The sequence below is a fragment of the Anomalospiza imberbis genome, chromosome Z, assembly GCF_031753505.1.
Source record: "Anomalospiza imberbis isolate Cuckoo-Finch-1a 21T00152 chromosome Z, ASM3175350v1, whole genome shotgun sequence".
Taxonomy (NCBI): Eukaryota; Metazoa; Chordata; class Aves; order Passeriformes; family Viduidae; genus Anomalospiza; species Anomalospiza imberbis.
Genome location: NC_089721.1, coordinates 65550944 through 65695122, shown reverse-complemented (window position 1 = coordinate 65695122; position 144179 = coordinate 65550944). Strand labels below are relative to the sequence as shown.

At 36.5% G+C, this 144179-nt stretch overlaps 1 protein-coding gene and 1 long non-coding RNA gene across 3 annotated transcripts; one reads left to right on the top strand and one right to left on the bottom strand.

Moving 5' to 3' along the window:
• The first annotated feature begins 33984 nt into the window (after window positions 1-33984).
• On the top strand, window positions 33985-143419 carry SV2C (synaptic vesicle glycoprotein 2C). Of its 2 annotated transcripts, XM_068176869.1 has the most exons (13): window positions 33985-34199; window positions 59627-60330; window positions 80396-80576; window positions 93924-94075; window positions 112329-112462; window positions 112618-112707; window positions 117241-117351; window positions 119317-119405; window positions 119760-119924; window positions 122588-122721; window positions 123991-124194; window positions 125105-125264; window positions 133724-143419. In XM_068176869.1, the coding sequence occupies exons 2-13, from the start codon at window positions 59751-59753 to the stop codon at window positions 133905-133907; spliced, it is 2184 nt and encodes a 727-aa protein (XP_068032970.1). In that variant the 5' UTR covers window positions 33985-34199; window positions 59627-59750; the 3' UTR covers window positions 133908-143419. The 2 variants fall into 2 exon arrangements, with proteins under 2 accessions (XP_068032970.1, XP_068032971.1); XM_068176870.1 differs by lacking the exons at window positions 33985-34199; window positions 59627-60330; window positions 80396-80576 and adding an exon at window positions 86370-86572.
• LOC137465044 (uncharacterized) lies at window positions 95978-103147 on the bottom strand. The gene is made up of 3 exons (XR_010994542.1): window positions 103085-103147; window positions 101995-102054; window positions 95978-96324 (listed from the first exon to the last, which is right to left on the bottom strand). It is a non-coding gene; the product is annotated as an uncharacterized lncRNA (long non-coding RNA).
• Window positions 143420-144179: the final 760 nt, after the last annotated feature.

Genomic DNA, 144179 nt, shown 5'->3' with positions numbered 1-144179 from the left:
ACCCTCACAGTTAAGAATTTCTTCCTACTATCCTACTATCCAGCCTATCCTTCCTACTATCCTATCTTACAATTTGTACCCATTACTCCTTGTCCTACCATTACAGTACCTGATGAAGGATCCTTTTCCAGCTTCCCTGTAGGCTCCCTTCAGACACTGGAAGGTTGTTCTGAGGTCTCCGTGCAAATTTTCTTCTCCAGCCTGAACAGCCTGTGTTTGTAGGGGAAGTGCTTAGGTTCAGGTTGCTACAGTTTCCATGAGAATCTGCTCCAGGATCTTGCTGGGCACAGAGGTGAAACTGGCTGGTCTGCAGTTCCCTGGGTTTTCCACTTTCCTTTTTAAAATGGGGGTTTTAATTACTTTTTCCCAGTCATCATGATCTTCACCTGACTGCCACAGTTTTTAAAAACTTATGAATAATGGCTTACCAACTTTGTCTGCCAGCTCCCTCAGTACCTGTGAATGAACCACATCAGATTCCATGGACTTGGTGCATTCAAGTGTAGATTCATGTTCCTTAGATGGTTTTGAACCTGATTTGTAGTAGTAAACATTTTCAAACGGAGAAGAATCTTCAGTGTTTGTTATGCATAGTTCACTTCTACATGTGTTTTGACCTTTTTACAATGCAGAATTAATGAGAAAGATATACTTTCTCAATAAGAAGCTAAATGAAGGCTAAAACCCGAGACATCCTTCATCTTTAAGGACCATCAAATCAAAGCCTATTAGCTGTTGCTCTAGTTTCTGGCAGTCAGACCATGTACAAGGGACACTGCTGTAAGAGAAAAAAAATCAGATAGTGTGCTGTGTTTTACCAAGACGATAAATTTTTCATCTAATACCACTTGCATGAAATATTGTTTCAAAATCAAGCTTACATAAGAAGAAGAAGAAGAAAGCAAATATCAGCACAACAGTGAAACGTTGTCACTCCACCCTTTCTACTAGAAGTTCAAACCAGTACTATTCTGTCTCAAGAGACAAACTTGCTATAATTTTTTAATCAAAACTAAAATATATCTGTAGAATGTAGAATTTATTTACACTTTCATACAATCTGTGAGTAGCACATGTGCCACCAGTTTTGCGGGGGGATGGAAATGAGTTTCTGTTTTAGTTTATCTTCTTAAGTTACTGTCTCTTTACAGAAGCAAAGGAATTTTTTCAGCTTGAGTTCTGTAAATTTCATAAGCTAAGTAGGATTATTTCTGTCAAGTATTGCAAAAGGCCCAAGCTTCTCCTTATGCATATCACAGAATTTGTGTTTTGGGGTAGTTTTATCTTGGTGTGGACTTCCCTTGCACCTGCTGACTAGTGACTTTCATATATTCTATCCCTATCTGGCTTTCACAGAGGCAACAATATGTTAGCAATGACTCATAATCATTTTTGCCTTTTGTGTTTTTACAGTCTCAGTGCAAAGAGAGATATTTTTGGCATTTTTTGCCCACTGATCTAAACACGCTGGGCTTTTATTTCCTAATTTCTGTGCATAGTGCATGGTATCTGCATATACCTGCCACAAAATGCTGGAAAATTCATAAAGTCCATGAGACACCCTTTGATATTCTTATTTGTTGAAGATTCTCTTCCATTAGCTCAAAAAATTGTTTTTATTGGAATCATTAGGATAGTTATATCATAGGAATAGCTTCTCCTTAGGCTAAAAATCAGTGGTTCTTTTTAAACCTGAATATGAGACAGAGGAACAATGTGTCCCATTTTTTGCTGTTTTTTCTCTGTTTCCCCATAATATTGTCTCTATAAATGTGTGCCATTACAGACCCAAACAGTACCACATGTCAGTATCTCCTCCCCAGACTGCTCTTCAGAAGTGTCTGTTATTTGTTGGGGATAAACTCTGGTTTGGAGCACAGGAACATCATCACATGACCACCTGCCTTAAAAGAAAGATGAATGCCTATTTTCCTTGCAGGGGAAGTAAGGGCACTGCTGGGTTAAAGTGGAGACATTTACATGTGTCTGTTTTGTGAAGTTCAGTGCTTATCTTAGGAATCCAGTTTTCTCTTTCAGGAAAAGTTGTGTTGATTGCCCCACTTCTATTTCTTTGAAAAGATATTTGATTTTGGAAGGGATGGATACTTCTAGAAGAATTAACTTTAAATCATTATCCTGTAATACAAGGATAATGAGGGTAAGGCAGAAGTCTACATTAGGTAGGAAAGCTGAGTGATCAGTGATGCTCATTTTTATATGTCATATTAGCTTATATAAAAGACAATCACATATATAGCAAATACCTTTGCTTTAAATTAAAATCAGTGTTCTCTTTATACTCAGTGAGTGATATCTCTGACTACAGGATTTCTGCTTAAACTGATTGTAACTACACACTACCAGGTCTTGAAACCACTATTCCAAAAACTTGTCTGATATTTGACTATAAAAATCACTTCTGAAGGTTAGAAGGCCTTATATCAGTTCAAGGGAAATACATTGACAATGTAAATATTTTTATAAGCCAATTGAAGTTCTCCCAGTCTGAGGCAAAATAACAGAAAAGCTACTACAGTGTTCAGATGACAAAGAATATAATTATTTCCATAATTTTAGTTTCTTGAAAATGTATCTTGGCAAGCATGAATTTTTTGAGGAGTCTATAAGTTAAATTCATAAAAATAAGGACATAGTTGTAACAAATAAGTGTCTATAAGGGTTAATTATTAAATAGAATCCTGATTAAAAATATTATTGTTCTTTAGAATTGACAGGTCAAATATCACACATTACAAACTGACTAGTGGATCTCAAAAAATATAGGGGGGTGTAATCCTGAAAGTATTTCTTTATCACGTTTCTATCTGTCACCTGGAATAATCTCATTCTGGGATTATTTAAAAGCATCAAAAAAGTAAATAGTGGTAATAGTCACCTATATCACTTGGTAAAGTAGGTCTTTTGAACAAAATATGGTTTTGCATAGGTAGTCACAATGTAATGAATCCAGAGATGGGCAATAGCTTAATCTCTAACTGTGAAATTTGAGGAAATTCCAAATATCTTTATATGAACTCCTGGGATAACAATGTGTCATCAAATGCAAATGAAATTTTTCATCATTTAAATACAAGGAGAAGGGCAATGACTATTTGCCTCTAAATGCACTATTAGAGAAACCGATGCTGTAATAGTGTGGTTCTGACCTTCACAGATTAAGAGATGCATCACAGAAATGATTCCTGAGCTGGATCACTTAAATTGAAAGACCTCTAATGTAATATCCTCTGATACACTGAATCAGACATGGTGACACAGTCCTAGCTGACCTTAGCTCTCTGAATAGGAATTGTGAGCTGTGACTTCTTCCATGGACCGAAATACAGTGAAGATATGAAGTATTCTCTCTTGCTACACTCACATTTACTACATTTGATTATACAGCACAGTGAGAAAGGGTACATAAGAATTCCAAAGCAAAGCTCTTGTCTTCCTGAAAGCTGATGGAGATTTTAGTACATATGGAAGTCTTACCTTGAGATGTAGAGGGTTTTTTCCACTTTTGTGTAAGGTGGGGGACAGAGAGAAAATCATACTCAAACAGTGCTGATTTTCAAAATTTCATCTTTACTTGTGTCTGATGAGATTGTGGATATCTTCTCCATTGTCATTGTAAGCTATGAAAAAATGCAGTAATATTTATGACTTTTGTACCCTGCCACTTTAAATTTAGACCTGTCTCTAAGCAAAAGAAATCCTTTTTTCCATATTTTGATTTTCAAATATACTTTAGATTTTGTTCAATTTTACTTCCTCAGTACAAACTGTGGTATTTAAATGGTGTTCTCTGGCTGTTGGCCTATTGAGTCACCCTTATATCACGACAAGATATCATACTGGCCCATAAAGTACAATCTGCAGTCTGTTGTCAGTCACTTACATCAATGAATGCTGTAATTCTAATATAGGTTCTTTAGTCTGAAGTCAGCCATGCTACTTAATCTTTTAGAACAGGTTCACAATGAAACCTTCTCAGCCTAATGGATTCAGGCATATCTTTCCTTGGCTGATACCCAGAAATTGATTGTTAGTTTCTTTCTTCTTTGCTTCTCCCTTTAACTGAGAAAAATGCCTTAGAGCAAAAAACCCTCTTTTCCATCCTCAGGGAAGGCTGCCTTTATCCATACCAAAACCAACACTCCAAGCCCTAGGAACCATACTAAGAGCTGTATGATGGAATCATCTTTTCCTCATCACTGAAAGACATCCTTTCCTTGTTTATCCTGCAATGTCCAAGAAAATCATAACTATTTTTGTCAGTTCCTAGTGTAGTTCTTTAGTCAGTCATTCTACAAAAAAACATTTGTAGTATGAAAGGAATGAAATGTTTTTCAGAAGGAAGCCAAACTCTTCTTCCTAACAATTAATTTGGGCTAAAGTAACTCTGCTCAAAACTAGATCAGAGTACAATATTTAGGTTTCTTAGTACATCAGAAATACTGGGGAAGAGCAACAATGATTTTAAAAGACAGAAGTATACAGTGATTATTGCAGAAATTTTGAATGAATATTAATTAGTGAAGCCAAATATGTAATTCTCTTCTTTGGAAAGCTGTGCCTTTGACCTTTGGTCTCCCTTCCATGGTAGAGAGAGCACTTTCCTCTCTTAGAATCACCCTCTCACTACTATCAAAATGACTGATGGATTTTTACCTCTTGTGCCTTCCTAACTCTTCATGTTAATACTTTCCATATATTTATCCTTATTTTATGTACCAATGCTTAGATGTGTAAATAAAAATTGAATGCTAAGGGAGAAAACATGATTCAGATGTTCATCTCTTTCTGAATTCATGAGTACCTGATTGGTTTACTAATATTTTCCTTAGAAAACTCCCAGAGTCTTTAGGCAATTGTCAACAGGCATACACATAAGGACCTCAAAGTTTGCCTGTGGGAAGAAGTTGGTTGTCTTGGCTTCTCTCTATGCTCACTAAAGTTTGGAAGTAATACCTGTGTCTTAGACTACACCACTCTGGTGCAGCATTGTACCAGGAGGAATGACCATATTTTTCCTCAAGACCCATGATAAGGCTACTTAATCTGGGTGAGTGAGGCTGAATTTCAATTCAATCTGTCTCTAAAGAGACTAAAATTTGTTTCCTACTTCTCCTATATGGAGAGGGAACTAAGATTAGTTCCCTCTACATATGATTAGTGGGATGTTTGAAGATAAATAGCTCTGTGGCCCCCAAGACAAGAAAGACATTGACCTGTTGGAACAAACTCAGAGGAGGGCATTAAGTTGATCAGAGGGCTCGAGGACATCTCCTGTGAGGAGACAGTTGAGGCTGTTTGGCCTGGAGAAGAGAAGGCTCTGGAAAGCCCTTATGGCAGCCTTTTAGTACTTAAAGGGATCCTACAAGGAAGCTGGAGAGGGATGTTTCACAAGGGCATGAAACGGCAGGACTAGGGGCAATGGCCTTAATCTGAAGGTGGTTAGGTTTAGATGAGATATGAGGAAGAAATTCTTTCTGGTGAGGGTGGTGAGACACTAGAACAGGTTGCCAGAGATGTTGTGGACTACCCAGCCCTTGAAGTGTTCAAGGCCGGGTTGGATGGGGCCATGAATGACCTAGCCTAGCACAAGGTGTTCCTGCCCTTGATGGGGAGCTGGAACTTCATGATCTTTATGGACCACCCCCAACACAAACTATTCTATGATTCTATCTCTAAATCCTCCTTGCTGCTTTTCTTGAAATGAAGGAACATTTAATTATATATGAAAGAAGGCCTCTTTAACCCTTTTAACCTTTAACTGCTGCAAGTACTTGAATACAAAAGCCTAAGAGATGTCAAATGTGTGTCCAGATTCATACTTAACACTTTTAAGCTAAAACTGGTCTCCACAATTGCCCCTAAAACTTATATAATATTGTTATCTAATTATCCAAGAAAAATGTAGAACTGAGGAAGGAAATTTCACCAGCTTTCCCTTCTGCCTGGTGCCTCTTGGCACAGACACTTTTCCAATGGTCCATAACTTTTTTATTCCTTCACTATGCAGTTCAGAATGACTGAAGTGTTCACAGGCAAAGAAATTAATGGAGGAATTTTAAAACTTAAATATATATCCTTCCATTACAGCCTTGTAACGGGTAAAATTCTAAGAAAACAAGTGATACATTATTCATGGTAATGTTTTCAATAATTTATTTTGCACAAACTTTTTACCCCTCTGTCCACAATAATCATGCCAGGTATAATTTGAAAAGTAATACACTCCAAGATAGCTCTAAGGCAATCAAATTTCTCTTGTGTTAATGTAATTTGGAGCCTACCTGGTTTGAAATACTAATTTTTATATTGGAAGGCTAATATAGATCAGTGACATCTTAATGAACATTTGTTGATGTTTTGCTTGGATTATTATCTAACAACCATATATTCAAATTAATCTGGTTTGAATATGTTTCCTGTGGTGTGGTATATTCTTTCTAGAAATGTCATATATCCCTCTGGAATTAGAAAAAGAGGAGGCAACTAAGGGGTTCTTTCCTTCTGTCTTTCTTTAGAAACAGGAAATGCAAATCTTGTTAAATAACTTGCAGATGAGATGAAACAAACCATATGGTCATAGAAAAGAGTCTATGACTTTCTAATTTCCAAGGTCTTTTCTGGTCTTTTCGACATCATTTTGCTGAAGCAGAATTTATATTTCAGAGCATAGATTGCTTAGTGTCTGTTAATTTGTAAGTAAAAATAAGCTATCTTTAAGGACCATATGAGAAGTGAGAGATTTCCTTATTCCTTACCTCAAATCTGACAACATCTCTTTTGATAAACCTTACTAATTATTTACATAAGATTATTTCAGAGGTGGGCATATGGTGTGGGTTTGGTTTTTTTTTTGTGGTAAAAAAAAAGTTTATATGGAGACACTCAGAACCATAAATATATGTGCTTGTGTGCACACAAGCAGTCATTTACACATAGAAGTTTACTGAACTCGTTTCACTTCTAGTAATTTGGAAGTGAAATTTGGCATTATCACCACTGAAACCTAGGAGATGATCCAACTTCCAATTAAAAGTTGCTCAGTTCTGTAATTTGAGGCCTGAACTGGAATGTCAGCTTGTACAGTATCCAGCTTCTCATGGTAAGACGCAGCCCAGTTATAGAGTGCACCGTTGTTTTTAGGCATCGTGCTTGGGCTGCTTGGGAAAAGAAATTTCAGAGAATGTTTGTTCATTTTTTTCCAGTTCTTCAAATTATATGTTCAATGGCAAATTGAAACACTCTTACCACCGTCTTTCTTTTACAATTGATAATGACTAGCAATGGGTAGATTGGTTTCATAACTGAATTTTAACTCTAGTTTATTTGGATCTTTGAATTTGAAATATTTAACTTTGTCTGGGAGAATAAAGAACCTTGATGTTTGGGTGTTCAGATATAATTAGATTTGTTTTGCCCCAGGAAATGGTATGTACCATAGTATTCAGAGAGAATTAGGTAACAAAATTCAATAGGACATCTGTACAAAGTGTAACCTTGCATTTGCCAGTGATTTTTATGAGAATTTTTATATCTGCTGTTACTAACACATATTATTACTGTTGTTGAGGTGTATTATACTCTCAACTTCTGTAAGTTTTGTGTTGTATAAACAAACAAGTGTTGCTGTATTAAGGACTCTGTTCAGTAAGCCTTGAAGGCTTAATTGTTTGAATGTCTTGTTAGGTTCTGTCTTTCTCAGAAGTGCAGATATTACCAGTGATCTCTAATTTCAAGCTTTACTGATTTCCAGAAAGTAGATGATGACATGAACTGAGGAGAGCATGGCATTTTTAGAATTGACCTTCTATTGCCATTGTGCCTAGAATTCTCAACAATATGTCCATCATGTTTAAGACTTTTGACCTAATTCAGTACCACAGTGGAATTGAGTTTTTTCCACTTCAACTGCAGTGTCACCATTTCTTTCTTTTACGGTTTTATTTGCTGCATCCTAGCTTGCACCAAATTTTAAGGAAACTCTTAGAAATCTGAAGCATATAAAAGTAAAGAAAGCAACTTCAGTGCTTTGGAAAAGGCTTCTGCTATCTGGTGGTATATCTCATAACTCCGTCCTAGGAAAAAAGTGTCTATAACCATTAATTGGTTAAACTTTTATTTATTTTGACATGGTTAAATAAATAATCAATAATGAGCTATTATTGATGTGAGTGGAGGTGATAACAGTAGGTGACCTTTATGCTGAATGTAGCAATGCTTCTGAAACTTTCTTCACCATACTCTTGCATCCAAATATTGCAGTCTACAGGGGTATAGAACTCAGTGAGTTAAAAATAATTCGGGTGACCAGGCCTGTAGGTGGGTGGGTAATGGTTTGTACTGTACTTCAGCCTTACTTCAAATGCAGTATTTTGGGGCTCTGTCTGAAGCATACCCTATTCTACACCCTCATCAATGTTCTGAAGGTAGTGAGAGTGTGCACTTGTCAGGTTTGCAAGTGGCACCAAAATAGGAGACCTGTTCATATTCTTGAGGGCAGGGCTGTCATTCTGAAACACCCAGACAGGTTGGAGGGGTGGGCTGACAAAGGATTTAATGAATGTCAGCAAGGGCAAATGCAAATTATTTTGCTTAGGAAGACAGGCAGGCTGGGAGGAGACAGAGCCAGGACAGGTGACCCCAGCTGATGAAAGGGATACTCCAGACCCTGTGGCACCAAGCTCAGTGTATAAAGTGGGGGAAAGAAACAGGAAAGGAGGGGACATTTGTGGTGATGTCATTTGTCTTCCCAAGTAACCACATAAGCCAGGCATGATGGGGCTCAGCTCTCCTGGAGATGGCTGAACACCTGCCTGCTCATGGGAAGCACTGAATTAATTCCTTGGTTTGTTTTGCTTGTGTGCACAGCCTTTGCTTTCCCTATTAAACTGTCTTTTTCTTAGCCCATGAGTTCTCCAGCTTTTACCATTCCAATTCTCTTCAAGATTTCTCTGGTGGGGGAGTGAGTGAGCAGCTGTGTGGGGCTTGGCTGCTGCCTGGGGTTAAACCCCTGGAAGTCTTGGAATGCAGCAAGATGAAGGTGAGCCAGCTGTGTGACCTGGCAGCAAAGAATGCAAATGGTATCCTGGGCTGTGTTCATAGGAGCATAGCTCATAAATCAAGGGAAGGGATTATGCCTCTGCTTGGCCCTTACTAAACTACACCAGACTACTGCATCTAGTTTGAGCACTCCCTAAAAGAACATCACTAAACTGACAGAGTTCATCATCATCAAGACACCAAGATAGTTGAATGGTTTTAACAGACCATCTCCTTCTGTACCCAAAATGCTATCCAGGCAGATTTTGACATTTCCTTGTTGAACCCTATTGCCCTTTCTGGCACCTTTTGATTCTTGGTTGTATGCTTTACACCTATTTTATTTTATTTTAATTACCTTTGTTATTCTTGCTGTTGCTACTATGGTGTCTAATACATGCAGCATCTACCTTGTATCTCAGACTTCAGCCAGCTACAGCAAAGTAATTCTGTGTGATGCACAGCCTGACTTGTGTCATCCACCAGGTACCAATTTTTTTGTGTCTCACAGCATTTCAGCATTTAAGCACCCCACATGCATTAAGGTATCTATCCACTGCAGGAATATAGAGAAATATAATCATCTCCAGTTCTGTAATGCATGAGATGCAGAAGTCTGGGACAGTTGCGGTCTGATGAGAACTGGATGAGAAGATCAAAAGAAGCTCATCTTCTTAGTTACCTATTGTATCCAGAGCTGAAGATCCATACATCTTGAAGAACTGGGAAGAAAATTATCAGATGTAAGAAAATGTCCTTCCATTTCAGGAAGAGGGACACTATGTTAAGCAAGAGCAGAGGAGTAATTTAAACCTTTTTCCTTGTTTAGTTTGTTTCATGGAGGCATTCTGACTGTATGAAGCACAGGTATGAATTTTCCTGAGACTTACTGGAGTTAAAATCAGGTATTTGTATAACACTTGAGGCATCTAATCTTGCAATGTCATCTTGTACTGACCTATAGGAGCAAGTACAAGTGAAATAATGGTCAGAAATAAACACAGGAATTAATAATATAGCCATTAGAAGGATGTAGGAGGATATTATTTATATATATAGACTCACTAAATCAGTAAAATGGCCTCTAAACCTTAAATTAGTTTTTTGGGGTTTTTTTTGGAAATGATATTTGCTTCTTAATAAAGATTTAAGCTAAATATTTCTCACATTGCCTTTATTTTGAAATGGAGTATTTAAAATGTGTCTAATTGAAGTTAAATGATTCAATACTTCTCAAAATAATTGAATACATATTCATGAATAACAATACCTTTTTGAGCTGACTGAGCCCATACTTTGAGTGGGTACATGCTGTTCTTCATCAGTTACATACAGTATGAACTGCATTTGGGCAAGATGAATGTGAGCACTGCAGAAAAGTTACTGGAAATTGATGTTGGGAGTGACGCTGCAGTGTGTCAGCTGTGGTGTGACAAATGTGTTTGTGCTTAGCCATATTCTGAAGTAAATGGCAGTGGCTTATCTCTCAATGTCCATGACTGTCTGTAAAGTCTTTATGCTAAATGCAAGTTAATACAAATGGAGACACTTTCAAGTTGCCTAGTCAAAATTAGTTTAGCAGTAAAAACTTAAGAATATTTCATCATTTGCACTACTTTGTCTTTTCACATTTTAAGTTTTCATTTTAATTTTACCCCTCAATATTTACCTTGTTTATACTCTGTTGTGTCAAAAGCAATGTGACAACAAATAGAATTTGAGAAGAAGTACATAAATGGAAACTGTTTCATGGATCTGCAAAACAATTTTACCAGATACCAATTACTGTGAAACAGCTTGTTTTTAAAACACTGTTTTCCACTAGATTCCAAGGTTCTTCCACATAAGTCTTCCCTAAGAGACAAATGCTTGTCTTGATGACAACTGTTATATACTTTAAATCTGCCATGTGCAAACACTACAGTAACAGCCTATTGTAACAACTAGAAGTGTAGATCTGCAGAACAAAAAATGATAAGAACAGGTTTCCCTGGGAATGTTGCCAGCAACAATAGAAACAACAGAAATTATTCAAATACATAATTCCTGTGAGCACTTTGTAAGGCTTCTGGGTTTATTGCAAATCCCTCCCAAAATATCCTCGCAATAACATTTGATCATGGTCAATAATTGGTAATCAGATGCTCATGTATATCTCATTTAAATAACTGATGGAGAGAAGTCTAAGTTGGGAGGGACCTCAGGAATTTAATGTGCTGCTCAAAACAGAACAACAGGTTTGTTCAGGGCTTTGAAATATTTCCAAAGATAGATATTACACAACCTTTCTGTGAAACCTCTTCCAGGGTTGAACTACCCCCCAGTGAATAATATTTTCCAAATGTCTTTTTGCTAAGAGTATTTCTTAATTTACTAATACAAAATTAGGGTTTTATGGTAAAACTGCTTTCCACTGGCATATAAAAAGAACTTACCCAGATGTCTTATTGACTGCTCCTATTTAAATGCTATTGTTTGATACAAAGAAAACTATCCAATCAAGTATGGGTGATTACACCAAGGGAGTAATCATAGAGTCATAGAATGGTTTGGGCTGGAACAGACCTTAAAGTGTTCTCTGTTCCAACCCCCATGTACTGAGCAGGGACATCTTCAACTAAATAAGGTTGCTCAGAGGTGTCAAACAGGCCATCAAACCTGACCTTGAATGTTTCCAGGGATGGGGCATCCACCACCTCTCTGGGCAACCTGTCCCCATGTTTCACCACCATCAGTGCACAATAATCTTCCTTATATCTAGTCTGAATCTATCCTCTTTTGGTTTAAAATCACCACCCCTTGTTCTGTCACAACAGACCCAGCTGAAATATCTGTTTCCATCTTGCTTATAGGCCCCCTTTAAATATTGGAAGGCTACTACAAGGTCTGCCTGAAGCCTTGTCTTCTCCAGGCTGAACAACCCCAACTCTCTCAGCCTGTCCTCACAGGAGAGGTACTGCAGCCCTTCCATTATCCTTGTGACTCTCCTCTGCTCCAACAAGTGCATGTGCTTCTTGGGCTGAGGACTCCAGAGCTGGATGCAGTAGGGGTCACACTAGTGCAGAGTAGTTGGGAAGAATCACTTACTTTGACCTGCTGCTTTTGATGCATCCTGGGAAATAATTGGTTTTCTGGGCTGTGAGTGCACATTGCTGGGTCATGTCCAGCATTTCACTGTCACTAGTGGTGTGCCTCAAGGTTCAATACTGGGCCTGAGGTTGTTTAACTTATTCATTCATGACTTGAATCAAGGAGCTGAGGCCTCCTCAGCAAGTTTGCTGATGACAGAAAGCTGGGAGGAGTGGCCAATACGCAAGAGTGCTGTGCAGCCCGTCAGAAGGACCGCGGCAGGCTGGACCACACCAATGTCTGTAAGTATCTATCTATCTAAAGGAAGGCTGTCAAGAGGATGGAGGCAGGCTCTTGCTACTGGAGCCAAGCAAGAGGATAAGAGGCAATGGGCAGATGCACGGGAAGTTCAATTTAAATATGGGGAAGAACTTTCTGTGTGGGTGACTGTGCATTTAAAACAGGTGAAGTGAGAAAATCTTCAAAATTGGTGAGGAAACACGACAACCATGGTTTTCGCTTGAATCTTTGTAGGATATTAGGATCACTCAGAGTCTTCAAAAACACCCCAGAATTTCTAACCTCAGAACTTTGGAAGTTCATACCTAAAACATCCACAAATCAGAGGCTTCACTAAGCTAATACTTTAATTCTCATAATAACAAGGTTTCACAAGGTTTTTAGTCATAACAATGAGGTTCATAATTTTAAAACACTTCACTATCTTTATTGTAACAACTCAAAGAAAATGTCCAAATATTCCTTTTCTCACTTCTTATAGCTTTCTTGTCACCCATATGTTTGTATATTGTGCCAATTGTTATATGTATTTTAAAATAATCTGTACATACAAGAGGCTTTTATCTCTACACAGACTTTTTCTTGAGGAACGATGTTAAATTTGTAGTGTTTCTCCATCTAAAAAATACTTAAGTACCTGATCTCGGCTTCAGATTTACATAGATTTTAAAAAGACACTGCAGTGTAGATGAAATCTATAAATCAAAGTGTTGAAAATGTAGAGTGTTATTACATGGGTTTCTCTGAAGTACTGTGCCAGAGATAGGCAGAAGGATGGTAGTGTGAAACTAAAGAAAAAAACAGGCGCTGTGATATAGAAATTGCCTAAGCCTATGAAAAGATTCCATTCACTGAGAATTTTTTGCTCTGCTTTTGAAGTAACTCATTACTAATGTATTGCACACTCATCTAAATAAATTAATTAAATTTAAATATGGCAATCCACAGGAAAGATCAAAAGTCAATCTACGAAAGAGATCACCCATGTTCAGGAAGATGCTTGGAGCATAAGGAGTCATTTTCCTAAGCCACTAAGCTTTTATGGATAATATCGAGGAAGATGCTGTCTCTCTCTTGCCTTACTACTGAGATTGAAGCAGTGATGATGTTCTTTCCCACCAAAATAAATAGTTCTATCAAATTCAGACAAACAACACTGATAAATTCAGAAGAAACCTGACTTAGTTAATTACTGGCCACTGACAAACCCTCCTTTTTCCAAGCAAACATATGGGAAGGATTCTGAGAGTCTAAGTACAAGACATATCCTAGACTTGGCAAAATCTAGATTTAGATTAAATTTTTAGGGCAACTTTCTCTCACTGTTGGATGTTGTCCTGCCATTGATAAAGAGTACACAAACCTTTTTGAATCAGTCGTTCCTGAACTAGTAATAATTTGTTTGAGAGAGATGGAGAAATTCCCAGATAAGAGATGTATTAGTTATTCTGAGATACTGTACCCCCCTCACCTCTGGAGCTTCATAAAGATTAGCTTTCTGTATGACCCTTTTAAACAATCATAAACACAGATTTGGCAGTGAATAGAGTGTGAATTTGTGTGCTTTTTTCTGTCTTCTATAACCCAGAATAATTTTAGAACACCACCAATATAGCCCAATACTTTGCCAAGAAATACAGGAGAAAGCAGATCAGGTACAGCAGAAGCTACAAAAGACAGACTATGCTGATTGTCAGAAGGAAGATCTCAGAGTTTGTTTTGGTCACAATGTTTTCCCTTTTGATGGAAGAAACTTAATTTTAACTCCTTGGTTTCTTGCTTATTAGTAGATATTCTTCTGTTGAAGAATGCATGCATCTTGTAGCATGACCTGTCAATGGTGAGCAGACTGCATACTATCTTGAAAAACAATGACTGTTCTTCAATGGTACATTGAAGTTTGTAATTTCCCAGTTATATTTTAGAAATATAGTGTGAGGCTATCAGAATACCTCACTCACAGGGCAATGTTTCATTTTGACAACTACAGCACATCATGCCCGACCTATGTTCTCCGTGGTGGTTCTCCTCAACCTAGTGAGAAATTACTTGAATGTTAAGTGAAATCTTATCCTTTAAACACTCTTTTATCTATCCTTTTGTGATACCCAGATTACGGGGGATGCGAAGTGACAGAAATTGTTCTCCTTAGAAATAATGTAATGGGCATTAGCAGAGATAATGTCCCTGCATGCAGAATTTGGAATTTCCTCAGTGAGAGTGTAAGAATGACCACAAAGTTTTGCTGGCTGTCCCTCAGAGTATATGCTGTCATGAAACCGTGGGACAGCCAGAAGAAACTGTCAGTGTTTAGCATCAGAAGATTTCTTATACCCTGATGTTACCTGATCTTCTTGATACATCAGGACAACAACCGAAGAAATCTTGTCTATCCCATAAAGTAGCAATTACTTTGAAGTTTTCCAGCCAGTAGAAATTTTAAAATCTTCCAGATATCTGCTCCAAATGGATAACATTGAAATGGTAAATGAATAAGTTGTTGGTCTTTGCACCCTAAAAAATTATTTGAGAAAAGTTATTTGTTTATTGGGACATACACAGGTAAAATGTAGTAAGCACCACTTTAAAAAACCTAGACCCTTTAAAAAATAAGCCAGTTTTTACTGAGATTGTTGATGTTCTGTTCCTTCTCAGGGAAAGGAATTCTGTGGGGCTTGATTTCTGTGGTACCCATAGATAGTTGAAATTGTCCTAGTGTCTGAACAATTTTAGTGTGTATTATTTGAGACGGGTGTAGGATGATGACAGAATGTGCTGTAGGATATCTGAAAGCAAGGTACAGATCTCTGATAAGCAATAGCTCTTCAGTGACAAACACAGCAATTTTAATCCCTGACATCTATTTCTTTCATAGTCTTTATGAAACTATGTCAATAATTTCTGCTTTCGTATTTTCAGACCAAGGTTAGGCAATTACAAAGGTGGCTTTTAATAGACAATCATAAAAAGCACAAAACCAATGTGACAGTGGAAAAGAAAAAGGAAAAAGTCCTCACAAATTGTTTCTTCACTTGACTGTTTATTTTGTTAAGTATTTACATGCATTTATTTACAAGCTCCATTATATTTCAGTTAGTCCACTGGGAGAAAGCAAGTAACACAGGCACAGACCACCTCCTCATGTTTCATTGGGCTAGCTTATTAAATTTTCAGAGATCTACTGAATTTAATGTCAAACTTTTGTAATCACAATAGGGATAAAATTAAGTTTCTGAAGTGGTACACTTCAGATTTCACTTAAGATTTGCTGCAGTCACTTATTTCTCAACATGTCGCTGATTACAGTCCTCTAATTCTGAGAGGGCTTTTGGTCTTGGATGGCCCATGAACTCTGTTTCCACAGGGATTTGCTACAGTCAAAGCCAAAAATACCCTTATCAAAACGGTGATAAGCAGGATGATTTTTGAAGTTATTAATTTTTTTCTAGTCTCCAATATATGGAAAGAATAAGGATTTTTTTAGATTTGAATGTTTATTTTACACATACATGACTAAGGTATATACATTAAACCAAATCCATGCAAAATCTAAGCTTTCTGCATGTGGTTAAGAGAGAGTTGTGAAAGGGTTAATGTTTATATGGCAGGTATTTCCAATTTCAAAAGGTAAAGAGAATTAAAAATTTGATATTTAGTTACATCTATAAATGTATTCTCTTTAAAAAATGATAAAATTTTCATGGTAACTGTGATGTTAAAGGGAAAAAAACCTTTTATTTCAAGGAATTATTGAACCATTCTCATTATTCATAGTTAAACAAAGGGATTATGCAGCGTATACCATAAATTGTTGGTGGGAAGAAAATTTGGAAGTAATACCTTTTAGATTTTTACAGCACTTGAATGGCTTGTGAAATAGCTTTGAGAAGATTGTTTTTACAAACTCTATCTGTTTACATATATAATAGCTTTTTTCATATCCAAGCATCTCTGCAAAGAGCAACCAAGAAAGGACATATTTGAGTTAATTTCAACTTTGCTTTTTGCATGGCTTTTTAGAAAAATACACTGAAAAAAAATCAATTTAGAAATTTCATTACATTTTCCTCAAAATTCAGGAGTATGGGAAGTCTTAAAGAAGATAAGACTATTATGTTGCACTGAAGACAGCATTTGAGTGTCTCCTAGCAGACAGCTTTTGAGTTCCTCACAGACTGCAAACTTCACAACCTCTCTGGGTAATCTGTGCCAGTGTTCAGTTACTCTCATCATCTGTACTTTAAAATAATTTAACTTCAAAAAGCCTTTCAAAATTCCTAAGCATCCACTTCTGAGCACTGCCCAAATTGGTGGGCTAGAAGCACCTTTGATCTAAGTTATGTGTTTTCTTATGGTTTACTGCAGAGGCTTTCTTCTCAGCCTAAAGGGAAGGCAAGCTGTTCACCAAGACAAGAGATGTCCTCTACAAAGTCTTTGATTCAAACACTCCAGAATGGTAGAATTCATCCTCCATTTCTCATCCATCAAGCTGTCCCCTAACCTTGAACATCTCTGTGATTTACAACGTTAGTCTTCTCTCGCATCTGATTCGCAGACCAAATGCTTTGCTGTTTATCTTGAGCTTTTGTTCTTTTCAAGCTATAAACTTATCAGGAATAATTTTTTAGAGCAGCTTTTTGGACCAATACCAAACAGTGTTTGAGTATGCAATACTCAGATACTAGGGAAAACAAATGGTCTAGATGAATAAACTGCAACTTCCATGCATAAATTGTACATTCCGCTATACATATATGGAATATTGAGTTATGGTATATGTGATAACTATGAAGTACAATTTCAGCAGGCAGCACTTATAAAAGAGACTAAAATTTTTTAGCCTCCTAGAATATTTTTTTCACTGATTTTTGTGCTGCAACAAAACTCTCAGATGCAGGAATATAACTTTAGTATAATTCTTTAGGAAACTGGAGTCCTAACCACACAAATTATAGTTTTATTCTATGCATGTAACAAGTTTGGTAGATCTCTTGAGTGACCTACATTTTAGTGTTCAGTAACCAACTTTTTGTCCTCAGATGTTTGGCACCAAACATCCCCCTTTTGACACTAAAAGACTGTCAGAGATCAACAACTTTTCAGTTCTTGTCTCTGTAAAAACCCACCAAAATTCTCTTTTCCATTACTCTAATCACTACTTAAGGTTTAATGGCAACCAGATGCAGCATTCTGTGGTGGATAGCTGCCCCATTTAGACAGTGCTTTTGTAGTACATTGGGTTAATGTATTATGGTTTGATGGTGCCTAACACTTGGAAACATGAAACCCAATTGAAGACCAACTATATTGAGTTGGTAGCTTTTTAACTCATTTAATCTGCTTCTTCTGCATATTCCAGGTCACAGCTTAGGGCTTGATATTTATATAGAGATGTGGTGATTTTTAATTTTTGTTCTTGTGGGTTTTTTAAACTCATTAAAAATAATAGTAATTGGATTATGTATAGGCTTAGGTTTATCCAGACTGTGAATAAAGTGCAAAAGAAGAGAAACTGTATGATATTGCTTTGAATACTTCTGCTGGTGATAGTGCTGGTAGGTAGACTACAATATCTTTCAGACTTTCAATTTATCTATGGCTGACTTTACTTATGTATTACCATAGGTCTTGTTTGATTCAAAGACTCTTTCCTAATAGTTACTAGAGAGGCACAAGAATGATCTATTTAATTCTTGAATTTTGCACTATTTTTGAATGTCTGGCATATTTTGAGTAGATTAGGATATTATTGCTGCTTAAACACAGGGGCCATCAATGTTGTTTGCACTCTAATTAGAAGTCCCATGTAAGTGACATCTTGTGACTTTTTGAAATGTTTCACATTAAGTAAGACTTAATTATGTGGAAGTTTAAAAAAATCAGGCTAATGTTTCTAAATGATATTTCATTGGCATAATAATCATGCAGGTGCTTATATATAGCAATACATTATTTTTATTTTACTTTAGAATTAGTTGTTCTTCCGGTATTTGAAGTCTAATATGATGTTAGAGGTAAGTAAATGTTGAAAATCTCGTGAAATATTTTTAAAGTTGAATTAAGTGCTACTAAGTTTAAGGAGCACTTAATTCAACTTTAAAAATATTTCACAAAATTTTATATTTGCTCTTTTTGTATTTGCTTCTGCAAGTGTTAAAGCAAGTAAACTTCCTGATGGAAATGTTAATGAAAGCAGCAAATATTAAGTAAATATTAGAGACTACTGGCAAGAAGTAAATCCTGATTTTAAAACTCAAATAACCTTCACAGAAACACGACTCTCAGATTCTCCTGTCAAAGGAAATGGAAAGCATTTGTGATGGTTCCTCCATGCATTTTGACTTGCGTTTTAAATATCATCCATAGGAAAATATTTATAAAAAATCTTTGTAAAAAAATATATGTAAAAATATATGCAAAAATTTGCAAACAATACAAAAATATCAACAAATTGTAGATAAATAAGCCAGCATTATCATAGTTATGTTAAAAGATGCAATTATGTACCTCTTGCCTTGTTCATTCTCAGTCTTCCTTTAAATTATATTTGCTTCATGTTCTTTTTTTCTCCTTTATGGCATCATTTGTGGTTTAATTGCATGATAGTGAAGCTCTCCAGGAGCTCGTGTGGAGGACATGGAGTCTTGCTCATTGTTGGTATTAGATTTGTCTGCATATTTCTCTAATGAGATAGATCCCACTGATCTTGCCCATGGAATTCTAATAATATTCAACAAGACCAAGTGCAGGTGCTGCACCTGGGTCAGAGCAACCCTGGTACCAGCACAGGCTGGGGATGGGCAGATCACAGCAGCCCTGCCCAGAAGGACTTGGGGGTGCTGGGGTCATGATGAGAGGCTGGACATGACCCAGCCATGGGCACTCCCAGCCCAGAAAGCCACACGTGTCCTGGGCTGCATCGAGAGCAGTGTGGGCAGCAGGGCCAGGGAGGGGATTCTGCCCCTCTGCTCTGCTCTGCTGAGACCCCACCTGCAGTGCTGCATCAGCTCTGGGGTCCCAGCACAGGAAGAACATGGACCTGCTGGAGGGAGTCCAGAGGAGGCCAAAATGATGCTTAGAGGGATTAGAGCCTTTCCTATAAGGAAAGGCTGAGATAATTATGTTTGCTCAGCCTGGAGAAGAGAAGGTTTTGGTGGGACCTAATTGCAGCCATTCAGTATCTGAAGTGAGCCTACAAGAAAGATGGTGAGGAACTTTTTACAAGAGTATGTAGTGACAGCACAAGGGAGGATGGTTTCCAACTGAGAGAAGTTTTAGACTAGATATTGTTAAAAAATTCCTTGCTGTGAGAGTGGCAAGGCACTAGTTACACAGAGAAGCTGCCAATGACCCACTCCTGTGGCATATAAAGCCAGGCTGGATAGGCTCTGAGCACCTTGGTCTAGCAAGGCGTGTCCCTACCCATGGCAGGGGGAATGGAATTGATAAATCTTTAATATGCCTCCAACCCAAGCCATTGCCATTCTACGATTCTGTGATCCTGCACCATGGCAGGTAAGATCAGATATCATCTTGAGGTTGCTTCCAGACCAGATTTTCTGGGTTGACAAACTACTTTTCCAGTACACAGCTCAGCAGTGTTATCTTTGAGTAAGATCTTCATTTGCATATAGTAATTTATTTATTCATTCAACAAATAAATAACATTCATAAATTGCAAATATTAGAGCTTTTAGTTGCAGAATATCTGATTTATTGCAGAAAAGAGGTAAGTTTTTATTATGAGTTCATCAAAAATGGCTTTGATTTTTGTCTTCTGCAGAACAGTATCCAATTTGTACAACTTTTATTGAGAAGAAAATTATGTGTGATGAAAATTTGTCCCTGTAGTATTTCTTGGTGTACCACAACTGTATCAAAGAAAGCACAAGTGACTCTGGAATGGGAAAGAACATGATGTTTACCTCATTCTCAGCCTTCTCTTGTATTTCTAGCTATTAAGCAAATGAAAAAACTGTGACCTTATTGCTTCTGTATTTATCTATTTATTGCTTCTCAAAATACTTTCCATGATGCTTCCCACTGTGAAATTAAAAAAAGGTCATGTTTTATTTTTTTGTTCATATTAAGAAGTAATGTTCTTAGGAAGTTGGTGTCTTTCCACTGTCCAGCTCTTGCCTTGAAATGACCATGTTTAACAAAATTCATATTAAAGCTAGTTCTGTTTCTAACCATGTAAGTCAAGGTCTTTGAAATGTTTAATTGTTTGGTATTGTCAATACTTTAACATTCAGTACTTTCTGAACACTGGTCCTCTTTGTGGCGTTTCATAATTTGTATTCGATACATGGTGATTTTTTTGGAATACTCTTGTGATTGATAAAATTTTATGACTGGACAAAAAGCCTGTCATTATATATAGTCATATCAACAAAAGCAGGTTTCATTTAGTGAGAACTGAAGAAACATACATTATATTATGATCATGGCTTTCAAAGGCTGCTTGTCATAGGCTGAGGAGGAATACATTGATGAACAGGGAAAGTTGAGATGGAAATATGTCCGTGTGCTGCTAAGCCAGTTTGCAAATATGGTCCATATTTCTAATTTTCATAGCATCCAGTCTGCTGATTATCTACTGACATTATTTTAAGGTGTATTATGCTGTTTATAAATTCATGTTAATCAAAACTCTTTAGAAGTTTGAGTTGGGCAAGGGTAGTAAAGTAATTTCTGATTTTCAAGAGTATAAAATCTCATTGCTTAGTCTACAGACATCCTTTGGATGGCATCTGGCAGACCACAGTGCTACACCTAGGTCTAAACTTTTTTCCAAAAGGGCGAATGTTTCATGTACTTTGGGACCCAAATTCTTCACGACAACAGAGCATATTAGACTAGCAGAGTTTAAAAGATATGAAGTGTAAAAGTGCCTTGATATGAAATATACTATGCAAAAGATAGATATTGGTCATAAAAAGGTCATAATGTCAAAACTGAGTATATTAATATGCATTAATTTTTTTCACAGAGTCATCTCATATATCTGTCAGTTGCTTTTATTGACCTGTCTAGTTAGTTGTTAATCTCTTCCACTAAAAAGTTCAAACCTTTAGCATAAGCTTAATGAAGTATAAAAAGCTATAATGCTTGTAATTAGAGTCCTGTTACCCAAGACCTGACTGTCTGCTAATGAACACAGCTGTTTTGACCTAATTATCTGGTGACACAACAACATTTTGATTACAGTTAGACAGAATAAATACACCATATACCTTGAGTACCCATGATGTCTAGGCTGTGTGGGTAATCCTGTGCAGGTAATATCACAACAGGTATTTTAATATAGCTTGTGCCTAGTTATAGATAAACTTCCTGGTTTATGGTCAAATTAGATTTAGATATTTTCCTGTTTTTTTAAATAGAATAACAAGTAGTCTGATGTACAGACTTCAATACATTTAACTTAACAGTATTTTCTATTTTTATCTGTTTTAATCTATTTTTATCTGCCTGCTTATTTTTCCTTAGACCACTTATTCCACATCCATAAACTGCAGCTTTGCTATAAGGAATTTACTAAATTATTTTTATTTCAATAGATTTTTTCTTTAACTGTGCAAACAAAATTGTAATCCCATTCAGCAATAATCTTGTAGTATGGCATTAATTTTTGTTTAAATAGTGCCTATGAAAGATATGCTGTATATATTAAAAATGAATAGAATTAGAAAAAAAAGTATGTTCATTATGCCAGCAAAAATTTATACTGGGAACTGGGTTCATTAATCTTCTGGGAAATGTACATGATCTTAAAAATAGAGAAAAAATAAGAAAGTTCCATGATCTACATTTAGCTCTAATTTTTTCCCAAAGTTTTTTGATCCTCTTTGCTAGTTTTGCCTTTATGCAAGGCAGAGTAGTCTTCAAAGTTCCATAACAAGAAATATCTAATCTGCCAATATTAAAAAAGGTAAGACTGAAATCTCAGTGGATATGTGTATAGTGTGACATTTCTAAATGTCCTGAATTGAGAACAAAGCCCTTTCATAACCCATTACAGTGCTGTAGCACTGGTCATCTGTGATGAAGAAATCCAGTAGTTACATCCAAGGCTAGTGGAGCTTTTTAGGGTGCTGCAAAACAGCCAGAATAAAATTTTCCCTCTTATACACGACCACAAGTTGTGGTATCTGGATATATCAGTCATTATGGTGCCCCCAACTTCCGTTAGCCCACTCAAGTAGGACAGTGCTATTGTCTCCATTTTGGAAAAACAAAGCAGATGAACACTTACTTGTCAGGTGTCACAGAGAAATTTGTGGACAGGGTACACTGTATCACACTTCTGCAACAGCCTTCAATTCTGTTATCAAGTCTCTTGCAGCCTACCCACCCAACACCAGCTGCCCCTTCTCCTTGTGCAGAAAAACTGCTCAAAGCAATGCCACACCACTCTTGGTGTTTCAGATTCTCAGTGGCTGGAGAGTACCCTATCCACTAACCTGCAAAGGTCAGTTTGAGGACTGTTAACATAACAATCTGAGTCAGTGGAGAGAAATGTCCCTTGGATATCATAAAAATGGCCATTTGGCAAGTGATAAGCAGCAGAGAGACAGCTGCCATTGAGACTGGGGGAACACAGTATCAAAAGGCATCTAGAAACATCAGAGCTTAATACAGTTTGCACATAGGAGACCTCAGTGACAGCTCTTTATAAAACAGGATGTGCTAGAAGCCCAGCTGGGGTTTTTTTCTAATTTTTTTTTTCAAGATACAATTGTCAAAAAATTTGTAGTCCAGAAAATATGTTTGAGGCTTTTCCACATTGAAAAAAATATTTAATGGCTGTTTCCAAGTCTTACCCTTTGGCTCTTTTTCTTTGACTTCAACTTTACTCTGTAAAGTGCAGAAAAGTTGAAAAAAAAATAGATTTTTAATAGGAGAAACTCTTTTAAATATGCTTATTCATTTTAATTACATGTGTTTCTGTCTGTTAAGCTTTTGAATTCTGTAGCACTTTGAAAGCCATTAGTGATCATTTTTTCTTGTTTTGTTTCTCCTCTCCAGTTTCTAAATAGGGTATGTTTAGGGGAAAAAAAGATCACTTTCACAAAACAAACAGTTGGGCTATTTTCATCATTATTGAGCTAACATTGTACTTGCAATTGTATCATTCCCACTACTTTACAATGTCCTACTAATTACTCTTAACATACAGCTTTTATCTTTTGTGTTGATATATTGATTATTTTTTCACAACTCTGTAGTTTTCTGCCAGTATTGGCAGCTGCTCCTTTAAACTTTTACCATGCAAGGAACTCATATTTCTGTGAAATTTCAAGAAATGCAATTAACCTTTTTTTGACCTTTTCTCTGCTTTAAGTATACCGCTTTGGATCCTGTGTACAAAGAAATCCTATGTCTTCTACGTTGTACACACAAATTGAACTACTGAGAATAAACTTTAACACAAATTGGCTGTATGTCAGGTTAAGCATTAATATAGGTATGTGTGTGTACAATAAGCAACATAGATAAATATGTATATGTATGTATTTCTAGGCATGTGTATTTAATATAATGAATGTAAGTGTGACATATCTCAAATACTTAAAACCTGCAAATATATTAATAATGTATATTGCCAGAGGTAACCATGCTTTGGAAATTTCTCCAGAAATGCTCTGTGTTGGTTGCAGTGCAAACCCTTTCTTCATCAATCACATGTCCTAAACACAAAAAGTAGATCATAAGTAAGAGTTACAAAGGATAAGGATATTCACAGAGTACAGTAGGTGAACTGAAACCCACTTTTCTGGTAGGGGTGGAAATTCGGTGGCAGGGACCTGAACGTATTCTCCCTTCTGGGTGAGAAGGCTGTTGTGACTTGGCCAGCCTTTACAGTGCGACTGCATAGCCTTGACCAGAGAAACTGCTGTGTGAGACAACACTGAGAGAAGTGACAGCCTGTCCCCTTTGCTTGGGAAGTCCTTTGAAACTCCAGCCCTTGCCTTCAGTCTCTACTGTGCCTTCACTGCCTGTGTCTGGCCATATGCCCCTGTGACTCCAGCCCTGACCTGCCAATCTGCCTTCATCCCAGACCTGTCTAATCTCTGTGGACTTGTCTGTCACTGGGCTGTGTCTGACCTTGTTTACTGTCTTCAGATCTGATCCTGTCACTCACTTGCTGACTCAGCTTCCTGTCTTGACCTTAGACCTGCCTGGTAGCTCTGAGGATTGGGATTCTTAGCTGAACCTTGATACTGTCATTGGACCTGTCCTGCTCGCCTTGTTGGGGTGCTGTGAGCCTTTGTTCCTTGTCTCTGCTCTTGCCTGTCTTAATGTTTAGCTCCCTGTTCCCCTTGCTGAGCAGCCTGCTTCTGCTACTCCCTGACATTAGTCATAATAACCAGACCTAATCACAGACATAATTTACCTTAATTTGGATTTGTGGGTGCTCAACTTGATGATCAGATTCCTAGAAGCACTTCAGATTGAGCATCCAAACACAGGTAATCATGTTTAGGCTAAGTTCTATCCCTTATTATATCTGAAGGACTTGAGAGAATATTAAGTAAGTTTTCATACAATATTAATTTGAGAGAAGCTGTTGACTCCCTTGACAGTAGAGAGGCCCTGCAGAGAGATCGAAACAAATTAGAGAGATGGACAATCACCAACCATGTAAAGTTGAACAAGGGCACGTAACAGGTTCTGCACTGAAATGCTTGTACTGGGATAGGTGTACACACCTGGATGTACAGACAGACTGGGGAATGAGAGGCTGGAGAGCAGCACTGTGAAAAGAGAGCTGGAGGTCCTGGCTGATGGCAAGTTGAACATGGTCAGCAGTGCCCTGGCAGCCAGGAGGGCCAGCCGTGTCCTAGGGGCATCAGGCACAGCATGGCCATCCAGGCAAGGGAGGGGATTGTCCTGCTGTGCTCTGAGCTGGGGCAACCTCACCTCTAGGGCTGGGGGCAGTTCTGGGTGCCACAGTATAGGAAAGAAGCTATTGGAGAGTGTCCAAAGGAGGTCAACAAAGGTGGTGCAGGATCTGGAGGGGAAGCCTTAGTAGGAGCAGCTGAGGTAACTTGTTCTGTTCAGCGTGGAGAAGAGGATATTGAGGGGATACCTCATTGTAGTTACAACTTCCTTGTGAAGGAAAGGGAAGGGGCAGGCACTGATCTCTTTACTCTCAAGACCAGTGACAGGACTTGAGGTAACTCCATGAAGCCGAGTTAGGAGGTTTAGGCTAGATACCAGAAAAACATGTTTCATCCAGAGAGTGGTTTGTCATTTGAACAGGTTCCCCAGGGAAGTTGCCACATCATCAACCCTATCTGAATTCAAGAAGCATTTGGACAATGATCTCAGGCACCTTGTGTTATTTTTGGGGGTCTCCTATGCAGGGCCAGGAGCTGGACTCAATGATCTTGAGTCCAGCTCCCTTCCAACACAGAATATTTTATGACTCTATGTACATGAACTTTTCTAGTAAATTAATGGCGGAGCATAAATCAGGTAATTAAAGGCAGAAATTATTAGATTTATTCTCATATTTCAAGTACAAAAGATGGAGGTGAACATAATTTTACCTATCAGCGACTTCATCCCCAGAATTATCCAGTTTCAGTGATCTGAATTTTCTTAGAGTGGTTGACTCCACTGATTCAGGCTATGAGCTCTTGAATGTATATTCATTCAGCATGACTGCCAACATACTCAATTCCAGTCAGAAGCTTCTCCATCTTAGAGCCAGAGAATTTCAAATAGAAGCATAGAGGTGCTATTTTCAGTGTCCTGGGAAAAAAAAAAAAATTATTAAGTGTATTATTTTCTGCTTGCTTCTCCTCTGACATCATCCTATTTCCGGATGTGTTACTGGAACAAAACAGCCATTTGGATGATTGTCTCTGTGGGCTTTCTGGAAGAAACGTTTGACTTGGAAAGTTATGAAAATGAAATTAGTAGTGAGTACATTACATGTAGGGAAGACATGTGATGATAAGTAGACAGAGCTGTAATAACTAAGGCAGCTGGGAAAATACTTTGTATGATGTTGCTCCTAGCAACAAAATTCGTAATTTGAATGTGTGTTTTCAGAAAAATATCATTAGATGAAGGAAGCTGAATTTTCTCTTCCTGTCATCTCCTTTATGTACTACTATATTTTATGTATGCGATCTCAGCCAAAAATGAAATTAGCTCAATAATTTGTAAGTTGATAAGTAGGAGATATGATCAACTGCAGCTGCACATCTCTGCAAAAACAGTGATTAATCTAAATAGAATGTTTGACTTGTTTATGAAACAACACCACAAGTCAGAAATCTTTCAGGAGAATATATTCTATTTGGTGCTTTTGGTCCAAATATTCATTATTTTACATTACCATTTTGATGTTCTTTTTAAAAGTAGAGACCTATATAAAATTCAAATGCTCTATAATAAGTTCATCAGTTTTGGTTATAAAAACTATGACACCCTAGATGTAAAATAAATTTGATTTCAGATGAGCTTTTTATACAAGTTTTCCCATCTTGTGAACTAAGCATTCCTGATATAAAAAATTATATCAAAGAAAGAAAACAAATTGAAAACCTACAAAACACAGTTAGAAAAATTGTTCATGGCAAATGTTGAATAAATTATGTTGACCAGAAATAGAATAATCATAGTACACATACTGTGAACATTATGATAAAATTAATTATCTAACATTGGAAAAGACTTACTGAGCATTTTTAGATTTATTCTGCAAGTTATTTCACCAGACATGATTTTATATTATAGATATGACAAAACGTCATTAAGAGAGGAAGACTGAAAAGTAAATGTCCTTCAGAAATCCTTGTGTAGAATCTAGCCAACTTGGCGAGTTGTTACTCGTGTGAATATTTACTTAGACATCCCCCACCCTTGCCTTATATGAAAAATTGATCACTGAGAGAAACAAGATGTTTCAAATCTATCTTTCAAAGGTGACATGATAACTGTAGGCTTGTGAATGTTGGAGTGATGCCATGACCTCTTCTCTGGGGAAAGGGATATATATGTATGTATGTATGTGTGTGTGTGTGTGTGTGTGTGTACGTATATATATGCACACATATATGTTCATATAACTCTAGGGTGCAAGGCAAAATGGTTGGATTTCAGGCTTACTTCTCCAGCTGTGGCAGCAACCAGAGGATTCAAAAATGTTTTGAACTTATGTTGGTGATTCAGATAGAATTTTAGATAAAAATTTTGAAGTCTCCTTATTCTTTGAATCAGAAGTAGCTTTATGGATGGACTCTACAGACATTCTTAACTTCATTCTATTTTTAAAATGTTTTATAGAATTATGTTTGAAATGAGACAGTCTCTTGGAACACATTATTTGCACACAACTGCAAGTACTCCTAAGCAGATTTGCAGCTCAGCTCTACTCCTGCCAAAATGCAAAATCTCTGCTAGTTTAAAAGACATAAAAATTTGGCTCCTGGTCCTAAAGCATAAAGCAGTCCAAGGGTTGCTGTCCATTTCACCACTCATAGTCTGCTGTTGAGACCCATCCCAGAAGGGCAAGAGTGACCCAGGTTCTTGTTAGTAGATCCTTTGGGATGCATTGGAGTCAAATGACACTGAATAATGGAGGAGAGGAGAGGAGAGGAGAGGAGAGGAGAGGAGAGGAGAGGAGAGGAGAGGAGAGGAGAGGAGAGGAGAGGAGAGGAGAGGAGAGGAGAGGAGAGGAGAGGAGAGGAGAGGAGAGGAGAGGAGAGGAGAGGAGAGGAGAGGAGAGGAGAGGAGAGGAGAGGAGAGGAGAGGAGAGGAGAGGAGAGGAGAGGAGAGGAGAGGAGAGGAGAGGAGAGGAGAGGAGAGGAGAGGAGAGGAGAGGAGAGGAGAGGAGAGGAGAGGAGAGGAGAGAGTCTCTAAAACACCAAGTAATCATCAAACAATTTGCTTTCAGGTACAGATTTTTGTTTCTAAATGAAAATACTTCCTGAAATGTGGTCCACAAAAGCGTCTATTATATAAAGATATTTTAAATGTTCAAATTTTGTCAAGATAGCTCTAAAGATATAATAGAAAAGAATCTGGTACAGGTTTTGAAGTGCTTAATATTCAGAGTTCTAAAGAATTAAGGAGACTCCTGGGGTTCCTGGACTGATTAACAGTTCCAGAAAAATCATATTCTTTTCATTAACTTAATCCAGAACGAGCAATGCCTGTGCAAAGCATACTTGATGTGTTTAATTGTGTTAATTTTCTTCCACTTTTTATAAAAAAAACTCTGTTGCAATCCACAGTGAATCCTTCATTTGCACTGCTGAGCATTTTATATAGACTTATTTCATAACTCCTGTTATTGTTTTATCTTTGGAACTGAAGTTTTTTATGGCTTCATTCTGGTCTCTAATTTGATTATACATACCTTCAAAGAATGGAGCAATATATGTAATGGAAAAAAACCCAAGCCCCCAAAATCTTCTGAGAAATTTCTGTTAATTACAAGATTTTTTTTTTTCTCCTAGAAATTCATTAGGACAAATACACTTGTTGCACTTCCTTATTTAAATAAAAAAGAAGTCAGAAAGGAGATGATGAATACACAATGCTGTTCAAATATAGGCCATTAACTTGTTACATATCTACATTCTATCTGAAACTAACATATTAACTAATGTTTCAGCTGTGTGGTATGTTCCAGCTTCATACTACAAACAAGGATTCCAAGTCTCTTCAGATGCTCATAGATGCCACAGGGAAGTTTAAGCCAAGTTGTGATTTACATAGCTTTTATTATACATGTGCAAGAATCAACACTTTGAGGCACCATAAGCATCATTGAGATATCTGCAGCATTCATGATTGAACCATCAGATTATATAATGATTTGTTTACAGATTTTAAATTATAATATATGTTATTCAGTATATTTTTCATTAAAACAGTAGTCCTGGCATAATTTCATTGTAACTTCATGCCATTTATTTAGTCTCAGAGAATATATCTCAGAGGATGCAGGCACAAATGCCTAGCTACAAAAACATGGGGTCATTGCAGGGTCTCTGGTACTTCAGCACTTCTGGTACTCAGCCACTCCTAAGTTCTGTCAGGAGTTTAGAAATCAAGGAGGTATTCTCTGAACCCCATGACTCAACAGGAGGGTCTCCATTACCCTCTTGCATCCTTATCCTTTTCCATTTCTAGACTGTGTAAATTATTCTAAATTGATTCTAATCCACTTTTCCTTTGCATGTTCCCTCCATGTAGTAAGAGTGAACCTTACCATCAAGCTTTGTTATGCTTTCTCAAATTTATATTAACTCAGCTTCTCTAATAGCTTTGATGATGATCCTTTAAGTGACTTAAACTACTCAGTCATGGCAGCAGTGAGATTGTATTATTCCTTATGTGTAAACACAAAAAATCTTGAATAAACAAGACACCAAAGAACAAGAAAGGAAACAGAGGCTTGAGAAAATTTTCTCTTCAAGGACAGTGCAGCAGATCAGCAGAAGACCCTAAACTAGGATTTAGGCGACACATATATAATATTCCTTGTCTAGAGAGTCACTCATTCCTGCAAATCAGATTTTGAAATTTAGACAGCAAACAAACAGATTTGGACAAAAGAAAACAAACGCTATGGAAATAAGGACCAAAATGATTCAGATATTAATAGTCCTCCTGTTGGTAAAGTACTCAGCTGATCAGGTTGCTCCTGCCTCCATTATGTGAGGATTTATTTAGTGATTCTTCACCTTTAATTTTAGAAGAGGTAGAGGACCTTTTGATCAGTTGTAGGTAGCCTTAACGAGTCATGCTTTTTTGTTTGTTTTATTAGGACATGAGAAAATGTGGTTTATTAAGGGTATGAATTGCTACTGTATGGACTATTTAAAAAGTGATTTTCATTTGACAAAGAAGTATCAGATTTTTCCCTTTCATTGCAGTCCTCTTTGTGTTTGTGTAATATTTTCAACTGGCTGTGGCTAAACATAATGATACACAAACTTTAGGTTCAAATTCAGAAAATATCTCATGCATAACTAAAGAAAACGAAATTATTTTTCTTTTCTTTGAGAAAATCTGTAGACAATTTTTTCTGTCACCTGAAGTCATAATGAATTTGTTCAGTACGTCTGGGTGGCGTTTTCCTGCTGTTAGTTATTTGGAAGAAAGGGGTGTCCAAATGCTTCCCTCAGGTCATTGTTCATGAATGTAGTCTGAAAGGTTTATACTCTGCATACAATAGAATACTGAAGTGCTTTCATGGCTGAGGTAAGCTGTTTACCATGGCAGCTCAGAGGATTCCTGTGGATTCCTGACCCCTTGCTGAAGATTGACCTCAAATGTTTCTATGTGCTTTACATCTATATTCTATTCATTTCCCATTGCCCAGTTTTAAGTCAAGGAAATTACTTGTAGGATTGAAACAATGATAAAGGAGGAACTTGTACAAAAGAAACATGCAGTTTGGTGTAGGGTCCTGGTTCTGTAAAGAATTTAACTTTAATTTCAAAGGAAATGCTATCAATCTTTTCTGGTTGCTATTTTAAGATGGTTCTGTACACAAATGTTACTGTGTTTATTTCCTTGAAAGGAAATAAAGGAGAAACAAAGCTAATATGACACAGACAAACATTTAAGGGTCAAGTTAAAATATATTTTAAAAATAATGACGGCAAACTATCTGCAGTATTTTAACACAGGCATTTATTTACCATATACTTTTAAAACCAGTATGGGATAAATAATATTTCAGAATCACAAAGTCTGAATTTTTCAATTGCTTTACAATGTAATGCTACTTAGGTTTCGTTGTTCTTCAAACAGCTAGAAAGAGCATCTTTGGTTTTGTCCTTTTGAAGAATGAATACAATGTGTTTGTGGTCATATTCTAGGGTCATCCACTAGCAATAAATATGTATATTTTGACATGTATTGTGTAAATATGACAGCTGTAAATGAAAAAGTATAGATGTGTCAGAGTCTCTATAGAAAACTGACAGAGCAGCAGATATCTTAAGCTTAAATGAATGCATACAAAGATAAAATTTTATGTCTGATATGAAAGAGTACTCTTGAGAACAAATTTCAGAAAGGTGTAAGCCATCAGATCCAGGATGAGGAAAAATGGAAGTAGTCTGTGTAGAATTCTCAAACTTGAGAGGTATTTTTTTCATCTAAATTGCCAGTATGCAGGCAATCAACCTCAGGATGTCTTTCTTGGTGGCAGGAATAAGATCCACGTCCTGCCACACTGCAGTGGGGAGGTTTTAGGGGAAGAAATTTCTGCTTTCATACAAATACTCCTCATGTATAGAAAACAGATCAAGGAGACATTATGCAGTTTTACTTCAATGATGCTTCATGGTCCCACAACAAGCTATCTGAGCTGGCACAATCAGTCCTACATATGGGCTGAAGGTTCAGCATCATCATAACTCAGCCTGAGACAAGTGAGTCAGTCACTGGTCTAGGTGAAAACCCACCACTCTTTGGCATACTTTCCTTTGGTTTCTAGAGTTATTCTGAAGGCAGATCCACTCACCAGCCCATTTAATCATGAAGCCACACAAGGGATATAGCTGATGCTAAGGAAGTGACAGGATGAAGAGCAAATGGAAGAACCAATGTGTCTAGCAGAAGCACAGTGTAACATCATTTTAACCTGACTATGGGACTGCACACCTTTTACTTTTGTGGATCAAATACTTGTTTTAATCTTTTAATCTATCTTCCTTATTGCTACAAAATGCCTGAAAACCTATCTCACAAATGTCCCTTTCTCTAATGCAGTAGATAAAGAGGAAGGTGCCTGCTGTACTGGTCATTTCTCAGTGGAATCTGAAGGTAAAGTTAAGAAAAAATGTTGAGTTTGTCCATTATGCTTTTATCACAGTGATTTTTTTTCCCCTCAGCATTTTAGTCCTATATGTTCAAAATCTAAATGTGGTGATATTTCTTTCTTTCATAGTTGTTATATGTGCTCAAGAACTTACAAGGAGCAGTAAAATAATCAGTAAAATACAGTAGCATTGGCTTAAGATGCATTTTATATACAGAAGTCTTCCTATTAAATAGTCAACAGCACATGGATGGAAATGACATTTTTGTCACCATTCTTATTTGCATAGCCCAAATAGCCTTTTCTTTTGTTACCATATGAAAATTTTGCAATATTTTTTTATTTTTGTATGTTGTATGTGACAAGTTTAGTATATTTACTAGAGTGCTATTTTGTAACACCAGATGCAATTTTCTAATGCTAGGATTACTGAAAGGGACAGAAAAGTAATAGGTGTTTCTTTTCTGTTTCTTTGTGTGTGTTTCACACTTGACAGCACTCCATGCATAGTTCATTCAGATTTTCCCCTGGCTAGCAAATCAATAAGCCACTTTCCTTTGCTGCTTGAGTCTTTTGCTCAACAACAGAGGAAAAGAAAAATATTTCAAAGCATATAAGCTCACAAATATTGACAGGAAGACTCAAAGGCAGATGGACTATCAAAAATTACAACGATGTAGTGGACACACACTAGGCATGTGCTGAGTGTTGGACAGGGGCAATGATGGTACCTGCCCATTGCCCTACCTTTCTCCTATAGGCATATTTTGTGGATTAATATATTTTGGAAAGATGAATCCAAACCCCGTATTTGTTAATGAAACAGGCTGAATATTTGCTGGTTTTCAATATGGAGTCCTACCTGTTCAGTTTCTCTCACACCTTCGTTTTGGCAATACCACTGTGTTTATTACATTACAGACTTTGCCAATGCAATTGCAAGTAAATGTATATAATCATAAAGGAGGAACTGCCTTCATGTTCTTGGTTCGACAGTGGCTATAACATCTAGTGTGACAAAGTTATGATGTAGTTTTCAGTCTTTGATGCCACTGCTTTAAATGTAAGTTGATTAGAGTAATAAACATAACTTCCTACTGTCAAAAAAAAAGGCTTCACAACTATCTATTTTACCAGTTCATCCTAAAGCAATCAGTCACCTATAAACATATTTTTCCGATGTTTTCTTAAAAGCTTTGCGGGATATAGGTCCACTATCACTTCAGGCAATCTGTTCTAATGCTTCACTCTTCTTACAGTCAGGAATTTTTCCATTCAGGAAAGTGAATATTGCTTGTGGCTCTTCCTGTACCAGCACTGATCTTCACTCTCAGTCTTTGTGTGTGGAGCACAAGCAGTTTCGCACTGTTGCTGCAAAGTGTTCACGTATCGCACTCTGGGAAGAGAGTAAAGAGGAGGGATGCAGTGATCTCTGGGTGATCATCGGGCCTGTTGCAACCTGTATTGAAACAAGCAATTCCATATGCTCTCACCTATCCTCACCTCTCATAGAACACTGTCTTCTTCAATAAAGTGAATGCGTGAGCGTCACTATTTTTTCTCTTCTAGCAGGAAGAAGAGCCCTGTTTCCACGGCGGTTTCCCAGCCGTGCCGGCGACGGGGGCGGGAGGGCGTTTCTGTGCCTCCCCTCCGCCGGCTCCGGCCGCTGCCTGCGGTGGGGATTGCCCTCCCCGCACCCACGCCTCCGGTTATTGATGGTGGCAGCCGCCGCCCGCCCCGCGCCTCCCGCCGCTCCCGCACGCTCCCCCTCTCCCCGGCACTGCCGCAGAGGCTCCACCGCAACGCGAAGCCCACACAGCCGCTCCGGTCCGCCCCTCCTCTGGTCTGTCACGCTCGGCGGCTCCTCCGAAAGGCTCCTCGCTCCCTCCCGCAGCTTCACGCCGCGAGCAGGAGGCAGCGGCAGCCGGAGTGGAGGGAGCTGCCGCGGCGCTTCGCCGTCTGCCCCCCGGTAAGTGATGCCCCGGGCACTAGGGCTGCCGCGACTGCTCGAGAGCAACTTTTTTTTTTTTTTTCTTTTTCTTTTCTTTTTTTCTTTTTTCATGCTTGACTTCATGGGACTTACAGGGGTCTTGCTTGCCGGGGACGGGGTAGAGCTCTTTTCGGCGCAGGTCGGGCGCTAGACGGCAGCGCGGGGTTCCCTCTCATCTCCGCGGTGAGCGTGAGCAGTCTGTGCTAGGCTGCTGCTCACTCCAGCTCTATCCAGATCTCAGTCTTTGCACAGAGAGAGCAGGTTACACAGATCCGAGGAGTTATGACCGTCTAATCTTCGCTTTAGAATCTGGCTTATTAAAGCTGAAACTTTTGCACGCTAGGGGAGCAAAAACCAGGGGTGTCGAGGTTCCAGATGTTTGAGGAATACAAGTTTGCAGATGTTATAGCAGTAAGGATGGCGAGGAAAACCAAAGGTGCAGAGAGGTTGTCAATTCCAGTTCCTCAGGAGACCGACACTTTCTAAGATCTGTTAAGAAGGGAACAATCAGCATTTCAGACCTTGCAACAAAAAAGGAAGGGGGGGGGGGGCGGCAGAATAAAACAAAGAGAATAACCAATTTAAGTGGTTTTGAAAACACTGTTGCTTTTATCACTATAGATTTCCTTCAAGGATTGTCACCTGCATTGACTGTGTTGAGAAAATAGTTTGGCATTCTTGACCCGTAAGGGGCAGGGAGGGATTTCTTTCTCTGCAGCTTCAGGAAAGGAGTTCTCCAAAACATACTAACTCCTGTTTTGCAAGGGGCTTTGGTCCTGAGGATTCTGACATGTGTGGGGAGGAGAGAACAGAGAAGTCATAGTGATGAAAAGTATAGTCCAAGTCCTAGGGTTAGGAAGAGCCATGGGATGGTGATAATTTTCTAGGCAACACACATCTAATTTAAAGAGGATTGCAGGATAGAAGAGCTTGAGGAATCAAAAGAGGCATAGGAGCTGGTCTGGCAGTCGTGAGTGGAGGCAAGACACCGCTGGGGCTGTTGGGCTGGGTGATATGGGTAATTGAATGTGTAGGTCACTGGTTAGGTTTAGGGGCCTAATCCTGCAAAACACTATGGGTGCAGTGTGAGTAGGGGACAAGGGTGGGAGCTGAGTCATCCTGGCTGGGGTGGGCATGGCACATCTGTACAGAAGGGAGGGGGCTGAGGAGAGAAGAAAAAGATGAGGAAGAAGCATATAAAGAAGGTGGGGAGGAGGGAGGCTGTGTCATCGAAAGATGCTGAGATCACCCAGGCTCCTCTGTGATTGATAGTATCCTGCTCTCCTATCCATAAAGGGTTAGGACGCTGCTGAGTGTATCTCTGATGGAGGGGGGGATGGATTGCAGAGGTTAGTACAACACAAGGAAAACCTACTCAGACAAACACACTTGGTGCTGCTGGTATTTGGGCTGCATTGCACTGCAGTGCAGGGAGCTAACAGGAACTTCTGCCTTAGGCGAGAGAGGGAGCTGCTGAATTCATCTGTAAAGGTGGCACAAACTATGCCAAAAATTACTGCTTCTCAAGGGAATTGCAGATAGAACTGGAAGTAGAGCTGTAAGGAGATACTGGAAGGATTTCCTGATGAATTCACAATAAGCCATAAAGGGTTTCAGGGAAAAAACCTCCCAACATACAAGCCAAATGAAGGTCTCTGATTTGATTAATTGTAAATAGTATAGTATTCCTCCAAGTCCTTTAATTGGCGGGTCCTGTTTTAATTGTGTCACATATTCTCCCAAATAGAAGTTTTACATTTTTTTTTGCATGGGTTGAGTTCCCCATGGGAATGAAAACAATTTCACCATCTTGTAAAATGTTCGGTTTTCCCTGTAACTGTTCATTTATTCAGTATTTTCCTGAATAATGAAAGCAGCATGGTAAACCAAACTCCATTCCTTCCCTCTCACCTAGGCATTTTCTACAATTTCCCTGAATGATAGCTTACTATTTTTGGGTTTTGTTGGGGTTTTCTGTTTGTTTGTTTAGGTTTTTTTGTTTGGTTTTTTTTTTTTAATCCATTTCCTCAATGTGGGAGCAAGAAATATCACTTTTCTGTATTCCAAAGAAATGAAGAATTTGATAAAATAGTCACAGTAAGTTCCAAGTGGAGTTCTACTTGGATGAAAGCTTTGCTTAGGCCAAATACAGAGAAAAAGACAGTCAGTTAAAATTATTGATTCATGCTGAGCCTCCAAACATCTTGAATTGATACTTGAGGAAAAAGAAAATACAATAATTTGTTTAATGTCTGTATTTCTAAAGCTGTATTCCTATGGTGTTTCAATAAAAATGACCCTGAACATCAGTAGCAGTGACTAGATACAGAGTTTCTCTGATGGCAATTTGATGTTAAATTATGTATCATTGCTTTTGGGAAAAATGGATTTAAATTTGACCAAAAGAAATCAAACCAAATGTTTTCTGATTATATATTTGAGAAATCTAATTTTTTTTTCAAAAATAATAAAGCAAAGATGTTAGGATTTTTTCAGTTCAGAGCAATGTCCAAAAAGATACTTGCAAAAAAGGAAAACAATACTAAAAAATGTTATGTTTACAAAACATGGTGTTACATCAGGTGACAATGTGAAATCTGTAATTGAACGTGTATATACCTGGGAATGTAAACTTGTGTAAATTACTTGCACTAGTGGCAGATTTCAAATAGGCTTTTTGAAATGTGTGTTTCAAAGCACAACTGACAAAAGTTTATCCACAGTGGTCCTGATCATTCTGTTAAATTAGTGTGAATCGAATTGTAGGTTTCAGCGTGGAATAGAATGAATCTAGCTATATAATTATCTAGGGGTTTTATTAGTTGTGTTTTCTCTTTTTATTTTTCTTTTCTTTTTTGTTTTTTGTTTATTTGTTTGATTTGGGTTCTTTTTCTTGCATGAAAGTAGTATTAAAAAAATATTTCACATTCTTAATATTATAGAAGTTGTTTCAGCATCACAGGCAGATCACTTGGGCTGTATATTGCTGTGAATCTTTGCAAACTGTATGCACCACAGGATGCATATCAATGCATGTTTAAACAAAAGCTCATCAATTAGATTAAATGTGTTTGCAAACCTGCGATAGGGAACTCACAGCTGCTGCCACTGCTTTCATATGATGTAGTGCATAACATTTTCCTGTTAAAACAGAATGGAGTCCTTTGTGAAATGACTCAGAGGACTAGATTTACAGCTTGTCTTCTTTTAAGTGTTTGTAAGCAATATAAAGGAAAAAATATTGAAAGTCTTGCTCAAAGTATTGACATTGCAAAGAAAAAGGTAGTTGAATTTTCCTTTTAACTTAGCAAACTGCTTCAGTTTTAAATCAAATGTTTTGTATTCTCTAGTATCTTTGTTGCAAAACACGGTGGGCCTCTTTTTCCATAAAGCGGTGGTTGATAACCTAACACCTTTAATTCATCTTTGATTTTCTATATTGCTACACAGTTCATCTAGAGATATTCTAAACATACAGAGTACATATTCTTGTATAAATAAAAATATGTACTTGTTACAGGTCAGTGATCTATTAGTCAGGTTTGTTTTCAAATTACCATTTTTATGTCAGCAAGAGATAAATAAGTGTGCATGAAATAAACTCAAACGTAAATTTCTTTAGCATGATTACTATTGAAGCCTTTGTCCTCTTGTAAAATAAAAAAACAACAAATGGAGGAAAGCAACATCAAGCACAATCCTTCCTTCTCTGTGGTTCCAAGTCTCAGTCATTTTCTCACCCAGAGGGGCTAATAAAAGTTTAAATGTTGCATACACAACAAACAAAATTGCTTAAAGGTGTAATACAGTGTAATTCACTGTAATAATACTAAGATATCGTTAGCATCCTTTCATTTTTGAGACTTTCACGATCAGGTGGAGATTCCATCCAAATATTTCTAATTGAACTAAAGATGCACCGTATGAAAAATACAAATGACACCTACCACATAATTTATCTGCTTCAGCACACAAGGCATATAGCTTTATATTGATCTGAGACTCATAAAAAACATGGTGCTGCTGCAGCTTCATGTTTCCTTGCCAGCTGCAAGATTTTTTTTTTTTTTAAGATAAAGCAGCATCCCTGTAGCTGGCTCTGTCTTTCACTGCAGGTTATTTCTGTGGTCATGGCTGCATGGGCCTAGTTATGTGCTTTGTTCTAGAGTGGAAGTCTGAGTCTCACAAGCACATCTTGATTTTTGATGGAAAATCCATGTTACAATGCACACAGTTCGTAGCAGCATTAAAGCATCCTGCAGGATTTTTCCCCATTATTGATCACATGAGGGTTTGTGTAGGAAAAAAGCTTCATGAGATGCATTAGGGAAAGTAATTATTTAATCACTATTTTACCATTTAACCATGGTAACTGTGGAATGGAGACATGACTTTATTCACAGCACCTCACAGGACCTCCGTATCTTCAGCTGACACTATTTTAATTCTGTATGGAGCTGGAGGATAAAATTCACTTTTTGTAAGCATAGTAGTGTTTATCCCAAGATGTCTTTGCAAAATGTATTCTATCATCCCTACCTCCCTTAACCATGGAGGGTTTTGCTTTTATCTGGTGATCGCAGCTGTTGCTGCAGCCTTACAAAAAGTGGTTCCCTGTACTATTCCTAAGGCTGAGAAATTAATGACTTCTTGGATCAGAACTGTCCATGAGCCAGCAGTGTGTTCTGGTGGCCAAGAAGGCCAGTGGTATCCTGAGGGGCATTAGGAAAAGCATTGCCAGCAGGTCATGGAAGGTGATCCTGCCCCTCTACTCTGCTCTTGCCCTAGCAAGATCTCCCCAGGAGTGCTGCGTCTAGTTCTGGACTCCTCAGGACAAGAGAGACGTATCTCCTAGGGTGAGTTCAGTGGGAGGTGACAAAGTTGATGAGAGGACTGTAGCATCTCTCTTACAGAAGAAAGGCTGAGCAAGTTAGGCCTGTCCAGTCTTGAGAAGAGACAAGTGAGAGGGAACTCATTGATGTATGCGAGTATTTGAAGGGAGGGTATCAAGAGGACGGACTAGGCTATTCCTGGTGGTGCCAAACAATAGAACAAGAGGCAATGGGCAGACACTGATGTCCAGGAAGTTCCACCTGAACATGAAGAACGACTTTATTGCGCAGGTGACCTTGCAATGAAACAGGCTGCTCAGAGAGGGTGTGGAGCCTCCCTCACTGGAGATAATCCAGAACCATCTGGATTCAATTCTGTGCCATGAGTTCTGGGATGGCCTAGCTTATGCAGGGAGGTTAGACAAGGTGACCCACTGTGGTCCCTCCCCATCTGACCCATTCCTGTGGTTCTGTGATTTCATTCTATATTAGGCATACATATGCTTATATGTATGCTTAATATATTAACTATATATATCTATTAATAGAATTAAACATAGCTTTACGTCTATTTTTTTTTTTCTTTTTAAGCTAGACTGATTGGTGTGTTTCATGTTTTCCACTCAGGCTCATGTGATTTTAATATTCACCTGGAATACAGTAGGTGAAGGTACCAAAGGTTACCATTTGATGTCTTGTTCTCCTATTTTTCATATCAGCATATAGTTGTGCAGTTGCTGTTGGCTTTTTCTTTTGGGCAAAATTCTTGGTGTCTATATACTGCTTCTTGTGAGCAGAACTCACAGACTCTCTTCATGATTAGCTGGTGGACAGTCTGCCACTGACACTGCATCCTATTATCCTTTTAACTCTTTCTCAGCCTATGAGCAGTGCCATACTTTCAAATAACTCAACTGTTACTTCTTTCATTAAATAAATAAAACTCTGGAAACAGAGAGAATATCAGACAAAAATACCCTTAGTGATGTAAGACATATAACTAACAAATTTCTTACTGTGCCTGGAAATTTTTTAGGGATTATCTGTTAAGTGGGGAAAAAAAAGGAGTACTAAGGTTCATGGGAGTCTCTGCTATGCAGATGTAATCTGCTCTTTCCCTTGGTATGCCATCTCATCACTGGTTGCAGTATACTGCAGACATAATGAAGATGTTTAAAATAGCTAGTTTCTGTGGCAGTTTAGTACATCAAGACGATGCTCTGAATGAACTACAGGCATACTTGAGATTATCCTACAGTGAGGATTGGGATGCTGATAGATTGTCCTCTTTCAAAGGTAATTAATTTAAAACTCACGGGAAGGTTTCTGCACAATACTACTGCAGTGCAAAAGCATCATTGAATAATGTACATTTGAAGGTACTCCTTGAAATTATTTAATCCAGTCTGCTTCTAAAGGCAGGGACGCTTTTATAGTTAGATTGGGTTGCTCAGGGCCTTTCACAACCAAAGTTTAAGTATCTCCAGGGATGAGGACCTCAGGGCTTCTCTGTGTAACCATTCCCATGCTTCACTGGCTCATTATGAGGACTTTCTTCCTTATAACAATGTATTGGTAAGAGGGGCAAAATTGGACATACTAATCTAACCATATCTTGACAAACAGAGAGGAATGTTGCCTCAGGTAAAATTCTTGTTAATGCATTCCAGAATGTGCTTGTCCTTCATTTGCACAGGGTACACGATGCTGTACAGCAGGGTAAGTCAACATGAGGTCTCTTTGCCCAAAGACTGATGTTGGTACAGAGGACCTGATTTTTCTTGGAGAAATCATCTCTCATTATCTCTTAGAAAGGTGTTACTGTGTGTGATTTTTCTAGCATGGAATTTCATGAAAAATATTTTGAGACATGGCTACCTACAAACAGCATGGAGATAAGTGTCCCATTGAGCTATCAAGTATTTTGTAATGGCTCAAGCGTCAGTTGGCAAAGGTATTCTATACAGGTGGGTTCTCCTCAGCTGTGAGAGCAGGGACACTTATTGCATATTCACATATAAGGACTAGCTAAGATCCCAGTAAATCTCACCGTAATTCAAATACAGTAAATGCAATTGCATTCAATGGGAATTTGGCTTAGAATCTGTCAATGTAGAGGTCTGTCGGAGGAAAAGGGCTAAAAAGTAATTGATCTTTTTTCCTCTCTGAATATCTTCCCTCTGATTTTAAATAGTCCTAGCTATATTGATCAATAAATAAGCTCTTGGCTAGAAAATTTGTGACCTTCTAAGATTCCAAATATTCAGTGATACCTGAAACTTGTATTTAGATAGAACCTATATGGTCAGCCTTGGCAGATACTCTCATGTTTATTAGCATAGAATAGTTTGTGTGGGTGTGTTTGTCAGTACCATAAACAGAAGAAATCACATCCATTTTGTAGGTGTATAACTACCTTATAAAACCTTATAAAGGTATAAGTTCACCTTTAAAGAGAAAAAATGTATTTTTTTATGTATGTTTTAATCCTTTTTAGACACTACATTTGCCTGCTGAGGACATGATCCCTATGGGCAACAGCAAGAATATACTTATAACTTAATTCTTTGCTTAAAATAGCGAATGGATTCTTAAGTTTAACACATTTGATATGGTTTCCCAAGTTGGGTAGGCCAAGACTGTTGCAGCAAAAATTCAGCCCACTTGTTGATAAAACTGAAAAGCCTTTTATGTTAGTCTGTGATAATTTCTTTGGTCCATTCAGCTGGAATATTAATTCCTTTCCAGTGCTCTCCTTGCCGTCAAATGAACTGAAAAGGAAAAAAAAAAAAAACAAAACCAAAACAACAAATAAACAATGTAGACATGGAGAAGTGAGGCTGCTTAAAAACATAAAACATAAAAGTGGTATAAGTGTTAGACCCTAATGGAAACAGCTAGCAGTGGCTTGCTTAAATGCACTAAAATTTATTCAATTTCTGTTTCTTCAAATTTAATTCTGTATTCACTTCACATCTGAATTTGGGAGAATCTAAGTCTTTATTAATTGTAAAGGTCTTAAAAATTTTATTTACTACATGATCTTGAGGATATGAGCTATCTTCTGTTCCATAAGTTCACTCCTTAAACTCTGAATATCTCAACAGATATATTTAGGCCCGTATTTACAAAAATCCTTACTAGAAGACATATTCCAGTTGAATTCAGTGATACCTGTATTAAAAATAATTAAGAGATCGGTCTTTGTGCACCTGAACAACCAATCACAAACTCCCAAAGGATAGAAGATAATACAATCAGTGTAGTTCTGTGTCTTTGTTCAGAAAAACTAGAAGGCAGGGAGGGGAAAAAAGCCTCTACCCAACTGGTCAAACACATTTTAAGAACCAGATGTTCAGAAAATAGGAGTTAAATAGATAAAAGTAGCTGTTATCAAAGACCATTATTTATTAGGTCCTATATTGAATGGAGCAAAGTTTGGTCTTTAAGGATTTTAGCAGCTAAAATCCAAATTAATAAAATACAATAAATAATAAAATAATAAAATAATAAAATACAAATATTTGCTGGAACTGTGGCTTGGCTATCTACTGCCTGTCCATGACCATGTCTGTTCATGAAGATAGTAGCTGTTCAGGATGTGGCACTACTCAGTAGTAGTCTGGAAGCAACCATAAGGCTTTAGTCCTAGACACCTTACCTCCTCAAGGCAGTTTTGTGTGGAGTGCTGCTTGATTTTGTACTAACTTCCTTTGTAGAAACAAGAAGACTCTTGGAAATTCTCTTTCAGTTCATATTTGTTAAATGGTTAAAAAAGAGCTTTTTTTCTGTTGTAAAACAGCATTACAGTGTTGATTATGAATCTGGAACAACTGACTATAAGCACTATAAGGAAAATACTGAGTATTGCTCTGACACATCTTGTGACTGAAGTGACTAAGGGACAATTCAAGAGTAACCCATTCAGGGTGATTTTCCCTACTACATTTAAGTCATTGCTTAGCCTATCAGTTGCTTTAGAAAGTATTAGTGGACTTCAAATTTTGAAAATTGAGAAAACGTCTTTCAGATCCTCAGCTAGGATTGAAATTCATTGCCTGTGAATAGTAGTTATTTCTCATACCTGGCTCACCCTTTTGTTTGGGAAGATGACTGAATTGCCTCCTGTATGTTGTTTTTGCTCCACATAGCATGAAAAACTTTAAAGGTTACTTACAATTTTCCTTTTAATTTTAAAGGTTTCAGTTCAATTTTAGTTATGATTTCATGGCAGAAAACTACGAGGAGTTACAAAACTGATTTAAGTTCTTTTATTTTCTGTCTTTAACAAATATTTATCATTCATGTGGTCATGTGAAACAGTATAGAAGATTCCTTGCTGTAACCAGCTGTACAAAATGATTAAGTAGAATGTCACACTGCTGCTATTCTACTTAATCTTAGCAGATGGGGAAACTCTTTCTTTCTAGGAAATAAGTAATTTCTCAGAAGAACAAATTTTCACGGAAGAAATTACTTGCTAATTTCTGTATTAGAGTAACAAACGAGCATGATGACTGTCAGCTCTGCAGTCCAAAGGAAGAAAATATATTTTTCAGTATGTGGGAAACTATTGCAAACCAACTTCTTTCACTATATCCACTGCTCTCTAAAGTAGCTTTTTCTCATAGAAATCACCAAAGAGTAATTTTATTGTGTATACTTGCTGAACTGTGAGGAACTCAAGGGTATGACCTGAAGTGTGGCAACATTCCACTTGGGTGTTTTAGGGGATATTGTGGTAAAGATAGGAATAAAATTTTTCCTAAATATTCTAGTCTTTCCATATGCTTGCTTCAGGTATAATATTTCAGAATAGAATTACTATAGATGCCAGCAAGTGAAGAAACATAAAAAATCCAGATAACAACCTTAACAAAAAAATGTATTTAGCTGAAAAATTATGTTGTTTATTCTATTGTTTAAAGGCCAAATTGTAGAACTACAGAATTATTTAATTCTCTGTTTATTTATGGAAATGTTGTAGCATATAATGTCAGTTCATAGCTGGCCATTATTTAGCTTTTTGGCTATTTATCTCTTCCTAGGGAACTGTACTTAGGAGTAGAAAAAAAGAATTTGAATAGAAGTTACTGGACTTTGTAGTAAAAAATAAGTAATTCTAAGGTGGAAATAATATGTTGAATAAATCTCCTCACGTAGCTCAGAAAACATGAAGACTGTAGTGTTCTGAAGACTTTTACCAGCCAAAGTTATTTTGGGCTAGTGGTGAGATAGAAGGTTTACCTTCAAGTTCACATGTGACAGCCACAGTTAATTCTTTCATTCTCTTAGAAATACATGAAGATTTCTGCAACCTGTGCTGAAAAGATTTTCCTAGTTGTAGGGGCGTAAGAGCTATGGCAAATTTCTTCAATATTTTTTTCATATGATTAATCTTAAAAATAATGCAGTCAGATGCACTATTTAATTAAAAAAAATTCCTAGCTCTGTGGCCAATGTTGTACAGAAGCAGATTGTGGGAATTCAAAACACAGAAACCTAATTTCTGAAAAACATCCAGTGAAGGTTGCTCCCCATATATGTACAAATGTATATTTATATTCACATAGATATGTAATGTATCTATAATCTTATTTATTGCTATGGGGTTGTTTATATGAATTATTTCCTCAAGGGCATAGGTTCTTGTAGAATAAGACCAATCGGTTGATAAAGTGGAAACCTTGTGCAACTAAGTGTTGACAGAGAAAGTGCTGCCAGGGTATGAGTAGGAAATGGAGCTGAATTTTCAATTTTAATTCAAATATTAAATTTTGATGATCCTTTATCGAGTATAACATACTTTAGGTCCATTTTATTTTGGTTATTAGGTAAAAAAATATTTTTCCTGGTTGGGAAAAATCGTTTTATATTGTCCCTTTTACACATGAAAAAATGGAAGCTTTTTTTGTACATCTGTATTTCAATATCTAGAAAGAGGAGCAAACTACAGGTTCCAATGCACTGCCTTCCTCCACTCCTGTGACTGGGAAAAAAACTACTGTGAGCTTAAGTATCCTTTCATTGGCTGAACTTCACAGTAGCTAGTTTGTTCAAATTATTTCTTTTTTTAAAATACTAAAATCAATTTTATTTAATATTTTAAAATAGTGTAAGCAGTAATTTGCTTATGTCTTCTGTTTCTGATATTTTAGTAATGTGAATTTTTAATTAGGAAGCTATTTTTAATCATTAAATTTTCCTAAGAAAATGTATAGCATAAATGAAATAGATTTGATTCAAAAGGAACAGTTACTGTATTTTCTAAGGGCTCTGTAAACATGTAGAGTTTTTTTAAAAAATCCAAGAAAGTGTTAAAAATACCATTAAGAAAATCTGTTACCTGCTGGTCTAAGAGTGTTACAACAGCAGAGAATGCAAAGCTGATGTGCTGCTGTGGGTGTGAACTACCGAAAGCTGTAAAGAGGCCAAGAAAGCACATATAATAGACAGAAAAGATGCACTGATACAAATTCCTGTGAAATTTTGGGTTAAATTAAAAACTTCTTTAAGGAGAAGTCCCTTGCTCTATGGGTGCAAACACTGAATGTTGTATTAGCTACACAATCTACAAAACTGTTTTCAGTGAAAGATGATGCCCACATATTCGAGGAATTAAGCACTTAATGTGATCTATATCCTGAGGCCACCTCAATATGATACTTTTAAAAAGCTGATTGTAAACTATAAACAACAACTAATTGGCTGATAAAGTAAAAATTTCTCTTCTAAAATTGCTTTTCTTATTAAATGTAAAAATTTATGACATCCAAGTATTTTCTTATTTTTCCCTAGAAAAAGAAAATTATTTTTAAATCATGGCTGCTGTGGTATATTGGGCCTTAATTTGGACTTTATGTGCTGTTTATTTTACCTGTTTTGTACATATACCTCTACACACTTAAGTGTGTTGTTTCTTCTTATATTCTCTTCAGATTTCCTGTTACTCTTGCCCCAGAGTACGCAAGAGACCTTGTTCGAGTGTAACACCAATTTCTTTCATTAGTCAGCTGACACTGGTGGCATGCAGATAATTTTCTGTCTTTGAACCAAAAATATTATCTGATTTCAGTCATCCAGGGCCCCCACTGTGGGTGGATAAGGAGGGTCTTACTGTTTCTTTTGGATGCAATAAAAGTGATAATTATAGGCCAAGTCAGAAGAGGAGAAAAATCGAAATGCTTCTTAATGCCTATTAGTAATGTAGAACATTTAAATGATGTGTGCCCAAGCATGGGGGCGTATTAGAATCACTGGAGAGTGCAAATAGTGTCCTTTAACATGCTCTGTGAGTGTGTTTGAGGTGCTGATTATGGTATGATCCCCTTGTCAAGAGATGTTATTGATGTGGCATTGCTTCTCTGTGTGACTGATAGTAGCAATATCTTCGGTTAAACCAAAAGCACTTGTGAACATGGTACCACTATGCAGGCTTCTCTCCTTGATTATCTGCTGAAGGGTCATGACTGGTTCTGTTTGAGGGCAATATCCGTAAAGAGCCAGAGTGGAAAATAGGGATAATGATTAATCAGATGGAAGACATAAATTCAAGGGAAATTGCTTTAGAGCACAGACAGGTCAGGATGGTACCTTCTTGACCTTTGCAGCGTCAGAGACCACTGTGTAGTGAAAGATAAAACAAAGCTGTTGAAAACGTTAAGTAATTCTTACCTCTTGGGGAATGTATGGCTTTTAAGGATTGAACCAGTGAGGGTAGACCTTTTAGAACATGGAAATGACATGAAAAATTAAATAAGGCTGCTGTGTACACTCTTTCCTAATGGTTTGATTTATCATATTATACTGAACCTCGTGGTTTAGAAGAAACCATAGTCAAAAATATGACTGTGTATCTCCTCTGCCTAGTTTACATTGCTGAAAAAAAACTACTCCTTTTAGCAGGAACACATAAAATAAGGTGGAGATATTTTTTCATTATTAAACAACTATTACTGATTTTGACTTCCCCCTTTCCCCCCCAACTATTTTTATTCCAGTTCCTTTCAATGAAAACCCTTTTAGTGTGAATCAAGAAATTAGTATGTTCCGTCTCAGCAGCTGGCAGAGGTAGTATGCTATGCCCCCTTCAGAACTGTGTGGCTAACAGTTTTTCTTGGTGTGCTCCATACTAAAGACTCAAGAGATTTAAGACTTTTAACACCACCTGCTCCAGAAGATGTCTAGTGACTCCCAGTCCCCTCTTTATGTTTGACAGAAAATAATGCTTTGATAATATATCTAATATGCTACTTGAATGGCAGCACAGGAAATCAAGCCCACAGCTCCTGAGTGCAGCAGTGCCGCAGAGATTCTATTGCTTCAGCCTTTGTCCTTTCGAGGGTTTCTTTCAATGACATTTTTCTTCCTGAATACTCAGTCATAATATAAAAATGCTGAAGCACTATAAATTCATAATCCTGGTCAATGTTAAAAGTTGTGTAGAATTTTGAATTGTTTCTCATGTGTTTTCAGCACACACTCCTAGCAAACTACTGAAGATAATCGTTCTGTAAAAGCCAATCAACCTGCCTTCAGTGAGAGTGTTTTAATTTATTCCAATCCAGTCTAAAACATTCATCCTTAATGTTCCTTGCAAGCACCCTTTTCAGACTTGAAGGGTGTGCTGTTGCTTGATGTGGCAGAACAGAAATATGAGATCACAGATAGGTAAGAGAGGCTTCATGCTAAAAAGTGCAGTTCAGTGTATGAAATGCAGTGTGTTCCCCTTGTCTTGCCAGAAAGGAGAACTGAGAATATCTGTTTATAGACTACACTTGCTACTTATGTCAAAAGTGAGGTTTTTAACTAGTCATTCTGATAACAGCTGTAGTCAGAGATTGGTAATGAAAAATACTGCCATGTTTTGGGGTTTTTTTTTACCTATTCCTGCTGCTCTTCCAGATTACAGTTTTTGTCCCAAGAGGCTTTATAATTTTGGGTATACCATTCTGTATAGATAAAATTGCTTTCAAATTTTGGGTGTCTAGAGTCTAGAGATGCCTTCAGAATTTTCAGTAGAGGGATGGACCTGTGAATAGAGAATTTTAGTCTGCTGTAAGTAGCTTCACTGACTGCTTTTAGTGATGTTTCATGGTCCTAAGGGTAGTCTGCACATCAGGAATATGACCTTGCTGTCTGTGAGGATGCTGAATGTCCCAACAGACTGGGTATCCCCTGCGAGTCTCATTGGGATCCCTTGCACAAGCACCTTCCACCTCCTGGTTCAGGACCTTTAGTTGAGACCAGGCTTCATTCTTCATGAGAGTTGCCAGGGAATAGCAACCATGAGACTGCTCCAGGAGAGAAAACAGGACAGGAGATGAGGGGGACCACAGTGTGCGCAGAGCAGTGCTGTCACTGATGGAGTATTGTCCTGAGGCAGAGCATGGCGAGAGCAACAGTTTTCATCAAGCGTCTGGCGCTCATCAGACAAAGTAGGGCAGTTATGTCCATGATCTGTCAGGGATGTCCAGTCCGAGATTCAGGAACAGCAGGAGACAGGAGGCAGATGAAGCTATATAGTGCAGCTATAGTGAAGCTCAGGCAGACTTGGGGTGGCAAAGTCTGAGCTTAAGAGAGCACTTGAGTCCATTGCAGAGCATCTGGTGTACTGGAAGGGGTACTGGGTGAGGCAGGGCTGGATTTAGTCTTAATGAGGGACTAAGAGTCCTGTCAGCCAATTAAAACTCTGCAAGAGAAGAAGCACAATCAGTTTCAAAGCAGAGAACTTCAGGAATATGGTAAACTTCACTGCTGGATGGCAAACATTTTAAGAACCAGACTCAGAATTAGGCTAAGAATAAGGTGGAATACTGAGGATCTCAGTTAATCAGAGAATTGTTCATGTCCATAAAGCACAAAGATTACCAGGTGCCACTCTGCTTTTAAAATAAAATAGAGATGGTTTGTATGACAGAATTTATTTCTGAGATGTCTCAGCTCACCACACCTTTTTGCTGTGCAAATTCAAACATAGGGAACAGAACATTTTTTTCATATTATCAAGTAAGCTGTTTTCAAAATAAGCTGCGGAAAGCTTACCGAAATTGGGAAAAAAATAACCAGCTCTTCTATCTTCATTTTGCTGCCTTTATTTTGTGCTTTTAATGGCTGAGCACTGTGTTTATTCAGTTGTGCCATCCATCTCTACATATTCTACCCAAGGGAAGAAAGACACACTGAGATTGTGCTCAGATTGTGTAATGTACTCTGAGATACAGATAAATCCCATTTTGTTAGAAGTCTAAGTTACTGAATCTGAAAAGCTTGAGTCTGCTGCATTTTCGGTACAGACTTTTCATCTGTCCATTATATTAGTCTCTTTTCATAGTTCCTTCTCACCTGTGTTATCAAGTCCACAAAATAAAGGCTTATGGAGTTCAGTGAACCAAGTAGTGGCGTAAAATATACACTGCTGAAGCATTATATTTGTGATTTAATGGGACCCATACACCTGCAGGCACTTTGATTCATTTACTTGAAGTTTTCTTACACCTGCTGAAATACTGCATGTGCTAAGGCACATATGAACTGTGCAACCTGCAATAATAGTGTGATTCAGGATAAAAACCTGAAGATGGGTAGTCAGCACACAATGCAGTTTGAATCTCGCCAAAATATGAGTCTATGCAAAGCATTATGAAGTCTGTATTTCCCAGTGTGGAACAAAATGAGGCAAACCATTTGTACAACTGGAAGTCAGAGCAGCCGTAAGTAAAATTCAGTTGGGTTTTTAGCAACAGCATTTGTGTTTAGGGAGCATTGAGCAGTCATGATTTCCTTTCTTACCTAGTTAAGACCTGGTAGACAATGAGTCAGCCTTCATTGTGAAAAAGTAATTTCCACCTCAAACTGTTGGATTTCCCTACCGGGAGAGGTAAGATTTTTATGAGTGTGCAGAATCACTTTTTTTTTAGTGCAGCAGAACCAGCACTTTATTTGAGTATCAGGTCCCATAATCTTTAATAGCTCAGGTATATCTGAAGATGAGCAATGCATTACTAAGATCACAACCCTCCAGTAAAAACACTGCATGATGCATGGTGCAGAAAACAGAACTAGGAAAACTCTAAAGAAACAGGATGAATTAGAAAAGATTGGACTATACACAGTACACTTTTTTTAAGCCAAATAATTTAGAATGTATCCTGTTCTTTAAGAATAACAGAGAAAATCTAAGGTGAATGTAAAATCAAATCACTTTGCAAAAAGAAGTCTAGGAGTCTTGATTGTTCTTGTACAAAAATGAAAACAATGTAGGATTGCAGGCTACTTTCAAAGTACAATAATCTGTTCCTTAACCTGCTTTTATGTGAGATGCCAAGACACTTGAAGAGAGATCATAAACTTTTAATTACTTCAGAAGGAAAAATAATATATAAAGCTTTTAAATTCACTTTATACTTAAACTCATAGGAATTTTTTGCTATTTATGTATCTTATTTAGATATATTTTGAAAACACTGAAAATACCTTTTGCCTAGGTACCTCGTGTCTGCATATTATCAGGCTGCTTTTCTTACAGCCTTCTATGGATGTTTTTTCTGTCATTCTTGATTATAGAGTTCCTATATTGATGAATTTCCATGACAGAATCTGAAAGTCATTGTTACTTCTTATGTGCAAGTATATTCCTTGTCAACTTTGTTATGGCCTTATTATGTGTAATGATCTGTTCCTGACACATAGAACTTTTACTTCTGTAGTTAGAGCTTTCTATTTTATGTCTGTATTTTTCTGAGCTGTTTTCTCTCAGAAGTAGTAAATTTATGGAAAAACACTGTTCAAAGAGCAATGTGTTGAAATTTCCAAATATAAATTTAAAAACATATTTTTATACCTGCCCATGTCAAGTTTAGCAAGTGGTCTAATTTTTCTGTGTTTAAACTGCCACTATTTTAAAGTAGGAAAGAGAAAATTGTCGCCCTGATTTCTTAGGATATTCTAAAGCCTTCTGAATTTACATTCTTGTAGAGAACTTTCTCACACAACTTTCTGTAAACAATCTATTGTTTTGCATTCTTTCATAGAGGTGGAGAAATTTGATAGACTGGTAGTTTGTCCAGTGTCGTTGGAGGGGTGGCACGTTCACCTTCCAATCCACTGGCACCTTTTGAGAACACTAAATGATTGGAGTCAGAAAAGATAAATTAGTCTCTTCATGGAGACCAAAGCTGTGGTGCATCGTTTTTCCTTGTGTCCTCTGGTGACAGAAAATTATTAAATATTGTGTGTAGTTTATCTAAGGAGCTCATCTTAAAAGAAATTCTTGCACTTTTGAACATCAATAATCTACAACATTTGTTACATATTTCCTGCATATCCTAATTAATTTACATCAAGAAACATAAATGCTATCTATGGTCTAATTTTACTTCACTAGACATCAAGCATTTTGAACTAGAGCAAAGTCATAAAAATGTTGGCATTTTCATAGCATGTGACAGGGATGTGACAAAAACCTGATATATATTCTGAATCTGTTCAACTCTCTCATCTTTGCCCAGCACTTCTCCAAAATGAAATTTGTATGAAAACAGAAGACTATTTTCTTTTCTCATGTGGGCAGTGGTTGCTTAACAAATTTTAGCTAACTGTTTAGAACCCTAAATGGTCACCCATCTTCTAAACTCTGTTGAGGTGTCCTTTTATCTCTCTCTAGTTTACCAGACTGAATTCTAAACCTTTTATGTTATTATGTGAAAGACATATTTGTATACTGACATATTCAGCACTTGATGCTTGATTTTGATTTATAAAAATAGAGCTCTTCATTTAATGTGAGAAAATAGACTTTTTTTTTTTAATGTGCCAGAATGATAGTCATTTGGGTGAAGAAGTAATTTGGAGGTTATCTAGTCTTAGATCTGGATTTAAATAATTCAGAGTCTTGTCCAGTTAAGTTTTAAATACCTCCAATGCTGGGAAACCCAGTGGTCCTCTGTGTAGCCATGTAAGTGGCTGGAGACTTTACATGAAGAATTTCTTCCTTAGAACTGTCTGGAATTTCCCTTGCTGCAACTTGAAATGGTTTCCTCTTTTCTTTTTGTCTTTGCCTCTGAAAAGAGCCCGTCCTTGTTGTATTTTTAATCCCTCATTAGATCATGGGGGATGGTGAATGGATTTCTCCTTAAAAATCCTCCTCTGAAGACTGGGCAAAAAAGGCTTACTCTCCTTGTGCATCATGCATCCCAGACCTCTAACCACTCCAGTGATCCTCTCCAGACTGTGGTGATGGTGAAGTGCATGAAGTTGGATATGGTAGTTAGTGTGGCCACGCAGAGGGGAAATATTTCCTTCAACCAGTGGAGAGCGTTCCTCCTAAAATGACCCGGCTGTCATGGTGGAATGTGTTCTGCCTGTTAGTCACCTGAATCTGTAGGGACATGTGTGCAGATTTAAAGAAGTGATTTAAATTTAAACTATGTAAATATAAATTTAATTCAAATAATATATTCCCATCTTAAATTTATATTTTGGTGTAGCCAGATTTATGAGATATGGCAAAAAAGTAACAGATGTTAAAGATAAAGCAAAAATAATATATGCTTTAAGTGAATAGCAAAGTGACTGGAAGGGAGTATGGATGAGAAAACCAGGATGTTCAAGTGCCTTTTAACATTGTGCTAAGAAACCACTACTCTCTCACCAGGGTTTATGGAGTACAGCAGTTGATTCCCCATGCAGAGGCCTATATAGACCAGCATCAGATAAAGACAGAATTGGTGAAACTGTGAAGAGTCTTTAGACTCTCATTCTGCTTTTCCTGTGCCCCAGCAGAAATTCAGCAGAATGAAAAACTAAATGTTTTCAGAAAGTTTTTCCCAGTGGGATTTCAGAGTGTGACCCTGTATTTACTCCTAAAAAATAAAGAATGCTTACCTCTTTTATTTCAGGAAGAAAGGAAAGATACATAATTCCAGCTTGTAATACAGCTTGCTCTACAAGATACCCTTCAACCTTCTCAAGTTTTCTCTAAGCTCCAGTGCTATTCTGTTGCATCTGTCAGTCTAGTATTTGTACAGTTGCTGTTTCAAAGCACCTGCACATACCAGTACCTGTAGCTTTGTGCAAAGCTATTTCAGAAATGGCTGCTTCAGTGGTTGAGGCTTTTCCTGTTGCATTTGCAGATTTTATTCCCTGGAGAATTTCCACAATGCATTATTTTCTTATTTTACTTCCAGGATAGGACTCCTTGGCTATTGTTCTTAGAACTTCAGTCTTGGTGCTTTTAAAATACGTTTTTTAATATATATATCTATCCACAGGTTTCCCTCTTCTTCCTTGTGAGTGGGTTTTTTTTCTGCTTTCTTTTGATCTCAAATGATTCATGACTGCTGGTGGGCCTTTACTTTCAGAGAAAACATGTCTGCTTTCTGTACAGTAGCAAACATGACAATGGCAGACACAAGACAGAAATTGCTAGTTGGCGTGCTTTTGGTAGAGAGTTGTGGGGTTTTTTTTATTGCTTGTATTGAGCAATGAAAACTTGCTTGTCCAACTGCTTTGTGCTGTTCCTTCATTATTGAAATGCAGGATGATGCTTTCCACAGTGATTCTGAGAACTGAAAATTACAAAATATATTGGAAGCATTGATGATGAAAGTGAATTTTCAGGAGAAGTAGGTATGAGAAGGGAGATAGCCCTTGGCTTCAGAGGAAATAATTTTCTTTTGCACTTTTTTCTACTTTTAAGACAGTCTTAAAAGTGCAGAGATATGTATGAATATATTTGGTTAAAAAGAAGTTTTTATCAATAATGAAATTTCAACTTTCCTAAGATTTGGGTAGTCATTCAGGTAATGTGGGTAGAGTATGAAATCTCATTAACTTTTACTGATGAGACATTGCTTATGTCATTCAGGCTGGATGACATTTGATTCTTGTCAATTCTTGTTGAACAAGATGCTGCATTCAGCTTGTGTTAACCGCCACCCAAAACAGATCATGGAAATAATATGCACTTTGAGTGGATAGCAAAGTGACCAGAAGGGAGCTCTCCTTCACTGAAGAAGTCCACAGGAAACATAATATTTGAAGAACAAATTAAAACCACCGAAAACCACAATGATCCCACTTTGTCTTTAATGAGAATGAATTTTTTCAGTGTTTGCCAGGTAGAAACTTGAAGTAGCCAAATAATGATCAGATTGATTGCAAAACTGACAAAAGCAATCAAAACTCTGGTATTTATGTACAGTAAGACAAAACAACTAGCAAGCATTAGATTTTAAGAAAACAAAACCAAAACCCTAAAAACAATGGACTGACAAAATTTTCTTTGTATATGCTAATCTGTTAACAGTTTACTGTTTGAAAGACAGCAAGGCTGTCTTAAAACATATCCTATGCTTTGTTCAGTCACCTTTTCCTGGGAAAGCAAGCTTTTGATTAAATAAAATATGAAGGAAAAGATGACTCCACTGTAGAGTCTTAACAGTTTTGTTGCTATAATTTAATTAGCAGATATGGCTATTTCAGTTTTGGACCACAGTCTAGACTGTTAGGGGTGCGTTGAACTGAGTCTAATTCAAAGGAGTTAAATGTTGTTATTGCAACCAGAGAGTAGGTAATATCTATATTATCTTCAATAATTCTTTTGCTGTCAGTATTGAACGTTTTTTGTCGGTAAAAAGAAAGCATGAAACAGGCTTAATAAGAGAGGGTGGAGCACAGATGGACCTTCACTCCAGACAGTGACCTTAGGTGGAACTATGGATCAAAGGTGTTTAGAAGACTGATAGGGGTGAGCTGAATTAGACATGACTGTGTCAACGTTAGGATGGTGATGCTCATAAAACTTACTGGCACTCTATCACCCTTCTTCAGTATATTCTTTGAAAGATATTTAGAGCATAGAAGTAAAGCATGGAGGACTAATATAGTGGAAGTATAAAGTAAAGAATGTCCCACCTCCTAACTTTGTACCTATAATTTTCCATTCTGCCTTTCTTGGAGAATTTGTTTTACAATATTATCGCATTTTAATCACAGATTATCCAGTTAAGATTTCCTGATTTTCACTGTACAAAGTTTATACCTTTTGTCTTAGGTTTGTGATTTCATTGTCTTACGTGGTCTGATTTCATCATACTGTTAGAGTTCCAGTTTCTACTGCTTAAAGGAGGGCTTTTGCGGATCCTGGTTTCATTGCTTATATATCCAGCTGCAAGTGGGGAAGAATTAGGCCTGTGATCAAAAGCACTGTTAGGAAAGAATTATTAGACTTATTTGTTTTTGGTGTTACGCTAAGTCTCTAAGGGGCAGTTAAATGTAGTATTTTTTGTTAAAGGCAGATGTCCACATACATTTTGCTTTCAGGCAAGTATGTTCCTTTTTTTTTCTGATAAAGGTTATAAAATTTCAGCAAAAACAAGCTAAAAGCAATTCCACTTATTTTGTTCTAATTAGGTAAATTAGTTAAATAGTTTAAGAGGAACTGGGCAGGTAGAGCATATGCTGCAGAAACAGTTATCTCTGCTGGTTTAATGAGGAAGGAAAGTAATAAAATGGGGAAAAAGTTATTGCAATGTACCATGAACACTCTGTTTCTGCTGAGCTCAGGATCATTGATGTGTACTAGATAAATTAATTCCCACGCTTATCCTGCATAAGTGTGTTGTGTCTGCAGAGAGAACGCAGTGACAAATGCCGGTACAGGACCAGTGGTGAAAATACCATCCAAGCAGGGAGACTGCTGGGGACAGTCACTAGTAGTGGCACTGCAGCCTTGCAGTACTATACACAGTTCTGTCTACTGCAGCTTGAGCTAGAAGAATGCAGCCTGGGGATGTGACTCTCAACATAAGAGAAAGAAAATTTGCTTAAAATACTTTTAGCTTAGCTTTTAATCTGCTAACATTACCCAAAATGAATCTGCTTCACACCAGCTTTGATGCCAGCTCTTATTTATTTTAAATAACTTAATACCTCTATAAATAAATACCCTTTATTGAGGAATCTATTCTTTATTATGTCATACTGAAGTAAATACTACCCTGGAAAAATAAACAGAAGGCTTTGCACAAGAAGAGATGAGGAGGAAGTTTGCAGGTGTCCTGGTGAATTCGAGCATGGGTTGTTTTAGTTTCCTAATTACTGAGAACACTTGCAAGACAGTAGCATCTTCTGTTTGTGAATTAACATAGTTCAGGTGCCTTTATTTAACCTGGGATATAAAATAATTTGACAAAGTAGTAAAATTGGAAGTAGTTATGATCTATGAAATGCACATTTGAGTGTGACTTACAGATCTAAAGACTTTATTATCTTATTATACATATAGTTAATACTACTTTTTGGAGTACTCAGTGAATCTTCTCACAGCTTGTGTTAAGCAAAGACCTAAGTCTTTGTGGGTGTGAGTTTTCTGATTTGTCATAGGTTTATATCTTTATGGGATCTCACTGATTCAGTTTGTAATGTCCAACCTTTATTTCAGATGTAGCACAATCTATACAGAATGCTAAATATACTGAAATTTTTGAATGTAACATAATGGAAAAGAATAAATATTAGAGCAAAAGAACACTTTGATTTTTATTTTGTGCATGCGTCTTTGAGTGTTTTTTACAAAATCTTTGAGTGTTTTTTGTGTTTCCTGAAGAAGTATTTCTGTTTCTGGCAGAAACATTAGTTTCCTGGGATTTTTTTTTTGTTTTAGCTGAAGGAATTGAATAGAAATATGGTGTTTGCTTTAGCGAAAGTCAGCAAACATATTGGCTGAATGGGTTGGTACAAAGAAGCGTGTATAACTAGACTATCATCTCTGCTTTTGCTGCTTTATGCTACTCAGGTAGCCATTAATCCTTACTCTTTCAGACTTTCCAGTTACTTATTTGTAGTAATCAGTCCAACATAATTGAAAGGGTGGGAAGCAATCATGCATGGCTGTAAATTATTCCTCTTCGTACTTAGCACCTTAAGGCATGGATTCCAGTTCACTGAGAAAGCAAAGCTGTTGAAAAAAAAGTGTTCGGATTAAGCATTTTGCTTGGAAACTTCAGCAAGATAGAGACACATTTCTGATTTTTGCCCAGAGAGAAATTTTGCTCTGTCTATATGCATGTTTTTTGATGACAGATTTATGCTCTTAGTGAGTATGAGCAGGTGAAATTCCTTGTTGATATACCTGGTTTATCACAAACTGCAGCATAAGTTAAATTACTTTTGCAAATTTGACTTTTTTGAGTCTGTTGAACTCATGAGGTAGGTGTACTACAGAAGAGTAAAGCATGGTTTTACCAGTGTTGGCTCTTAGACTCTGTCCATTTGGTACTCCTAAACTCCTGCTTTCTTATTTATATATACACACACACACATGCACCCTGTAGTAAAAGCGAATTTGACAACTGAAAACCCTTACTGGACAAACAAAAAGAAACCAGTATCAGTTTAAGAATTAGAGGGATTCAGAGTTTAGGTTAAATGAGTTGTATGGACACTGTAAAATTATCTAAAATCTAGGAACACACTGTACTCATTAACACTCAGAAAAGTACCTGTTAGTATTTCATGGAGTTCTTGAAAGTATTTGTAGAAGGCTTCAGCAGATCCAGTGAATGTTTTGATGCATTGCATGTTCACTAACAGCTAGTAGATACTTCTAGCTAGAAGGATAACTTCTACTGAGCACCCTGAAAACTGGAAAGATGTAATTAGAGAAACTGCCTTGGCATAAAAGATTCACCAGGATACCTACTTAAAAGGATCATCATGTACCTAAAATCAGGCTACAGTTTGCAGTCATAAATATTACATCAGGGCTTTTTTAAGGCTGCATTTCTCTTCCAGTAAATGATTCAGTTCCCATTAATAGTTGAATAGTGCCATCTCATTTGATTTTTTTTTGAGAAACAGTAAAAGTGTATGAAATTAATCCAGAGGAAGATACTAAAAATAAAGACATTTTTTACTATAGGTGAATTTCTATTATTAAAAAGCTAGGGAAATATCTTTTAGCTTCTAAAGTCATGTTTATGTGATTGTAGACTTTGTTTTCTTGTATCAGAAGTACATCACATCCTTAGTTTCTCTAATACAGTCTGTACTTTTTCCTATCCCTCAAAACACTATTGATCTTAAAACTCATGTCTGGAGTATACTTCTGCAGACAGTATATGCAATAGAAAGAATAAAGGACAACTTCTTAAAGCCATTCCTTGGTCTTCTCCCATAAAGCTCTGAGGGCAGTTCACACTGCTTTAGAAAGGGTAATAAGATTAGCTTCAGAAATTTCCATCTATTTTTACTCCTGCATTATATCTCACTGCCTCAGTTGCATTACTGCAGTTTTTCTGAGGTAATGATGGAAAATAGATCATTAAAATGATCATGGTTAAAAATAACCTTTTCCCCAAGCTGGAAGCAGGCAGTGTTTTCTTAGAGGCACTGCTAAAATCCTGCTGCCTGCTTTCTCCCAGAACGGAGGCTTCTACAATATCTTGCAGTGTCCAGATTCATATATACACACACACACACACACACACACAGAGACTCCCTTAACTTTAGACACATGAGAAATGGTACAATTTTGTAATTGACTTTAGCTGTTCTAACTACAGACTGTTGCCAAAGAATGATCCTGCTTTTCTTCCTTCTGTATGCTTGCATGCTGCAGCCATTTTTTTTCTCCTGACCCTAGTGACAGTGCAAATGTGTGGTGAGAAATTTGTCTTGTAGATATGCCTGAAAACTGCACCAAGAAGAAGGGAATGGTTAGTCTTCAGTCTAATAAGCAAACTGCTCTTGACTCATTGTGTCTGCATTTGGGGCTGCACAAGATGGAAAGATATATCAGGGGAGCAGGGAGGAGAACTGTGGCTAAATGTCTTAGTGCTTTCATGCAGCTTGGTTAGTGGGAGCTCATGCTGGACTAACACACTGGGAGATGCGCTAGCTGATAATATACAGTTGCTCCACTCTGCCCCTACTGTGAGTATAGATAGGGAAGAAAGGAATGTGACTTAGGTACTGGGAATCTCCAAAGTGTGAAAGTGCCACCTCTTCTGCCCACACAGCTCCCCACACTGAATTTTTTTAAGGTGGGATTTCATTTTGCTAAGACTCGGTGTGAACGCACTGTGAATGCCCTGGCCAAATTCAGTCAGCTTTGAGGCACTGGTACAGATTGGAGGAATACTAACTTTCTAAAGGATTTGTGTTAAATAGAAGGCTAGACAGATATTTCATGGTAACTCACTGAGAGAAAGGTTAGTGTTTGTAGGCCTTTCTCATAAAACAGAGAATTCAAATGGGAAAGGATGTTGCAGAGTCAATATTATGTATGATGCATGGAATTGCTTGGTTTCTTTCAGAATAAAACCTGATATCTGAGACTAGAGAGCAAAAAATTGAATTCTGAAGATTCTCTGATAGAGATATTAAATTTTATCTTTAGCATGTTTTCCGTGTAACCTGTGATATTTGTATTTCTGAAGAAAATGCAGGCTTTTATATTCGAAGCCCTGTATACTGATGTCCAGTGATTAAAGATTGGGATGATTCTGTATCAGTGTGAAGAGGCATCTAAAAATAGTGAAGTATAAGCTTTTTTTCTCTTATATTTTACAGGTTGAGTATTACAGCTTCACTTGTACCTGGGCTTTTTCCACTGATGTCCAACACGCAATAGACATTCCAAACAATATTTGGCAGGTGCCTTTGCAGCTTAACAGCAGTCCTTCTTTGATACAGGATGGAGGACACATACAAAGACAGGACTTCACTAGTGAAAGGGGCCAAAGATATTGCTAAAGAGGTAAAGAGGCAAGCAGTGAAAAAAGTGAATAAAGCAGTTGACAAAGCCCAGGATGGCTATACACAGAGGTCCTACAGTCGATTCCAGGATGAGGAAGATGATGATGATTACTATGGTCAAGGAGGAAATTATGGTGTAGAAGCTAATGATGATGAAGGATCAAGTGAAGCAACTGAAGGACATGATGAAGATGATGAAATTTATGAAGGAGAGTATCAGGGAATCCCCAGCATGGGGCAGGGTAAGGATGACATGGTAGCCTTAGGTCAGTCTATGCGTGATGAATACAAGGATCGTCATGAACTGGAAACAGAGAGGAAAGCTGATGAAGAAGAGCTAGCACAGCAATATGAATTGATAATACAAGAATGTGGCCATGGTCGTTTCCAGTGGGCCCTCTTCTTTGTGCTGGGAATGGCCCTAATGGCTGATGGAGTTGAAGTGTTTGTGGTTGGATTTGTGTTGCCCAGTGCTGAAACAGATATGTGTATACCCAATTCTGGATCAGGATGGCTTGGTGAGTAAAGTCTTCATTGTGCTTTTTTGCTATTAAAAGATTTGCTTACAGTAAGACTAAATATGTATTTGTCAACAGAGAAGCTTGAATATAAATATAATTTTTTAAATTAAAATTAATTGTATGTATTAAGAATTTAATTAATATTGTAGTTTTATTTTTATGTGATTGTTTTCTTAGTCAGTCAGTAAATAAATCACTAAAGAGAAAGACTGCACTGTAAAACTGAACAAGGAGAGTGACAAATTATATTCTCATATGCAAGAGTAGATGTCCAAATGAACTAATCTAAAAAAAAGCAAAACCACTAAACCAGCCCACATATGGAAAATTGGAGTCCTGTAGAAATTATATTGGTGTAATGAAGAGCAGATGATAGAACTGCATGGCAATATTTTCACATATGAACCTTTGAAATGGTGAGGTAAAATCAAATCTAGAAAAACAAAAAATTCCTGTGAAAAAGCTATCTGTTACAGCCTTTCACTCTTTGTTTTTAGTCCTTTTATAGCAATGACTGTTCTGTAGCCATCCAAAAAGAATACTGTTTACTTAGGGTGAGGGTGACAAAAGAACGAAAAAGAGCCTAGGGTGTGCTTTTTGTGCCCATTCTGCTGATGGGGATAGGCTGTCTCATCCCCTTGCCTGTTCCCTCCTGTGGTGTGGGAAACAGGCACTCTGAGCCAGCTTTGTGTGGCTTGGTGAGAGCAGCAGTGCTGCAATTAGGTCCATGCTGTCTTCCCTGGATATGCCTGGGCACAGCAGGTAAAACAAGGCTCTCATGGGGAAGGGCTGTGGAGAAAGGTTGTAGAAATGGTTCCCCAAAGAAGAGGGGAGGTAGGAGCCTCGGCAATTGGGATAGAGCAGGAAATGTATATGTGTAGATAAGTGACTTGGGTCTGAAGACAGGAGAAAAGGAGGACTTGCAAGACATTTAGAAGCCTTTGTTTTGTAGCAGATGTTCTGCTTGTGCCCTCCATCTTTGCAGCACGTGTTTATGTTGCAACAGATCTCATTTTAGCTTTGCTCAGTTTCCTGACATATTGATACCAGCAGTTTGGCTCTGTGGGTTTCAATACTGTGGAATGCAGTCTCCCACAGTTACATCTCTATGCTTCCCTCCAGGTGACAGGAGCATAAATAGAAACAGGTGAGGAGTTCTCAGATGACTGTGTCCTTTGCATTATTCTTTGCCATTTAAGCATTTGTTATTACAACTAGTTTGCCTATATATATAGTGCAGTGATTAAACTTAAAATAGAGGGAATTAAATTATTAAAATTTAATAGTTAAAGAGGCTGAATGCATATAATATGTACTTTATTGCATATAATGCATATAATCTGAATGCATATAATCTGTACATATAATTTGTACTGCTTGTTTACACAAAATGCCAACATTGTATGTGTCATGCTTGGACCTGTGAGCTTTCAAGTCTACTTCTTAAAGAAAGATGAGAAACAAAAACAATATAAACTTGTATCACTAGATAAATATCAGTAAGTCAGTGCAAATAATAACATACAATGCATCTTAGAAAATGAATGCCCAACTTGCTTTATTAATATGATTTTTTCATCTAGTCCTTGGCAGTTGATGATATCTTTAAAAGGTACACCTCAATTTTTATAATTTTTAAATTGCTAGAAAAAATTATTTATCTCACCTCCATTTTTTAATTACTGATAAACCTGCTTGTTTTACCACATGCAGCCTTCTCAATGAATGAAAGAGTCAAAGTTGTCTTTGTTTTCCAGGGTGATAAAATATAAGAGTAAACCCCAAATCTCCAATTGATTCATACTGCGTTGTATTTTCTACAAATAGTATTCTTTCTAAACAACTGTATTAAATATTATGGAGATGTTTGGAGTTGGGAGTGGGGAGTATTGTCTCCACAGTAGTAGTGGCCATGCGTATTTACATCCACCTGTTGGGGTCTGACCCATGTCGAGAAGGTTGAGGATTTCCCTGTCACTACATTTCTTATGATGCTGTCTTGAGATGTACTGGAATAAGTCTGTAAATGTTTAACTAAATTTAGTAGAGAAGCAGTTAAATATGCCATAGTTACAAGTGTGTGTGTGTATGCATGTGTGTGTGTGTGTGTATAAATGACGCTTGTTGACAAAATTAATGTAGTAGCTCTGGAAAACTCAGCTGTGCAAGTAATGTATTGTCATGCCTAAAATATAGAAATTGTAATGTATCTTCCTTTTGCAATAATATAAAACTAGCCTCTCTGTTGTGGTATTAACAAACAAATAATTATGTACTAAAAGATTAACATACAAAAGCAGGAATGGTGATAAGCAATTTCTTTCACAGTGTGTATTGAGGGCATTACAACACATGACCGTTTAAGCAATAATTTCACCAAAAAATATATTTCTTGCCCATTGTTACTAAAAATATATCACAAGCTGCAAGTAATCAGTACACTAATGTACGTATGGCTTATAAACAGAGTAGATATACTGCTTGCAGTAGCAAGCTTAATTCCGCTGATACAAAATATTCATTGTACCAGTGAATGCTTACTGAAAGCTTTCTTATGTTGTCATAACTGAGCCCTCACAACCATGCATTTCAATTACTTTGAACTTGTGATTTCACCTTATAATTGCATCCTAACTGGGGTCTTCCAGACAGGCATAATTCTTTTTTGTCGTGATTAGAATTCCATAATCCAGAGGATTCTAATATTATTAGAATATTAAAGTCACAGGACTAATGCTAAGAGTTATAAGGTAAAATCAGTACACATACACAATATTTATTTTTCAGGCAATTTTCTAGACTAGATACACACTAAGAACATCTTAATTTGTCTTTGAAAAAGCATTCATTGATTTAGTTGTAAAACTGATTTCTCATATAACATGCCATGACAGTTTACTAGGGAACTTGAGCTAATTAAAAACATGTGACAATATTTATTGAGCCTCCCTGTTGCATTTTTTATTTTTAAAAATTCACTTTCACAAGGACAATTTCCCAAAATGCTTTCATGTTTACCCTTGCATGAGCTTGAAATCACTGTTTATTGATCACCAGTAATGTCTCAGAGCATAAAGTCACATAACGAGTGTGCTGGTGCCATGAACTAGCCTCAAGTTGTCTTGAATTAAATAATAAACCCATACCTTTTTCATCTCAAGTAAGTGGTTTTCTTAAGAAAAGGGCAGTTGACTAGTCCTTTTTATCCAAAATTATAGTGACACGTCACAAAGCACGAGAGAAAATGTCCCTGATGTATATATAACGTGGCTGGACTTGCCAACTCCTGCATTTAAGTGGATTCACACTGGCCTTTTGGGCTCTGGCACTGAATGAGGCAAGACTACACCTTCCTGAGACAGGTTGTAGGCTCAGGCCTAAAGATGTTACTTTAACTCTTGTCCTGCTTGCTTGCCTTATCTCTTTGGTTTTATCAGTCAGAAACAGACTGATTTTAGGTTAATTCTCTGGGCTCTGATTTGGGTATACTTTTCTACCCAATTTTTCTCTGTCTTTCCATTCAGATTGTTCTTAAGTTTTATTGTGGGAGTTTTTTTTGTGTGGTTTTTTTTTTGTTTGTGGGTTTTTTGGGTATTTTTGTCTTTTGTTGTTGTTGTTGTTGTTGCTGCTGGTTTTGTTTTGTTTTAATGTAAAATTTTTATTATGGCCTTTTCTTTCCTTAGCATCTCTGTATCTGAAATACTGAAACATTGTTTTTCCTAAGCTAGGCAAAGCTACTCTTTCCCAGCTACATCTGTTCAGGATGCCATGCTCCTTCTGACCATCCTGTCACTGGTTCTCCCGTGGGACCTGCAAGTGGTCCCCCTTGTGTGTAGGACCCTTGAGAGCTGCGCTGCTGCCACCATGGTTAGCAGTACATACAGACTCCTGCTCAGCTGGTCACGAGGCCACTCCTCACAGCATCAGCTGGCACCTTTTTCAGACAGACACCTCTGTTCTTTTTTTGTACTTTGCATGCAATCACAGAATAGCTTGAGTTGGAAGGGACCTTTAAAATGTCACGCAATCCAAACCCCCTGCAATATGCAGGGACAGCTTTAACTCAGTCAGGTTGCTCAGAGGCCCGTCCACCTCAATAGCAGAAAAAAATTTCAACATCTCAGCATTTAGTGATTATTTTTAAAACTTTTGGTTTTATTTTTTGCAAGTGTACCATGAGGCACTCTTATTCACTGACATCTTTCAGAGAGGCCAGTTGCTCCTCAATGATTTCTAATGGTCTCCCTGGTCTATTTTGAATTCCTATATGATCCTCCATAAGAAATCTAGACTGAATGATCTCTGGAGGGTGAATAGTCTTCTCCTCTTACCATTGTGTTAACTTATGTGTTAGTTAAGACTTTGATACAGATTTACAGACCATACAGTACCAAACCTAGAAATAATTTTTATATATAAAAGACATTCTTAGCTGATGAGTCAGCCTAAAGACATTTTCTTCCTTCTAAAAAACACAAATATTGTGGTAAATCACTGGACTGATAATGCAGGTACTGTGAATATGTACAGCAACAAACAGCTTACCTTGGAAATAAAATTATTTTCTGAAACCCCACATTTAGTGTCACATAATACCTTGATCTAAGGGTTTTTTCTGTTATTTTCTGAATTTAATAATCGAATTTTGTGTAGTATTTGTAGAAAGAAGAATATAATTGACATAACTAGGTCTTTTGGACAAAAGTAGTTCTTAGTCTGGTACAACAACCTACCAATTCTGCATTGATTACAAACTTGCATGTTAGTTGCTTTAGTAACAGTGCTTCCCATGCCTACTCTGTCTTAAAACCTACCAAACATAACCAGCATAATTTTAATCCCTGCAGTTCTTTCTCTTTACATGAGAAGATGTGCTCTCCAGAGATTTGGTAGCTGATGTCATGTACTTATAATCTCTGCTAAGGATACCAAATGATCTCTGAATTTTTCCATTTCTTAGTTTAACGAAGTACTGGCTTGCCAGATCCTTGCTCTTTAATTTTATTCTGGTTTTGCAATCATCATTTTCAACAACTTTATATTCAACAAATACCTTCCCTGAAACTTATCAATGACAAATACAAATCCTTCCATTGCGACAGAGTAACCCAGGTCACTGGTAGAAGCTGATCACTAAAATGCTGAGTAGCAAACAGCTCTGCAGAAGGATCTGTGGTTTTCAGTAGGAAGCAAGTTGACATAGGACAGCAGTGCCTTGCAGCTGGTTTGGCAAAAGTGACCAGTAGGCAGAGAGGAGTTTTTATTTTCTGTTCTCAACACAGTGAGCCCACATGTTGGATTCTCTGTCTTGTGGAGCCACCTGAAAAGGAGAAATTAACAAGTGGAGGCAAATTAAGTAGAGGACCAGTAAAGTGACAAGAGAAGTGGAATACACAGCGTATAAAAAGGAAAAGGACCCAGTCTTGTTTAGTGTGGAGGAAAGAGGTCTGAGGTGAATCAGTCTGTACTATTTGGCAACAAAATTGAGAGAAACTACAGAGACGGTAGATTAAAATTTTCCTCCGAGGAGCACAAAGATCAGAAGTTGCAATTGGGGATCATCTGGTACGGTGAAGAAAGTTCAGTGAGGTGGTCAACCACTGGGAATGTTACATAGAGAAGGTGTGGGATGTTTGGGAGATTTTCAAGAGTTGACTGAAGGCCTGAAGCAAAGTAATCTTGCTCTGAAGTCAACCGTGCTTTTAGCAGAGGTCAGAATAAAGCTCTTCAAAAGTCCCTCTCAACCAAAATTTTTCTGATTAGTTGTCTGCAAATGTATGATACTTCCACCTACCTATGACTAAAACACAAGCTGCAGCTGTTACACTTCAATAAGCTTTTAAAGGAAAGGAAAGTTAGAACTCATGAATTGTACACAGACTTGCTGTTTCAAACACACACTAGGGTCTAAATTAATTTAGGCAAAATCACATAGCTTGAATTATTTGTTCTTCTCCTGAGATCTAGCAGAAACCTGGAAGTATGTGACTAAATGGTGGTGAATAAAGGGCTGCACAACCTGCACAACAAGTATTGTTTAAATATTCATGTATCTACATGTCTAGTGGGATTATTTGCTGGTTAAGAGGTTTGAGTTTTAATAGATTATCACAGAACTGTCCTAACACCACAGTGAGTAAAGAGTCTACTGCTGACGTAAGTAGTTATCTGTGTATAACATTGTTGTCTTGTTTTGTTGAATATTGGTATAGGTCATTAGAGATGGATGAGATCTCTTCCATGTTACTGCATAAAATACAGTGGTAGAAGGGGAATGTCTTTTGGTTATATTTCAGTTATGAGGATGGTACCTCATTTGTTATGACACAATACACCACAAGTGACATAAAATAAAGGAAACCCTGTTTCTCTATTTTTTACTGTGTTATGTTGATGATGACCTAGTAGATGTACTCTAAGACACATGAAATATATATGAATTACAAAGTAAAAATTTTATTCAAGAGAGCACAGATATCAAAAAAGTTAGGTACTTACATATGATCTGGTATATATACACAATAAAAGCATTTCGATAAAGACTATTTACTGGAGCCATATCAGACATTTGCTTGAGAGGAATCTCACTGAAATAACTGTGAGAGTCTGTTGCACTTGCAGTTAATAGTAGTAATAAATCTTTAGCAGCAATAGAAATATTTAGAAATAGAGCTAAAGTCTAATGCATTCTAAGTATTCCAGAGCAAGGTGAAAATTGGTCTGTAAGATTAATGTCTTACTCCTTCAGAAGGAGATGCCAGACATTCAAACACCATCATGCATGCTGTTCACCTTTGGTACAGTTCTGCTCCCTTGCAAAAGACATTATTAAAGTCCTCCTACTGCAGTGCTTTTTCCACTTCCCTTACAAACACAGTTTTTTGAGGGAGAAAAATTAAGAGACAGATTTTGCCTCTTTCAGGTTGTTTCTGCATGCAGTTTCACTGCAAGGACCTATAAGGATCATTGAGCCCAACCCATTGTCCTGCTCAGGAAAGCCCCGAAAAACACACCTGAGAGCCTGAGAGCATTGTCCAAACACATTTTTAACTCTGTCAGACTGGTGCTGTGTCCACTATTCTGGGGAGACTCTTGCAGTGCCCAACCACCCTCTGTGGGAGGAACATTATCCTGGTATCGAACCTAAACCTCCACTAGCACAGCTTCATTCAATCTCCTCAGGTCGTGTCACTTGTCACTAGAGAGATCAGTGCCTGCTCCTCTGCTTCCCCTCATGAGGAAGATGTTGACTGCAATGAGGTCTCCCCTCAGACTCCTTCAGGCTGACCTCAGCCACTTCTTATAAAGCTTCCCCTCAAGACCCTTTGTCATCTTCATCGCCCTGCTTTGGATACTTTTTAGTAGTTTAGTGTCTTATTTTTACACTGTGTCACCCAGAACTGGCCCCAGCACTCAAGGCAAGGCCACCCCAGAGCAGAGTAGAGTGGGACAGTCCCCTCCCTTGGCTGGCTGGTGATGCTGTCCCTGATGCCCCCCAGGACACAGTTGGCCTTCCTGGGGCCAGGTGACCCATGTTCAACTTTCACATCCCTTTCCAAAGTGCTACTCTCCAGTTTTTAGCATCATTTATTAGCATAGAAAATTAAAGTTAAATAATTTTTGCTTGTAGTTTTCTTCAAATCTGTCTCAGAGATTGAGTTTGTATAAAATAATCTAAAATCCTTGGGCTGCTTTTCTGCTCTTGACAGGTTATTTTCTGGCTGTGCCTATCCCATCACAGATCAGTAATTTTACCCTTTATGTCACACAAATTTATAGTCCTACAAAAGTGGCCAAAAGAAGGAAATGTTTCCCAAAGGAAAAGCCTGAGTGCAATGTTGATTTCACACATTTAATTTGGCTGTCACCTTCACTTTTTCCTCCCTCTCAACTACCATGTGATCCCTGGTTGACAATACATCACTTCTTAAATCAATGTGTCAAATACAGTTTTTTAGCCAAATTGAACATTTAAAAGATGATGGTGCACTCTATTCCAAGTCACAGTTTGGTTAAATTGGCAGCAGAGTTTAGTATAATCTGCAAGCTTTCAAATTTTTTGTGTAGCTTTGAATTTTGCATCTTGCATCAAATGCCTAGCTATGAAATGAAACAGAATGTATGAGTTCCTTGTCAAGACAAAGAAATATTTTTACAACAAAAGTGGTAATGAACTTCCTTAAAACATGGACCAAACATTATTTAATGGATTGGTCATCACAGCTGGGTAAATATCTTCCTATGCATTTAGTTCTTAAATTTAATCAATCAGGAATTTTTGAGCCTGTCGAAGTTTGACTTGTCTTTTTATCTTACACTATCAGTATGTTGAAGAATTGAAAGAAAATTGTGTGTTATTATAGCAACCATTTGAAATAGCTTCTTATTCCAGACCTTTGGCTTGTTTAAGGGAGTATCAATGCTAAAAAATATGGAAAAAAAGAATTTTAATCTGGTCTGGCTTCATTTTACTGCAGATGTAATTCTTTCCTAGTGATGAATGTATCAATTCTCACTGTACACACTTTTTTCATTTGTTTGAACTATCAGTTTATGATGGTTTCAAATGTATGGAATATCACTGCTTTCATAGCTGATGCAGAATCAAAGTGGTGGTTATACAATATTATACAAAAAATACTTAGACAAAGGAATAATACAGAGTCACTGATAGAAGAGATACACGACTATGACACATGTAAGTTTTTTTAAATCTTCTCTTCATGCAAATGCTTTTTCAGCAACAGCTATTATTGTAGTTAAACATCTGTCCAGGATACTGTGATTTATTGACATTTATAATAAAGTCTCTTGTTTGCATTTAGTCTTATTCATTTTTCAATGCTTTTTCAGCCCTATATAGACTGAGAAGTATTGATATAAGGGAACAATATAAATGTAAGATTTTTTAGTTTCACATACTACTAACAGGCCACAGGAGTCTGGGAGGAGTTACTCACAGATTTATTATGTGAGCAGAACTGTGGGTAACTTAGGAAAGTTCTGTTCATAATAATTTGGTTTTTTCCTAGGGAATCTCATATTTTACACTCAGATCAACTTTACTTACTACTCACACTGCTAGATGGACACTTCCATACCGCTAACAGGAAAATATTGTTCTCTGGCTCTACTAAACTTACGACACATTTACACAGCATCTACCAACCTGCTTCAGCTAGAGGAAAAAAAAAAAACTAAGAGGTTTTGATGATGCATTATATATGTTGAGTCATTCTTGCTTAACAAGTAAACTTTACCCAGGATAAACATGTAATGGACAAAGTGTTTTCAAAGACTCACAGAAACCTGTTTAACAGGCAGGAAGGTGTTTTTATATAGATTTTTGAGGGGATTGCAGAAAGCTGGGAGAGCACTATAAAGTAGAAAAATTAAGAAAATGGTGTAAAGCGTGACTGGCTTTACATCCATTGTGTTTAGGAAGATCTGCATTTTCAGTGATAGGCAAAAGTGGCTATTTGCAAATTTCTTCATGTCAGTCTATCTGGACTGAAATTATTTGCTTTATACTGGCAAGAAGTGGGGCATCTTATATTAATTTGAAGGAGTATGGATAAATATAACCCATATGATATGTGACAATTGCGCTGCATATTGCTTTTGTCTGGCATTTGTCAGACCTGCTCATTTTCACAGAGAACAAGTATTTTCCTAATCCATTAGATTTCAGGGCAATTTTCAAGGTTGGTTCTGATGTTGCCACTAGCAAGTCATGTTAAATGGATATTATAAACTGATATATGCAGTAATCTAAAAAAACTTTCCATTTAGACATTGTAACAGTGCCTCCTGGTACTATGGTAAATACATAATTAAAAAGCCTGTTTAGCTTCACCAGCACCTCCAGGTGTATTGGCAGCACACAGAAGATTATTCTGATCCATTATTCTTAATTCTGATGTTGGATTATTTAATCTGTTTCATTGACTCTAAATAGGAAAACAGAAAGAAGACGTGGGATGGAAGATACTTTTTTCATTCTCATGCAGCTCTGTGCTAGGTGAGGTGGACCAGGCGTCTTCTCAGACAGTGGCAAATCTGTGTGTTTCAGACCCTTACTAATTTTGGTAACCTGTTTCTGAACAAGTTCGGCCTAATTCAATGTCTGTTTCTGAAAGCAAAAGGTTTGGTTAGGTTTTAGGGGGTTTTCTTTATTTTCTTTGGTTTTTTTTTCTATTTTTATTTTTTTAGTGTAATTTTTCTTCCCCCACCCTTCCAGTTCATTGGAAAAATGATAGTAACAGCTACTGTATGGACGTAATGAAATAAAAACAAGGTATTTTTTCCCATTTATGAAGAAAGAAGTTTACTTCTGCACTGGGATATAGTTACAGAAAACAGACTTAATGGCTGATTGAACATTGGAGAAATAACCAATGGTTAGCTTCAATATTGAACAGAAACAAATGAAATTGTAGTTTTGTTAATTAGTTCTTAGCATCACATGTTTTGATTTACTGCTCTGGATGCTTGTGTTATTAACATAGGTTTTTGTGGCTTGGAATTTTTGTTTTAATTCAACACTAATTAAAAGTTAGTGATACTCATGGGCTCTGCTCTGTTTAGGGTCAGAAGCAGGACTAGTGGAATTAAAAATTAATATTCAGGCAATAAAACATGTGGCCAAAATGAACAGTTTTGATATGAAATGAGATGATTAATGTAGATGACTGCACGGGCAATTTAAAGCTTTAGTGAAATATATATTTTGGCTTTGAAATTTAATTAATCCTAGCTCATTGCACAGTGCTATGCACTGTTGAAGCATACACAGCATTTATAATCATTCTGATTCTCAGGACTGCCATGGAAGCGCATTTCAAATTGCAAAGTCACAGCAATTCCTACCATGACAGGGTCAATTCAGAAATGGACAAAGAGTACATTGAATTTAGCATCTAAATCTGAGAGCAGAAAAATCCAGAGGAACTTCCACAGTTGCAGGGGGATAAAACAGGAATTAGGGGGGCTAGGACAGCTTAACTAGGTGTGTTTTATCCAAAGGTTGTCTGTTAGGATTTTCTTGGTAGTGCCAGAGGGAATTGTTGGATCAAAGGAAAAGATAATGTGAAAATAGTATGTTCAATGATAGCACCTAGGGAATCTGTCAACAGCTTCATGTCATCACCTGGGATTACCTGAGCTTATGTTAATGTCTGTGCTCTATATATTGCATATTGGTAGCTACCATCTTGTAAAATACTGTTTATATTGGAAGAAAAATATATTGGTTGCCTTTTACAGTTCCACATTGATAAATTTGAATGCTGATTGACTATTTGTGTTGGAAATAGCAAGAAAATAGTGCTTTAATCTTTCTTTGTATAATGCACTGTTGATTTATCTATCCAAGTAATATCTGTATGAAATAGAAGTGTGACTGTCAGTATCCAGATTATAATTTATTTCAATTAAAAAAATGGAATAACTCTGATAAAATTTTATTCTGATAAATCTGTAATGGAATAAATAAAAATTATGCTAGCATCTGGTAGGAGATAATATTTTTTTTGAAGACTTAAGTTCTTGGCACGATAGCATTTTAAAAGTAGAAGTGATGATGACAATGTACTGCTGCCTTATCAGAAAATGCAGCTGTGCAGAATATTCCTCAGCCTAGCAAGTAATCTATTACCTGTCACAATCTCTGCAGCTACTGATCTTCTTCTATTAATTTATTAATTTATCTAATTTGGATATGAGGATAAGCAGAAGCAGTTATTCCTTTTGTCATTACAGTGTTTCAATTAAAATAATACCTGACTACACAAGAATGTATGTTACTAATGAAATAATAATCCAAAACTGAGTATTATTTCATTATTTAAGAAAAAGTATCAGCACACCTGCTAGTGTAAATTTTAGATATATTGTAAGGTGAATGTCACTACAAGGAAAGTGAATAGCATGCAGAAACATAAAGCAAGAAAATATTATATTTTTTTCAAAATGAACTGATAATGTGAAGGTCTAGAGCTATATCACCTTGCTCTGCTCTAAATATTTAAAATAAAATTAGTTTCATTAGCCCAAGGAGGGGAAATATGGAAGCAAAATGCTTCATGATGGAATATAATTGATCTTTATGCCACAAGCACTTCAGGTTGTAAATCTCACAACTGAGGTACAGGAAACTAATCAAAATTAAGCATATTAGTCATATAAACATAATGGATGTTTAATGGATGCCAGAGGAAAAAAACCAAATCCTATTAATAACTAAATGAATTTGAGTGAATAATTGTTGTGGTCTCATTTATTTTCAATGGACAGTATTTCTGTTACAGAACTAGAAAAGTTTTGATCAAATGTTTCCAGCAATGAGTTTTTTCATCTTCGTGATTTCCCTCAGGATGGATCTACTGGAGTAGATTCCTGAGACATGCAAGTTGTGTTCCTGGGGAAAAAAATAAATGGTTTTGTTTCGGGCTTTTTGGGGCTTGTCGTTATTGCATTCTTTTTCTTTTTTACTTTTTGTTGTTGTTGTTAGGTTGTTGTCTTTCTTTTAATTTTATTTTGTTTTCTTTATTTAATGGAGAAGATAGAACAGTTCTTACTTCTCCTTTTCTTCCATGAAAAAAAAATTCTTGGATCATCATTGACCTTTTGACATTTGGAAGAGCATGCTGATCTGTTTGTGTAGCCATGCCACCAGCTGATTTTTACTTAAGTCTCAAAGTTAAATTGAGACAAATAAATGGTAAGTATTTGTCAGTCTAAAGTTTTGGTGACATAAAATTATCTATAGTCAAAATTTGTCCTACATTACATTCTTTCTGCTTTGTAAATATGTCAGAAGTCCTATCCACTTAGTTTCAGTTGTTTTTCAACAATATTGGAGGCTTCATACTGGCTTCTGTATCTATTTCACTTTTTGAATTAAGTTGTCTGGAAAATTTGGACTTGATTCTTTTGAAAAGGAAAAAATATGGAAGAAACCACTAATTTTGTATTATTTTAAATTTCTGTATAGTGATTTGTACATTTTTAGGCTGTATATTTTGTTTTGTATTTGTGAGACTTCTCTTTAGAACTATAGTATTAGGCTACTTCACAACAATTTTTCTTTTACTAAATCATTCATCAAATTATCATAGTCAGTCATAATATTACAAACCTGTATTTTTTGTTTCTACTATTGATAAGGTTTTTTCTCATTACCATTAAGAGCATAAACAGGTTTGCATGAAGAATTGTTGAGTTACTTGCTCTTTTCTTTTCCTGTCTTTGCTGATCAGCTGAATGTGACATTAATTTTCCTTGTTTTTGCTTTAAGTACCATTTTCTTGATTTTCATGGCCGAGATCCTGTATTGCAGCTCATCAGTATTGTTTAAGAACAGGATCTTTTTTTGTGAACACTGGATAGAATTAATTTGATTTTTATTTCTATAGAATTTCTGGGTTGGTATTTGACTGAATGTCATCAGACGTTTGTAGGCATATTTGAAAGTGGTGCTTGGGTTTGGTGGGTTGTTGGGGTTTTTAGTTTCTTTGTTTGCTGGGGATTTTTTTCTTACTAATGGAGCAGAGGGACTATTTCTTTTTAAAGTCTTAAAGTATTCTTTTTAAAGGATTTAAAAATCTTCTCATAGTTTTAAATTGATTGCAGTGAGCTATCATTTGTATGAGGTGTATTTTTTGTAGCTTGTACATCAGAAGATTTCCCTGAGTTTTCTTATGTATATACTAAAGAAACAGAATTTTAGAAATAAATAAATAATTTTTAAAATTGTTTTGGGTTGAAACAATATTTTTATGTTTTTTGCCTTGATGAAAACACTAATATTTCTGTATTGCTCAATGGGTTTAAGAAGAGATGAGGTTGTATTTGCTTTTTCCAATAGTCTCACTGGAATTTAGTATTTTCATTTTTCTTGAATTTATATCTTTCTTTAGTTATTATGGAGATAAAGTTGTCCTTTTTTACTGACTGTGAAGCATATCCAGCATGTGTTGTGAACATAAGCAGCAAAAAAATATGCAAAAGTAAAATGCTCTATCACGCAAAGGCTTATTGTCACTTTGGAATTATTACTATTAGAGAACTAAGCACAGAGGCTACTCAGCTGCAAGTTTCCTTCTTGAAGGCCCAAGAATGACTGCAGCGTGATAGGTGCTGTACAAACTTCTATATTGAGAATGGGGAGCTTCAGCATTCATTTTAAAATAGCTTTATAACTGTCCTGTATTTAAATAGATAAACCCTATTACTCTGATTTTTAAAAATAATTCCAATAATACAAGGGAAACTTAACTGTTTGTAAATGTATTTTAAGCCAAAAAGCAAAAAGAAGTGTGTATTTAAGTGTCCACACTAAAGAGTATGAAATTTCATATCGAAACTTGTCTGCAGCTGTCTTGACAGGGAAGGCAGGAGGGGTTGGATTAGTCTGAAAAGTCATATTAGAGAAAGAACCTGATATCCTGTGGCATTTTGGGGATTTACATACATTGCATATTATTAGGTAAGAGAAGTCATTTGACATCTGAAATTAAGACACAAAATGTTTACTGCGAGAAACAGCTAGAGTTTAGCTGAAGGAAATACAAGGCTTGAGAAGTCTTGAACTTGGAACGACTCATGCAAAAGTTTAGTTTTAGTTAATATGGTGTCTATCTCACATGCTTGCTGGAAAACAGTACCTATCAGCTTTTTCAGATGGCTGAACAATTTGTGGTTTACTTTAACCACTTAGATCCACACACTGAATTTTTTCTGTTCTATGTATATAGAGCTTGTTGTTTCACCACTGCAAGAAGCATTTAGAGAAACAAAGAAATAGTTATTAAAGAGAAATAATAGGCAGTTCTTTATGTGGGAATATTGCAGCTATGGTACATCCGAGGGGATGAATGGCATAATATTAAAAATAAAAAGTGAAGATCCAATATACTGAGAACATAGGTTTTAGAAATCCAAAGACAGGAGCTGCAGAAAATTTGAGTTCTTTTGTCAATTCTGAAGTTATTACAGCTTTCTTATATTTGTTGTCTTAATGGATAAGTGTTTGCCTTAATTACTTCGCATTGCAAACACTTCATTAGAGGTTATTGACAGCTGCTGCATGAGTTGCTACAATTTTCCAAGTCTTTTCCGATCAAAGAAACTATTAACAGATTATAATTAAATACAGGTCTGAAATATTATAATCTTTAAACTCCAAGTATACTGTTTTATCAGGGTTAAAACAAATATAAGTCTGGATATTATTATTATATTCATCATGCTACTTATAAGCACTGCAGTACTTCACTATGAATTATAATATTCTAAACAATAGCATATGTAAAGATCTTAGTACAAGTAAGTAAAACACTGATTACATTATAATTCTTTAAACAAATTGTTTTTCTTCCTATGGAAATGCCCTGGCACCCCATTTATAATTGATCTTTCCAAAATATAAATGGTATTCTAATCTTATTTTAAGGTTTTTTACAACATGAATACTTTTTCTGGTTGTATGAAATGCATTCCTCATTCAGACAAATTGCCTAAACAACACAACAGGAAACAAAAACTTCATGCTAGTTTTATAACTGATTTATAACAGGTATGTTAAGGCAAAAAGCTAATCAGGGAGTCCCATAGCCTCTGAGTTTCTCTATTTCAATGAAATGTGACTTTTCTTTCATTGCTGTATTTTTTCCTGACTGAATATACTTATAAATGATTTCTCAGAAGGTTTTGTCTATCATTTAGATACCAGGCTCTGAATTACAACAAATATCAGCAAGTAATTAAGTTATGTCAGCGCAAGTAGTAAAATACTACTTAACTGAAGTGACTAGTTATATCTAGTCTGTTATATGATTTGCTGTTATATCATTCTTTAAATTGTCCATAAATAGCATTTGGATACCAAGGGAGATCCTGGTAAGCTGCTTTGTAAGGCTAAACTCTTTCTAGCAGTCTGAAAGATGCTGTGAACACATCCCTTTAAAAAATATCTAGCCACCTGGTAGCCAAAGTGTGTGCATAGTGTAAAGCAATTCCACACTAAGGTTTCCTTGTCTGAAGAGGATGTAAGTGTGTATTATGTACATTTATGCAGTGGGTGAAAATCATTGAAGTATGTAAGATTTCTGCTGTGGAAAGAAAATACAGGTTTGTTAAAACTTGTCAAAAGAACAATAAAAGAGATTATTTTTTAGCATGTTTCTCTTCAGCTACCATCTGCCTCTTCTCAGTGCTCTTCCAAAAACTGACAGAATTTTATATTACATGTTGCCTTCTGGGGAAAATCCAAGACATATGATACAGATATCATTCAAAGCCCCCATATTTTAAAATATTTAGAAATATGATCTAAGATCAGACTGGAAATTAAACCAGTGTGTTCCTTCCACTGTATTAGCTGATTTCTTTAGAGGCATAAGTGTGCAAAAAGAAAAAGAAAATAAGCCAGTCTTGTGGTTGGTAGTAGCTGTTCAAAAAGGGAGTACCACCCTCAGCATGACATGCTAGGTTGACATCTATATACATATATAGATTGACCAACAACATGGCATTTAATTTTTACATATATGAATTTATGCAAAACGTAATGTGTGAATTATGAAAAATGTGCAAAAAATTTATTGTTATCCACAAGAGATTTATGTTCTGACCAGTGGCGTAACATAATAAACAAGAGCTACAAAGGCTAGAAAGGAAATGCTCATGATGATCTGATGACAATAAAATTATCATTTTATCTCATTGGCTACTTACATTTGTTGGGTGGTTGTTCAGCTATTTTACATGGTTAGAGTTCTCCTTTGCCATTTCTCACTTTTATGACTTATTGTGAATATTGCTGCAGGGTAAAATGATCTTAAGGAAAAATTTGGAAGTTGAGAGAAAGGGCACTTCCTTTACATGATGCAGGAAGGGTTTAAAGTTTACTAAAGTAAAATAAAGTTTACTAAACTAAAGAAGGGAGGAGAACTTCAATCTACCCCAATCCCAGCATTTTGGTGCCAATGCCAACAAGAGATGCCCAGAATCTGTAGAATGTTCAGAATCCAGCAGGTTTTGATAAGAAAGATGTTCTTCATTATTAAGGCACTGGAACAGATTGCACAGAGAAGCAGAGAATGCACCGTCCCTGGAAGTTTGCAAGGCCAGGGTGAATAGGGGTCTGAAAAATCTGGTCTAATGAGGAGTGTCCCTGCCCAAGGCAGGGAGTTTGGAAATAAATGGGATTTAAGGTCCCTTACAACTCAAACCATTCTATGATTTTATGAATCTCTTACAATAAAGAGAGATGGAAAATACAGAATAGAAGTAAGACAGAAAATGTACTGAAACATGCATTGTTGGTAGCTGCAGTAGGTTCAGGATGGAAGGGTTACAGGTGTTTGGTCAAGGAGAGGATTCGAGCAAAGACTACAAGGCAATTAGGAAAAAAATGGAAGTTAATATAATGGGAAAGAATAAGATAATGCTACAGCTCAGAGAGCAGCTTATTTATAGCAGTTTATTGAGAGGATGAGAATATTATTTTTATCAGCATCTTTTGAATGCTCTTTAGGAGAATTACATCAGTATAAGAGTCCAAAACATAGTACAATGACCAAAGGATTTTTCATCTAAAAGAAAGGATATTTTTTATAAACTCAAGGCTTGGAAACATTTTTCTTTCATTGTTCAAAGTGTGTTGATATATTTGTGCATCACAAGGAATGTAAATTGGTAAAATTAGGATTATTTGCATAGAAATATTTCAAAGTTATCTCTATAAAGAAATAAAAGTATTTAATTTGTCTTCTCTATTTCTTATATTAGAATGTTGACTGGGAAAACCCAATAATATTATACAGAAAAGAATGTAATGAATTTCACTGTAAGAAGAAAAATTAACTTTTTTTCCTTTTTGAACTCTGTCTGCTGGCAATGTAGCTATTTGACTATCTTTGCTACATTCTTTCCACTCCTATTGACAAGCAAGAAGCAGATCTGTTGGATGGAGCCTCTAAACTGCTTATGAGCAGTGATCCACTTGCAGCCTGGTAAAATAACCCTGACCACACAAGAGATCTTAAGGCAGTTGAATGAATATGCTAAATTACCCACCAATCATTGTCTCTTTAGGGGCAGAAAATACATTAGCCATGTGCATTTACAGGAAGATCTCAACTAGTGGAATAAAATTTCCGATCAGAATGAAAAAGCTATCCAATAAATGTCTGCTCCTAAATACCTCTATACGGAAAAAGAATATTGTAATGTCTATGTCCTTCCTGAGCTAAAGAAGGTAAAGAAAGATGTCTTAGTAATTCTGCAAATTCTAGATTTACTTATATTATCATCAGTATTCTTTGATGAAAGTCTAAGAACCCAGCAACATCTAGAAAAGTTATTTTTAGAAGACACTTAACTGTTGTTCTTATGGAGTTTGTTGCTTTAGCAATTCTCCTGTGATGACCAGCATTGGATCTATTGTCTTATCCTGAGATTTGATGCAGCTCTGAGCAATCTGTTTTAGTGGAGGATGCCACTACTCATGGCAGGGGATTGAAATTTAAGGCGGTCTTTAAGGTCCCTTCCAAACCACTTTATGATTCTGACTCTATAATCTTGTGTTTCCTACTTTAAAAATATCCTATTTTAAATTATGTGTCATAAGGAAACAGCAGGAAACTACACGGAACATGAGAGGGAACAGGGACAATTCAGTGTGTATAAGACCCTGCAGATGTCAGCACTTCAGATGTTCTCATCCGTAATTCCAAGAACAGAAATACTGATGAGTAAACTCTACAGTGATTCACATTTAACCAAACCCAGGAATTTAAATGGTTTTTTTTTCAGCTTCCTTTACCATCCAACTATCTTCTGCAGGGCAAAGGTGATTCTTTTGGAGGCCAGAATTTCACAACAATTAGAGTGCAGTAGAGATGCTGGAGAATTTGTCCATTCTTGAGACTAATCAAAAGGAGACATATAACAAGGATTTCTAGTATTTTATTTACTTCTATCACCTTTGTAAGTAATTCCTGCTCTGAAGAAGATGTAGAAGATGGTTGCAATATGCAGGATGTAGAAAACCTAACCTGGGAAGTTCAACAAGAAATTAGATGGAAAAAGAATTCCACATATCAAACAAAATACAATGTTAATGGTTCTGTCCAAAACTTGGGAATTACTTTTTCCTTCTGACAATCTACTCAATATGTTGTACATATTTTTCAAATGTTCCACAGGGTGTTTGGAAAGGAAATTATGTATAATGTGCTAAGATGTGAGCAATCAAAATGTTAAATATTTCAACTTATCTTTCTGTGAGAAAATACATGTGAAAACACAATTTATGTTAAAAAAAATCACCCCAATATTTTTTTTTTTGCTATGTCATTTCAATAAATGCAACTGTATCTGCTCAAAATTATTAGGAGGGGGGAACACGACAAAAAAAAAAAACCCACCAAAACAACAAGTCAAGAACATTACAGTGCTTTTGCTTTGAAAGGACATTGACTTTTAAAATAAAGAAATATGCTGATGTAGGAGGGAGAAAAACCAGTCAAGATAGATGTCTTTGATTCTGTAGATCTCAGGTGGAAAATGTTTGTTTTATAATCAACTTTTTTTAGCACATATTACTCCCAGTGATCCCAGTGTTTAATCTCCTGCGGGACTGCTCAAACTCTAGAGATGTTCAGATAAATTGTGTCTGTAGGGGAAGTAATAATTTTTTGCAATATTTAACATGAATTAATTTTAATTCTGAGGAAATAGGGACATTTTCTCCTCCTATTCAGACTTATTTGCCTGCATGTTTATTGTTTTAGCTGGACGAACCTTGTTTAATATTTATATTAAGCTTCAATTTAATATTTATTTTAAATGTGTCTGGTAACAGATGACAAAGACAGTAGGAAATCTGTTCTCTCTAGATACATTTGCAAAACTGTGCATATTATTTTTACTCAGTGAGAAAGGTTAAAATCATGTGCATACTAATCTTTTTGTAAATATAGAAGGTTAACTGATTTTGGTGTGGTCAATTGTGTAGCTCACAGAATATCTCTTTTTGTATTTTTGTGTATTGCAGGGAGTATTGTGTACCTTGGGATGATGGTGGGGGCATTCTTCTGGGGAGGCTTGGCAGACAAGGTGGGAAGGAGACAATCACTCCTGATATGCATGTCTGTCAATGGATTCTTTGCCTTCCTTTCATCCTTTGTCCAGGGCTATGGCTTCTTCCTCTTCTGTCGCTTGTTTTCTGGATTTGGGTAAGCTCCTCCAGTTTTGTTAATTTTCACAATTCTGTGTGTTAATAAAACTTTTCTGTTTGCATAAGAAAATTATTTAGTGTAGAAATACACAGACTGTATTTCTACACTAGTGTAGAAATACAGTCTGTGTCAGTGGTGAGAGAAATAAACAAGGTAGCTACTATGCTCCTAAATGGCAACCTGATAGGGAAAAATCATTCTGGGGGAAAGACACAGACTGAAAACTGTAAGATTGAGTTTGTTCTTAAATTGAAAAGGATTTGTTTTGTGAACTTGATCAACTTGCTTAACTATTTTATGCCTCAGCTTCATGTACAGTATCTTGTTCAGTCAGCAAAATAACACTCTCATCAGTGTACACTATGATTTTGGTAATATTTGTAAAGTTTCTAATATCTTTGTGTGCACAATAATGTTTATAATACCATGGCATCATGATAAATTTAAAACAGGGTAATAAACTGTGTCAAATGTTCTCTCTGAAATATTGGGGTTTATGGACCTGTGTTTTCTTTACTTTTCATTTAAATATCTTCTCAGTGGTCGAATTTATAAATTTAAACATTTATGAGCAAAGATGGAGTTAGATAAGTAAACTACTATGAGGAAATCTCTACCTTTACTGTACACTTGGATAAACAAGAGCTCTGTTCTGCAGACTGATTGGTTTAGCACTTATGGTCATTGCTTGATTCAGATTAAGACTCCTAATTACAATTCCAATTCAGACCACTATCAATCTTTGGTATGCTGAATAGACAGGATCTGGTGAGAGCACAGCAACTGTGCTGTAAAGTCATCCACATGAACTCCACTTCTTTAATGGTTTGTTGCCTTTATGTTATGTAGTCGTGGTTCAGCAACGGCAGTTGTGTGATATTTGTGTTTTGAGGAATCCTTTGAACTGGTTTGAGGTAGGCTAGGGCTCGACATGAATATCAACAAGTAATTAACATAGCACTCAGTAGTTTTAAACTGATTTAGGAAGAGGAACTGAAGGACAAGAGAAGAGAGAAAAATGTGAGGAATCATCTAGCTAGGGGAATCTCCTTAGTCTGTCACCAGATTGTCAGATATGACTTTATAAGACAACAAGGAGAAATGACAATATACTCCTTCCTGAAAACCCCAAATCCCATAGAAAAACAAAAATTTAAAAATCGTTATCATAAATCACCATCAGTTCTAGGAGCTATGTTTTTTCACTCCATGCACAAACACTACAGATCATATTGCATGACACTTTCACTCTTCTGTGATACTGTAAAGTTGAGAAGCTTTTTGTATTACTACTCAGCCTAGCCAATTCCCTGGGGCAGGTCTGGAGCCTTATGCTACAAAGGTTTGTTTTATTGCAGTCTGAAATGGCTTTAACCAAAATTGTCCCCTTTGGGATATACTGCAAGATATGGGGTTTTTTATGCCTCATGAGAAACTTGCCTGCACCATTTCCTCCTCACTTGTCTAGGAGCTTTTACAGTAAGAGTCAGTGCCTGTAGCTTTCCTTGTGATACATGTATGTCCTTGACTGGGAACCATGTTTTCTTGCGTACCCAACTTATGACTAACGATCCTTGAAGGAGCAGGCCCTTCATATCTTTATCCTACACTTTCCCTACTCTGTTCAAAGTCCCCTTACCTTATCTTTGAGAGCTACATGAATAGATCATAGATAATTTGTCACCATGTACTATATTTTAAATGGAGTCTCCAAAACAAAACAAACCCCAAAACAATCAAGTAACAACAAGAAAAAAGACAGCATGAGCTGCTGAGTTGTTCCTTGTAGCAATTACTGCAGAGAGAGTTTCATGGCTGGCTCATATTTGCTGTTTTCTTCAAAGATTGTATTTTTCCCCTGAATAATTCCTTTCAGATTATATCAGGGTAGCAGTGTGAAAACCATGAGGTTTCTAGAAATCTTTTTGTCAAACCCTCAAGATGAGGAAAATCCCATCTTGATAAGTGTTTCCCCTTTTCCAGTCAATGGGCACTTCACAAAATAGCCACAATTTCTCAGATATGGAGGATAGTGTCTTAGAAACTTTGTCTTCCAATTCCATTGGGACCCACCAATGTATCTTACCAGGTCCCATCAGCCTGTGCACCTTCAGGCTACTTAGATGTTCTCAAAGCTGATCTTCTCCTACAGTGGGATGTTGTCATTCTTCCAGTTCCCCTGCCTTGCCTCCTGCAGCTGATGTGAGTGGAGCTCTTTGTGGTGAAGACTGAGGGGAGAAAAAAGTTGTTGAGTGCCTCAGCCTTCTCCATATCCAGGTAACCAGGTCTCTGGTTTCCTTTGGGAAAAGGCACACATTTTCCCTAGACTTCTCGATGACATTCCACTGTACCTCTGTTTTTGAGGGAGGATGCTTTGTTCCAGTAGTTTTGTGTGATTCAAACAGCTCAGCTATGGAATTAGAATGATTTTAAGGAGAGAACTGAATTATGTGTTTTAAAGGCAAAATATCAGTTACTCAGACTGGAGAGGAGTGGGAGTTTTCTGAAGGGGCAGAGACTTATCTGGACAATTTCTTTTAATTAAAGATCACTGTAATATTAAGAAGTACTCAGATGATATAAAATCACTTGGGTATGTAGAGTTTAAACTGCTCTGTTATATTGTAGATAATAAAAAAAAGGTTAAGAAGCATGAAGAATAAAACCAATACCTGATAGATTATTTCATTTATTTTAAAAATACTATAAAATATATTCTTCTCATAATCACTTGCAGTGAAAATGTGTTTATTAAAGTAAAATGTTCAGGGAAAAAAATATCCCTTCAAATACTTTCCCCCCCATTTTTAATCTGAAAAATACCTAAAACTAGTGAAACTTTTGCAGGTAAAAAAAGATATTTTAAATGCAAACCAGTATAAATAATATCAAGATACTGCTGCATAAAGAGTATTGAGACTTACAAAATTCTGAAATGTAAGCTTCAGCTAGACAAAAGAATGAAGAAATGTTGGAAAGGCTGCAAAATAATTTCCTTTTCCAGAAAATAATATCAGAACAATGAACCTTCCATTGATCAACTGAAAATCAAAACTCAAACGGAAATTGAGTCCAAAAGCTTCATAAAGGTCTAGGAGGGCTTTAGACATGGTTTCCTACAAAGTGAAAAGATCTAGAAAGAAACTGTAAGTTGTATTCATCAGTAGACATTGGGGGAAGGTGCAAATATTTATCAACAAAAAGCACCTTATTGTACCTGTCTGAAAATGTCAAAGGAAGGTTTCTCTGATACAGAGCATGACTCACAACATAGCTGTTAACTTGAATGAAACTGGAGCTGTTGTCTGTTCAACACTACCACTGTGAAATATTATTCCCAGCTACAGCGTTTTGTCCAATTTCTATAAAACATTAATCTAAGCTATTAGTTTAATATTTTTGATACTTACAGTTTTAGATGAAATTATTTTAAAGTACAACAACTAAATTTATAATAAAGTGATTAAAACCACAATACAGATTTGTCTTATCCCACTAAATTTCATTTTGGTTGCTTCAAGATATGCAGAGATTATATAAAATCATGCTTATCCAGCCCAAATATTACTTTTAAAAAAAGTTTGGTTTCTAAAGGAAACCAAAGTTTTTGTACAGTGAAAACTAGCTGAAATAAATATCCTGAGGTGAACTACAATTTAGATTTTTTTCAGACAATTTGACATGTTTGTTCCTGGTAGAAAGTTATTCTTTCTTAGCAAAATAAAAAATGCTAAATAAATGTGTCCTATTTTAAAAGCACATAGAATTTCCAGACTGCAAAGGTTTCTTTCAATTTGCCAGAATTGCCAATTTGGCCAAATTTCTTCTCCAAACCCACAGAAATATTAGGAAATACAGGTTAGATATTGTTAACTGATGTAACTAAAAGCTATTAAGAAGCTTTTCTCCTGCCTGTTATCCCTTGCAAACAAAAGTCTTTCTCAAGATTTATTAACATAATATTCCTTTTCCAGACTGCTTTAGACTATACTTCATTAAATCTGAGACTTACCTTCAGACAGTTTTCTTCATCCTTAGACAATCTCTAAACCTTCCTGCAGTACTCCTATATTACTGGGATGTATCACAGAGTGTTGGTATCACTATGGTAGAACAAAACTTGTAATTCAGATATTTTCTCAAATTCTTTACTTTTTCATGGGGAATCAAAAGTTATCAACAATGCAAATCAGTGAATGTAGTTTCTTGTAACTTGCAGTTTTGAGGGGCTGCCTGAGTAAGTCCACACACCCCAACTTTTACCAGCAGTTATGTATACTATGTCTAGTAGCAAGAAACGCTTAGAGTTGTATATCCACCCCTTAGAGACTAGGACATGAAGGGTGTGCAAGCAGTCTATATACATAACAACTGCAAAAATGTTCCAGCAGAGATGAAAACTGTGGAAACAGGACAAGATTGTTAGCCTACACAAGCAGTTCCTTCAGGAACTTCAGATCTAGACCAACATCCAGCTTTTATAATTTTATGTCATCAGTATTTAGTATCATGTTGTATTTATCTTTTACCTCCTCATATCCACTTGTTCCACTGTTTTTTCATGAAGAACCTTGTATTCTCTCACTCTCAAAATATGGTAATCTGCCTCTGATTTCTCTTCAGCATCCAGCTGTGTCCTACCCAGGGCTATCAGTGTTTTTACACTGTGAGCTAATGAATAGCTCTGCAGGTGACTGGCTTCAAAGCTGATAGGCTATGCCAAAAGGGATATGCTTCTCAGTGAAGCCAAGTAAGCAGTTGGCAAGGTCTGAGCTTCACAGATAGCTTTGCTTCAGTCCTTGAAGCTTCAAATGTGGCTGAAGGTTGATGAAAGGTTCTCGGAGAGACTGGGGTCTTCCCTAAACCTTCTCTTCCCTTCTCTAAGAGAAGACAGCATTCTTATGAGGAAAAGAAGATTATAGAAAAGGGAGGAAAAGACCAGACAAAGGTAAATAAAGAGATACTACATGACAGAAAAAATCAAAAGAAAAATTATAGAATCATAGAATTTTTTAGGTTGGAAAGGATCTTTAAAATCATTGAGGTCAACCATCAAACTAATACTGCCAAATCCACCACTAAGCCTTATTCCTAAGCACCTCATCTACACATACGTTAAAACCCTCCAGGGATGGACATTCCACACTTCCCTCAGCAACCTGTTAGAATGTTTTGCAGACCTTTCCATGAAGAAATTTTTCCATCAAGAAATTTTTCCTACTATGCCACTCCTGTGGTACAGCTTGAATTTATTTCCTCTCACTCTATCTTTTGTTACTTGGAAAAGGAGAGACCAACCTGTCTACACCTCTTTTCAGGTAGATGTAGGGACTGATAAGGGTGGGGGTTTTTTTTGTTTTTGCCAGCTGAAAATCCCCCAGTTCCTTCAGCCACTGCTCTTAGGACTTTGCTCCAAATGTTTTGCCAACTTTGTTGCCCACTCCGAACATTTTCCAGCATCAGAATGACCTTCCTGTGGTGAGGGGCAAAAAACTAAACACAGAATTTGAGGTGTGACCTCACCAGTGCCCAGTACAGGAGGACAATCCTTGCCCTGCTCTTGCTGGCCACACCATTGCTGATCCAGGCCAGGATGCCATTGGCCTTCTTGGCCACCTGGGCACACCCTGGCTAATGGCCAGCCTCTGTCACCAGCAGCCCCAGGTCCTTTCCCACTGGGCAATTTTGCAGCCACTCTGCCCCAGCCTGTGGCACTGCCTGGGGTTGTTGTGATCCAAGGGCAGGACCCAACGCTGGTCCTTGTTGAACCTCACACCATTGGCCTCGGCCCATGATCCAGCCTGTCCAGATCCCTCTGCAGAGCCTTCCTGCCCTCCAGCAGATCAGCACTCCCACCCAGCTTGGTGTCATCTGCAATCTGACTGAGGGTGCACTCGATCCCCTTGTCCTGATCATCAGGGAAGGCATTAAGCAGGACTGGCACCATTACTGAGCCCTGAGGAACAGCACTGGTGACCAGCCACCAGCTGGATGTAATTCCATTCCCTGCTGCTTTCTGGGCCCAGCCAGCCTGACAGTTTTTTTATGCAGTGAACAATGCAACTGTCCAAGTCATAGGCTGCCAGTTTCTCCAGGGTAATGCTTTGGGAGATGGTGTCAAAGGGTTTACTAAAGTCCAGCTGGGCAACATCCACACTCTTTCCCTCATCCACAAAGTGGGTGATCCTATAATAGAAGGAAATCAAGTAGGACCTGCTTTTCACAAACCAGACCCATGATGGCTGGGCCTGATCCCCTGGTTCTCCTATATGTGCCATGTGATGGTGCAGGCTCGTCTGCTCCATGACCTTCCTGGACACTACAGTCAGGCCTGTAGTTTCCCAGATCCTTCTTCCAACCCTCCTTGTAGATGGGCATCATATATCCCAAACTCCAGTCGACTGACACCTCCTCAATTAGCGAGGACTAAATGATGGAAAGTGGCTCAGTGAGCACTTCCACTGGCACCCTTAGGACACTTGGGTGGATCCTATCCAGGCCCAAACATTTGAGCACATCTAAGTGACGTAGTGGGTCTCTGAACATTTCCCTTTGGATTATGTGGGCTTCATTCTGCTTCTCTCTGTCTCACAGATCAGAAGGCTGGGTACCCTGAGAAGAGCTGGTGTGACTATTAAAAATTCAGACAAAGAAGACCCCAGTCTTTTCTTCATGCTTTGTCATTGTGTTTCCCCCTTCATGTGAAAAAGGCTGGGTACTCTCCTTAGCCCACTTTTGTTGTCAATATATGTGGTATTTCATACCACAAATATATTTATTGAAACCTTTTTTTTTGCCTTTTACAGCAGTAGATAGATTAAGAACCAGTTGGGCTTTGGCTCTTCTGAGTTTCTCCCTGCATGACCTCATGACATCCATGTACTCTTCCTGAGTAGCCTGCCTAATCTTTCAAAGATCATAAACTCTCTTGTTTTTTTCTGGAGTTCAGCTCTCCGTTCAGTCAGGCTGGTCTTCTTCCCTGCTGGTCCAAATTTCAGCATGTGGTGACAGCTTGGTCCTGCACTTCTAGGATTTCATTCCTGAAGAATGTCCAGTGCTCCTGGGCTCATTTGCCAACCACAACTGCCTCCCAAGAGACTTTCTCAACCAGGCTTCTAAACAGGCCCAAGTATGTCCTCCACAAGTTTAAGGAACATGTTCTCCTTGCCAACCTTCCTTACTTCTCTGGGAATTAAAAGCTCAGTCATTTTGTCATCACAGTGGCCCAGAGAGCCTCCAACCATCATATCCCATCACCCACCAGTCTTTCTATGTTCATAAACAACAGGTCCAGTAGGGTGCCCTACCTTGCTGACATCCTGACCAGCTGTGTCAGGACATTATCATCCACACACTCCAGGAACCTCCTGGACTGGTTCTTCTCCACTCTGTGGCTTTTCCACCAGGCATCTGCTAGGTTGAAATCCCCCACAAGAACAATGGCCAGTGATTGTAAGAGTTCTCCCAGCTGCTTCTACACTATTTTGCCTGCCTTTTCTTCTTGTTTTGGTGGTCTACAGCAGACATTGACCACGGTATTTATCTTTCAAGTAAAAACTTGAAGAGTGAAATAGAAGAAAATCCACAAAAGAAATAATCCATTAGCAGTGATTTTGTGATTACCAATACTAGCATATGTGAAAGCAATTTATCTGACATATCGGACAAATTCTTTGCTATTATATGCTATTATTAATGTAAATTAATCTTGATTTTTTTAAAATAGTGTTGGGTAAATACAGGGAATTAATTATTTATCTGTCAATTCACCTTTCATCAGAACTGACTACCGTAGAGTTCAGTAAATTATCATGTGAATCATTTTTACAAGGACTCTCTTGCTATTAATAGCACACAGGCACTTATGTACCTGCAAGAAAACTTACTTATTATTCATAGTCCAAAAAAATACTTGTGTTTAAAAAGGGGTACAATGATCTACAAAGCTTAGTCTTTAGCGTGATGAAGTTTTCTAGGCCTTTATCCAGCAGTTCTCAAGGAAAAGGTCGATCTGTTTGCTCACCATTAAATAAGTTGCCAGTCTAATGGCAGTTCTGAAAGGAAAACAATAGAGATATTTTTCAATGGGACTTATGGTACTGGGGTAGAAAACTGTTAAGAACTGTTACGTGCGGTTGAATGTGCTCTTTCTAAATCTCTGAATCTGTGTTTTGAGCTCTATCACTTCTTAACAAATAGCAAATAACAAGGTGACAACTTGCAAATGCCGTCTCATACAAACACTGCCTATTTTTAGTCTGGATGTTGTTCAAGTTTGAAAAAGACAAGGTATTTCAGAAGAACACCATCCTACCTTGTATATTTAGTATTCTGTAATTGATATTTTTCTTAATTATCTCTATTCCATTTATGCTTTTGCTTCAAGCCCCTTTGGCTAGTGAATCAGCAAATAAACAATAGCTTCTATCTGAAGCCAGAGGTTTCTGAATGCCTCACAGATGTATTTTCATCCCAGCTGTCACACTGTGCAGTTCCTAAAATCTTTTGTGACAAATCACAGCTCTGAAGGTAGATTAGCAGACATTTATCATCTTTGTTTGTAACAAAGAAAATGCAAATGTATCTTAGCTTATTGTTTTTTTTACTGAATCCCACTCTCCTAGGGTGCACCCCTTAAATCTCCTTTTGGTTTCACCTTTCTCACAATTGCACAGAACAAACATGAACTGAGAGTGTACATAAATACACATTCTCTCTTGATCTGCCTACTTCTGATGAGGTTTATTACATAAGATGAAGAATAACTGAAAAGATCATTATTTGTCATTCTTTTGATTGACATTTATGCTATTCTTCCACATATAAATAGTACATGCAGCGGCAAAAATTCCTGCTATATTCTTAGTGTTGTTCTCACATATATTCCTACATATTTACAAAAAAAAAAAAAAAATCAAGGCTGAAAGCATGCATCCTTTTATTTCACATGAAAAGTCTGACTCTTATTGAGTGAGAGAACTTATTTCATGATTTTGGGCCAATCTCAATGAAGTTTTACCTCCTGTTGATATTAGACTGTGCCTCATTAGAGAATGTGTTATTCAGGAGACAGGTATCACTCATGACCATCACCCCAGAAGCTTAGGGTTAGGGTTAGGTCACTGGGTTTTTTAATCTTCTAAAAAAATGTTCAGATTCCACACAATTTATCTGTGAAGATATGAAAAATAGTACTTAGTTTTTGTACATACTAACAGGATACATACTTTTTGTGACTCCTAAGGAAGTAGTGCATGGACTTCTCTCTGTTATCTATGGGTAAGATGCTTACATCCACTGCTTTGGTTAGGGTAACCAAAGAGATAACAGAAATGAATAAGAGGTGAGATATAAAAGCTTCAGCTTGTTTGAATAATTTGTGTTTAAGAAAGTTAAATTCCTTCCCATTTTTAGAATGAATGTTTTTCTCAAGTCAAACCCACAGTTTTCATGGGCTTTCCATCTGCACAGGCAGACATATCAAGAGAAGAATATAGTTTCACATATCAAATTATTTTCTGTGATGATGAGCCATATAATTTACAAACACAGTAACAGTAAACAGCCCATCGTACCAGAAAAAGACATAACACTGTATCCTGTGGGAAAATAGCATTTGCATTTCCCTTAAAACAAAAGATGAAGTCTTCCTACTGAAAAATTAGTAGCAGTTCTGCTTCTAATTTTACTTGAAATTCACTCCTGTACATGCCACCATGCATTTCACACAATGCTGGTGGGCAACAATGAGGCAGTTGCTTTCAAATTTACAATACAAAAATGTTGAGAATCAAATTCTTTTCTTTCCCTATAAAAATGGAAGGACTCACCTGGAGGCACTGAATTATTAAGGGTTTGTATGAGTGTAAGCAAAGATGGGATCTAGCCGAAGTTTTCTTTTTTAAAACTGTAACAATTATATTCTTGCATCTGTTGTGTGATTTATTGGTGGATTGTTTAAAATATGAACTTTTGATAGGTTAATTCATAAATAGCAGTATTGGCTGAAGGATCTGAAAAATCTTCACAAGAGAGTGATGGAAGAAGTCGGAGATACTCTGATCTTCTCTTGCCCTAGTCTTGAAGAGGTAGTTTATGTTTCTTCTAGCAGTGTTCAGTATACCAGATACCATATTAGTTCTAGGATAGAAAATGACTGAAGTACCAAGCACAAGTTAAAACTTCTGCAATTCAGGAAGAAATTTCTGTGCTCCTTAGAAGAGTTCTCAAGGTCCACTGGGTTTTTAAGGCAATTTCTCATTGTTGGTTGGTGTGAGAACAGTTGTAGCTGTTCCTATTCTCCCTTCCTGCCGTCACTTGCTCTGCATTTAGGAGCAAGTTTTAGGGAATGGAGACATGGCTGCTGTCACTTTTGAGATTGTCTAGCATTAAGAGCAAAAGAACAGTCTTCTGCAGGAGGATACTTCCTCCCCATCTCCTTCCTTGCTCCTCCAGTTTTGCTGTTGATTAGCCTTTCTAAGATTTTCATAATCAATTTTAGTTCTTGTATTACCTTTATGAAATAGGAGGAGCTTCATAGATACCAGTATCCTAAAATATTGTAGCAGTATCAGTCTGTACTTGCATGAGGCCAGAAGCATGAGTTTAACCTGCTGAGAAGCAAATTCTCCATTCACAGATTTAAGGTGCAAAAAAGTGCACAACTCACTTTACTACACCATTGCTGTGAAACAAAGACCTACAACTGCCCATAGCAGCAGTTTTCCATATGATGGAAGTACATCCTATATTTCTCTTTTAAACTCTAGACAGGTTATTTGCACTGTTTAATCAATACAAACATACTATCTGGACTTTTAGGAATTTCTTAGCCTGTTGATGTACTCACCGGAAGTGCCCGATAAACCAATCAGTTGGAACAGAAGAACTGTGAGTTTTCAAAGCTGATTATTTTTATTCTGCTTATTTGCATATCCTAAATAAACATTTTTATTTTCTGGCTCCAGAATTCCATTTACATATATAAAAGGTCTATTTTCTAGCAAAGTTGCCCTATTGATTTGGACAGGGCTTCTTCTCTAGCTTTGGAGAACTTTTAGGAGGTAGCATATATGTCAACCTATCTGGATCAGTTTTAACGGCTCATCATCCATGATATCACTGGTTCATGCTGACAGGTGGGTGATGCCTTTTTAGCTACTTTTGGTCAGGTTCTCTACATTTTTTGACAGTAAGACAAGGTAGATTTTCTCAACTTGAAGCATCCACTCAATGGATGCCATGAGCAACCTGTTAAATGAGGTCTTCTTGAAAGTGGGCACCTATAACTCCTTATCAGTACTTTTCATCTTTGTCAGAAAAGAGGAAGCTCTTGTTTCTGATTCTACTGGTAAATATTTGACCTTAGAAAAGAAACTCTAATTAGAACCATGAGTACTCTATTTAAAATATTGTGGAAGTGCAATTCAAAGCCATCTCTCCACCCTGGAGGGTTTACATCATAGCTATAATCCTTTTATATTTATTGAACTGGAAAGCACTGAATCCATAAAAGCACTGAGACAGCAGGGTTTCCCCATCACATGAAAATGAGTTGTGGTTCTACCTTTGGCCATGCCCCCTCAATTTTTCCTCAGCCCAGACTTCCAGGGAAGCTCCATGGACTTTGTCCCTTGTTGCCTGTGACAGGGAGTTTCCTAATGAAGGCTTTCAGTATTTCCACCCATGAGAAGAAATGGCATACTCCTTGTTAGCTGTGTATGTAACAGGAATTCCTAGAGGTGTAAACCTTTGCATTCCCAGAAGAGCCTTTAACAGCTAGCAGGTTCAGCTATGCAAATGATTTGTTGTAAAGCTAAATATTGACCAGCAGTATTTCAGAGAAGACAAGGCTTCAGGATGTCTTAATTGGACCCTCCAGTACCTGAAGGGATCCTGCTGGAAAAATTGAAAGAGACTTTTTACAATAACGTCTGGTGATAGAACAAGCGGGAATGGCTTCAAACTGAAAGAGGACAGGTTTAAGTTAGATATTAAGAAGAAATTCTTTCCTGTGAAGATGGTGAGGCACTGGAACTGGTTACTGAGGAATGTCATGCCATCCATGGCAGTGTTCAAGGCCAGATTGGATGGAGCTGTGAGAAGTCTGGTCTAGTGAAGATGTCTCTGTCCATATGAAGGGGTTGTAATCAACTGATCTTTCAGGTCCCTTCCAACCTAAAGCATTCTATGACTCTATGAAGAGGTGTATAAAGGAAAAGAGGAAACAGCAAAGAAGCTGTAAACAAGCATAAGCAAGTGTAACAGCTAACCCAGTACTTTATAACAGTACATGAACATATATTAAAATAAACTGTATGGCTATGGCACTGAATTTTCTTAGTGGTGAAATACCATTTCTGTATTTATGTTTCCCTTATTAATATCTGTTTAAAACTGTTTTGAGGTTTGCTGTTTGCTACCAGTTTGGCAGCTCCCAGATGATATATAAATTTGTATTTTTCTTTGAAATTCACTTAAAAATTCAAACCATGCCACGTATTGCTTTAAAGTATGTAATCTGAAGGTATTTTCTTCATTGGAAAAAATAAAATCCACAAGCACTTGTCCTGATGTAGAACTTTTGACAGCTTGCATACATAGTGAGCAGGTAAAGATAGTAAAAGATGACTTGGAAACTGGTACCAAAAGTGATACATATTTTGAGTTACTTTAATTTTTATAAAACCAAGTTGAATTTTGTTGTTTTGTTTTTTTTTTTTTTTTTTTACAACTGACCTTCAGACAATGTTTGATTTACCATGAGAAAAAAATGAATATTATATGAATGCATATGCTTTTCATAAAAAATTAAGTAAAAAGCCAGCATGGGCTTAGGTATTCATGTACTCCAACTGAATAGAATATGTTTTGAATTGTGTGTAAAAAAAACCTATTGACATTTAGGTACTTCTTGGTTACCTAAATCGTGGGAGGTAAGACTTAGAGAAATACCTATTATGCTTTGGGAAAATGATTAATATTTTTCCATTAGAAGCAATGTATTTTGACACTTGTTACTAGACTGTCATGATTTTGTAATGGTGAAAGTCACGACTTCACACTGGTTTCTGTTCCAGTGACTGACACATTGACAATTACCTTAAAACATTGAATGCAATAAATAGTACGTAGAATTTTCAAGGAAATATTTGACAAAAAATTTCATCCAAACTGATGAAAGTTTTCTCTAGATTTCCCCAATATATGGTGTAATTTGAGAAAAAACACTTGCTAGAGAAGCTGTTTGTATTTGAAGTTTTTGATGACTGCTGTTACTGGCTTGTTCAAACTTTATCTAGCTGTTACTCTCTTGCTTCATCCATGGCCTGTATCTCCTTTTAGGATTGGTGGAGCCATGCCAACAGTCTTCTCCTATTTTTCGGAAGTGCTTGCTCGGGAGAAACGAGGTGAACACCTGAGCTGGCTCTGTATGTTTTGGATGATTGGTGGAATCTACGCTTCTGCAATGGCTTGGGCAATAATTCCTCATTATGGTAAGAAATGCCATAGAAGAAAGAAAATCCTCCTTGTGATTTGGAAGTATTCTAGTATGAAAGTAAAGATCTTGAAGCTTGATAGCTTAAAGAAGAGTCTTCATGTCTGTTTTTGAACTACTGACCTAACTGATAAAAAAAAATTTATTCTTTTTGGAGGATATAGTGGGAATAGGTTGTATGTCAAATAATAAATAATTTATTACAAGATGCAAAACTTCACTAATATCCATATTTAGTCAATTTTTTAAAATTCCTGAAAACCTGTACACATGAAAATGTAATTGGTGTCATTGTTAAATCTGAAGAAAATAAAGTAAGAAAGTAAGAAGAAAAAGAAAGAAAGAAAGAAAGAAAGAAAGAAAGAAAGAAAGAAAGAAAGAAAGAAAGAAAGAAAAAAGAAAGAGAAAACTTTTTTAATGTTTGCAGTGCTGAAATCTAAAATTAGTCTGAAACTAAAGCTGTACTGAATGTTTCTTAGTAGATATTTTTAATGGCGTAAAAACAGATAAATGGAACACAGTGCATTTAAATGCTGTAGGGATGTATGAGGGCTATAGCTGAAGTTATACTCACATAAAATATAAGCTACTTTGTCAAAGAACTCTTTAATTGCTCTGACATAGTTAAACATAATATGGAGGTATAGATTCAATTCTTTGTCTCTTGTGCTTGCATTTTAGTGAAGTGCTCACAGGTCTCCAGGGTTGCTCAGACTGCTCAGAGGTTCTTAAAAATTAACTTCTTAAGCAGTTTTCTCTGACAGGCCCCAAGTGAAGTAAAACATCACTGTGAGCTGGCATCCAAAGCAGCTTCCTTAAGCCAAGAAATTAGGTTTATCAAAGCTATATTGTGAAGGTATGTTTGAAGTGATGGGAACATTTAGCAAGTGATAATGTCCAGAAATAAATTATAATAATGCAGACTAATCAAATATCTAGACTGTTGCATTAAAATTGTTTTATGGTTCAGTCCACTAAACCTGAATTTCTATCTTCAACCTTGCCTTTTGACTTTGAACTGCTGGAAGCAAAGACAGGAATTTCTGCTGACAAGGCACAATATGGATTTTTTTTTCCCAAGTAGTAAATTGCTCTGGATGCCAAGTACTTTTTTTCTTTCCTATGGACTTTTATTTTCTTTATCTTTCAGTGGAAAATGCAAGCATGATGACAGACTGCTTTACATAGGTTGTCTAATTTAATGTAGATTTTATAAATAACTTTATATCCATTACTGAGGTGCTCTTAGAACATCACGTGGTAGTATATTTTAATATAGTACACTTATACCAAACCAGTGTCACTACAGGGAAAACATTTCTTCTTTGTTTAGTTGTGGAAGAATATCAGCAACAAAAAGGAGTGCTGCACTGTGGTTTTTTTTTGTTGTTCTTGTTTTTGTTGTTGCTTTTTCCACCTGCAAAAAATATTTATTAAATAATATAAGACAAGAGAAAGTAAAAAACAATTTCAAAACATAGTATGCTTTAGTGCTAGACTTATAAATCACTCCTTCAGTTTATTAAGATATGTTAAAATTATCAAAAAAGGACCAGAAAAAACAAGCTATCAAAAGAATCCTTTTTCAGAGTAAAAGAAGTAGGTTTGTACATCATTTTGTAAAAATTAAACAGAACGTATTTATGGGTTTTGATGAGGTCTTAAAACTGTCTTTACTTTTAAATTAGACTTTTTTGTTATGTTGGAAGTCTAAAACCTAGTCTTAGTTCCTAGTATTAGTGTGAAATCTCTCCAGTTCAGACAAACTCTTTTATTGTCATAATACTGTGCCAAGCTCTCAGACATCGCCAAGGGCTCCCAGGGCAAACCCTGCTCCAGCATTTGGGGAGTGTGGTCACACATTGGTGTCCCCTCCCAGAAACATTCCAGGTCAAGAAAATGCTGATTCAGATGTTTACACCATTTGTATCACATGCATTTACAGGGAGGCTCTTCCGGTTCTTTTCTCTTTTACTATTTCTAAATAATTTCTACATAGATTCATTTTGCCAGAATTAAGTAGAGATAGAGATTTTCCTCCAAATCCCTTTCTGTATTTCTCATCATTCACATCTTCAGTGACCAGGAAGCAAAACATAATTATAACCTACCCACCCCCTTTTAAACTGCATTTATATTTGTGCATGGGCATTTCTGTGTTCTCTGCTTCTCACTTGAGGACCTGACAATGTTTGGTTTTCTCAGCTGGACTCAGAAGTTACTCAATAGCAGTGAATGAAGCTCCATCTGTAAAAAAAGCAATAAATGTCATTGAGTAGAACACTTCTGAATATTGTTTTCTTCCCTTGTTTACCAATGTATTCCTTTCATTTGTACTCCTTATACAAGCCACTTTTAAAAAGTCCTAGATTCATAAGTATACATTATCTAGCCCAAAGCGGATAGTGAACCTAAGTATGTATGTTTGCCCTTTGAACACTTAGCTATATCTTTCTGGGAGAAAACACAGATTACTCTCTATATGTAACAGTTTATCTCTGTTGTTCCTCAAGCAGCATAGCAGAGTCTGAAACAGGAGCAATGCCCTGGAACACAAAATAAAGTGTTGATAACTGTTGTTTTGACATCAGCATGTTGCTAAATGAGGGATAAGTGAGATGCAGTGCTGCAGTCACCACATATGGAAAGGCTAACATCATCAGGAAGACGAGCATCTCTGTATCAAGGCTTTTTGATTTATATATCTGTTGGCCATTGTTTAAAAACTGAAAGTTTGTGTAGACTTGTTCAAGGTCTCCTAAACTGGAGCTCAGGCTGTGAAGAAGAAACATCTGCAGAGAAATGCTTCTAATTGCAACTAATTTTAAAAGTCCCAGATTAGACTGCTGAAAAGAAATTCCTCTCTACAGTGCTTTTATCAGACTAGATAGGAGAAACAACAATCATCTGTAAATACTTCTGCAAATGCAATTTTAATTTTAGCATCCTGTTTCAAGGTAGAGTAGTTCAAATATGTCAAAGACTTCAACTGTGTATTACAATAGTGTTCAAAAATGTTCATTTTTCAAATAATGAAGAATGTTAAGAGAAATTTTAGTTTAAAATCCAGATACTGATATCTTAAAAATTTTTTTACACACAATTTATTTTTTTATTCTGAGAATAGGAATGAAAAAGAATTATGAAAGTTGTTTTATCAGTTATTAAAAAAGAAAAAAATTCTGTGCCATGATTGTAAAAATCTGTCCCAATTTTTATTGTAACATATCTCCAAACTTAGCATCAAGGGAAGCTAGATAAGGATTTCAGTGTCCTTATTTTATCAGTTTTGATATTATGTCTAATTTTATGTGTTTTGCCTGTAAGAGTCATACAAGCCTTTTCTGGCTTTATGGACTATAGGGAAATCTTTTGAAATTGGTAACATTCCCTAGAGTATTTACCTAGTCATAAAAAATATTGACTTAATTGGTTCTTAAATCTTATTCTTGAACAAGAAGAGGAGTTCTTGACCAAAAAGAAATTAGATTGCAAGGCAGAGAATAGGATAGTGCAGGTATCCAGGCTGTTACAGCATAAGCTGCAAGTGAAGCCTGAAGCTGTTTCCAGACTCTCACACCCCATTTCTGGTATTAACCAGAGAAGAGAAGAGATAGCCATGTCAAATGACATTAGTGAACAAATCTCCACTGTGTGGCCAGAGACAGAGACACTACCTCCATAAATATCCAAAAGATTCCAATTCAATTAGGCTATTAGGCTCCATTAATCCCTAAACCACTTCAAATTTAATAATACAGAATCAAGGAAATAGGAAAAAATACTTCTTTCTAACACATTCAGTACAAATCAGACTAAGTTTAAACATTCTTTCAGAACACTGTAATCACACTGCATGACAGACCTTCACCTAAACATATTCATTTCTCATCACTTTTTTCCCACTAAATTGAGGAACACTTACTTGTGTTCATAAGAGAGGTATTTAGCACTATTCGGGAAACAAATTTGAAGTAAAAAAGTGTGGAATAAGAAGTCTAAGGAAATGGCATTACATTTCAGAAGTGAAGATTTCCTGCCTAGGTGTAATGTGTCTCTCTGGTCGTAAGTGAGAATGTATTAAGATGTTCTCTATTCCAGCAGAGTTTTCTCTTGCATCAGCAAACAACTAGTGTTTTATTCTCTGACTAAAAGTCACAGTTACAAATTATAAACTTGTCACTAGTCACAAATTATATTTCTACTTCAGTCATTACAGTTTTACTAGAGAAAGCCATTTTTTCCTGAGTGCGTTTTTTTTGAGAGGAAGTTCTTTACTGTAACAGAACTTAAAAATACAGACATAGAAGTTTCCAAATAATGCATTCACTCTTGACTTGCAAAGCACTGTATTTAAAATATTAACAATAACTTCTGTTTAAAGAATTTTTAATTATGTCTCCTACTGGAAATTTTTGTATTCATTTCCTGGTCTGTAAAATATATTCACGTCTATTCTCTCTGAAGGTTTTTGCTTTTTACTTTTCTCCAGTCAATATGATTAAATGAGTTTAAAAGGCAGAAACTGGGACTTAATTTAGATAGGATAGAATTTAAGTTTTAAATACAGTTGTTATAGTACTAATATGAACTGGCAAATATATTTACAGAGTCTCCATTCAAGATTTTTGTCAAGGGCACATGAAACTGCAGACTGTCCTTAACATTTTAGAACCACGCTAAATTCACTAGATCTACCAATGGAGACCTGTTGACTGTTCTTAATACTACTTTCCATAATTAGATAAGTATTTTTTTAGGCCCAGGAGTCCATAATGGCTTCTATTTGAGTGCAAATGTGAGGACAATGGACCAATCTGGTTTACTTTTGAGTAAGAACTGGCTTGCAAAGTGGCCTGAAAAAAATTTCTCAGTTTGTAGCAGAAGATTGTTGTGGTAAAGCAATTCAATTGAAGAAGAAATTTGCTCTACTGGAAATGAAAGTGATACTTTTATCACCCTTTATCATGGTAGCTTAAGAATATCTTTTTTTTGTACTTTCCATGTCACGTTTGCTCCATTTTTGTGTCATCCAACTGAAGATAAAAAAGATAAACCTATCTTCAAAACAGCAATGAAATCGCCTTCTGCATGAAAGTGTCATGAACTGTATTGTAGAAAAACAGGCAAGGCAGCGGAGCTGCATGCAGCAACTATGCTGATGAGGAGACAGATTCCGGCTCACTGTGCAACTCACAGCATGCAAAGCATCAGGCAGTGTTAATGGAGGAATTAACCTCTCAGCCTGCTGCAGATTTAACTGAGAAGATGATGGACTAAAATTGTGGCACAGATATGAAAAAAGAAAACCTTTTAACTCCCTTATTCTATCTGGGTTTTTGTTGGGCTAAAGGGTTTCTCGGTGTCACACAGCAGCAGTGGTATTGGGTTAAAAATTCCCACAGTATTGCTACATACTATCTGTGGGTTCGAAGCTTAGGGCACAGCAAGTACTAGTGCTTGATGAGCAATAAAAGCTGAAGGATCTTAGGAGGCATCCATCTTTCAGCACTTCTGGTAAGCAGACCTGGACCCTTTTGAGTGGTAGGAGCTATTAAGTGTGGATTTACAGAGATTGATCTGATATTTCCGTCAAGGGATGGTAGTACAGATAATGAAAAAGATTTTATAATGGTTTGTCAATTAAGCATCCGAATGAAACTGCCATGAAAGAAGAAAAACCTCAGGCACTGAAACTCCTGTTGCAGGGGCCTTTGTGGATTTTGGTTTGAAGCAAGTTGATGCAATGAATGGCCCTCAAAGTTCCCTCACCCCTGTTCTATTAAACAGATACTATTCCTTCACTTTGTGTTGAGGTAGACTAGAAAATAGCAAATTAAAAAAATATTAGAATTTTTTTTTTAAAAACGGAAAAAGAAGGTGAACTGAATATTCCCAGCACGTGTAGGAAAATGCATGTCTATAAAATTATTCTGGCTGGTAGCTCCAGATGGAAGACAGAAAGCTTCTTGACCAAATAATCCTGCACTGGTAGATAAAGAAATTTGTAAGGTGGTCCTTATTTAATTTTTAAAATTCTGGACTCTCAATTTTAAAAAACTCTGACTCCTTAATATTTTCTTTCCTATTGTTTTCCTCAAACATATCTTTAAAAATCTCCCTTTTCATAGTAGTTCAGAACAAATTAATGCCATAGCAACAGCTATTTGGGAAAAAACTGAACCCAGGGCACTATTTTCTATTATATGGTACTTTCTATTTTTGCTGAAGGTATCTGAATTTCATCAGTTATCCAGTACAAAGAGAATGCCAAAGAAGATGGCCTGGGGAAGAGAACCATGATTTTTTTTCTCAGCTGTAAAAAGCCCACGAAAGTGCCAAGAAATCTGCAGAGTTTGCAATCAATATATTGTCCTTTTTTAAGACTTGGAGGAAATATGTCAACCAAAATTTAAAACAAGAATAAATCTTCAAATTTAGCTCATGCAATTTCCTTTCTGATATATCTTCTGTCTTCAGAATCAGCCTTCACAAATGAAATGGAATAGATCAGACATAAAGGCATCTACTACGTCATGCAACATCTGTTGATCTGGTTTACATTCCTCTAAGAGGCAAAGTGATTGATCCCCAATGTGCTATGCTTCCCCCCTGCAAATATTTAGTGCACTTATGTTAATCAGGTATTCTGCAAATGAAGCTTTATCTGTACTTTTCAAAATCTGATTTAATTAAAGTGTGTACAAGGCAGTTTCAATGTTAACATGAGTTATCAACTTCTACTTGTGAATTGTTCCTCATTTGAAATAATCCTATTAAATTATATTACATCGAATGTGTACTTTAAAAAAGTCTTCATCTTTAGGAACAGCAATAATGACAGAGTACAGCAGAGTTTAGAGGAGCTGCTTATGCAAATCTCCCTTAGCAAAACAAACCACTTTATCAGTTTTTTTTATTTTCTGTGCTGTAATGCAGGGTTTGATATGGTCATTTCAATGTTTATTTTTGCAAGCCCTAGAAGTTTAAGTAGCTTTTAGCACATCTACTTAATGAGCACTAAAGATGCTCATTAGTGAGCTTCAAATATAACCTTTTCCTTGGCACTTCAGGCCGAGGGTGAAAGAGAAAATTTGTTTAGTGAGAGGTTCAGTAAAAATCTAGCAAATTGTTTTGTGAGCAATGAAGATATGAGGCACAGTTTTCTAGGGGGTTCTGTCAATCACCTTTTGATCCAGGTGAACTCCCTTCTGCCCTCTCTTCCCGTATGTTGCTTACAACATTGCATCACAGCAGTCCTTTTAATTTGTCCTTGCTTTTTCTAGATCCCTTTCTGCTATAGTCTCTACAGTTCCCCCTTCTTTCCCCCAGGACTCTGCTATAAGAAACATTCAGATACCCACACTTCTCACCATGCTCCCTGGTGCAATACAGCCCTGCTCTGGCCTAGCTGCTCTCAGGTAGAAAGCAACTCGTTTTGGCCTGGGTAAGACCAGTGCCAAAGCCAATGGATTGGGTGGCTATGCTGCATTCCCTATCCCCAGGTAGGCTCCAGCATCCAGGAGGGACCACTGATATCTCCTGCCTTTTCCTTCGTCTTCTGCTGGACTCTCTCTTCTCTGCCTGGGCAGTATATTTCACAAGGCTTTGGAGAATGTCACTATCTTTGGGACTATTACTTCCTTGACATTTGATTGAAGTAGCTTAGTGGCTTTAAAGAATGCTGGTGGAGGAACTGACAGACAGGTGAACAGACTGTTGCCATAAACATCATTGTTCAATGCCATAAACATAATTTCCCACAAAACCTGTAGTAATAGTCAATCATTCTTATGACAATAAAATTGTCAACTTCTCAGCCTCACTCTTAATGAAAATTCAGTTTCCCACAATAAATTGGCCTTGAGTATAATTTAAGGAAAATTACATTCAGGTTAATAAAGTTGCCTTACAAACCTGTTCAGATTGACCAGCAGAAGTACCTGAAGTGTCAGACATTAACCTTGCTTTTCACATCTAGAAACAAGGAAGATGCTAATCTGTTAAGATTTCTTTATTAATATTTTTAAAGTTAAATCACAAAAAACTTGTATTTGATTTTGTGACTGCTCTACAACAGATGAAAAAATCATGAGATAAAGCATATACAAAACCACACTTGTCTCCTCTGGAAACAAAAAAACATTATTTAGTTCAGTCTGTTACAAACATTTGATTCCTTTATGATTCTAGACTCTCAAGGAAGTCATGAAGCTGTATAAAAGAAAGAATGTAAAATAATTCTCTGTTTTCTTAATATATTATGTTTTCATTCTTTCCTTGATAATTGCATTTCAAACACTGGGACTGTCTGCTTACAGGCAAAATCCACCTCCCACTGCCACCATGACAGACCAAGAATTATTAGTACTGATTTGAGCGTGCAAAAAATACTTTGTTGGAAGTTTGACCAGGGTTTGAATTCAAGACTTCTGACCCATGGTTCACAGTATGTATAGAAAGGCCCTACAGTCTGTGCAGTAAGGCCAGAAATGTGACCAGCCTTGTTCAATTGACTGCTGTTAGATTAGATTTTTTTTTTAAGAGAAAACAAGAGGCAAGCAAAATAGCAAAAAAAGGAAATAATACTTTAATCACAGCATTGAAATGCTCATTGAAAATAAGATTTTTCTTGCAACACTGTTCAAACAAATAAATATAATAGTTAAATTTTGAAAGAGTTTCTTGAATTACTGAGATATTCTGTTGTTACACTGCAGCAGCACACAAAAGGTAGAATGTGTGTCACTGATAAAAGACATGTCCTCTTGGTATTCTTCAAATATTGTTCCAGCATTTCAATTAATGTTTTGTCTCTATGTTAAGCTAGATAAGGAGGCCCCATTTTCTTTTCATAAGCTACAGTGTTTCATTGTGCCTTTTACTGTTTGTCCTTTTTGATTAATTGCTTCTCTTTCCTTCTTTTCCACGAACCCATTATTTAAATATCCTTAGTCCAGATGCACATAAATCACTGGGAGTCCTGGAGCAGGACAAGAACACTTACATTTTCAATTAGTTTCCACATCTAACTGCTGCTTTTAGTAGTCTCTGCAACAACTCATTACATTACACCATTTGTAATCTCATGGCTGTGGATAGACGGTGGAGGGCACCACACAAGAATAAATAGATATCATTGTGTCTGTATTTTGTATATGGGTAGGACAACAATATGACGAGATTTTTGTTGCAGACAAGTGTTTCCTTATGGACTTCATTCATAATGGCTACTGCACAGGTCATTTGACAATTTTACATTGTCTTCGTGTGGAAGTGGATTCTGTCTACACTCAATGATTTACTCTTTTTGTATTCTTTGGCAGTGTCCGAACAGATGCCTCAAAATTAATACAAAGCCACTTTTCAATTCTTAAATAAAGTAGTGGAAAACTACTAAGCACACATAGGAGAATGAAGGTAAAATTTTAACACAAATTTAAAGCTACATACAAATGAAGTTCTGTGCTGCCACAAAGTTCATACAACATTTGAAGCACATTTTAGTGGCATTTGGTTGCATGGTCTTGGTGCCAACATTGGCCATGTTATTTTAAAGCCCTGACAGCAGCATCTCTTAATGTTCTGTCTCCCTCGCTTCTGACATTAATTGCATCTCTTTGAACCATCATCTCTGAAAAGCTTGACATAACCTTTTCTTAGCCTGACAAGCCTCTAAATTGTGATGTTGTCAGTGTTGTGGCTGGCAAATTTTACTCTTTGTTTTGCAGATTGTGAAGAGCCTTCATTGAACAGCTGCACAGAGCCAGACCCAAGCCAGGACTTTGTAGAAATGCATGAGTACATAAATCTCTGGGGCCACTGACTCAGTGAGCCAAACAGTCAGATCAATTATGTGCCACAGTTCTTGTAATGAGATTTTCAGCTACATATTAACCCTTGGTGGCCTATCCTTTTTTATTTACTTTTTTATATCTGAGCACTTAAAACATCATCTTTACAGTTTTAAGTCTTGATTGTAAACTTAATGTAGTTATTGAATAGATCTTGTTCATACTGGAAAAATACATTTAAATTTTTATGCTTGCTTTTATCTTGTTTTCAAGCTAAGAAAGTTCAGCTACTGCTGGTTTTTGATAGCAGGGTGTTCATAAAATGCTTCTATGACATATGGACACGAAAAAAATTAAGATAAATAAATCTTTCCTCTATAGTTAGCCTTAGTCAGCTATGTAGTATTCTACAAATCCATTTGAAAAATGTCTGGTGGTCATTAAATTCAGGGAGGATATAAACCACTGACCTATAACCATCCCCGCACTATTTCTTTCCCCCTAAATCAATGGGATTACAAAGGCATTAGGAAGATTCAAAATGTGTATATAAAAGAGCATCAGAGCAGTAACAAAAGTATTTGTTTCCATAGGACTGTGAATGGTGCCATATAATGTAGCTTTATATTAGGTCTTTAACTAAAATGAGAAAATTTTCTAAATCAAATTTACGTGCAGAAATGTGACAAAAGCAGACATTTAAAGTAAAATAAAACTTTTGAGTTTTTGATTACGTATCATAGCTCTTTTCATCTGAGCCCTGGACAAAAGTTGACCTTTGTTTTCCTACACTCATTTCTAGCAGACTTGGGCAGTTTACTCGGAACAATGACTTAAGTTTTAGCTTTCATATTTTTCAGATTTTGTACTGCCTTAGTGTGCAACTCTGAAATGCATATAAGGTGTTAGCAAGTTCTCTTCATAGGGCACTTAGACAAAACAATCCCTTTCCAGCCTAGGAACCAAGGACACCACTGCAGTTTCAGGCCTAAAAAGATTTTATACCTTTTATATCAATGGTGAATTGAGGAGAGCAGTCTGGGAGGATGGGACTTCATAACCTGAACCTGTAACTGGACAATTAACCCCAATATATAAATGGATCAAAACTTATTAAAGTGTGAAAACTCATGACCAGTTGTCCATCTTGGGTCCATCTTGGGCAGAGCCCCAGCCAAGCTCTTGTACTGCCCAAGGTGCATCCTTTGAAGGCCTTTTAATAAATACATACTTTATTCCTTTAACTCTCAGCTGCTCAGGCAGATGGGAACCTTTCTGGAGTTAGTCTCTTCCTTGCAGCAGGGGAAACTGGTGGGTTTTAGTGACCTTTCTCATGTTGGTTCAGCTTCTCTGAGGTCTGGGCTTCGTGGCAGCCCCCTGCCGGCTTCTTTAAGGGACTGAAAAAAAAAAATAAACAAAAGTCAAAACAGTTCAAGGGAAAAAACCAAACCCAAACAAAACAATAAAAATCCCCAGAACAGCACCAAAAAAACCACGAAAAAACTGCTGAGAGGTTTCCCAGTACAGCCTCCAGGCGAAGGGAAGAAAAAATAAAAAAAACAAACCAAAACAAAAACACACCCATCTTGCTTCAAGCTAGCAAAAACTAGTCCAGCAAAAGGAACAAAGTAGCATCCCATCAGACTCCGCCCGCAACACACCGAAAGTGGAGGTTTGAACCAAATCCAGCAGGAGCTCAAGGCTCCCAGCCCCACCCCTGGGGACATCTTAAAGCTACAGCAGCCATTCCTGCCGATAAGGGAGATGATTAGGGGAAAAAGTATAATCATAAAACCACCCCAACACATGATGCCTATATTTCATTCTCCCCTTATGCGATAATGCCTTTGCATTCCATGTCAATGTCTTTCTTTATGGATTTTAACAGTATAGTCTCTTTCAAAACTATCTGTATTTTGGCTCTGATTAATATCTTATTTTTACACCTCTTCAGTGTTACTGAGGTCTTACAGGATTGTGTTAAGATTTAACCTGAGTAAATATTACTGTTCCTGTTTGATAGATAGAGATGCATCATACAAATATACAGAAAACCACAATAAATCCCTACAGATTGCCAAAAACTTGCCATATAATGGGATGATGTTATGGAGGGTGGTGGCTTGGAGACAAACTAAAGGGCATAAACTTGTATGGCTCTGTGTAAGATAACTTAAGAGGCAGAGAAATCTTCCTCTTCTGTCAACTGTCAGTTTGATGTCAGGTAATTCCTGCACCTACCATTCATGACAGAATGTTTTCTGCAAGTGTTCCTAAGTCAAGGTTTTTTTGTTTGTTTTTAACATGCTATTTATCTGTAGAGGTGACAATTTGTTTTAGTGCTGATTTACACTAGTTAAAATGGAATTTGTCCAGCTCTGTGAACTGTAAGTCAATGCTCTTGCTATCATACTTTTGAAGTCATATAGAAAGGGCTGAAGAGGCAAAAACAATTCTGAAAATACCATAAGCTGCTTCTTGTGAATGCTCTTTACTCTTTTGCCATTGTTTGTTATAGCTATTGGAACAGCTACCTTCTGAATACTTGGGACAGTCCCCTGAAGGAGACTATATAGGGTCAATTTGTAGACAATGTATAATGGTCAATTTAGTTTGCAAGCCCTTGCTCTCTGGTTTTGTATAGCTTCTCTTCTGCCCTGTTAGACTTCATAACATATGAATAGATAATGAGTGATTTTGTCATATTCATGTCTCTGTTTTATGTTGTTGGCCCAGTAGCCTTCCCAGTAAAGAAAATTGAAGTGCAAGGATAGCTTCCTTTGTTCAACTCAAGATACAGGCATGCTGTTCCCATTAGGCCCAGTACTGGCAACAGCCTGCTTCAAGACTCTACAGGTTTTAATATTTATCTACTAGGGAGGCAAGAGAGATTCTGATTTCATAATCATAAATAGACCAATTATTAGTCACCCCTTGTCACTTCTAGCTTCTGCCAAGATTAGATAGATAACATGATCAGACTAATGGGTACCTGCAGTTCTCTTATTAGGGATACTGCCTTAATTCTCTTATATGATTAAATCTGTTCATCTCTTCTTCATTTAAAATATTATCTTCTTGACTTCATTGACTATTGTGAGTCACAGCATCTTAATACAGCCATACTTCAGGGCCAAATGAAAGTCAGATTTCAGACAGACTATTTCAAACCATGCACACAACGACTTACAAATTTCCCTTACCTTCCCCCCACATCTACTTCCATCCCAGCATTTTTAAATATTCTGATTTGAAACTATTTTTTGTGGGTTCTTTTTTTCCTATCAGGCCTCATACATTAGCATTTCCATGCAAGTGGAAGCCTTACTTGTCATTACTAAACCTCAGATTTTGGGCATATATCATACCATAACATTTTCTGAAATATGAAGATACACAAATATCATCCTTAATGAAAAGTAAAACTTTTCAGGGCAGTTCTACAGCAGGTATTAGAGAAATTTAAAATGTGTACTGTTAATGTCACTGATCAGAGGTACTACCTCTGGATTACAGTGTTATGCAGGAATAGATTTGATAATATTTGAGAGCAAATTATTTTCTATGCAAGATCTGTTCTTCTTTCAGCTGTCCCAGCGATTGTCAGAATACAAAATACTGCCATGGGAGTGGCTAGAGACCTGATTTTCAATGGTCTTCGGATAAATATCAGTGCCAACACAGAGGAGTGACTTGGGTCTGTGCTTACAAACTCCTTCCTCTGTGACAGAGGAAATGTGTCTTTAGAAAATGCCTTGTTCCTTCTCATCACATTTTAAGTGTCAGCAGAGCAATTCTTAGTCTAATGTGTTTGCAAAATACATCTGTTGAACACTTTTACATTCTTCTTCCATTGAACTGGTGATCCTCAAGGGCTAGTTGCATTTAGCTGGAGAGCCATGCACCTTTGTTAATTCCCTCTGTCATGGCCTGCCACACTTCAGCTATTTCATTTCCAAATTCCTTCTTAGAAATTACCAGCAGCTGACGTGCTGAGACTAGGTTTGTAGAGTATCTAACTCTCAATACAGGCTAAAAATAACATTGCTTTTCCTAGGTGATATTAATAATTTAATCACAGAAAAGACAAGTGTTCTACTATGTGCTACTGGAATTTCACAGTAATATAACACAGAAGAATTCTGAAGACATCATTTCTGTAATTGTATAAAATCATAGTTTCCATCCAGTTTTGTAAATATGTGCAGCAGATTTTCTTCAGCTACATAACTTACCTGAACTTTTCTTTTTTTTCAGTGATGTTTCACCTTTATTCTAATGAGTAGCACTACAATATATGGTCTCAAATCCTAGATGGCATTGACAGTTAAAATTGGTAATGCCAGGGCAGAAAAAATATAAGTGCAGTAATAAGGTGCTTAAATGATGCAAGCTTCAAAATACTTCCAGTCCTCATAATTTTGCTTTAGTTTAGATTTGGGAGATACACAACAAAACATCAGAATTTGACATTAAAATTCTTCCTGCAATAGTTTTATTTGTATTGAGTACGGTAACAGTGCCACCAAGTGACAATTTACAGCAATCACGCTTCTTAGTTACCGTAAATATTTCAAACAAAAATATTGAGAACGAAGGCTAGAAAGCTGACTTCTGACAAAAGGCTGCGTGGTAAAACAGAAATAAGAAAAGTTATAAAATCATGTAAATTATTCTTTGAAAGAATCTGTGAAATCTATGAATTAACATAAGTTCATTGGTTCTCTTTCTCCCCCATCTGTAATTTTTAAGTATGTTTCTGCATCTACTCCTTCCTTTGATCTACTAAAAGACAGTAATCTATGAAAAATCAGGTTTTGGCAATTTATGACACTGTCATGAAAGTAGTTTCTCTTATTCGTACTGAACAAAAATCGCCAATATGCTCTGTCTTTAGCTAACCATGCCATAAAGTCACAATATTAGATTGGATTTTATTTGCCAACTTTAGTGTCTTAGAAAGGTGTTCACAACTTTATTCCTCTGGTATATATAAACTGTCTACTTGCCAGCCAGTGTTTATACAGAGCCTATAGACACCTATGTTTTTCATTGCCCACATTGCAGTTTAGAGGAACAGGTATGAGTTTATAGAGATCTATGGTAAACTTATGGAAAGTTTAGCACAGCATCCCCATAAACCTGACTCTAGTAGTATGTCTACTGTAGGAGAGGATCCTTGTGCTTGAATGTACTTACTGTTTATCAAGTGCTACACATTCATAAAATTCATCGTAATGTGGGCAGATTTCCCTCTATATAATCAGAAAAATCTAAGGCAAATTATCTTTTCTCTCCTTTGGAGCAAGAATTTTATAATAACTTTTTGATATACTAATATTATGGGGCTGATAGTATGCTGTTCTGTGAGAGAAGATATTGTTGACATTGTGCTCAACTCATAAATTGGTGATTGGATAAAGATTGGCATCTTGTACATTTTGATTTTGCTCCACTGTATGCTCTTGTGTTTCTGTAATCAGTAATTGCCATGTCTGTGATTCACTGGCCTTTTCCAGCAGCCAGGAGAGCAGGAGGATGGTATTTAGCACAAAGGTTCCTGCAGTAGCTTCAGATTCAGCCGTCAGAGGTTTTGGGTTGCTCTACAGTACATTACTTCCAAGATGCATTTGGGGCAAATGTTTTTCAATTCATAAAACATTGTGACTTGCCCCGTTCTCAGGATTACTGACTCTTGAGTACAGCATAGCCAGGGAGCAAGGGTGAAGGTCGGCTCCAGTTCTGAGCAGTGCACTGAATGCAGCCATGTAGTGCTGCTGTGCTTTTGCTATTTTGCCATGAATCGGGGGAGAAGGAGATTGACTTACAGCCAAGAACACAATTTTATTTACTTCCAAGACTTGCATACAAAGGGAATGAAAGCCACTTTGTGAACTAAATTCAGAGCTGCTCTAATGGCTCCATTATCCAGATTAGCTCGTGACCTGGGGAAAAAGGATGTGTTAAATATAAAAATAAATCCTAACTTGTTGTGCATTTGAAATACATGTTTGTTTTGCTGATCTAGTGGTGGTGCTGGAATAGACAGGAGGAAAAACCTCCTGAAAGCTCTGTGCAGCTCCAGCTTTTTTCCTACAATTTTTTTTTTTTATAATAACGACATTCCCATTTATCATTAATTCGGCAGATACATTAAACCACAAGATAAATTGCAGGAACTAATACAGTACATAGTGAAAAAGATGGAACAAAAGCAATAAAAACTATAATGAACATTTCACTTGACATGTCCCTCAGGTATTTTGAGGAGTAAAAAAAGATGTTTTGTAGGTTGTCACAATGATAGCAGAACGAACAGCACATTTCTTGCTCTTAATTAAGTGTAGTATGGTTCACTTATATTAATAAATGACAACTAAAAATAAATTACCAAGAGCATTTTCCAGGATTGGCTACAGAGCACAAGATGTTGCTGTTGCTTTATAATAGGTATAAAGCCAGGTTGATTTCATTTACTGCAGAACTGCCCTTTGTACAGCTCAATCTCATAAAACATAAACTGGAGCTGTGAAAGGCAGATTGCTCAACTATACCAGTGGCTCCGTGTATTTCTGGAACAGTTTCTAGTAACAACAAAAGCCAGTACCTTGGCTGATACTGAACGTTCTGAAAGATGAAAACTCCCATCCTGTGCTGCCTTCCCTGCAGCACTAGCAATTGCACAGCTGCCCAGGGATTCAGATGAACTCACTGATCAGAGCAAAAATTAACTTCACCAAAAAAATTATTTTACAAATTCTGCACCAGGTGCTTTTGTTCTATACTTTAAATTACATAATGAAGAATATGATTCTAATTATTAGAATAAAATGTGTACACAATATCCAAAGCACAGGTATGGTCTCTAATTGCTTCATTAACACACCGTAAACCTTTCTTTACTTCCTTCCCTTCACAATTTAGAAGTAAAATAAACCCACATTATTTAAGACTTGAAATTCTATAAGATCAAATGTTAACATTTTCCAGAAATCAATAAAGAGTGAATTCTAATACAATTTTATGTCTTTTCTTTTGTTTTGTTTACAATTTTATTTGTAAATTTTAATTCCAGGTTTTATTTTGGAATAAAATTTACCATTAATTTTTAGGCATCCTTGTTTAGTTGGAAGGATATTTTGATCAGTAAAGTATGTCAATATGGAGTCTTACTTGAAAAAAATGACATGGAATTCCAAGTTAATTGTCAATACTCTTACAGATTTTATCCCTTTCTCCCTGAGGTAAAGGTGGCAGTGCTAAATGGCTGCAGAGCAAACTGATATAATTTCAGAAACATAGGAAGTTTGTAGGAGACCAGAAACATACACATTGTCACATCTACTCATCAAGATGTTCCACCAAACCATTGACAAAGAATAAAAATAAATCATGGGTTGATAGTATTTTTCATGTGGTAGTATGTAAGTACATTAATATGAGAAAGAAAATTTTTCCCAATAATGAGTTTATGATCCACAGCATAAAATCTTTACATTCCGAAACACATTTTTCATTTCTCACATAAGTATCTCCTTTGGAGAACTATTTAATAGGTCATTTGGTACTATGTCCTACCAGTTGTATACTGACATCCAGAGGGATTTAACTATGTCTTTTGCCTAGAAAAATCAGGTAGCAAATAATAGATTACTCCAGTATATCAATTCTTTCATTACCCAAGATTTCATTTTCTTCCAGTAACCTCCTCTGTCCTTTACCATTATTTTTATATTCCACTCACCTTTTAATAAGTTATCCTTGAAAATTTTACTTGAAAATTCCTGCTGTGCTGAAGCCACAATAAAAGGGCAGGTAGTTACCCAAATAATACTTTTCACTTTCTTAAGATAAATTCTTAGTTTTCTTATAACATCTCAGTAGTCCAGTCATAATATATCAACCAACCTGATGTTTTATTAAAAAGCTGAACTAGCAGTCCTCCCGTTTCACATGGGTGATTCTTATTAACAGTATTGAAATCAACTTTGTAGAAAAAGTTAATGTTAAGGAAAGTTATGCAATTCCAGAAAATATATCATTCGTGTGTAGATTTTTAAGTCTCTCCACTTCCATTGTTCATAGAAAACTATTTCTTTTTGTATATATTCTTATGCATGGTCATGATGTCCCTGTTTGGTTCATATAGATATATATGACTAATATATAGAGCATTAATATTGATTTTCCTAAGATAATTGAAAGAAGCTTCTTCATCCCTGCACAAGAAAGCCTTTCATCCATAATACAACCACTTTCCAGTAGGACTAGTCATACAAGAGGCTAAAAAACATAGTGTAAAACTACTTTTTGGATGACCAATATTTGTGGAAATATATCAGTCAGGCTTCATTTAAATATAGGTATCATTTTGCATGTCCGAGAAGCAACATATAAAGGGTAACACATATAATGCTCAAACATTTGTCTACATTTTGTGAATTTCTGCTTTCACAGGATGGAGTTTCAGCATGGGCTCTGCCTACCAGTTCCACAGCTGGCGAGTATTTGTGATTGTCTGTGCACTGCCTTGTGTCTCTTCTGTGGTTGCCCTCACCTTTATGCCGGAAAGCCCACGATTCCTGCTGGAGGTATAATTTCCAAAACAGTTTCTAGATTCCAGTGAAAATGATTTCTGTTTTATATCATGACTTCTACCAAACAGGCATTTAGATAATTCATGAGCCATAGGTAGTGACTCAATTTGTAGGTATGTTGCACTTTAATGTTTTGTTCTAACATTCAGGTTGGAAAACATGATGAAGCTTGGATGATACTCAAGCAAATTCATGACACAAACATGCGTGCTCGTGGTCAGCCCGAGAAAGTCTTCACTGTGAGTATTGCTAAATACCTAAATAAAAAGTATTGTGAATTCCTACTGAAATTGTTATATATACAACGTCTGCTAAGAAATCAGCCTTTGGCCAGGATATTCATGAGTGTATGAAGCCACAGCATGATAATTTTATCTGGTGTACCAAGATAGTTAATAGATTCTACCTGTGTTTTATTTACTAAGTTTTGACCCTTAGCAATAACAGTAGGCACATAGAAGTCCAAATTAGTTAGCTGTTTTGTCTTTAGGATTTGGAATTTTTTCCCATTCTTATCAGGTAAAACAATGGTTTTAAAAACTACATCTTCATTTCTATTAAATTATAATTTCAAACATTTAATATTCTCAAAATGTCTGGGAGGCTCAAATTCATTTTGTTGAGGCTTAATTATAAAACCCTATTTAAAGTATTGATGGGTTGTTTCTACTGGAGGAGAAATTGCCAATTCAAAAATGGAATTTTTTTATAGCATGTTTGTTATTTATGAATACTATACAAAATAATCTTGTCTTCCTGGATACAGTAGGATCTAACAGCACTTTCTTGCTTTGAAATCCAGTTGGCCTCTCCATCTTGTGCAGAGCTGTGGCAGTATATGCACTCTGCTCCCTCGGAGCCATGTGTGGGATGTTTTTCCTCTTTCAGAAGCTTTCTTCTTATTTTAATGCACATGTAACTCAATTAAGAAATCCTCTTAAAGGTTCTGCATTTGCAGGCATTCTTGAGGAATGACCATCTGACCACATAATTTATATTCCACTGAGATTTGCAGTTTGCTGCCTTGAATGTAATTTCCATTGCTTCCATTTAAACCTTTCCACAAAGAAGTTCAAGAATTCCTATATTTAACTTGAAAGAAAGCTGGTTAGCACATTTACCGTGTTAAATCCACATTTATTGGTACACTGGTGACCTACCCTTAATCCCACCTAATCTAATATTTTATTTTCTGATTTAATTTTTGAGTAAAGGGATTTGCCTGACACCATACAGATATGGTGTAATTTCACAATTGGCTCTTGCTGATCTGAGCAGCTTTCAGACAGAATATGCCTGCTCCTGGTGACTTCAGGGTTTTTTTCTCCTGCTACTATTGATATTCATTGACTGATTTCACAGTCAGCCATAGTGCTGACCCTGTCCCTCTTTAGTACTGGTTTAAGCACAAGGAAGAAGACAGAAATGTGCTAGGAGAAAATGTGGGCAGAAGGATAAATCTCTCACGTCACTTTGACGTAGTTGTAATCACGTCCTAAAGCAGCTGTCGTGAACAAAACAAAACACATGCTTGTTGTTTCCAGCTCTTGTGATCTAGCAAGCCTTTGTCTGTATGGTTGTTAAAATGTGACACTCAGACACTTCGTCTACAGTCACTTTTGTAAATTAGTCAGCCATTAATTTTGCCAGTTTCTGCCTTGAGCATTAGGAAAACTCTACTCCATATATCAAGTTGAGACTAGAAATACTGCGCTGTGTGTCAAGGTTAGACATATATAGAAGTCCCTATTTTTAGCTTGTACTAAAATTATTAGAAAATGCATCATTCTCTTCTTTTTGTACAACATCAGCACTTCATCTCATAAAACCCAGAAAGCAAAGAATTTATGCATAATTTGTTTGACATATCCTTTTAGTTTCTTTTTTTTCTGTTAGTCCTCAATATTGTGACATGTTTTCTCAGTAATTTATTCACATAATTCTCCTAAACTTTCTATACTCCTCATTTTCTTATCCAATGCCATTCTATGACTTATGCTTTACTATTTTCCTCCACTTAATGTTAGTTACACCAGACACACTTTGAGAGTATGTTTTCTGACTCTACAGATGATGTAACTTTTTTCCATTACACCTATAGTTTTAGTGTCATTTTCTTTTATGCATTTTCCTGTATTACACTGATTTAATCTTTTTCTATAAGCTTTTTTTTCACAAGTTATGTTTATTCTTGTTACTCGTATTATTGAGGGGATTGTCTTCAAGAAAGAGATGGCATCAACTGACAAGTAGTTGGGTTTAGAGTTAATCCAAAATGGAATATTCTGGTTCCTGAATTAATTTAGAGGGTGGCTCTTCATACTTTGAAGAATTTGTCCTGGAAGCAGTGACACTAACAGACACCAATGAATTGATAGTATCTTCAGTCATGGAACTACCAACATTAGATATTTATGTACATGCTTTATTATCTTCCTGGGTTTTTAAAATACCTCATCATTAGACCTCTTGGTTTAAATATTTAAGAAAAAAAAAAAAAGCTTTGCATCCTTAAAATCAAAATTTTTTCTACTCCTCAATTGCCATGTATTAATTCCTTTTCCTGCAAATACTTCTCTCTGCAACAAGTCTTGATTTTTTAAAATTATAAACATTGCACATTTCCAACCATTGCTTTTAAACAGAAGCATCATTTTCATTAAAATAGGTCTTGTTTTCTGGGTTTGGGTGTTTTTTCATTCTTCATACACTGACATGCTGAATTTGCATGTTCCAGATGGACTATTATCCTGACTCAATAGGACTTTTTATATGTTAAAGAACCCCCAAGACCAGGGAACTTTTGTCCCAGTCACGTACACTAGTCTCAGGATACATATGTTTCCCTCAATCTCCACAGCTCCAACAGAGTCAGATGCCCAGTACAGTGAAAATGCTGTCCCTGAGCCCACAAGAGTGAGATTCCAAAGTAATTTTTTTTCTGCCTAGAGGAGCGATAGGTAAGGATTTGTGTATGTAGGAGATATCAGATAATTTTTGAGGACTTGACTCAATCTTTTGAATAATATATTTCCTGAAAGCAGCTTAAGAATGTGGATATTCTCTGTTCAGTCAGAGAGAAAAAGAGAGGGTTTTCTAACCAGGTGAGAGCCTGGGAGACAGTTGGGAAGGAATGTAAACAATTCTCTAATCTCTAATGTTGTTCACATTGTTTATAGATATGTTCTGCCACCATGCGTCATTCACTGCACACCAATGGTGTGAGATGTTTTTACTCTAAGACCAATGAAATTAGTCTGCTATATTCCCCATAAATAGAGTGGTGCATTTGAAATAAATCAGAGTTCATTCTCTCGCCTTTGACTTGGAGTCATTTCTGTTCCTGTCCTGCTCAACAGCAACATAAGAAATGCTGGAGATCAGTGCAATGATACGAACACAATTATTGGAGGAGGCATGACAAGAAGTTTACAGGCTTTTGATATTCATGATCTGGCAAAACAGCGAGCTGTAGTACTTCAGAAATGAGGGCAGTATACCTCAAACTGTTCAGTGGGCTTTTCTGTGTTCTTGTTCATGGGATGATGCTGCTGTTGCATCTCAAACAGTATACATCTGTAAAACCAGTGGGCTCAAAAATTGACCTTTATCATTAATATTGCTATTCCCTGATGGCCTGTAATCCACTATGATACATTGGAGGTGGGGGCAGTGGGTGTTCTCATTCTGTTAAGAAACAGAAGCTATGTCTAACTTCAGAAACTGGAGCCAAACACCAAACATGCAGTCTCTTGCTGTCTTCTTCCTTCTGTGTCAGTCCCTTTCCCTATTTTATTAATGTTCTTTCTGTTCTCTACTCATCTTAAATTATGGATGAATACACTACCTTTTGTAATATGACTATGAAGCTGGGATCAGAGTAGAAACTAAAACAAAAACCATACAGAAGTATATGTTTGTCAGATCCTGTGTCTGGAAAGACCATGGTTCTGCCATTTAATTTTTTTTTTCTTTAATTTCTTTCTTTTCTTTAATTTTAACTTTTACTCTCCTGTGTATCAGAACCTAGTTCTGCTACATCCTGGTTCTGCTGCACAAGAAAGTAAAAGTAAAAATTAACATTGTAGGATGCATTACATTCTCTGTCACTGGTAATTCAGTATTTTTCCCCAATGTCTGTTTATCTCATTTGACTTTAGATAAGTAGATGATTGGTCATAACAGCAATAATATGCATGGTTCCAGATAATTTCACCTAACTTCTTCTCTCTTCATTAAGTTTTCTGTTTAACACTAGAAAAAATAATAAAATAATAGAAAGGTTGTCCAACTATTAATTCACGACATTTTTAATACTTCTGTTTTCATTGCTGTGTCTTTAATCAAACAACTTCCAACAATGTTGTGATAGCAAGTCAGAAACTATTCGAAGGCAAATTCTGGGCATGGTTAACTGGTGGATAAAATTAATGTTTTATCTTTTGTGGCATTAGGGGTATATACAACAACTCTCTAGAAGAATATGACAGCAACAGCTTATTGTAGCTAAAGGAAATGTATTTCCTGCATACCTTGAATATAGAGTTTTCTGAAACTGTTGTATCCATAAAGACTTTGGCATTACAATGTGTTAATATTCCTCTATAAATCTAAAACATGTCTAGTGTAGACCCAGGTTGAGTATGTGCTCATTTTTAGTAGATGGAGTGTAATAAACCCCACCAATAATCCTCCATAGGCAGTTCATGATTCCAGAAACTTCAAACATTTTTTTTAATTACATTTTTTTTAAACACTGTTTTTATTTCTAGGTTACCAGGATCAAAACACCAAAGCAGATAGATGAGCTCGTAGAAATTGAGAGTGATACTGGAACTTGGTACAGGAGGTGTTTTGTAAGAATCCGCACAGAGCTGTATGGTGTAAGTAACAACATCTCTCTTCATTCTGTAATTACCTTCTTCCTCTTTAACTAACTTTCAGAAATGAGATGGATTTGCTGAGCTCCTGCTGTTGATAGCTGCAATAATATATTTTCCATACAACTGAGGGAATCAGGAACCAGTGTAAGGTTTTGGTTTCCTGACCCAGAAAAAAATGCAGGTGAATCATAGAGCTTTATCCCAGCTTCAGAGGAGGTAAATGCTGCATTGGTCCTCACAGAAGTGATGGCTAATGAATGCATGATGATATTCATAAACAGCACAAAATAACTATGTATTAACAATGTGGATCAATATATATGTATGGAAGGTGGTGACACATGAGGAGATGAAAAATTATCAGGAGGAACATGAGCCAGCCACATTAGTTAAAAATGATAAATTCACTAATAAATTGTGTACATTAATGCCTTTATAAGGCATTGTATCTGCATGTATTTTTTAGGTATTTAAAATGTTTTACTAGAAAAATGTTTTAGAGCTATTTCAGATTTTAATACAAGCTTGCTGGGACTGTGCTTCTTATCCTTTTGTTAATTTTTCTTTTTGTAAATTTTCTTTTTTGCAAAACCTAAATTACATAGCATCTTTGAGCCTTGCAGCAAAAATTGAAACAGTCCTCATTAATTAACTTTTTAAAAGTTCAAAACTGTCTTTTCACAACTATTAAAAATCTGTAATTTCAATCTCTCTAGAACTATGATGAAGTGTTGTAAACCAAGGTTTGTCACAAAATTACTTTGTTTGGAAAAATCACATTTTCCCCAGGGAAAAGAAAAAATTCCAGAAACTGTCTACTTTTGCAATTACTGACCAAAAATAGAGCACTTGAAGACTAAAATATTATTATTTGGCATCTTACTAAATCAGCGTTTAAGGATCTGCAGCTTGGTTGGCTCACATCCTTGTTATATCATGAGACTAGACCCAGGGTCAGAGTCATCATTGTATGATGGGTGTTGGGACCTCTGAGAACAGACTGCTTCTCTTCTCTTCTCTTCTCTTCTCTTCTCTTCTCTTCTCTTCTCTTCTCTTCTCTTCTCTTCTCTTCTCTTCTCTTCTCTTCTCTTCTCTTCTCTTCTCTTCTCTTCTCTTCTCTTCTCTTCTCTTCTCTTCTCTTCTCTTCTCTTCTCTTCTCTTCTCTTCTCTTCTCTTCTCTTCTCTTCTCTTCTCTTCTCTTCTCTCCTCTCCTCTCCTCTCCTCTCCTCTCCTCTCCTCTCCTCTCCTCTCCTCTCCTCTCCTCTCCTCTCCTCTCCTCTCCTCTCCTCTCCTCTCCTCTCCTCTCCTCTCCTCTCCTCTCCTCTCCTCTCCTCTCCTCTCCTCTCCTCTCCTCTCCTCTCCTCTCCTCTCCTCTCCTCTCCTCTCCTCTCCTCTCCTCTCCTCTCCTCTCCTCTCCTCTCCTCTCCTCTCCTCTCCTCTTCTTAGAGAGATGAAAACACCATTCTCAGTCATTGTGCTATACTGTCTCTGACCCTGTGGTAGTCCCACATTTTCCTGATATAGTGCAGGCACCAATTTCTAACCATGGTTGGTTACAATAGATCAAATCGTGATTGTATCCCTGTTTAATTATGGAATATAGTTTGTCTATTATTGGGAAGTGAGAAGAAAACATTTCTGAGAAAATCCCTGGTTTATTTGAGAAAGTAAAATGAAGTTGTCTAGAGATGAAGAAAGTTTGAGGTGATCAGAATAAGGCTGAATTGTTGTACACAGTCCAACCTGGTTAAAAAAAACTTATATGAGACTAGAATATGTTCTTGAGCTGAGAAAGCAAATCACATCCTGAGCTGCATTAAAGTAAATGTGGCCGGAGAGCTGATTTGCTTTCTCTCATGCCCTGAACAAGCAAGCAAATAAGAATCAAATATCTTCTAGCCTTTAAGAAAACTGTTCAAAATAATTGAAGATATGTAAATAAATGTGTTTCATAATGATTTACAGATTTGGTTGACATTTATGAGATGCTTCAACTACCCAGTGAAGGATAATACGATCAAACTTACAGCTGTGTGGTTCACCCTGTCTTTTGGGTAAGAGTGGGTGAGATTAAACCATTTTTTATAGTCTTGACAGACAGAAAAATCATCTGCATGTAAATTTCTGACACTATGGTAATCTGTTTTACTCAGGATCTTTCCACAAAATGCTATGTTTGTTAGTTAGTCTGTTCTTAGTTACAAACCTGACTCATCAGGAATACCTTCTTTGAAAAACTGACATCTTCTGGTTTCAGCATATTTCAATAATTCTATATTATGGAGGGTTTTATTCTGATGGAGCAACAGCTCAGTCACATAAGTGTCCAAGGGAGCTGCTCATTCACACCTCACACAGATTTCTGAATGAATGAAATTGGTGCCTGAAGTTTTTCTGTTTTTCCACAGTTACTACGGCTTATCTGTCTGGTTTCCTGATGTCATTAAACATCTCCAGTCAGACGAGTATGCATCCCGAGTGAAACATTTCCGCAATGAGGAGGTCTCACATTTTGTCTTCAACTTTACACTGGAAAATCAGATTCACAGCAATGGAGAATACATCAATGACAGGTCTAGAGGTTTCCTAATATCTTGGCTTAGTTGGAATAAACAGATGCATGTTTTAAAGCTCATCCTAATAACCCAGTTTTTTCCATGAGGTAATGATAGATGGTTTTGTTACCTTTTAATGAATATTTATTTCTGTTCTTAATTTCTTATGACTCATGAGCATGAGGAGAAATGTACATGCCCTTGTGGTTCCTGTGTGAGGATCTGCCACGCGAACCCAGCTTCCTTGTCTTCCTGCAAAACAAACCAAAAAGCCTACATCAATTTTACTTCCTTTCACAGTGGGAATCAAAGGTTTTCAGATCCAACATATGCAGTATATTGTAGGGAGCTGGGCAAAGATGTACTTTTATCTCTGTTGCTGCTCCTTTTTAATTGATGAAAGACGCTTCTGTGAACATTGGGAGGTTAGGATCTTATCACAGAAAAATGAAAGCTAAACATTACTGTAAACCAATGAAAAGCATGAACAGCTCTGAAATGGGAAACACCACTCTGGCAATGCCTTTTGAGATTTTTTTTTAGCCAAAGGCAAATATATTAAGGCTATATCTGGACTTCACAAATAACTAGATAACTTAGGGGAAAATTAAACACAGCTGGTTTAGGTATCTGGTTTCTATTAAGAAATGTACAGAACAACCATGTGAATGGTCTGTGGGAAGCCATGATAATAAGTAATTATTATTTCCATACAAAAATCTGTATGTAAGTGAATAAAATTGATTATTTTGTGATGATTTAGTAGTAGTACTAGTGCTTGAGTTTTGACATAAAGGTTTATATATTGAAGAAAAAAACAGCCATTATTTAATTTTCAATAGCCATATCTTCCAAGTCTCACACCTTTCCAGAATATAGATGTTCTCCTAAAATCAAAGAACTGTCAGTAACTGAGCTTGTATCAATTTAAACAGAATATTCTTGTAAAACACTAAATCTAGCATTAATTTATGCTAAATTAGTAATTTACTCTTTCAAATATGCAAATTTAATATGCTCCTGACAGTTATTTGGGATTCACAAAATATTTTCCAGGACTAAGAACCCATTTGATATCCTTGCTTCATAAATGTTTCAATACCCTACTCACCCTCAATCTCACTGTTTCCTTCATGTTCTTTCTTAATGAGAAGATCCATCAATACTTGACTTTTTGATACATTGCTTTCCGGTTGGGTTTTAATTCAAATCATTGTGACACCAATTTTAATGTAGTCACATACTTCCGTACAAAGTTAAAAGTGCATCAGAAGAATGTAGAACATGTAGTCTGTCATTTTTGTTTCAACTGACTAATCGAGTCACTGTATTTTCTTTGTTCTCCTCTGGAACTAGTCTAGATTTTAGAATGGAAAGTGCTGTATGAAAAATGATAATGAGTAACCCCAGCCTGATTTTAATCAGTCTGTCACAAATGAGAAATGATATAGTAACTAAAACTAATAGACTGAAAACACTATTCTTCTGACCAATACAAAAAGAGAATTCATTAGTTAGTTAGTCACTTACTGTGGTAAATACTACTAGCTTTTTCTCTCCTTTCTCATAAAGATGTGGTTCCAACAAATTTATCTGTGAGTGAATTTAATTCCTGTTCCTTAATTCCTATGCTATGTAGATAGAATATCTTTTGTGTTCCCATTCCTACTATTGCTTGTCTTGTAAGAATAATACTTAGCTAGGTTTGATTAGAATAAGGTCGGGTCTGTGTCTGGAAGAAAAAACTGCCCTTTTTTTCCACATCTTCATGTGAAATAAAAGACATCCCAAAAATAATGATGCCATTCCACATATTTGTTATGGTTGCTAATGTTAGCACAATCATATTATTTGGTAGAATTTTACTAAAAATGCCTCATTCAAAAAAGCATTGTTTTAGTCTTGTGACATTGGAGTAGAAAGTTACTATATGTAATATAATTTGTCACTGATTTTTCTATTTATATTTTGAAAAAATCTATGTGTTAAATGAGTCAGTAGGGAGGAGGATGTTCAGAAATAAAAAAACGCTGCCAGCAAATTGTTTATGCTTTATTTAAATAGTAATTATAATTACAATTGCATCCACAGGCATAGAATTACTGAGGACATACAGTTAGATGTCTAGCTGTGTAACTGGCAATGTAACTTTTTATTCATGTCATAACCACTTTGTGAAAACAATTTTTAACAGCAGTATGTTTTTCATTTGAGCCTAACTCAGTGACCAGTGTGTTCCTCTGACAAGCCAAGATTCTTTTAAAAATTCTTTATTTTCATCTTGTTGGTATTAGCAAGTGTTTATTTATTCCCAGGGACTGAATTTCTCAAGTGTAATCTCCCCGTTTCCAGGTGTAGTGTCGAATTGTGATTTTACAAAGCTGTCTCAAGAATTTCATGACATTAGTTTTGATTGATGATTAAGGACAAGTAACAACAGAAATATTATCAAATAAATTATATTACCAGTTTGGGCCAGTAACTATGTGTTGCTATTTATCTTACTAATTCTTCTTCTGAACAATAGTATTCTAGAATGAGTTAATCATTAATCACATCTTCAAAATGCATCAAAGGAACCATTGTTACTGGGGTTGAGATTTTTTAGATCTGAATAGCTGCATCTGTTGCTATTTCAAAACTATGAAAGTAAATTGACAGCAATTCTTTGTATTGGGCAGGTTTATTATGATGAAGTTTAAATCAGTAACCTTTGAAGATTCACTTTTTAAGAACTGTGTTTTTGAAGATATTACTTCACTGAATACATACTTCAGGAACTGTACTTTTGTGAATACCACCTTCTACAACACAGGTATGAGAGAGAGCCTCAAATACCCATTGGTCAGCTGCATGTTTTCATTTTACATTTATAATTTCTGGATTTCTAATAAGACATACAAGAAGTCCTTCTGTATAATAATAATAAGAATAATAATTTATAAAAAGCAACTAGCTTGTTACAACAGAGAAGTGAATGGATCTCACTGCACAAGACATACTGCAGGCCTAATACTGACTCAGAAAATGAATTCTTTATTTTATTCACAAAATAAATGATTTATTTTTTATCTGTGATTTCAACCATCTCTGAAGAGATTCAGTCTGGAGAGAAGAAATTGCATTTTCTGTTTTATTGGTAGCTTTAACTATGTATTTTTATTTAGTCCAGAAGGGACTGGTGGGAAACTTTGTTCACTATGCTTACTGTGGCAGGGGAATCTGAGTATAGGACTCAAATTACCTAGTCTATATTCATTCCCAATCTCCTAAGTATTGTGACAAAAATATGAATCCATATTTTCATATGTTTAAACAGAAGACATCCTTTTTCTCCAGTTTAATAAAACATAACTGAAAGTAGAACATGACCAAATAAGCTTGTTGAAAAGATGAGGCACTTTTTCCCATTTTCCTGTAACTACAGCAGTCATAATAGTAACAGACCTAGGTTTCAGAGCAAGCAATGACCTTCATGTGAAAGGAAGGTATTCTTGGTTCAGGTTTATAAGACTGACAAGAGGAATGGGAAAATAAAAGGAATATAGGGTTAGTTCTCTGGAATGGCATTGGCAGAAGAATTAACTACATAGTGTAACTCATCTATGGACAAGCTGAAGACCATGAGGCCTTCTCAGAAATGAAAATCAGTTTAAACTGAATTCCACAGGAATATTTCACTTAAAGGAAGTCAAACAAAACTGACCATAATTGACAGTCTCAACAGAAAATAGAAGGCCTGATACTGAGAAAGACTGAGTCATAGAAACTTGCAGATACCTAGAGCATTTTATGCAAGACCAACTGGTGCTGAAAGGCCTTACCAAATACACTCCAGGCATGGTAAAATACAGTAATATAACTTCCTAATTCCAGACTTTAGCTGATCCTTTTCAAGAGCTTTGCAAATTTTTCTAATAAGATAAAAACTATCAAAATTACCAGCAGTAACTAGTGCCCTTTTTGCAAAGCTGTGAAAGCTCCAGGTTGTCATTAAATTTGCTTGAAATTGAGATATTTTTAATCAAAAGTTGCACATGGATTTGGCTGTTAGCTGAAATTATTCTTTTTCTTCTTTCCACAGATCTCGAGCAGTATAAATTTGTTGACAGTGAATTGATAAATTGCACATTTTTTCACATCAGGACAGGATGCCAGATTTCTTTTGATGATGACTACAGTGCCTACTGGATCTACTTTGTTAATTTCCTTGGAACTTTGGCAGTGTTACCAGGAAATATTGTGTCTGCTCTCCTGATGGATAGAATAGGACGGTTAACGATGCTAGGTAGGGGATTCACTCTGGTACAGGGAACATCAAAAGTAACATGTCCTCTTTTCAAGGAATTTGGCTAGAGAAATGAAAAACTTTCTTTCTGCAGATATATAATTTATGTGCCATCATAAATACTGTTTTTAAAAGCCCACAGTTTTCAAACTCTAGGGAAAAAAGGGATCTGTACCCACCTCTACTTGCTCTTCCACAGATATTACAAGACCATAACCTAGGAATTTAGAATGAGATTTTAGAATGAGATTTTGGAGACTGATGACCATTGGTTTATCTCTGCTCCAGTTGAAAGGAAAGAAAGGTGTGGACAGGTGACCCTCAGCTAGTGGAGCAGCTCCTGGAAAGTATCAGCTGTTCTTTGTCTGTTATCTATTTTGCATAGGAATACAGTTGAAAGGTATCTCCTGTGGATTGTCTACAATATGAAATCTGTTTTCAATTTACTTAAATAACTATGTGGTAGTTCATTCTCTTTATTTTCTAGGAAAATATCTCTATATAAACATATATAGAGATTTTAATGTATACATATACACATTAAAATAAATGCAGCGTTTTTATTATAATATATGAACAGGTTTCATGTAATTGCAAAAGATGATGAACAAAGAATAATGGAGGTAGTTTTGCTCAGGCATCTTGCTTTGGGAATTCAAAGAGGCTTCCAACTTTATACTTTGTGATATATTTTGATATGTGAGAAGTCATATTTTTTTCTGTGACCTCCTTTCTTCAACATTTGTCTTTCTGTCTGGCCTTTCCAGTAGAGGAGATCTCTTCAGTTTTTAACTCAAATATTTGGGTCACTTATTTAGCTACACTGTGTGCATAGAAATATTAGACAAAGCAAAGGTTGTTCTTTAAATACAATTCCACTACATGTTTGTTTCACCTGCCTTGTACCTAGGTGGTTCCATGGTTCTTTCTGGCATCAGCTGTTTTTTCCTGTGGTTTGGGACCAGTGAATCCATGATGATAGGTATGCTGTGCCTCTACAATGGCCTCACCATCTCAGCGTGGAACTCTCTAGATGTCATTACTGTGGAGCTGTACCCTACAGACAGAAGGTATGTGCAGATACACCTCCCCTATACTTACTGACACTATGTACCAGCAGAAATGGCAAATAGAAATTATTTTGTATGGGCCTTACAGAGTTAGTGATGTTTTGAGAGGGCCAAATTAATAATATGTCCCATGAAAAGGAGAAAGAAACAGTGAGGAGTTTTGAGCAATTTAGTATGTATTTTGCATCAAATATCTCCTAATCAGGAAAATACCATAAATGTTGTTTCATTTGAAAGCAGGTCTAACAGCTACTCTCATTTAAAACACAGCTAATATTTCTGAAAACAATAATGGAGTATCTTTGAGTTTCCTGTAGTTTAACTGTATATAAGGGCAGTAGTTTGTCCAAACCAGAAATACAGCTGCATTTGTCTGTTTACTGTGAAATGGTAGGAATCATGATAAAAATCACTGTCTGAACCACCTGGTGCTGCTAATCAGTCTGCCATGAATTTGTATGCAGGGCCACTAGGAGTGTACATTAAGTGGGTAAAAATTATCTTGGGCACTGCTCTTGACTCATCAGGGCTCTTGCAGGAAATCTCAGGACAATTTTCAAATCCCGCATTGCTGCTAGATAACATGGGTTGGGTTTTTTTTTGATATAGGGCACTTTTTAATCCTGACCTTATGTCAATTAATGGATAAAGGAAGAGCTGTTGGGTCGTATTCTGTTGTATGGGGAGCGCAAAAATGTAAAAGGTGTGCTTGAATAGACTTGAATACTTCTCCCCTCTCAAATCCCTAAAAATATTTAAGTAAAATTGCCCAGATTCCTAAAAAAAGGACACTGTATCCTTTCTCTTGTTGCTAATTATGTCATTCGCTGCACATTTGAAATATTTCCAGTTTATGAATCAATGATGCCTTACTGGCAAGTGTAATTTTTTTAAAGGAGTTACCCTGTCTTTAACATCGTCCATTAAGAGATTTAGAAAAGTGTAGACTGGCTTCCCTGATTTCCCTTCATTGTCTTTTTAAAATTATGTGCTTTTTCAGACAAGAAATTGATGTCCACAGGAGACATCAATTATATTATATCAAGTAACAATACTAGTCTATTTATGAATCCCAAGCACTAAGTGTTAATATTAAGTGCTAGTATTTTTAATACACCTCAGGAAATTGCTCTTCTGGCAAGAATTCTTCCACCATCCAAATGCTATTATATAATTCCAATAAATATCCTATAGAAATGACCATCTTTTGGGTATTCCTGAATAAAACACCCACATATGTTTTCCTAAAATTAAGTAAAGAAAAGTAACTGGAAAAGTCATTGCTAGCAATGGAAAAAAAATAATTACTAGGAATGATAAAAAGAATGTAACTGATATTTATCTATATATATCTATACAGATTTTAAGGCATCTGTAGTTGTATCTAATGGTTGTTTTTCATAGTTTCTACTAGCTTTGGGATTATAGCAATTTCTTACTCATCTTTCCTTTATTTAAAAAGCTTTTGTATGCAAGAATAACTGTCCAGAAACAGAAACTTAATTGAAGCTAAGTTGTTTTTTACAACACATCAGAGAAAAAAAAATTGTCTCTTTGAATTATCAGTACAAAAAGGTCGATGGGTAAATGTACCTGTTCCTGGAAAGACATTGTTGACATATGCTGTAGATGAGACTTTTTCTCAGAAGTTCTGATAGTGATGGAACCATGACTGCTAGCTTTTGCCAGCTTGGTTATAAGTAAACACCCAATTGAAGATTTTTTTGTTTTTTAGACTGGGGCAAAGCTACTTCTTGCTTTGTAGAACTTTTTGAAAATTAATACCTTCAGGGACTCAAATAACTTGTTTACAAGAATTTTTATCTGATTTTTTTTTTATCCGGACTAGCTTCAGTTTAACAACCATCATTGCTCGCCTCTCATAGTCCTGGGTTTCCTTCTCGCACTCCTGTGATCTCCATAACCAGGCACAGCTTGCCAGAGTTTGCTGGGAATGTCCAGTTTCTGCAACTCTAGGGCTGAACAGCCTTTCTTGGCATTTGTGGAACATGAATTTCCTGCTCCATTTTTGCATATGAAATCCTTCATATTTAAGATGATCTCTTTTGCTACAAAGCAAAAGCAAAACAAATTCCAGAGTGAATCTAGTCCTGAAACTGTCTTCCAGATTCTCCTCTAAAGGGAATCTAAATACATAATCCTTGCTCACTCTGTCAGTATTTAATACTATTTTCTTACAGCTCATCAGTGAAATGACCACAGTTGTGCAGCAAAGGGTAGCTGGAGGTTGGGCTCAAAGATAGGTGGGTGGAAGGAGGCCAGTTCATGCTACTATGCACAAGAGGCTGGACTGGGTAGCCCCTCCTTTTCCTCCTCTTGGAGACCAGCCAGTTGCTGATCTGCAGGGGCTTTGCCTGTGTCGTGCAGTATAATGAGGAGGGTGTTTCATAAATCGTACTCTAGGTATTTAGGGGTCATACTGGCTTTTAGCCAGGTAGGAGTGTGGTGTACAGTTTGGCAATGTGCAGTCTATGTGATACAGGGCACACATTTCAGTTTATTCTTCATCAGTTATGGCTGCTTCAAAATCTTGACAGATTTGGAGTCTCCATAAATTCACACTCATGTACATATTTGTATTTTAGTTTACTGATCCCTGGAATTAAGGTAACTACATAGTTTGTCCTACTTTCTTATGAGTACTGCCAATTTTTATGCTATTTTAGGTTCAGCTGGTCTGTACAACTGCTGTAATAGATATTAGAGGATGTATAGATTTCAAATGTTTCTCAGGTAGATGATGATGTAGTGCTAAAATGGAAAATAATGTTACTAATGTTGATTATAAGTTGGTTTCTGTCCTCTAGATTATATATGTATATGAAGTAATTAATAATATTTTGATAATATTCTACCATTTTTTAAAATTTTCAATACATACATTTTAAAAGACACTCATGATAGCTAGATATAAACTAGCTAGTGATTTCCATCAAGCAAGTAAATTAATACAACTCAAGAATGTAAAGAACTTATATTTTCTCTTGTCTCTTCTCTTCTTTTACCTTATATTCTTAATGGGCTCTGCTATCCATCAGGAGAGGAAATCTGTAGGCTGGAGTGTGTAACACCAAAAATTCCAGTCATTGAGCATTTTAGAAGGAGGAATGGGTTGAAAGCGTAACTTCAATACAGCTATAGGTACCTAGCACTCCAGCAACATAAACCTGAAGGTGCTAACCTGAGCACCTAGAAAATATGAAATGCACACTTGAAGACCATTTTGTTAGCTTTATATGACTTGCTTGCATCATATGCAAATTCTGTGACAGGAGTAGGGATTTTATTCTTTCTTCTGACAGCACTCCACTCTCTTAACCATGAAACTGTTTTCTCATGTTGCAGTCCCCAATCTTATTCACAGTGCATCTTCCAACTTCTCTAGCAGATGAGGGAAACTTAAGTTTTCTTCACTACATCCATATTTTACCCTCAAGCCCTCTTTGTTCTCTGCATTGGCAGAGTGATGCGGAAAAAAATATTGTGTGATGAGGTAATTACAGCTTATGTTGTAATGTGTGTGCCCAAAGGGCCTGCAATAACACTGCACAGTTTCTCAGCTCTGCCTGTAGTATAAATACGGATGGAAGAAAGCTTAAGCTCTCTGAAGAAGGAACTTTAGGACATTTTTATTACTTTAAAAAGCAATTTTCACTCTCACATAAGTGGTAAGTATCTTCTTATGAACTTGGGAAGCACTAGCATTATAAGCCAAGATTCTCATCAGGGAGATGATAAAACAAATAACTAAAACCTAAATAGAAAGTGGAATAGAAAGAGATCATCTCCCACATAGAGAATAAATCAGATTGCATCAGATAACCAATAATTCATCATTTTTCTATGGCTGCCATAGATGTGAGTTTGAATTTTGTCCAGGAATACTTAGAATTCAAGGTCAGCCGTAAAAAGAAGTCATCCTGTTTTGCCTTTTTTTAATGCCTCTGAAAAAAGTTCATAAGGATTTGGCCACAATTAAGAAATAAGTCTCCTATCTTTAGTTCATGATTTTTAATTTTTTCACTTCTTCTTGAACCCTTAGGATCTGTGCCCAGAGCCATAAATATTATTCTCACAGTATCTTATTTCCAAGTTTGTATTAGTGACGATGTCAGAAGAGAAACTTTCTATTCTTTTGTGTCATAATAGCAGTAATTGACTCACAGTAAATTTCGTGACAGCTATTTTCTACTCTCATCCTGTGGATATAGTTCAACTGCATTTTGCTGAAATTTTAAAGTTTTTAAGGCATGGCCTGCCACACCTATGCCTTTTGCAGCAGTCCAAGGAAGGAAGGCAAATTCCATGGTTTTACTTGCACACTAAGCACTATAATTGATCACACCATGAACTACATGATATGTAGTTCTGTACTAATTTTTTAAAAGAATATAAAAATATCTGGACATAGAAAATTGCTCATAGAACATTTGGATACTCTGTTTTAATGCTTTACATATTATCAATTCTAACAAAATTTTGTTGTAACTTGCCGGTTTTGTAAACTTATCTGGCAAGAAAGATAACAAATGTTTGTGCTACACATTTAGTAGCACTCTGCTGCAGGACAATGAAGTTTTTAGATATTTTATCAGCAGTGGAAAAGGGGATCTGAAGTATTTTATGTAGGGATACAAGCACCTGGTCTAAGAAGGAACATATGTGGCAATCAGGAAACAAGCTCTTTTAATCTAAAGGCTTCGATAATCCCTCTATTTTTAACTGTCTGGACTCTTGCCATTTTTATGTGGACCTTGGATGAAAGGAAGCTAAGCATTTTTCTTTGTCACAGCTTTCTCAGCAGCAGAAGTAAAATAAATTGGGGAAAATTTCTTTTCAGTAACATCCAGCTTTCTCTTCATGCTGACATTTTTATAAAAGACATTTGTATTTTTTTCCTATCAATACTAAATTCTCTATCTGGGGAGTTTTTAAAGACAATCCTAAATTGATTAACCAGCATTTTCTTACTGAAAAGACTGAAAGACTTAAGTGAACTCTCTAGCTGGACAAAGGATTCTTGCTACTTATGACTGTTCTCCCTTGACCAGTAATGAGGATTACTCATGAAGTCAACATGACATTTTTGTGCAAATGTTTGTCCAATAATTTATCAACACAAAGAAAATGGGTGTGTATATATAAATGGTTCTATTCCCTTGGAATTTTTCACTTAATATGTTCATCATGCTGAGATGATATATCACATAACCTTAATCATTTACTGACACTCTTGCACTTTCCTCAAACACTGTAACAAGAACTGTACTAACGCTGCAAGAGACTACAGTCATACACATGTGTGATTTGCAGCATATTTATTTCCTGGATATTTTTATTTCCCTGGATTCAGGAGAATTAATTATAAAAGCATGAATTAATAACAGATTTTAAAGAGTTTGAATCACAAACCAGTGTTCTAAGAAGGATGTTTAAAAAAAGGAAGCAGTCTGAATTTGCTATCCCTAGTGCTCCATAATGGTTTGACACCTTGTTCTGACTGTAAGTACAAACGCATTCAAATACAGTATTAAAATTGAAGGGTATGAAGGTATAAGATTAAACAGTGACAATGCTTTTCAGGTATTGGTCGTAACAGCAATTTACTTAAGCCTGTTAAAATCTTATTCTTCATGCCAATTACATGCTTATTTTAGGCAAAAGGACATGCCTGAAATCTGCTTAAAGATTAAAAGATTGAACTTCTACTGGTTTGTTCATTTTTTAATTATCAGGACAGCTAAGGGTGATAAAATGAGCTTACTTTTTCTTACTTTTATTTGTTTATATTTTGATAACACTAATGGGACTAGACTAATAAAAACCCCTCACAATCAGCAAAATTCTATAAGCTCAATTTACAAACAGAACTGGTTTTTAAGTGCAAAAAAACTTACTTTAATTTTGTTCAGACAGAAGAGGTATTGTATGTATTACAAAATGACTTTAGAACCCGATATAGTAATGTTGGGTATATAACAATAATAGATCTAAAGAACAGTGGCATCAGAGACTAGAACATGAAAAGAAATGTTTCAAATTGCTCAGAAAATTGTATTCAGACCACTGTCATAACTAGTTGATATAAGCAGCTAACATCTGTGAAACAGCTTACCTTTCTTTATAGGGTAGTATAAAACAACACTAAACATAAGTAAAACATCCCCATATGTTTCATGATACTATTTTTCCAAAGATTTCCTGCCTGTATCTATCTGAATTTGTTTTAGCTGGATCTGTGTATTCTTTGGGGAGTTCTGGTATCTCTGAATATACTGAGGCTGTTGATGACTTGGCGTCTACTTTCCCTATGGGTTTTTTTTCTGTTTTTGTTATTCAGACTTTGATTTTACATCAGCATTGACAACCAAGAAAATCATATTTATGTGCAGACTCTGATCACTACCAGTTACCACCATAACTTTAGAAGTACTTTCTGTGAGTAAATAAGCTGACATTAGAACCATTCTGACTCTTTCCCTTTCCTTCTTCCCTTGAGTTCTTCAGAATAGCTGCAATCTCTTGTTATCCTATCACATAAACTCAGTTTTCCAGTCCAGCTGTGTTGTCTTTAACCTCTTTCCAGCTGCTTGCAATACAGCCTATTTTAACAAAGTCCTTTCCTCTTCAAGAGTCTCCTGCCTGCATACTTTGCACAGCTTTTCAGAAGGACCTTGACAGGCTGGAGTTTTGGGCAGAGAAGAGCCATCTGAAATGCAACAAAGGCAAATGCAGGGTCCTGCACCTCAGGAAGAATATCCAGTACAGGATGGAGACAGACCTGCTGGTCTAAAATGACCCTGTTTGAGCTTTGAGGTTGGACCAGGCGACTCACTATGGCCCCTTTCAACCTTATCCGCTCTGTGATTTTGTGAACCCTACAAGATCCATCAGTCTGGAGCACCTTCCCTCTCAGTAGCTACACCCCATGCTTGTCGCCCTGATTTCTTAGGATTTTCTAAAGCCTTCTGAATTTAAATTCTTGTAGAGAACTTTCTCACGCAACTTTCTGTAAACAACCTATTGTTTTGCATTCTTTCATAGAGGCGGAGAAATTTGATAGACTGGTAGTTTGTCCAGTGTCGTTGGAGAGGTGGCACGTTCACCTTCCAATCCACTGGCACCTTTTGAGAACACTAAATGATTGGAGTCAGAAAAAATAAATTAGTCTCTTCATGGTGACCAAAGCTGTGGTGCGTCGTTTTCCCTTGTGTCCTCTGGTGACACATGCTCTTCAAAGAGCATTGAGACATTATATCCTTGCTTTCAGCTGGGGTCAAGTGTTCTTACTTCAAGTTGTTTCTCTTGGCTCCTCTTTAGTAGCTCCAGTAGAAGCTTTTCAAACTTCCTAGGATTTCAGTCTACATCTGAGCATGAGACTTCCTTTCTCTCACAGGTGCTTCAGTATAATAAATAGAGCCCTTTTAAGTCACTTAGATCACTAGTATTTCTCTTAATTCCTGTTGTTTAGACTAGGACTTTAATTACAGTGCAAACAAGAAATATTTTGTTCTGAAAATTAGAACAATTATCTTCTTGATTTTTTAATTTTATCCCAGCAAACACAGTATGAGTTCCTCATAGACTTTCTCTCTTTAATTTCTAAGAGAGTTGAGAAATGTTAGAGATTCTACCATTACACAGATATCTGTTAGGAAACTTTTGGTAGGGCAAGCTTATTCCTGCACCAATGAATCATACAGTCATGTTAAAACACAATTTAAATTGTGGCAGTTTGCATAAGATACCTATGCAAGAGTTACAAAATAATAAATATACTTCAGACTACTAAAATCACATCACTGTAATGCAAGACTTCACCTGAATTACCAGTGTCATACTTTCTGTTGGTAATCTATTTCCTTTTTCTTTTGTCCAAAGTTTGTCATATATCTCTTTCACCCAACAAGTTTTTAGATACCCTATCTTCTTTACCACTAAGAGATGAACATTCATTAATATTGGAAGTCTCGTTAGCCTTTGAAAAAGCACTGTTTCAACATGTGTACCACCTGTAAGAAACTCAATTTTAATTCAGTACCGTACAGTGATCATCCTTTAGTTCTGATTAATAATCATCACACAGATGATGAAGCAGTTCTCCTTTGGGAGCTACTTGACATGTCTGCTCTCCTAATATAGCCATTTAAGTCTTACTGAATTTCCATTTGCAAGTTCCATGTTCAACTATAGAGGTGTAAACACACCTGTTCAGCCATTCATTTCATGTTTTGATCCCTGAGGCAGAAGAATGAATTGCCTCAATGAAATACTATAGCAGCTGAGCTTTAATTTCTCATTTTAAATAAGAGCACAGAATATGAGCACAGAATTCTTATTGGCATAAATTTTGTTTAAGCTATTGGGGCTGCACTGATTTATTTGCACTGAAGATGTGTCTCTTTCACTTGTATTTTAACTTCTGTTTTCTCTTCTAGGGCAACAGGCTTTGGCTTTCTGAATGCACTATGCAAAGCTGCAGCTGTACTTGGAAACCTAATATTTGGTTCCCTTGTTGGTATCACCAAAGCAATCCCTATTCTCCTTGCTTCTACTGTTCTAGTATGTGGAGGTCTGGTAGGACTTCGGCTTCCTGATACAAGAACCCAGGTGTTGATGTAACTGGAAAAAACATTCACTATTTATTTCCTTCTTTGTAAAAATGCCATTCTCCTGACTGATGGTGCAAAGGCTTCAGATTCTCAACACACAATAGAGTGCTCAAATGCCAGAAATCAAACTCAAAAGATACTTTGGAGTAGCAGAGATTTAGCAACCTCTGTATGAAAGTTTTAAATTTCACTTTTGTTTGCTTGCATACTTTGTTATTCAAACCCATTTCACCTTGAAGTGCAAAGCTACCTCTTAAAACAGTTTTGGTGTCATATCCAGGAAGGTAAAAACCATACTGATAATTAGATATTTAAAATGCAAGCAGTCAGATTATTTCAAAAGCACATGCTAAATTTGGCCATGGCATTATTAGCTTTAGTAACAGTACAGACACGCAAGTCAATTACTTAGCAGTATTGGTGTGGGGAATGTTAATGTATCAATGCATGCAACATTTATCAGGAAACTCAACTGATTGCATCAGTACTGGGAACAGTGACCTTCTGCAGCTGCGCTTAGGTGATAAAAACTTGTGGCAATGACTCTTCCTTGGGAAATATTTTTAGGCAGATTCAATCTAAGCAAAGATTACCAACTGCACCCCATACTGACTGAGGAGAAGGCAACAACTACTGCAGGGAATTTAAAAGTCCATAGAGGTATGCAACAGAAAGAATAACAAAATTAACATTTTCACTTTTTGCTGCGGATGCTCCAGAAAACTTTTGTTTTATTCTCACTTGTGGCATCTGGATTATTTTTTTTTTCATTTAAAACAGTGAATTTGTCTTATTCCAGGAATGAATGAATGCAAATAATTTTGCTGTTGTTAGTAACAATAAAGGAAGAATCAGGCCATTGAACTATATGATAAGGATGATACTTTCAGAGGTTTATTTGGAGTTTATATATGTAAAGACTTTGATTATTTTCATAGTTTCTACACTTCTTAATATAACCATTTTCTCAGCTAATTTTTAATAGTTTCAGAAATGTCTGACCACTTAATACTTTCAAATATTTATTTGAAAAGCCACTAAGAAATAAGACATGGCAAGGCTGGAGGGAATAATAATGCTTTTATTAGACCAAGTGCATAGATGGAAAACAAATGGTAGTAAATACATTCCTTCTATGCTGTGGACTGTTCTGATTACTGGAAAATTCCCCATCAGTCCTAATGCTATGCAAAAAGTTATGGGATCTCTTTAAAATATCAGCATTACAAATTTAATACAGATACATTTATAAAATCATCAAAGAAAAGAAGCAGATCCTCTGATGACAAAAACTGTCATCTCTTTCATTGGAGCCAAAACAACTTGTATCTGCTGATTAACTATCTGCAGTTTCAAGTGTGAAGTAACAAATTTACTATAAAATATATGGAAATTTTTATTCAGTATTTTTTGCTAATTATATCTGACAGCATTTATTAGGTAGATGAAGCATTGCAAAGCAACTAAGCTTCCAAATAAGGTCATCATATAGTAAGCTAGACCTTTTTTCATTGATTTTTCTCTTGCTCTTAGATGTGAACTTGGATTTAGGTAGTAATATGTGGCACTGCAATCTTTATCAGTTATCATCTTTGTCATATTAACAGAATCAGTAAAAGTCTATGTAAGAAGATCATTCAACATATTTATAGTTCACTGTTTAATCCATTGATTCTAGAAGTGACATTTTCAGCTACTAGCAAATACCTCTGCTACATATTGTAGCACAAAAAATATTAGCCCAAGATGCTGTTTTCTCCTATGAAATGAGAAAATTGGCAGAATTTAAAAAGTGTGAGTATGGAAAGTTGGGGAGCATTATTTTGATGTTGGTACTTTAAAAAAATTTAGCAAGTGTGTTTATTTTGGAGTGTTAAGATGAAGATATTTGAGATGAAATATTTTATGTTTAAACCTGACTTAGACATGTCCCTTAAATTTCTAAATTATGCTAATACATGAGGAAGAACTATTTTTCACTAAGGCCTAGAAAACAATCTGGCGTTAGTTTTGTATCTGTGGCCTTTTTTCCACTAATCATAGACTTAATATTATTTTAAGGCCGTTTTCTACAATTAATATTATATTTGAGCCCTTTTTCTCTGTGCAATTCATAAGTAGCACATGTTTAACTCCTTGCACATACTGCACAAGTTATTTTGAAATCTGAAGCCTCTGTACATATTTAGAGTAAACACCAACAACAATGGTAAAATACTGCTTTGTGTTGCTATGCACTGTCCTCTTGCAGTAGTATATTCTGTCCATCTTTGCATGTAATTCCCATAACACTCAGATGCAACAATTTATAGCTTCTGACCAGCTTGAAGGAAATGGATCACAGAAAAGTAATATTCAGCTTTTGAGGGCTATGATTCAAGTTTATCACTCTAAAATCTCATGACATGTAAAATTATGTTGATTTCTGTGTTGGTCTTGTCATAAATCCTGACTATATCGTAGGTCTGGGATTAAGTCTGGATGAAATTATATGTAGCAATAGGAATTAGCAGAGATTTTTTTTTAAATGGACACTGCATGGTCCAGAATTATAAAGTTCTAAGGTAGAAAAAAAGGAAAATAATATTGGGTAGGAATTTGGAGAATAAGTAAATGAAAGACATGAACAAAGCAAAAAAAACAAGAACAAATCCAACATATGTAACAAAACCTAAAGGTAGAATTTTCCCAGATGGTAAGCTAGCTGGCTCAACAGACTTGAGCTAGTGTGCAAGCCAACATCAAAGTTGTTTGAATATTCAATAGCTTTTGTTGAGCACAGTAAAGATTTATCTCATAAAGACAAAAAAGTGAATGCAATTTCACGCTATAAATAACTTTGTGAGATATGTGAAATCCACAGACTGGAACAGAAATCTATGGCAATCTGGACCCAAATGTTACTCACATTATAAGCAAAAGTAATTTGACTAGTCTTCAGCAATTCCATCTTTTCTTGCAGCCTCCAAAGCAATCACAGATAATAAATATTGAACAGAAGGATTTGCATTTTCTTTTTATGTCTATTCGCTTACATGTCACACAAAGAATCACTTAATGGCATGGCTAGATTCCTAATAAACCAGACAGAAGCAAACTTGATAGCATTTGTGTATTAGAGTTGTAAACCCTATGTAATCAAAACTGCTTATTTGTTTGCTTTGGTCACAGAACCGACTGACTGCTAACTAGAAATCCCTGTCAGTCTAAACTGAAGTAGGATATAACATCTAAGAATTTTCTGTGCAGCTGAAAAGCTTATCCCAACAGCAGCGATGACAAAAAGCACAATGGCCCCTGAAAATACAAAAGACTCACAGCATTTAAAATGCTGTTAACCATAACAGTCCAATATTTTGAAATTTGGAAACTGTCCACAAAAGAGACCACATGTTTTCATTTTTGGCAAGGAAATTTTATTTGAATTAGTTTTACTCCTTACAGGTTGTCTAATATTAGAACTTGATTTAGCGGACTCTAATTTCTTGAAAGCATCTTATTTATAATTTTAGTACACTTTAACCAGCTTGGTTATGTCCGTGCTAGCACACTGCTACTTGGAAGCATGTGCTACAACATTTGGCAACCACTGCATTGGTTGTTGAGTACAGGCTCCTAGAAAGGGAACTAGGAACAGGTGTTCACGGTGGAGTGCTTAACAGGATTGGTAGTGAGTCACCTACTGGGAAACCTTCTTCTTCTCACCTTGATTTTAACCAGTTCCCTTACAGAGTGTGTACTACAAAAGATAGGCACTGATGAAATAGAGTTAGCCCTCCTTCCTCATAGCTCTAGTAGTCTACTCCTCCTTTATCATTTTAGGAATATGGGTCAAAGTTAAGATTGCTAACTCAAGCTCTGCTTGCTTTCTCTTCCTGCCATTCCATTCATTCCATCCCAAATTACTTTTCTTGCTAGGGGACCAGCCTTAAAGAAAATTAAAACTTTCTCACCTGCATCTGACTTCCCAGTAACATTCAGTAAGAAGTTTTGTTACATATCTTTTGCATTTTGGTTATAACTTTTTAAAACAATATGTAAAGCAGCCTTGGAAGTCCTTCTGCATGTGAATCTCATCTTTTAAGACAGCCAGACTCCACGTTTCCCTGCCTATCGAGAAGGCTGACCTAATACAAGGAGAGGTGTCCTCTCAGAATAGCCCCTGTTGACCTCCTGATTTGAGGAAATCTTCTTGCCTGTGCACCTAGCTCAGCTCCATTTGAAGGAAATTATATTCTGTATTCTTTTTTCTTTTTTCTACCACTGTGGAGCCTTATCTTTGTGTAACTGCTCTTGAGGCACAACAGCGATACCAATTCTCAGCAAAGTAATATAGTCCTCAGTCCCTCATATGGACAGCCTCTCTGTGCTAGGGTTTAGCTCTCTTCCCCATTCTGAGTTTTAAATTAATCTTCAACAGTCAGAGAAAGATGTTTACATCCACTTGCACCTCCTTACCTAAACAAGATGGTATCATGCTAATACAACCCATAAGCCATGTTTCCTTTTTAATAACCTGGAAATGCAATTGAAATTTCAATCACAAAGTTAAAAAATTAACCTTTGCACTCTGGGGGTCAAAGACACAAGAAGTAAAAACAGAAATACTCCACTTCCTCTGGTGTTTTGAAAGAAAACACACATTCGGTAATCATGTTCCAGAAAAAAACCACATCTGAGAGGCTACTTTTCTATATTTCCTGCCTTTTTGTTCATTAAACTTACTGTAAAATATTAGGTATTTGCCTGCATTACTACTTTCAAATGCTGCTAGTTGAGAAAACACAGCATGAAAATAGAGACTTTTGCTTGTACTTTCAAGGTAAGGCATGGTTCAGGCAATGATGTGGAATTAGAGGAGACACATTAGCCAGAAAATCTGGAACTCAGTTCAAAACATTAATTAAATGGAAAGCATCAACTTATAATGCTACTTTCAGATCTCACTTACGTTCATTTAACCTCACATAGTCTACACCCAGTCCATGTTCTGCTATCAGCTTAATTTGCTTTCTTCTAATAATTTCAACAAGTGCCTCAAAATATCTTTAGATTCACTATCATTAGCTGTTTTTTTTTTTCTTTTTCTTTTTCTTTTTCTTTTTCTTTTTCTTTTTCTTTTTCTTTTTCTTTTTCTTCTTATTTTTCTTTTTCTTTTTCTTTTCCTTTTTCTTTTCCTTTTTCTTTTCCTTTTTCTTTTTTGTAGAGGTAAATTCCCTATTTCTTCCTGCAAAGGAAGAACCCTTCAGCATTTAGTCCCACTCTACCTGTATAAGATTGCTATCTGGAAAAACAGAAAAAAATAAATTGGGCCTGATTTATTTCCTTTTCTTATTAAACATTTTGTTGAATTATGTACAACGATGCTGGCCTATAATATGGAGTTCTGGGCCTTTGAATACATCCTGTGGAACTCAAACAAAGCAGTAATTTTCAGCAGTCTCCTCCCACAACATCCACATGAGTTACATTTAATAGGACCAAAACACTTAGGGAAAAGTACAGTGCTTTCTAGGGAAAACAATCTATTCTCTTTGACAAAGGTCTAGGACATATTGCTCACTTCAGACCAGTACAAAGTCTGATAACCAAAGATTGGAGATTGCTTAATAACAGGAGCATTTGGGTGAGGATGACCTGACATTAAAGTATTGTACTTTCCACCCGGGTTCTCATGAATATACATTTTAATGACACATAACCAAGATGATTTGTAGAGATCTTGCCCCTACCCTAGCCATCAACACATTTGAATTGTAGCCAGACATACCAGCCCATGAGTGAGAGAGAAAGTGAGAGAGAAAAAGAGCTGGCAGGCACTTTCAGCACTCTCTCCACAACTAGCCACCTAATTTCATTTCTCTTGGATCCTAAGGATCTGGTTTTTTGCTTAGCTTTCTACTTTCTAATTTTGGACATCTACCACTTGCCATTCAGTTTTCACAAGTAGTCACCACCAAGCAAGCTGAAGTTGCTTTAATGCTAAAGGACAGCACTCACAGCTCATTGCAAGCAGAGTACTCTGCAAGAGTCCAGTGACATATGTGTTGTTCTAGCTTCATTTGTTGTCAAGCGCTAGAGTTGTTGGCTAGCACTCCTCCTGTACAATTCTGCATGTATTCTTATGTGTGAGACATGTCTTCTGTCCTCTTAATGTCAGCTTTGTATGCCCATCCCCCACTGGCTATGTGATAAAAATATTCTGTGAATCTTACATGGGTCTGTCTTACCCAGTTAAAAAAGAAGAGGGTTGGGAAAAATAATGAAACAGAATCAAATTAAATGTAAACAATGAAGACTAATAGTTCAAGAAATAGGCTTCTATTATTTTTATTTTTTCAGATGTTTTCTTCAAATCCTAGCCTGAAGCTATATAATATTGTATATTGTAGAGAAATAGTACACAGTTAGAAGTGAACACATACGCAGACATATGTGGGTAAGTATACACACATATGGACACAATCACCTTTACAACACAGACAAATCTTAAACTTACAAACCATGTTCTCATCTCTTTTCCCGTGACAGTGTTACTTTCTTCGTTGTGCATTATGCTTTGAACACAAATGACATCCTGCTCCATTCCTTGTGCAGAAACCTTTACTTATTAATGCGTAAAATTGTTGGGATGCCAAGAGTCATCTCAGCTGGCCATTAGCCTCCAGTCACTGGAAGGGGATTCCTAAAGTGGTCTGGAAAATGAGCTTTGGCTTAGCTGTTGCCTTCCCCTGCCTGCCCAACCCACCCTCCTGCCCCATCACACTGTGCCAAACAGCAAAACAGCACATCATGCAAAGGCACTGGTGTTCCAGTGACTAGGAGACACAGCACTCTCAGATACATAAACTCTTAAAAGCTATGAATTTTGTCTTATTCAACCAAAAGGCCTTCAAAATGGTCCATGGGGATATCAACATGCTAATTTCTGTGTAATGTATGAGAAAATGTCTGTGATTTTCTGGATTGTATGTTTTTCATTGTTTCTGCATATATGGCTGCTGTTGTTCTAGTGATGTGGTTAAAAAATTATCTGCTACTGTTCTTATCAGCAATTTTTGACCAGCCTGAAGCAGAGCCATTGCCAGGGTGTTTTTCAAATAACGATTAACACCCATGAAGATCTTCTACAGTAATTAGTGCCATAGAAAGTCATGGATACTACAAATGAAGCCAATCCAGGGTGAAAATTCCAGCACATACCACAGATCAGTGACAGTGGAAAGAGCTCTTCCAAAAGCTCTGGCATCTTCTACATTTCTTCTTTGCTCTTTTCAGAATGTTCACTCTCTGCATTATTCTTCTCTGGTAGGGGACATGCACTCATGCTACAGAAGTAAGAAAGCAGAAGAAAGGGCATATTCCTTTCACAGGAAAGAACATGTGTTTGCTATAGGAAAGCCCGCTCTATAAAAAAATTAAAACAAACAAACCAACCAACCCAAGCAGCTTGCTATTCTTTTTTATCCCCATGTCTCCTTTGAATTGATAAACTAAATACCAGTGCTTACAAAACCTTTGGGAGTAGGCTAAGAAAGGGTAGCAAAGCTTACATGATAGTTCTTTTGGAAAGGAGGAGACCTTTCCAAGGTGGTAAACATATGCAATGAATGAAACCATAGCATATAGTTTCTAATTGTGATCATAAATAGGCAGTTTTAAGTAGAAAACTGTCATTCAAATCTACAGCAGCAGTAGATAGTACTACCTTTTATATGGAAATCTGTAAACATAGATTAAAATCAATGGCTTGGAGGAAAAAGGAGAATATTTGAAGAGCTACTTAAAAACAGAACCTCCCATTATCTCTTTTGGACAAACCTTTTAGCGCTTTCCTGTTCCTTCCTGCTACCAATTGTCCTAATGTTCCTTTAATATGATTTATTTAATGCCTCACAAATGAAATGAAAAGCTAAATTGACATTTGCAACAAAAATTGAGAGCAGGTATAAATTAGCACTGTAGGAAAGCTAGCTCATTTATAAGAATTTTTAAAATGCCCCAAGCTGCTACTGTCTACCTGCATTTTTTGTCCTCCAAGTGGCTTAGGATCCTACAAAGTGTTGCAAGTCAGAAGATTTGTATGTGTAATCTGATCCCTGTTTAAATCAGGGAAGAAAGTTTTTAGGGTCAGGAGCTTTGTCTTTCAAAAATATGAAGTATGTCACTGTGTACACTGCCATGCTGGAATTGCTATTGTGAGAGAAATGTGTTTTTTCAGCCCTTTTTTTAGGATGAATAACTTTAGCCTGGTTTTTCATATGAATGTACTGCTTCAAAAATATTAAAAGGATTTCAGTACCAATGCTACAAGCTAAGTGAATCAACTGGAACTTCTTTTAATCATCCTCTACAAAATATTGTATTAAAAACGCCAATTAAACTTTAAAAAAATGCTGTATTATCTTCAGCTGCACAACATTGTGACAACTAAATTGTATCTCATGTTTGGTCTCAAATATATGTAGGAATATACTGTATCAAATTAGATATTTTTTTTAAGTGGGCAGTTTCCATTGCAGTGTAATGACATATGTGCAGAAGTCAGGTATCAAGGATGAGGTATCGAAAGCAGAGCTCTTGGTCTTCACTGCAACTTATTGGTATTGTAAGGCCGCAGATTTTCTTAAAGACTTGTTCATTTTTGCTTTCATTGCAATTTATTGGCATTGTCAGGTTACTGATCTTCTTAAAAACCTGACAGAATTTTCTAATGCTAAGGAACAGAAGGAAAACATGTATTCTTTCCTAGTTTTGTGCAGCTATTTTCTGTTCCCAGTTTCTGCTTCTGAACTTCCACTTAAATTTCCAACTGCTCTGAGCCAACTGGCCATACCATTTTTCAAACAGTCTTCAGTGTACAAACACACAGGTATGTCAGTGGCCATATGTCACCAAGAAAATCATGACCATTTCTGACAATCTCCATTTCTCAATGCAAGGTAACATGTACATATTGTATATACGGGTAACAAGCTATTTTAAAGTTGAATTGCCATTTGAACATGGGAATTTGACTTCAGATCTGCTAACCTGCATCAAGATCTTGGCAATGGTCCTGACCTCTCTGTTTCTTTCTTTTTTTCCTTTACTGCTGTGTGCACATGGAAAACAGGTTATAGTCATCACTACTGTACATATGTGTTTGCATGTATGTACCTTGATAAATTTTCTCTTTTGGAGTTCTGAATTTTTCATTTCAAGTCCAGCTGGTACAATTGTGAACTCATCTTTTCAATATCCTTATCTGTGTCAGATTGCCAGCTTCCAAAATGTTTGACCAAGTGTTTTGATTAAGTCCTCTGAGGAAAGCTGTCTGTATATTTGTGAAAGGGCATGCTCTGTGTAGGATGACTGTGTACAGTATAAATCTATAAAATGTGGAAGTGTTTATAAATTTATCTGCAAAATATTTATCATCTGTGTAACAAATGCAAAGTTATTTAGTGTACATCAAATTAATAAATGGGGATGATTTTTTGCTCTGCTATATTAAAATAAAGATATGTTCTCTGCAATGAATACATACCAGGTGTGATGATAGCCAGAATATTGTTATTCTTTATCCACAAGATACTACACTACCCACTATAGAAAAAAAACAGTTATTTTCATTTACCTTAATTGTTATTTTACAATGTTTCTCTATGCATCTCATCTTTAGTGCCTGTAGTAGAAGTTGAACATATAGTAAACATGGAGCAAGTTAATAAAGTTAAATGAATTTAAGTGACTGTGAAAAGAAGATAGAGTAAAAGCTACTATGATTGTATGAGGCAAAGTTCTTTAGTTAACCATCTGGGATTCATATTTTTATGGTATGTAACTATACAAAATAGACACCTGGCTTTTCAGTATATAACTGCATTGCAGGAGTACATTATCAACAAAGGGTTTAGTCTAACTCGATGTGAAAAACATACTGCTGCAAAGTATAACAATCCATTAATCTGAAAGGCCAGTGGAAATTTATACAATAAACTATGGTTCCATAAGAACTTGGTATTCACAGGAAAAAACCCACCACCACCAATAAGGCCAAACAAACACATACTAATAAAAAAAAAACCCCAAACCACCATACACACAAAAAAACCAACCCAGAAACCACCAGAACTAAAGCAGAACTGTAACAATATTAAATTCATTGCATTTGCGCTTTTTGGACATTCAAAAAGTATCAACAGATCAAATGTGGTAGCTTTAAAATAACAAAAAATGCTGAGCTATTTATATTCTAACATTTCCATGGCTAAATCAGAAACACATTTACAAATATAGG

What these genes read in the sequence shown, in the direction of transcription:
- SV2C (XM_068176869.1), top strand. Translation starts at nt 59,751, where the DNA reads ATGGAGGACACATACAAAGACAGGACTTCACTAGTGAAAGGGGCCAAA. An exon ending in CGCTTGTTTTCTGGATTTGG is followed by an intron (nt 80,577 to 93,923) that starts GTAAGCTCCTCC and finishes ATCTCCTTTTAG; the next exon opens with GATTGGTGGAGCCATGCCAA. An exon ending in TGGTTCACCCTGTCTTTTGG is followed by an intron (nt 119,406 to 119,759) that starts GTAAGAGTGGGT and finishes GTTTTTCCACAG; the next exon opens with TTACTACGGCTTATCTGTCT.